Source organism: Ochlerotatus camptorhynchus, unplaced genomic scaffold (assembly GCF_037179485.1).
Source record: "Ochlerotatus camptorhynchus isolate MF236.1 unplaced genomic scaffold, CSIRO-AGI_Acam_v1.1 ptg000304l, whole genome shotgun sequence".
Classification (NCBI taxonomy): Eukaryota; Metazoa; Arthropoda; class Insecta; order Diptera; family Culicidae; genus Ochlerotatus; species Ochlerotatus camptorhynchus.
Window position 1 is genome coordinate 328127 of NW_027040792.1, and position 121896 is coordinate 450022.

Sequence of the window (121896 nt, forward strand, 5' to 3'; positions counted from 1 at the left end):
ATAGTTTTAGCAAGAACGTCCCTAAAGTTCATGGAAAAACTTCACCGATGTTTATTGACGAACTTTACTGAACTCCTGGAAAGACCTTCTTTGGAGCTCTGGGAAAAGCATTTCTGATGTTCTGAGAAAAACTTTTCTGAAGTTCTAGAAAGAACATCCCTATAGGTCTGGATAAAACTTCCCTTAAGCTCTTGGCAGAACTTCTCTAAAGATATGGGAATACTTTTTCTTAACTTCTGGATAAAACTTCCCTAAAGCTTTTTGAAGAACTTTCTTATAGTTTTGGCAAGAACTTCCCGAAAGTTCATGGAAAAACTTCCCCGATATTTATTGACGAACTTTACTGAAGTTCTCTAAAGAACTTCCCTGGAGTTCTGGGAAGAGCATTTTTGAGAAGAAGTTTTTTGAAGTTCTGGGAAAATTCTCTCATGTTCTGGATAGAACTTCCCTCAAGTTTTGGGAGGAACATTTCTGGATAAAACTTCCCTGGAGTTCTGGGAAGAACTTTTCTGTAGTTCTGAGAAGTACTTTTCTGAAGTTTTGGGTAGAACATCCCTAATGTTTTGGGAAGAACTTCTTTGAAGTTATGGGAAGAGCTTTCCTGAGGTTTTGCGAAGAACTTGCTTGATATTCTGGGAAGTACATCCCTAAATTTCTGATAAGAATTTCCTGGAGTTCTGGGAAAACACTTTTCTAAAATTTTGGGAAGAACGCCCCTTCAGTTCTGGGGAAAACTTGCCTGAAGTTGTGGATAGAACTTTTCTAGAGTTCTGGGAAGAATTTTCACGAAGCTTATTTTAGGATATTTTTTCATGTTTTCAGGTTGATTAGGTTTTATTCTGCAGATCTTCAACTGCCCTGGAATTCAAATAGCGTCTCTCAGATATTCACCCATGATACCAGTATGATCAGAAATTATTTCAAAAACCTACAACCTACAAATTTTCTATTTTTTTTTTTTTAACTTTTCAGCAGTTTTTGGAATATTCTTGAAGTTTTCTGAAGCTCGCTGAACTTTCCTGAAGTTTCCCGATTTTTTTTTTCTGAAATTCGTAGAATTTTCCTGAAGTTCACTGATCTTTCATGTAGTTCTCTGATTTTTTCTTAATTTCACAAAATTGGCTTGGCTCAAGAAACATTTCATAAGCGATTTTAATGATAATGGGAGAATTAATTCCTGGGAAAACCCAGAAGAAATTGCTAGAGAACTCTTGGAACAGCTGCGGGAAAGGTCCAGGAAAAAATGTAGAGAAGTTCCGGAGGGGTCCCTAAAGAACTTCGTTTGAAGTTTCAGAAGATATTCCTGAAGAAGTTTAAACAGAATTTCTAGAAAAGTCAACCAGTAGTCCACCAAGAAATATGATAAAAGTGCAGCGTGAATTCCTAGAAAAGTTCCGATGAATTCCAATAGGATTTATGAGCGAAAGAAAATTTAAAAGAAATCCACGAAGACTACACTCAGAGCTTCAAGAGAAATTCTTACAGAAGTTAGTAAGGAAAGCTCAGGATGCATACCTAAAGTGAGGCATTTTCTACACAATCCTAAATAAGTGATTTTCTAAATTAATTACAGGATTAATTCCTGGAAACGTTTAGAAGGAATTGCTCGGGAAAATTTCTGAAAACTTTTTCAGCTCAAAACGGTCCTTCTTTTCGCCGGTTTTAAAATTAGGGGGGTCCTCAAATTATTGTTATAGGAGAACCAACTTTTTTAAAAGTATAATCGCACGTAGGGGAGTCCTGAAAAAGTCAGTTTCTTAGCTCTGGATTATTTTATAAAGCTTGTTGAAATACACGTTTTTGTCGAGTAAATTGATAAATCTTATAATTTACTATCTAACACATGTTTCTTGAAGTACAAGATGGAAATTTTACAAATCAAAAGTCCTAGTGCTTTGGTCTTAAATTTCAGCTGAACTTTTTCAGTTTGTTCAAAAGTTTGTTCTTCTGGCTATTTTTATAATTAGGGTGGTCCTCAAATGGTTGACTTACTTTTTAATTTTTTAAATAAAGGGACATGTTCTTCAGCAAAGTTTTAGCTGAGATGATTTCAAGCAAGTTTGCTAAAGAGAAAAAACTGTCTCTTAAGATCTAGAAGTAATTAATAAAAAAAAGTCATCAATCGGATTCAAAACAAAGTCCAAAAGGAAATGCTAAGAAATCCTCTTAGAACTCCAGGAAGACTTCATGGAGGTGTGTACTAGAGATTACTGAAAGAATTCAAACGGATTTTAAAGAAGTTTACGTGGAATATAGATTGGGCAACATCAGAGGGATTCTTAGGGATTGTCCATAGACTACGTAGACGACCTTAAACTTTCTTCTCCCATAATCAACAGACCGCTTTTCAGAAGTGTTTATGAGGAGTAACTAGGGGACAATTCCTACAAATTAACAGAAGAGATTTCTTCGAAATTGTAGTCCAATAGGATGAATTGGACAAGCTCAGGTGGAATTGCTTGGGAACCATTTGACGAAAGAACAAAGAGAACTAAGCGATAATAGTATATAGGGGAAATGGATGTAATGTCGGCCTAAATGCCCCTAATTTGGGCCCATACATAAATTCAGCAATGGACTAAATTTTCAATAGCGACCAAAAAATCCAGTAGTACCGTCGCATCCATTAGACGCGTTCATCTAAATAAAATTGATAAATAGCAGATCTTTAGCGATGGGCCCAATCTTAGATCCATAGGCCAACATTAGAGCCATTTCCCCTATGTTCCAGAATAAGCCTGAAAATAATTTCTATAAAAGTTCTCGAGGAAATTCTTAAAGAAGTTTTAGAGGAATTCCTTTAAAATGGCAGGAAAAAAATGGGAGCAATTCATTTGGAAATCTTAAAGAAGTCCAGCGTGTATTCCTAGAAAACAAAGCTCAGTGAAATTTAAAACGAGCCTCAACAAAAAGTTCTTTACGAGTCGAAGAGGTTTCCCAGAGAAGTAAAAGAGGGCGAAGGTGATATCTTGTTGAAGATCAGTATTTTTAGAAATTTCAGGAAGAATTCAGAGGATTGAGGATCGAATTAATAAGAGAGATTCAGGAGCTGAATATTAATCAATAATATAGGGTAAATCACAAAGAAGCTCAGGAAGAATTCCTAGACAAGTCCCTAGGAAATTCTTTAACTTCTTTGTGAAGAATTCCAAGATGACTTCAAGAGGAATTCCTCGATTTGTTTATTAAATAAAAAAGATAATTCCTGATGGAGGAAAGACTTTTCTTTCGAGGAAATTCCTTGAAATGAGGAATTCAAAGAGAACTACCGGATGAATGCTTATTGGAATCCGAGAGCAATCAAAACAGGAGGAAAATTTATTCCGGAATTCCTCAAAAATTGCAGACGTAATTTCTAACAAATGTCTGAAAAAAAAATCAAAAGAAAAGGAGAAATTTCTCTGAAGATTTAGGAGCTAAAGAATCCAGAGTAAATCGAAAACGGCACATCAAGAAGACTGGTAACTCTATAAGAATCCAAGGAAAAACACAGCGCTAGAACAGATGTGAAACCACGATTGTTGAATCCGACTCAAATTTGAATTCTTGAGTAAATTTTCCTCGATTTTCCTCGACAATCTGCTCGAAAATGAAGAAAATATATGAAAATTTTAATCAGTTTATGAAAAATTAGGAGTCAGACAAGTTCAAGACCAGTACTTTCAGAAATATCAGGAAGAATTCTGGAGGTAATTTCTATATAACTTGTGGATCAAATTAATAAGAGAGATTTAGAAACTGGATATTAATCGATAATGAAGGTCAGGAAGAATTCCTAGAAAAGTCCCTGGGAAATTCCTTAACTTCTTTGTGAAGAATTCCAAGAAAACTTCAAGAGAAATTCCTATGGGAGTTCGAAAGATTTGTTAATTAAATCAAAAATATAATTCCTCATGGAATTCTTAGATAAGTTCAGGAGGGTTTTCTTTAGAATTCTTAGAATTCTTATTGAAATGCGATAGCAATCAAAACAGGAGGAAAATTTATTAAGAAACTCAGAAGCAATTTCTATAAAATTTCTGGAAAAAAAATCCAAGGAAAAGGAAGGATTTCCTTGGAGATTCGGGAGCTAGAGAATCCAGAGTAAAATCGAAGACGGCACATCAAAAAGACTGGTAACTCTATAAGAATCCAAGAAGAAAATAAGGAAAAACGCAGCGCTAGAACAGATGTGAAACTACGACCGTTTTCAAATTTGAATTCTTGAATAAATTTCCCTCGGTTTTCCTCAACAGCTCGAATATGAAAAAAATCGATGAAAATTTAAACAGTCTATGAAAACCAGGAGTTAGACAAGTTCAAGACCAGAACTTTCAGAAATATCAGGAATAACTTGAGGATCGAATTAATAAGAGAGATTTAGAAACTGAATATTAATCGATAATGCAGGGTAAATCATAAAGAAGGTCAGGAAGAATTCCAACCAAAATCTCTAGTAAACTCCTTAAGTTTTTTGTGAAGAATTCCAAGAAAACTTCAAGAGGAATTCCCATAGGAGTTCGAATGATCTGTTAATTAAATCAGAAAGATAATTCCTCATGGAATTCTTAGATAAGTTCATTAGGTTTTTCTTTAGAGGAAATTCTTGGAATATTAAACGAGGAAATCAAAAAGAACTAGAGGATGCATTCTCATTGGAATCCAAGAGCTATAAAAACTAGAGGAAAATTTATTCAGAAACTCCTGAAAAATTCCAGCAGCAATTTCTTTAAAATTTCTTGACGACATTCAAAGAAAAACGAGGGAATTTCTACATAACTTGAGGATGCAATCAATAATCGATAATGCAGGGTAAACACAAAGAAGTCCATAGGAAAATCCTTATCTTATTTATGAAGAATTCCGAAATAACTTCAAGAGGAATTCCTAGAGGAGTTCTAAAGATTTGTTAATTAAATCAAAAAGATAATTCCTGGTGGAGGAAAGCAGGAATTCCTAGATAAATTAAGGAGACTCTTCTATAGAGAAAGTTCCTGAAAAATTTAACAAGGAATTCAAAGAGCCCATAGTTCTCTTATTTAAGAATTCCTATTGAAATCCAAAAGCAATCAAACAGGAGGAAAATTTATTCAGAGACTCCTGAAAAATTCCAGACGCAATTTCTGTTAAATTTCTGGAGAAAAAAAATTAAAGGAAAAGGAGGAGTTTCTCGGAAGATTCATAGATAATCCAGGGTAAAATCGAAGACGACACATCAAGAAGACTCTATAACTCTATAATAATCCAAGGAGAAAATAAGGAAGAATGCAGTGCTGGAACAGATGTGAAACCACGACCGTTGAATCCGACTAAAATTTGAATTCCTGAGTAAATTGTCATCGATTTTCCTCAAAAATTTGCTCGAATATTAAGAAAATCGATGAAAATTTTATTCAGTCTATGAAAAACAGGAGTCAGACAGGTTCAAGACCAGTACTTTTAGAAATTTCGGGAAGAAGTTCTTTGATTTTTTCCAGGAATGCATTTCTTTACCGATTGGGCTGAAAACTGGGATTACTTCCGCCCTCGCACCACTGTGCACGGTGGGTCCCAACCCACAGATTGAGAAACGCTAATCTAATCTGTTTGAATTCGTGCAATCCGCTTTCTGCAAGCGCTCATCAAGACCATTGTGTTCCGACGATATCGCAACCGAACCGATGCCAAACAGCTGTCCCAGCTGATGCACTTCATCCAGATGTCCCCGTTTTTTTTTGCAACCCAAAATAAATCTATTTTCGGAAGAATACCTAGTTCGGCCCGTGGTCTCCTTGAAAGAGGATCCTCTTCCTAGAATCTTACACGTTTCTTGTTGTGTCGAGTTTACATGTTTACTTGTTCCATTCTTCTTCACACGTGCAACGCCCTTTGTTGTTGGTTGCGTGGTGCATGTGTGAGTGTGAGCGTATACAAAATGCACTCGAACCCTCGAATTGAATCCTCCGAAAAGGGAAAATTTCCATCACCTAATCAGTTTTCTAAACCTCACACAAAATGTCTACTTCGACGTCAGGTGCTGGAAAATTTCCAGCCCGACGTCGACGCGATCGACCCACACAAATTTCACTGCTCCTCACGCTCGTTTTATAATAAATACGACCAATCCAATAACAATAATAATAGCAATCAAACACAATCATCGCGATACCGTACGACAGTCAGTCGCTCGCTCAGAGTGTCAGTCCTAACCAACAGCAGGGTTTTTATTGAGCGACCTGCCTGTGTCTGATCGCAGGCAGGCAGCCGGTCGTCTCGTCTCGTCGACGATAACGAACCAACGAACGAAGCAAGAAGCAAGAAGCATGTGCAGAAGAGAGAGAGAGAACGAAAAGAAGAAAAAAGCGGAATCCGCAGCATTCGTTTATGAATTAGCTTCCCAATAATGATATTTTCCTTTTGTTTGTTGCTTCGTAATCTCGCACACGTTGTACAAGAGCGACGACGGCGATGAGCGATGAGTTACTCGATTTTTCTCTCTCCGGGAGTTTCTCTCTCCTTCTTCCGTGCTGTGCGCAAAGCGCGAGCGAGGGGTGTGAGAGTAGTGTGTGGAATAAATGGGCAGAAAATTTTTGTGCATATTATATCAAAATAAAAAAAAATGTTGTAGGTACTACGTGTTTCTCCTTTCTTTTGTCGGGCTCTAGAGCGTTGTTGTGACTTGGTTGTTGTTGTTGTTGGAAGGCACTCAAATGACAGTCGGTTGTTTTTGTTCCGTTCACTCCTTCGTTCGGTTCGTGTTATGTTGTACGGGATGGTGGGTTTAAGGGTAAACGCAAGTAAGCAAGACAGCTGCCGTTCCGTCGGTTGGTCGGGGTTCACTCACTCCGGCAGCAGAAGAATTAGTTTGGCAAATACGACGACGTCGGCCGTCTCGGTAGTCGGATTGTTGTGTTTTGTCCGTGCGGATCAACAAATTATCGTTGTCGAAAAGGGAAACCAAGGTGTGGGTGACGGAAGATCACCGGAAGGTGTCGGCTACGCAATCTTGCCGAATATAGAGACAATAGAACGGCGATAGAGAGTTCCGGTTCCTGACAAGCGGAGGGCTACGCAGTTCAAGAACCAAATTGAGGAGCGCCGAGTGAGTGAGAAATCTGAGTGAAGTGCATTCGTGTACAAATTAGGTTCGGTTTATTGATTTTCCTACTCCGGATCCGGATAATGTGCGGTGAGGTGCAGCAGCAGCATCGAGAGGGGTGGGAAAAGTGAGAGATATGTACACGAATTAGAGTAGTAGGCGCGCACGTTGCCGAGGCGAAGGAAGAGCAGCAGAGCATAGAGTCCGTGGAGCGGGGCGGCGAGGAATGTGTGTGGGACCCAAGTCCAAGTCTCGTAGCAGCAAAAGCAGAAATCCATCGTCGAGAGAACCGGGGGAAAGTAAGGTTGAATTTTTCAGCTCATTTTAGCTGTACCCGTTAGCGGATCACAACATCTCAGACGACGTCGCCGCCGCGAACCGTGAACTGTGTTGAAGCGAGCCAGCAGCGCGGAGTGAGAACGTTTGAGGGAGAGATAGTTGCAGTAAACGGCGTAAGAAGAATAAGGCTAGAAGTGTAGGAATCAGATGTGACACAATCCGCTTCTCTGCGGTGCAGAAGACAAGTGGCACCAGCCTGCCAAGGCAGTGTTCAACAAAGAAAATTGAATTGTAGCAGCAGTAACTAGCAGGGATACACACCCAAATCGGTGATTGTGTTTGCGAGATGTAACTGAATTCTGGAGATTGATTGGTGGAATGTTTTTTTTTTTCTGAAGTAGATTAAGAATCTACGAAGTGCGTGGAGTTCAGTGCAGAGGTGCAGTCGGAGCAGTGAAGTTTTCTCGTTACATTCCGTGGTGATTGATGGAAGTGAATAGTGACCAAGTGCCGTAGATTGCGCAGCAGCAGCAGTAGTAGTAGTACCAGTATTAGGCAGTGGTGGTGGTGATAGTAGCCGAGCAGTAGTAGAAGCTGTCAAATAGTGGTCGATTTTTTGCAGTGCTCAGTGGTGGAATTGGTGAATGTTTTATATTATACATCAGAAGGAGGTGGAGGAGGAGGAGAAGAGTGCATGTCACGACACCGAGTGTTTGATGTAATTTTCCACTGCCTTGCCGACCGATCGATGGGTCACCACCAACACCGTTGTTGAAACGAGAGGGCGAGTGAAGACGAAGAAGAAGTAGAAGGGGAAGAAGTAAATCAAAGGTGGAAAGGAAAAAGTAGAAGCAGTTAAAAAGCAGAAAAAGGAAAAATATGTGTGAGCACGGAGTTAAGTGCTAGAAGGTATTATATTGGCAACATAGCAGAAATTAATATTGTTTAAGAAGAATAAGTCGACGGGGACGACGACTAGCGGCAGCAGCGGTCGGTAGAATAATACTGCCAAGAGAAGAAGGAGAAGGGGGTAAACAAGTCGTAGAAGAAGAAGAAGAAAAAGAAGTAGTTAGTGTTGAATAAAACGAGAGTGTCGAAACGTGCCCAACGTTGAGGAAAAGAGAGTAATATCAAATGCACATAGTTGTTTTTTTGTTGCCTGTTGTGATTATTATTATTGCTGTTATTCGCATTTATAACAGTTCCCGCAGCACACAGGGGTCTATGCGCGCACCAACACATGCCCAGGGACGTAAACACACTACTCCCAGCGGAGCACGGTGCGGAGTGAGAGTGGAGTGCGCGCAACGTATCGGTAGTGACCGAAAAGTGCAGTTGGAAAGGCAATAGAAATCGGAGACGTAGTCATCGTTGAGTGTCTTCTTTGTTCGGGAAAATTTGCCCCCAAGAAAAATCTCGCAAGTGGTTCATCTCCCGTGTTCCCCCCGTTCATTCGGTGTCATGCATCAGAATCACCTGTCAGGCGGTTGCTCCCTTCCGAAGAACCGCAGCAGGCAGCCGCAGGAGGAATCCCGAGGAAGTCCTCCCCGGCTCCACTACGGTACCCGGAGGTCCGATCAGCAGCGCCTTCAGGAGCACTAGGAACCACGTTCCTCCTCCTTACGCTCGCTCTCGGGTACGCCAGGTGTACCCGGGAACGGAACCGCGGTAGAGATCGCTGAGATCGGGCACCCCCTCGGGGGAAAACGAAAAACACGCGCAGTGGCAAGAAAAACGGCACACTCAATGAAGAATAAGCAGCAACAGCAGGCACCAAAGAAGAAGCAGAAGCAGCAGAAACAACAACAACAACAACAACCGCAACAACAGCAGCAACAGCAACCGCAACAACAGCAGAAGAAAAACTTGGATATCATGTTGAGCTCTTCCTATTACATCTATGTAAGTACATCCAGTTGCCCCCCGTACTCCGCGGCTCCATACGAAACTGGGTAGGCGGCGAAGGGAATCGGAAAGAGCGTGCGAGAGAAAGAGTGAAAACGAGATTAGCTCATCTTCCTTTTTTGCTTCGCGACTCTTCGGGGGCTCTTCGCTCGCACCGCATCGGGTAGTTGCGATTACTTTATGCAAAAATTTCCTGCACTTACCCACCACCATTATCCGCACGCAATTCTTCTGTTCTTTTTTTTCTGTTTCATTGCCGTACGGTTGGTAGTCGTCAGTCTAAATTTGGCGAAAATAGTCGGAACTCACCTGCAGCCAGAGCCGTCGTCGCTGTTATCAGTAGCGAAGCAAGGGGTCCTAATCAAAACATTACCCACAAGAAATGTACACGTACACACACACAGAGAAAAGGGGCAAACCAGATTGTTATTACAAGTGGGTACGTGTGAACGAACATCATGCGGTGGAACAGTTCCTTTTGTTTTATTTTCATTTCGCGGTCGGATTGGTTGCGGTTTTTCAAGTTGGTAGCTCCGTCTTGTACTTCACCCCACACAAGTGCGTTGGTGAAGTGGTACCTACCGACAGCTACAGTACAGTAGTTGTCGATGATCTTCGAAGTGAGAGTGTGAAGCGAGAGCACTATTAAGTGGTCAAAACAATTTAATTTTGGTTTCCGCAGAAGGTCGATGGTTTCGTTTGGTTGGATCAGTTGAGTAATTTCGGTGGATTTTGCGATACGTTTGGTATGGTTTGAGTTGAGTCTGCTGTATTTTTTTTTATTAAATGGATCATCCAAAAATTGGAAAATTACTGCTAATTAAACAAACACATGCAAAATAAACTCCTTTGACCGTTAACGCTCACTGACCTCAACTTACTGGAGTAATGGACTTGCCCGGAGTTTGTACACTTGGGTTGTATAGGAGTATTGAGTTAAATACACATTCGTAATCTGCATTAAAAATGGAACCGCAATCCAAAATTTCATCAATTTTGGAGCACTGTAACTATTTTAAATAACTGCCATTATATTAGCAAACATCACTATCTTAGCGCCCCTTTGAGGGCTAGTCAAGTAGTGAGCCAATTCAAAATCGGTTGCTATAAACGTCCCAAATAAGCAAATTGTCTGCTAAATTTGTTTTTAGAATTCGCTTGGAATATTCCGCGGAAATCGCTTGGTATGTCATTTAAAATTAAGAAATGTATTCTCCTAAAATTTCCTTGGATTTCACCTCTGAATTCTTCGGAAAATCCTTTACGAGGATCACTTGGAATAATCTTGGAATTCTCTTGTAACTCTCCTTAGTACTCCCTTGGAATTACCTTCAGTTTCTCTGAAGTTCTGTAAAGTTCTCTGAACCTTCAATCACCTAAAGGTCTTTGGAATAATTCTTGATCAATTTGCTATCTTGTGAGAATATCTGAAAGCCGTGCCTCAAATTATTGGACAGTACGAGGGATAAATGCATGAGCAACCAGAAGTCTTCAAAGCTATCCAAAGGACTTAATGGAGATCTTTGATTGACTGAAGGCCTTCCAAAGCTCAGGCGGTAAAGGCACAGCTACAAAGCAAGACCATGCTGGAGGTGGCTGGGTTCGATTCCCGGTTCGGTCTAGGAATTTTGTGGGTTGGAAAATTTCTCGACTTCCTTGGGCATAGAGTATGATTGTACTTGCCACACAATTATACTAATGCAAAAATGGTACAGGCGTCGAAAGCTCTCAATTAATAACCGTGGAAGCTCATCTAGAACACTAAGTTGAGAGCACGCAATAAGCTAATATGCGATAAGCAATAAGCTTGAAATGCGAAGAAGAAGAAGAAGAAGAAGAAGAAGAAGAAGTGATTAACTGCAGGTCTTTAGAATAATTTCTGATGAAGCTGATGTCTTGAGAGGATATCCGAGAGACATAATTCAAATTTTTGAACAGTTGGAGATCTTGAAAATAATTCCTGATCACCCTGATATCTTGAGAGAATATTCGGGAGACATGATTTAAATTATTGGACAGTTGGAGATCTTCAACCAATATCTGATCAACCTGAAGTCTTCAAAACGTATCCATGGGATTTTATGAAGACCTTTGATCAACTGAACTTAAAATCTTGAGAGAAAATCCGGGAGACATGATTTGAATTGTTGGACAGCGTGAGATCTTAAGCATAATTCCTGATCAACCTGTAGGTTTAAAACAAATATCCAAAGGACTTCGTGTAGATCTTTGATCAACTGAAGGTCTTTGAAAAAAATTTTGATGAACCAGATAGCACAGTAGCTTTTCCATAAAAGCAATGAATACTGACTGAAAAGTCGTACACCGTAATCAAAACGTACCAAAAGGACTTTATGAACAACTTTGATCAACTGGTTATTGAGAGGTTTGGTTACCCTGCTATCTTGAGAGAATATCTGAGAGACATAAGTTGAATTGTTGGTCGGTTGTCGATCTTCAGAATAATACCTGATGGGTTGAAAAAAGGACAGGAGCTCTTTGGAATAATTTATGATCAACCTGACAATTTGAAAGAATATCTGAGACTAATTTTTTTCCCTTGATTTGTGTTCCGAGCACCAATGCTACCGACGCCAGGGAGGCAGCTCCCACACCTGGACCCTACCTATCGACCCATCAACTCATGAATCGGGGACCAACGGCTTTACTTCCCCTACGAAGGAAGGCGTGATCTGAGATGTTATGTGTCAGAACATCCCGGCGGCGCCGACTGGGATTGAACCCAGGCCTGCTGGGGTGAGAGGTAATCACGCTTACCACTACACCACCGGCGCCGCTATCTGAGAGTCATGATTTGAACTATTGGACAGTCGAAAATCTTCAGATTCAAACCTGACTTCAGGGAAGTTCATGGAACTTCAGGAAATTTCTACAATTCCCAGAACTTCCGACAAGTTCACAGAAGTTCCGTCAAGTATTCAAGGCTTCGACTAGTTCATAGATTTTTCGCCAAGTTTGTAGATCTTCCGACTTGTTCTATAGATCCATATAGGTAACTCTAAGACTAGAAGGTCCCGAAATAACGTGCTCAACTTTTTGGCTCAGCTCTGGTACTCTCTTCGGTCCCAAGCTAATCGATTCACCCCTCGAAACATAGGAAAAACGAATAACCCCTCATTTCATCTGTCAAACTTTCATAGCGAATCAAAACAAACATTGCGTAGTACTAGAATTTCGACTAGAATGGGATACGTTAATCGTTTGCTTGGGACCAATAGGCTAGTCAAGTAGTGAGCCAATTTAAAATCGTTAGTTTCGTATTGATTGTTGATAGATCTTCCGACAAGTTCACAGAACTTTCGCCATGTTTGTTAGAACTTCCAATAAATTCGCTTAACTTCCGATTGAGTTCACAGACCCTGCGTCAGGTTCACTGAACTTCCCACTTCCGACAATTTCCCAGAATATTCGACAGGTTCACTGCATTACCAACTGGTTAATGGAACTTCCGACAGCTTCACAGATTTTCCGACATGTTCATAGAACTTCTGACAAGTGTATAGAACTTCCGACAAGTGCGTAGAACTACCGTCTAGCAATACTTCCGACAAGTTGACAGGTTCACTGAACTTCCGACATGTTCATGCATTTTCGGAGAAGTTCTCAGAACTTCCAACAGGTTCACTAAAATTCCGACAAGTTCACAGATCTTCCGACATGTTCATAGAACTTCCGACAAGTGCATAGAACTTCCGACAAGTGTACAGAACTACCGTCAAGTTCGCAATACTTCCGACAAGTCCCCAGAACTGCCAACAAGTTCACAGATCTTTCGCCAAGTATCCAGCACTTCTGGCAATTACATAGAACCATAGAGGTAAATCTAAGACCAGATGGTCCCGAAGAAATGTGCTCACCTTTTTGGCTCAGCTCTGGTACTCTCTTCGGTCCCAAGCTAATCGATGCACCCCTCGGAACATAAGAAAATCCACGAACCCCTCATTTCATCTGTCAAACTTTCATAGCGAATCAAAACAAACATAGTGTAGTACTAGAATTTCTACTAGAATGGGGTACGTAAATCGATTTGCTTGGGACCAATAGGCTAGTCAAGTAGTGAGCCAATTTAAGATCGTTAGTTTCCACCGGTCCTTCACAGATCTTTCGACAAGTTCTCAGAACTTTTGACAGGTTCACTGAACTTCCGACATGGTCATAGATTTTCGGAGAAGTTCTCAGAAGTTCAAACAGGTTCACTAAAAGGCCGACAAATTCACAGAATGTCCGACAAGTTCACAGATCTTTCGACAAGTTCATAAAACTTACGCTATGATCACTTATCATCCTACAATTTCACTAAACTTCAGACAGTTCTGCAAGTATACAGAACTTCCGACAAGTTCACAGAACTCCAACACTGTTAAGAATCTCTCTTTGAATTTTCCGTTTTCTTTGTATTTGTTTCGTTTCACCAGTTCTAAGAACTTTCATCCAGTTTACAGGACTTTAGAGAAATTCATCGAATTTTCCAGATGTTCATAGAACTCCAGATAAGTTCATAGATCTTCCGGGATGTACATGGAACTTCCGTAATGTTGATAGAACTTCCAAGCACTTCATAGGACTTCCGAGATGTCGATAGAACTTCCAAAATCTCTCATAGAACTTCCGAGATGTTCATGGAGCATCCAAGCAGTTCATATAATTACCGAGAATTTGATAGAACTTCCAAGCAGTTCACAAAGCTTCTGAATAGTATTAAGGACTTCTATGAACTTTCAAAGTGTTTATAGAACTTCAGAGATGTTCATAGAACTTTCATGGAACTTCCGAGATGTTTTAGAATTTCCGAGCAGTTCTTAGAACTCCCGTTATGTTGATATGTCTTTCGAGATGTTCGTAACCCTTCTGAGTAGTTCATAAAACTTCCGAGCAGCTTATAGAACTTCAGAGATGTTGATAGACCTTCCGAGATGTTCATAGAACTATTATTGTCTTAATTGAAAACACATCTCTCATTGAACTTCCGAGCGCTTCATAGAACTTCCGACCACTTCATAGAACTTCCGTGTAGTTGACAGTACTTTCGAGAAATTAATAGAATTTTCGAGATGTTTGTAGAACTCTCGAGATGTTCAAAGTACTTCCGAGCAGTTCACAGAACTTCCGAGATGATCATTGAACTTCCGAGGTGTTCACAGAACTTCCGAGATAATCATAGAATTTCCAAACAGTTTTTAGAACTTCCGAGAAGTTTATTCTATAACTTCAAAACTCTCATAGAACTTCCGACATGTTTATGGAATTTCGAAGATGAGCATGGAACTTCTGAGATGATCATAGAACTTTCGAGCAGTTCATAGAGCTCTGAATAGTTCATTAAACTTTCGAGTTGTTCATTGAACTTCGAAATGTCTTATAGAACTTCCGAGATGTTCATAGAGCTTCCGAGATGTTCATAGAACTTTCGAGATTTTTATGGAACTTCCGAGATGTTTAGAATTTCCGAGCAGTTCATAGAACTTCCGTTATGTTGACGATAGACCTTCCGAGATGGTCGTAGCTAACGCTTCTGAGTAGTTCATAAAACTTCCGAGCAGTTCATATAACTTCCAAGATGTGCATAGACCTTCCGAGATGTTCATAGCACTATTATTGTGTTTATTAAAAATACATCTCTCATTGAACTTCCGAGCGCTTCATAGAACTTCCGAGCAGTTAATAGAACTTTCAAGATGTTCATAAAACTTCCGACCAGTTCATAGAACTTCCGTGCAATTGACAGGACTTTCGAGAAATTAATAGAATTTTCGAGATGTTCGTAGAACTCTCGAGATGTTCACATAAGTTCCGAGCAGTTCACAGAACTTCCGAGATGATCATAGAACTTCCGAGGTGTTCATAGAACTTCCGAGATAATCATATTATTTCCGAGCAGATTTTTGAAAGTTTCAAAACTCTCATGGAACTTCCGACATGTTCATGGAACTTCCAAGATGAGCATGGAACTTTTGAGATAGTTCTGAGCAGTTTATAGAATTTCCCAGCATTTCATAGAACTTCCGAGCAATACATAGAGCTCTGAATTTTTCAAAGAACTTCCGAGTTGTTCATTGAACTTCCGAGGTGTTCATAGAGCTTCCGAGCAGTTCATAGAACTTTCGAGAATTTGATAGAAGTTCCTAGCAGTTCATGAAGTTCCTGGACAGTTTGTAGAACTTCCATGAACTTTCGAGATGTTTATAGAACTTCCGAGATTTTTATGAAACTTCCGAGATATTTTAGAATTTCCCAGCAGTTCATAGAAATTCCTTTATGTTGATAGACCTTCAGAGATGTTCATAGTACTGTTATTGTCTTTATTGAAAACACATCTTTCATTGAACTTCCAAGCGCTTCATAGAACTTCCGACCAGTTCATAGAACTTCTGTGCAGTTGACAGGACTTTCGAGAAATTAATAGAATTTTCGAGATGCTTGTAGAACTCTCGAGATGTTCGAAGAACTTCAGTTCAAAGAACTTCAGTTCACAGAACTTCCGAGATCATCATAGAACTACAAAGATAATCATAGAATTTCCGAGCAGTTTTCAGAACATCCGAGAAGTTTATTCTATAACTTCAAAAACTGTCGTAGAACTTCCGACATGTTCATTGAACTTCCAATATGAGCATGGAACTTCTGAGATGATCATAGAATATCCCAGCATTTCATAGAACTTCCGAGCAGTACATAGAACTCTGAACAGTTCATAGAACTTAACAATAGCTGTCTGTCGTAAAAAGCGTCATGTGTGTTCAGCACTTAAGAACTATCTGAACTTGACCTGTAAAATCCTCTGAATTCAGCCTAAAACTCGATTGAACTTACGTTGAAAGTCAGACACAGAAGACTCCGACTGTACGTCTACTGTCAGCTAAATTCTCCTTTTGGCTGTAAATCAGTTGTGTATAGCCAAATAGTAAAAATAGCGAGATTGTTGGGATTTGGTCGTCAATGTCATTTGAGCTTTGCCCTGGCTTATTGAACTTGTCTTGAGTATCTTTTGACTTTACCTCAAAAATTCTCCAAACTTTCCCTAAAGGTCCACAGGACATGCTTTTACAATCCACCAAATATCGTCTATTTATACGTCCTCTGTACTCGATCTGAATATTCTTTGAACGCTTGGAAAGTTCTCTAAACTAGCCTTAGGAGACCACTGAGTACACCTTGAAACTCCGTTGAACATCATTCACAAATTTTCTGAACGCCCTTCAAAACATTTTTTTTTTAAACCATTGATTTGTCAAGGCTCAATTGCATTAGCCTTGCGGAGCCGTAGTTCAATGTACATTAATACTCCGAACACGATGCCTTCGGTAAAATGTGTAACGGCAAACTTGCAATGTTTGAAAAATCTTAACTTAGTCATTTATTGGCGAATTTCAAATCTACTGGCGCCGTTTGAAATTAAAGACTCTAAAAATGTATTCGGTATGAATAGATTTAAAATCCATCGATAAATTGCTGAGAAATGATTTTTCAAACATTGCCGATTTGCCGTTACACATTTTACCGGAGGCATCGTGTTCGGAGTGTTAAAAAGATTTCTTATGACTAAAGTTAGTAGAACTGGTTAAGAACTACAATGTTTAAACAAGCTGGAAGTGGAATGGGTAAACAGTACGTGGATTGCCCTTCAAACTTGCCGTGGATGATTTACTCTCTAGGAAATCATCTAGCCTAATCTTGAAGGTCCTTTCAGCATCTAAGAGCTTTCTAAGATTGCCCTGGAAATCCATTGGATTTCACCTTGAAGTTTTGTAGACTTACCCAAATGATCACTACCTTAAAAATCCACGGAACATCAGTTCCACTTTCGGACAGGCAACTCCAAGAATATCTTTTGTTTATTAATTTATTTGATAAGGCTCAAACGAATTAACTTTACAGAGCCGAGCATTCTTGTTCATTATACAATACATCTTAAAACTATAGTTCGCTATCTTCTGCTATCCAATAAGCCTCCTCCACCAGAACGGGAGCCGCTTCCAGTGGTTTCATTGTATGGCAGATTCACCAACGGGGGTCAGAGCGCTTCCATTGCAGCAATGGACGCAAAACGTGGTCAGCACTCACACATTCATCACGAAATGGTTGTTTTTCCAAAGTCGACGACGCATCGACTGAAAGAACTGCTGATGAAGAACAATGAGGAGGACCACACAATGGTTGCTGCCGAGTAAACAGATGATCGCGTGACACACATTGAGAGTGGTCTGCTTCTGTCGACAGCCGAGTGAACACTCATCCAAGAATATTGTAATGGTGATTACACTAATTTATTTAAAATTAATTTTATATTCCAGAAATATATAGCGAATTTGTTTATTATCGGGGTTGGAACCAGTTCCAACCCAGTGCGAGACCGAACTTTTTGTCAGTGTGAACGTCAACCTGAGCTAGGTTTTAAAAACAAACGATCAATCTGACGTTTGCAAGAAAACAAGCAGACCCGATCTTGATACCCGATCCAGGTTGGAACTGAATAATAAACAAATTCGCTAATAGTAATACGATGTATCAAAACCATGAGCACATCACTTATCAAAGTGAATCCTGATCATACGAACCTACCCCCTAAGAAAATTTCCCTCCCGTGATCTTTAACGGGATGCAGAGGTATATTTGGTCTCCATTACAGCAAAGATCACGCTCTTTGCTGTATCATCTTCCCTTCCCATTCCCACCTGATTGCAAGGACGTGGCCGTCCTTAATCTTTGGAATCTCTGAAAATTTGTCAGTGAGAATAAATGGCCACTCCCAGTCAGTCATTCAGTTGATTCATTGTGCAATTTCACTGGCTCGGATCAATCACGGAATAGCAATCTTTGTAATTTGTAGTCAGTCTAAGCTAAGCTTAATTAAGGCCTTAATCACAATTTGAGAGGTGTTTGGTGGTTCGAAAACTTTAATCGCGTTTATCTCCTTAATTAAGGTCTAAATTGCGATTTGAGGGTTGTTTGGCGTTTCGAAATCGTTAATCGCGTTTATCTCCTTAATTAATGCCTAAAATCGCGATTTTAGAGTAGTTTGCGGGTTCGAAATCGTTAATCGCGTTTATCTTCTTAATAAAGGCCTAAATCGCGATTTAGCGGTTGTTTGGAGGTTCGAAATTGTTAACCGCGTTTATCTCCTTAATTAAGGCCTAAATCGCGGGGGTTGAAATCTTTATTAAAGATTAAATCACGTTTATCTCCTTAATTAAGGCCAAAATCAAGATTTTAGAGTTGTTTGAGGTTTCGAAATCTTTAATCGCGTTTATCTCCTTAATTAACGCCTTTGAGGGGTGTTCAGGGGTTCGAAGTCTTTAATCGCGTTTATCTCCTTAATTATGGCCTATTTTGTGATTTTAGGAGGTTCGAAAACTTTAATCGCGTTTATCCCCTCAATTAAGGCCTAAATTGCGATTTTAGGGGTGTTTGGGGGTTCGAAATCGGTAATCGCGTTTATCTCTTTAATTAAGGCCTAAATCGCGATTTGAGGGTTGTTTGAAGGTTCGAAATCTTTAATCGCGTTTATCTCCTTAATTAAGGCCTAAATCGCGATTTGGGCGGTATTTTGGGGGTTCAAAATCTTTAATCGCGTTTATCTCCTTAATTGACGCCTTTGAGAGGTATTCAGGGGTTTGAAGTCTTTAATTACGTTTATCTCCTTAATTAAGGCCTTTGAGGGGTGTTCAGGGGTTCGCAGTCTTTAATCGCGTTTATCTTCTTAATTAAGGCCTAAATCTCGATTTAGGAGTTGTTTGGGGGTTCGAAATCGCGTTTATCTCCTTAATTAAGGCCTTAATCGCGATTTGAGGGGTGTTTGGGGGTTCAAAATCGTGAATCGCGTTTCTCTTCTTCATTAAGGCCAAAACCGTGATTTTAGGGGTGTTTGGCGGTTCGAAGTGGCAATCGCAATCAACGGAAGATTGGAACCATATCGCGTTTATCTCTTTAACTAAGGCCTAAATCGCGATTTTAGAGTTGTTTGGGGATTCGAAATCGTTAATCGCGTTTATCTCTTTAATTAAGGCCTAAAGTCGCGATTTGAGAGATGTTTGGAGTTTTGAAATCTTTAATCGTGTTTGTAATCTTAATTAAGGCCTAAATCGCGATTTGAGGGTTGTTTGGAGGTTCGAAATCTTTCATCGCGTTTATCTCCTTAATTAAGGCCTAAATCGCGATTTGAGAGGTGTTTGGAGTTTCGAAATCTTTAATCGTGTTTGTAATCTTAATTAAGGCCTAAATCGCGATTTGAGGGTTGTTTGGAGGTTCGAATTGAGGGTTGTTTGGAGGTTCGAAATCTTTAATCGCGTTTATCTCCTTAAGGGCTAAATCGCGATTATAGAGTTGTTTGGGGGTTGGTAATCTTTAATCGCCCTTCATTAGGGCCTAAATCGCGATTTGAGGGGTGTTTGGTGGTCGGAATATTTAATCGCGTTTATCTCTATAATTAAGGCCGAAATCGCGATTTGAAGGCTGTTCAGAGGTTTGAAGGTTCGAAATCTTTAATCGGGTTCATGGCCTTAATTAGGGGCTAAATAGCGATTTTAGGGGTTCCAAATTTGTAATCGTGTTTATCTCTTAAATTAAGACCTAAATTGCAATTTCAGAGGTGTTTGGGGGGGTTGAAATCTTGAATCGTGTTTATATACCTTAATTAAGGCCTAAATTGTGATTTTTTTTTATAGTGTCGAAAGATTGAAGTTTTTGCGCATTAATTCGAAATCATTTTTCAGTATTTTTTATATAGAAATAAAGACGCGATAAACTTATTTTTCTTTTAAATATATACTCTAAGTTTTTTTTAAGCGGTAAACGCTCTTCCAGATTGATTTTAAGCTTATTAATCATTAGGAGCCCGGCTAAGTACAGATCATCTTTACCAAATAACGTCTTAACAATTAAATTGAGGAGCTCGCCTAGCTTAATGGCTACCAGTTTTGCTTACTGAATAGAAGATCGTCTGTTAAAGACGTGTCGATCGGAAACCCATATCAAATCCTTCTCCAGAGCAGTTGTTTTCTTCGCCGTCGGTGAGGTCGCCGCCGGGACCAAAATCTAGTAACAGCAAGTTGAGCGGGAACTTGATCGTAATTTTTTTTATTACTATAAGGATCTCGGTGGCCTAGTGGCAACCGATTTTGCTTACTTAACAGAAAACCGTGGGTTCAAACCTAAGCTCGTTGAATCGTTAGGACATCAATTCAGCAAATCGTTTACCAAAACGAATCTCAATCCTTTTAGCCAACATCCCAGTGATTTCTCGTGGAAGTGGAGGGGTGTTCTCGGCTTTCATTAAAGAGAGTATTACGTAAACGTATTCCTATCCAGTATTGCCAAGTTCTCTGTGTACTTACAGCTGATCTGGAAATAACGGAATTGCATCCTCGGGCGGTCAATCATGCCCATGCTCATGGAGATTCTGAAAATTGAGACGTTTTCAAGATTCAAAAATAAAATAAAAGTCAATCTTCGAAATGTTTTCAAGATTGCGAACATGAAATGAATTAAATGAATTTTAATTCTGGTACTTAGACTTTTTGAACTTAGACTTGGAATTCGTAACTTTGAATTTATAAGAGTCAGTAAAATTAAATAAATGCTAAACTTCAACTAGTGATTTTGATTGAAATTGATTTATATAAACCTGAGAAATTTTCGTTAAAGCTCTGGAAAACCCTGGGAAACTCAGGGAATTTTATATTGAGCAAAATGAGTAGACACCCTGAAAGTGAATCCAGAGCTAATTTACCCTTCCCACTAACAAAAATGACCTTCCCGTGACAGCTCTAATGACAAGTCTCTAGTTACCAAGGCGTCACAATATCAGCTTCAATCGACAAAATCGATGCGACGAAAAGACTTTCTTTTTCTGTTGAAGGCGAACAGCTTCGCAGCATTCTAGAACCTCAGTCGGTGTCTACAAACAGATTTTCAATCGCTTGTCTCTCTTTCTCCCCTCGCTTCTTCATTGGTATTTCTTTCAAGCTTCGGACTTTGATAGTTTCGTCTTTCATGAAATGAAATTTAAAATCTATATTTAAAGCATTTCTCACATGAAAACACGCGTAATATCTTTAATTTATCTGACATCCACATTTATCTACAAAAAAAAATTACAAAAACGGGACATAACGCATATTTAACCAATTGAAAGAGCGGTGACAGAGTGTCGATGAAAGGGATTGAAAGCCATAATGAAGTTTCGTTTCAACTCGAAAATCGACATTACTTTCGGTGAGCAAAGCAATGACAAGAAAATCCACAGTCAGCCTTTCGTTTCCCGAGCAAGAACCGATAACATATGATAATCTTAATGAGGTGTGATACCTTATTCTGGTATGCTGGCGGTATGAATCCTTGGTTTGATATTATTAAGTTATCGAAATATTTGGATGGGTATTAGAAGACTTTTTAAATATCAAATAATTGTATACTGGCATCAAAAAAAAGCGTCGGTCATCCGTCAGCTATTCTAATAACTAAATTATTTATTAGTTCGTTATTCGTAGAACGTTTTTGAGGTATTCAAGCGTAACTATTCAAATCGACGTATCTGCTTTTATAAACAATCTCTTCAATCGACGATTTGTTTTAACTGCTAACTCACCCACGCAAACAAACATCATTATCAGGTAGGGGAAACTTTCGTCTACCAGCAGCTGTTGTTAATTTCTGTGAGTAAGCAATTGCCACAAATCGTCGTTTGAAGAGATTGTCTATAAAATCAGATACGTCGACTTGAATAGTTATGCTTGTATTATTTTTTGGTATTTTACCTCTTATGTCAGGCTCGTCAATACCATACTTAGGTTGCCAGTTATGCTATTTTCATACCTGGATTTGATATTCATAAGTTATTTTCTCCTGCTCGGGTCTACGGGTGCTTCTTTTTCGTTTTCGTTTCGTGCTGATAGTCTAGCTAGGCGTTATAGAAACGATGCGTTGAACACGTTGTACGAAAGAAACGAGTTCATTTTAGAACTTTGAAAATATAGCTAGTAACAGCGGATGTCGAACTAATAATCCTTCCCCTTCCCGATGTCCTTGAAAGTACTGATTCACCGCAGCTTGCACACTGAAAATGGTTTGCTAATCCCACGTCTCATTCATGTGCTTCTTTGAGCAAATTTCGTTAGATCTGGAGTAGCAACTACGAATTGTATGGTCATCAGACTGCAGTTAACATTTTGGACGTTTGTTACAAGCTTTCGATCACCGGAAAGACGAACCATCCTTCAGGTTTGACACCTTTTTTTTGCGTCACACCGACTCTTAGTAGAGCAGAAAATGTGTCTTTGGAGGCTGTTCCGAACGAAACACTCATCTCAACACAAGCTCAATGACGACGAATCTAGGTAGGTACCTAGCGCGAGACTCTCTTGCAGGAAATTCAAACTCAAAGCAACCTTAGGACTGCTTGCGGAGGAGCAGGCAGGAGGTAGGCAACATCCAACAACGGGCTCATAGAGAGGGAGGTAAAAGATTCAATATAAAAGTGTGTATAATGAAATACATGAGAGTTGTGTGATAGCGGGCGAGTAAACGACGTCGTCGACGACGACGACGACGACCGTCGAAACGCCACCGCCGCCGCGCAGAGCAAGCAGATGTAAGGAACTGGAACACCCTGTTTCGATCGAATCCGAAAGGAGGCCGCGCGGTGGGATGTCGTTGTGGAGGGTGGGGACAGCACGGGGGGGGGGGGGGATGAGATGGATGGGACTAAAGAGGCGAATAAAAGATGGCAGCGTACTAGCCTGCTCATATTGTATATTGTACAGCTCGAGCTCCTCCGACAAACGGCAGATCACGGCAACTAAGCATGGAAAGCGACACAGTCAGCGTCGGTATCAACAACCACACAACAATGAATTCCATCCTGTCCCGCGCCGGGGTGGTGTCAGTGTCATACGAACCAGCGCAGCGCTGCCAACAGCAGCGAAGAGCTTAGATAGCTATTGGAATCTAATGGAGCTCGTATGACTCTTCTGCAGAATGACAGATTTTCTCGCATTTATTCGTCCCATCGAAAAGTGCACTCTCATTGTGATTGCCACCTTTTCTCGGCTACATGGGGATGATTATCCAACCTTCCGAATCCGACCGAACAAACGGGTATATTGCGCTCATTTTTACAGTTATTGGCCAGCAGCCGCTTCACATTCGCATTTCGTTGCTCTAGCCTCGTCGTAGAGCTCTGATAGTTTAGAGCTGCAGCGCAGCAGCGGGCCAGCTACATATAGAAAGCTATTATAGAGATGGGAAGCGCGAGTGAGTGTGAATCGAGGAAGAAAATACAGCCGCAGCGCACACCCCACCACGGAAACTAAAAATAATTCGAAGGTTATTCGCCTTTTGTCTTTTGGGCCTCTCTTCCCACATTAGTGCTACCATCGTCATCCGCGATCGACCCTCAGAGGCGCTATACCACTATAGCGTGTGGGAACACTGCTGGAACCCCCCGATCCGAAGTCATCAAACATCGACACCGATTTCCAAATTTGACCGCCCTACTATACCGATTCTGTTTGACCATCGCTTGGTTTTGACACGTCCAGCCAGCTCTCTGTCGTAATTCGTATGTAAAAGGAAACATCGCGGCGGTTGGTGACTCAGTACTTCTTCTCAGCAGTACCTACAAAGTGAGTGGCAAAAAGCAGAATCGCATTCGGCTACTCACATTTGAATTCAACGACCAGGGGTCGACCGATTGCAAAGGGTTCCGAACATCCGAACATCCGTCGCTGGCTTACGTATATGCATTTTTCATTTTAATTTTTAATTATCTCGCTGTTTTCTTTGCTCATCTTTATTGGTGAACCAATATATGCCCTCTGCCACTCACAGTCTGACTTTAGGGCGGCGGTGGTCGATCTTCTGAAGGCAATTTGTCCGGTCGCCATTTTTCTTTTTCTCCATAAGATCTGGCACGACTTGTTAAATACTTGTTTTGCTTTCGACACATGTGGATGGATGGTGGAGATGCTTCCTCAATCGGTACTGTGCGGTTTGTTGAAATGTTGTAATGCTTTTGTTTTGAACGGCGGCTTGTGGGATTGAAGATGGAAGGAAGTGGGAAACTTTCCTTTACACCCTGCACTGGAAAGGCACGTTAGGGGGATTGATCGTGATTGTTCGTGTTAGTTCAGACGGCTATCAAATTTCGTCCACAAAGTTGGAGTTCACTGAACTGTCCTGCAAGTGGCGTTCTTTGCAGTGCAAGATTTATCCACTGGGTGGAGCTTGTAAGCATATTGTAAAGTGACCAAAGACTCAAATAGCCTTGTCGATCAAGGCATGGTATTGCCAAGATGGATTTTGACGTAGGATTACGTCTTTCGGCAACATATTAGTGATGCAATTTAAAAAAAAAACCCAAATCGACCGCGTTACGAAAAGTTGTTAGGTTTTACCCAATCATAACTCTGTCAATAGCGGTTGGATTTTAATTCTAAACCAGCCAATCGATTGGAAATTCCTCTACGAATCTGCTTAAATGAATGCTTCATCAATGTTCAATAGGTTACTATTGAAAATTACACAAATCCAACTGTTGCAATGGTGATCAAAATCATCACCAATTGCCTGCAAAAAGCACTTTCCCTAACATAGATTAGAATTCCATCCGTTCTTGCTTAACTTAATCTTGTTTTTAGAAAACGAGGCGTTTCCGTGATGGGAAAAAGTGGTTTCCCTAACACAGTCACCGAATATTGATACCAAGTACGTAATCCTACGTCAAATCAACGGTCGTGTTCTGGATACAACCTCTTACTTTTTTCGTCTTTCCTGGGCCGAGAGCACGCCATTTACAAGAAAGCTCAATACACCAATTTACAGGCCTTGAAGACAACAAAACCGTTATTAAATCCTTAAAATAGCCATTTGAACGTCAAAAGCCTCAAAACACAAACGTCAAACTAGTCTTTAAAACGCCAAAAAGCCATTTGGACGACAAACAACCCTAAAACACAAGCACGAAAAGAAGCCTACTCAAAACGCCAAAACAGTCATTTAGACACCAAGGGTTTAATACGTGAGTCAAGTCTGTAAAACAAAGGGTTTTTTAAACGCCAAAATCTCTATTTTCACGCCAAAAATGTTAAAGAGTGCTAAATTGATTTATGAGCGTTTTAGTAGAATAATTGTATACCTTATTACCCAAGTAACAATTTTGGTTCTATGAGGGTTCTGTTGACCATGATTTAGACTTGTAGAATGCTATAAAACCGCTATAAAACCGCTATAAAACCTGCTATGTTACTTGGGTAAGTTTTGTTTTTCCTTTCAATTCTACTACTATTGTATCACTTTAACTTTCATTGATTCACTATTCACTTATACTATTAACTTTCACTATCACTTAAAAAAAACGATAGCAGATACGTACATAGCTAGTCTTGAAATGACTACAGTGCTTTCCCGATTTTGTCTGCCTGAAGATTTTGCAGAACTTTTTGGTTTTTAAGCATGAATGTTCAAGCATTTCGCCCCAAATGACACTTAATTGTTGTTAATAGAGGTAACTCAAATAAACCTCAATTATTTTTATACTGCAGAGCTGTATCGAGTCGCTTCCGATAAAGGTAACTAGGTGGCGGATAGAGCTGGGATGGCTGCAATACAAGTTATGGGCAGATACCCCATTCAAGAAGAAGGTTTCGTGATCGCTGACCGCACGAGACGCTGGTTGGACTTACCGAAGAGCTGATCGGACGAAGACCGGTAGTCATCGGAGGAGACTTCAATGCTTAGGCAGTGGAGTGGGGAAACAGATGTACCAACGCACAACGCCAGAGGGCACATTCTGCTGGAAGCTCTGGCGATGCTGGAAATTAGGCTGTTCAATAAAGGCACCACCATCGCTTTTCACAGGGATGGCCGGGTATCCAATATCGACGTCACTTTATGCGGACTGCAGTCCGTCGCTGGTGGAAAACATGAATTGGAGAGTGTGTGAAGGATATACCCATAGTGACCATCAGGAAATCCGATATGGCATCGGCCAACGGAATCCTGTGGCAGTGGAGAGGACGAGAACTTGCGACCTGAAGTGGAAGACGAGTTGACAGAATCGTTAGGAAGAGTTTGTGACCCTGCCGATGAAACTGGAGCTAAATAACAGGCGGCCTCCAGCTTACTGCTGCAACGAGGCAACTAGCACGCTCCATGCTAGTTGTCTCAGAGCCAGAAGACGTGTTCGGAGAGCAAGAACAGAAGCAGAGGAATGTTCCGAGCACATAAACGAGAGATAAAGCAGATCAAGTCAAACTGTCAAGACGCCAACGACTTGCCAACGACGTACACCGTGTCGTGATGACGAAAATCAGATGTCGCTGAAATGTGCTTAGAGAACCTGAAAGTCATCGTGGAAGGACTTTTCCGAAGCACGATCCAACGGCCGGCCACCTTCATCGTATGGAGACGGAGAGGGAGATAACGACGAAGTCACCAATGAGCAACTCGTAGCAGTGCCTAAGCAGTTCAGTTGTCGAGAGAGCCGAGAAGGCGTCGAAACAGAAGTGGAGAGGAGATCGATATTATGCCGACATCTACGAGCCAAATCTGGGATAGAGATCGATTAGGATCACGCTGGGAATTCCACAATCCTTGGTCCAACGCTCTGGAACGTGATTTAAAACGGCGGTCTAACGCTGAAGCTATTCAAACGAGTTGAGATCGCTGGCTTTGCAGACGACGTCGTCTTACGGTATCAGGCAAGACGCTGAAATAGAAAATGTTGGCGACCGAGGCGGTTGACATGATTGGAAACCTAATGCATGGAGCTACGCTGCAGATAGCCCACAACAAAAGCGAGGTAGTATTGATCAGTAACTTCAAAGCGCTGCAGCGGTCAGAAATTACCGTTGGGGAGCACGTAATAAACTAGAAGTGCGTGTTGAAATCCCTGGGAGTGATGGTCGACGACCGTTTGGCTTCAATAGCCACGTAGAGTACGCCTACGAGAAGGCGTCGAAGGCCATCAACGCGGTAGCCAGAATCATACCGAACATCTCGGGACCAAGCAGTAGCAAGAGACGGCTCCTGGCTAGTGTATTTACGTTGATACTGAGGTATGAAGGTTCAGCCTTGGTTGCATGAAAACCAAGCGGAATTTAAGGAAACCGAACAGTACGTACCGGCTCAACAAACCGTACGAAAACTTTTCGAGACGTTTGGTATACCCTTTGTTGTAAGAATAATAAACATTTATCAGTAATTCCGTTAACAGTGGATAAATAATGGTTAAACTTGATTTCAAAATCATTTTGAAGGTTAAAATATTGAAGAAGAAAATTTCCCGATTTTGTCAGCTTTCCGTTTTTGTCAGTCTATAATTTCAGATGGGACTGACAAAATCGGGAATGTACTGTATCTGTTATAGTTTGTTTAAAGTGATATTGAAAGTAAATTGGTGAAAGTAAATAATGAATTACTGACAGTAGAAGAATTAAAAGCAAAAACAAAACGTAACAAGGTAAAACAGTTGTAACAACAAACAAGCCTTAAGAATACCGGAACAACTGTCAGAACGCTAAAAACAGCTAACTTACAAGCCAAAACTCAAAAACTTAAACGCCAAAAAGCTTTCAAAACGCCAAGATAGCAACTTTAAACAGAGTGTCAACCACTGGAAAAATCCTCAAAAATCAGAGAATTTTATTTTGGAACTGGAAATACAAGAACCTTTTCAATTAATATTGAGTCAAAGGTTATCAAGCAAGCAATACACTATGGACAAAAATGGGTCAAAAATCACCCAAAATTCAACATCTCCAACAGCGCACGCTGAATTCCGGCCATGAAACATGACTTTTCCGAAGGGAAATCGTCTGGGGAATCGATTGCACGTGGTCCCATATACACCGCAGAGCCTTGTAGGTATGCAGGGTGGCCAGCTAACCGGGAAACCGGGAATACCGGGAAATATCCGGAAATTCGAAAAGTAACCGGGAAACCGAAAAAAAACCCGGGAAATCAACGAGAGAACCGGGAAAAATAAAGTAACTATACCATAGGAACAAAGTCGTACACTTGAATTTCAGAATAAACCAGTAAAACCGAGTGATCCTTTACCAAATGAATGTCTTGCTCTATTTGGTGTATAATTTTCTTCAGTTTGCCTTCTTATAGTTTATAGAATTTACTCACTCAGCTATATTGCAAATTATTTTTTGTCGTTTCAATTTCAGATGTAAAGTGCATGGTCCTTAAAAATATACATTGAACATGCTGGACTTTGGAAACAAATATTTGTAAAAACCGAAACTGAATTATTCTTTGCCGGGGTTTTAATTTTTCGTTGTTCAAAATTCTCATGATTTGAGTTCCAGAATTTACTTGGAATTACGCTCTGAATTATCATGGAATTCTTCTGAAATTAACCAGAAAACACTTCGCGTAATAATTACCGTTGAATTCATTTTGGAATTTCCTTGAAACCCCTTCTAAGAATTTAATTGGAATCCTTCTTAGAATTTCCTTGAACCTATTCGGAGACTTTAATTCATTTGAAAATCTTTTCAAACATTTCTTTCAACTGTATTCAAAACAGCATAAATCTTTCGAAATTTTATTTAGAAACCCCTTGGAGTATTTTAAAGAATTTCTTTCTAATTATCAGCAAATTTTTTGCCATCAATTTTATTGGAGTTCTGCGATGAATCTTTCGCACTAGTGTTGAAATTATTTCCAGAACACTCAGAACTCTGCTTCTTATTGAATTAACACAAACACAAATCTCCTCAAAATAACGTTAGATGTTTCGTTAAAGTTTTGTTTTTCACAACTCCTTTTAAAATCCTCTAAAACTACCTAAGAATTTTATTTAGAACTTGCATTCTTCTCCACAGAAATCCCTCCAAATTCATCTAACAATTTCTAAGGACTTCATATCAGAATTATTATGGAATTCTGCTCAGAACTTCTCCTTCGAAAACTGTGTGGGAATCCTTCTCAATATTTGTTTGAAATCAACACTTTGAATTCTTCTTTAATTTTACTGAAAATTCCAGGGTTCGTCCGCTAGATTCTATAGATTGTTCTGTAATTTGTTATAACCCTTAAAATGTTTTCAAGTCTCAGAGCGTGACAATTATGACTCCACGACTCATAAGAATGATTTTTTTTTTCGAATATGTGATCTTGAAAATTTTTCAAAATCTCCTCCTTTTTTCCAAATCTTGCATCACGAAGATTGTTATTCATCGCAAATTTTGAAGAAAAGTTCTAGTTTCAGATTCTACACAAATTTCAAAGTCCCAGAATCTTGGGAACCTTCTTAAATCACATTTTTTATCCTTTCAGTAAATTCCTTTCAGCACGTTTTTTTTTTAAATGGGTTCGATTTCGTTTTTTTTTTTAGAATATTAACAACCCGGAAATTTGTAAGATTTGAACCGGGAAAACGCGGGAAAAAACTGGAAATTTCAAAATGAAAAATTCACTAGCTACCCTAACATTGGTTTCTGACCTCTAGACGCTACTGGGATTTCGAAAATACCCACATTGATGGGTATTTGATAGTATTTCACACTTTTTCTGTAACCAGATGTCGCCATTTTGGATATCAAGATAACGTCTGACAACGATTTTCAGCATCTACGTTCCATCCCCGTTCTGAAAATACCCATATTTTAGGGTATTTGACACGTTTCCTCAAATCGGAGGCCGCCGTCTTGGATTTCCAAATGGTGTCGGACTCTTTACTACACCTCGATTCAAAAACTACCCATATTGATGAGTATTTGACAATATTCCGCACTTTTTCTTGAATTGTAAGCCGTCATCTTGGATTTCAAAATGGCGTCGGATATCGATTTCTGGTCTCAAGACGTCATCCCGATTCCAAAACTACCAATATTGATGGGTATTTGACAGTATTTTCCAGTTTCTCTGAAATCTGAAGCCGCCATCTTGGATTTCAAAATGGTGTCGGATGGCGATTTTCATTCTCTAGTCATCATTCCGATTCCAAAGATACCTATATTGATGGGTATTTGACAGTATTTCCCACTTTTTCTTAAACTAGAAGCCGCCATCTTGGATTTCAAAATGTCGTCGGATATCGATTTTCATTCTCGAAACATCATCCCGATTCCAAAAATTCCTATATTGATGGGTATTTGACAGTATTTCCCACCTTTTCTGAAATCTGAAGCTGCCATCTTGGATTTCAAAATGGCGTGGGATGTCGATTTTCATCCTCGAAACATCATCCTGATTCCAAAAATACCTTTATTAATGGGCATTTGACAGTATTTCCCACTTTTTCTTAAACTAGAAGCCGCCATCTTGGATTTCAAAATGTCGTCGGATATCGATTTTCATTCTCGAAACATCATCCCGATTCCAAAAATTCCTATATTGATGGGTATTTGACAGTATTTCCCACTTTTTCTTAACCTGGAAGCCGCCATAATGAATTTCAAAATGGCATCCAGATTAAAAGATACTCATATTGATGGGTATTTTATAGTATTTTCCACTTTTCTTGCATTTAAAAATGGACTCTGTTATCGATTTTCGGCCTCTAGACGTCATCCCGATTCCAAAAATACCAATATTGTGGGTATTTGACAGTATTTCCCACCTTTTCTGAAATCTGAAGCCGCCATCTTGCATTTATAAATGGCGTCGGATGTCGATTTTAATTCTCGAGACGTCATCCCGATTCCAAAAATATCTATATTGATGGGTATTTGACAGTATTTCCCACCTTTTCTGAAATCGGAAGCCGCCATCTTGGATTTCAAAATGGCGTCGAATGTCGATTTTCATTCTCTAGACATCATCCTGATTTCAAAAATACCTATATTGATGGGTATTTGACAGTATTTCCCACCTTTTCTGAAATCGGAAGCCGCCATCTTGGATGTCAAAATTGAGTCGGATGTCGATTTTCGTTCTCGAAACATCATCCCGATTCTAAAAATACCTATATTGATGGGTATAGTATTTCCCACCTTTTCTGAAATCTGAAGCCACCAGCTTGTATTTCAAAATGTCGTCCGATGACGATTTCCGTTCTCTAGACATCATCCAGATTAAAAAATACTCATATTGATAGGTATTTTACAGTATTTACTACTTTTTTTTCTGAAATCGGAAACCGCCATCTTGCATTTAAAAATGGACTCGGTTACCGATTTTAGGCCTCTAGACGTCATCCCGATTCCGAAAATACCTATATTGATGGGTATTTGACAGTATTTCCCACCTTTTCTGAAATCTGAAGCTGCCATCTTGGATTTCAAAATGGCGTCGGATGTCGATTTTCATTCTCGAAACATCATCCCGATTCCAAAAATTCCTATATTGATGGGTATTTGACAGTATTTCCCACCTATTCTGAAATCTGAAGCCGCCATAATGGATTTCAAAATAATGTCGTCGGATGTCGATTTCCGGTCTCTAGACGTCATCCCGATTAAAAAAATACTCAAATTGATGGGTATTTTACAGCATTTTGCACTTGTTTCTGAAATCGGAAACCGCCATTTTGCATTTAAAAATGGACTCGGTAATCGATTTTCGGCCTCTAGACGTCATCCCGATTCCAAAAATACCAATATTGATGTGTATTTGACAGTATTTCCCACTTTATCTGAAATCTGAAGCCGCCATCTTGGATTTCAAAATGGAGTCGGATGTCGATTTTCATTCTCTAGACATCATCTAGATTCCAAAAATACCTATATTGATGGATATTTGACAGTATTTCCCACTTTTTCTTAACCTGGAAGCCGCCATTGGATTTCAAAATGGCGACGCATATAGATTTTCGATCTTTAGACGTCACCCCGATACCAAAAATACTCATATTGATGGGTCGGCGTCAGTATTTCCTACTTTTTCTGAAATCGGATGCCGCCATATTGGATTTCAAAATGGCGACGCATATAGATTTTCGATCTTTAGACGTCACCCCGATACCAAAAATACCCATATTGATGGGTCGGCGTGCAGGAAGGCAGCTTCCACACACCTGCGTAGGATATCGCACCCATTCAACACACATGGGCCGGGACCAACGGCTTTACTTCCCTTCCGAAGGAAGACGTGGCCAGAGATTTTTATGCCTCAGAAAAATCCCACCGACCTCGGCTGGGATTGAACCCAGACCCATTGGGGTTGGAGGCCATATTGGGAGTTCATGGTCCATCCCGGACATGTTCCAGTACTGAAACTTTATGAATGTTCAAAACAAAGTAGCCATACTGAAAGTTCATGGGCATTTAGGCTATCGCAGGCATACTTCGATGTTCCCGGGAAGTTGTATGTCAAACTTGATTTTTCAGTACTAGACCAGTGGAGGTCATATTGAGAGTCCACGGTCACAATGGCAATTCTGGACATGCTCCAGTGATCTCGGGAAAGTGACCGATTCTCGATGGTCCGACGACGATTGTATTGAATGTAGTCCAACTCCTAGAATATGGGAAGGCCCACTAAATTTATTAATTTAGTGGACCTCTCAAGTGGATGCGAAAAACCGCAGTACACCTCTGATTAACTCTGACTCAAACGTTACAAATTGATTTGCAACTTCACCGTAATGAAGCTTCACACACCTAAGTAAAATTCATCCGAAATTCTCTGGAAATTTGAGTTTTACATAGACTATCATCAGCTGAACTGTCACCGGATACGTAAATCACACTAAACTGCATAAATCGATAACAAACATATTCTCACTAGTATCGAGAGACGACGACGACGCCGACGACGGTCGACGACAACCTGAAGTGTGATGGTGATGAGGGGGGTGGTGGGCAAAGCTAGCTAGAAAAACCAGAAGGGATGAACACATTGGATTCCCGGGGGCCCACCGGAGGAACACAAAGAGAAAACACTAGTTCCCAGCGCAGTGTGTGCCGAAATTTAGGTCATCCCCGTTCCCCTCTCTCTCTCGCTCCCACTCGCTGCGCTCCCATCCTGATGAGGAAAGAACACACTGCTGCTGCTGGCTTCTAGAAATCCTTCTCCCCGGGGTTGGCGGTTGATACTGAGACTGAGCTGTTGTAAGCCCAAAGAAAGTGCTGTTGGATAACCATCTCCTACGCGCTCGTCCGTGATAACAAATGTATTGCGACCTGTGACGTAGGTTTTCCATCCATTCCAAAAAACAAAGAAGCTGTGGCTGCCTCCGGTGGGATTTGAACCCGCGCCCGTCTGCATCCCCTTGCCAGCCATATGCACCAATCGTGCAATCGATCGATTCTAGCTGGTGTGTTCCGAGAACAGTAGGCATTGTGGTTTGTTCTCTGCCCAATAAATGGCGGAATGGAAAATTCCATCAAATTAGATAATTTCTTCGAACCTTCACTCTTCTCACACCAGTCGGTTCCATCGATCGCCGCGAACCGTCCGACTGAGCGCTGATGATGTGTGTAGAAAGCGAGCTGTTTAGCAGTCAGCAGCAGCAGCGGCGGTGGCGGCAGTTGATGGAAAAATGCATAAAGAACTGCGCTGCTGCTGCTCGAGCTCGAGCTGCTAAAAGTGTACATAAGTTTTGCTTTGGCTGGATATGATATCTGTATCTTTTTAGAGAGCTGCCAGTTTGCTTATTTTTTCGTGTTTATATACATCAGGCCAGAAAAAGCCACCACCAGGGCAGGCAGGGCGAGCAGTGTATTCGATACATAATGGGCGAGCAGCAGCAAGGCACACCGTACCGTCGTCGTCGTCGTTGTCGTTGGGTGATGTGTGTAGCTGTAGAGTGAGCAAAAAGGCAAAATATGTGCACGCATGGTGTGCTGAAAGGGGGGAGGGAGGGGGTGGAGGGGTTTTAACAAGGGGTTGATGACGAACCAGGCCGTAATAGCAGTAGCTCGCTGCTTCAGCTTCGTCGCCGACCGACAGTAGAATGTGAACTGAAAAGTCGAATACAAAAGTTCGAAGAGCAACCAGCAGCAAGTTTGTGAACCCCCCCCCCCCCCTTGATGCTCCTCAACTGTACAACTAACTGAACTGCGGCGGCGGCTATTCGATTCCGTTCTCGACTTTGACTCCCAATCCCAAATCGTTGGACGTTTTCGAGACTCTCGAAGCTGTATGGGTGACCGTGTTTGTGAATGTATTGGTGGCAGAAGTTCTCCTGTTCTCAGGGTTGTTTGCTTATTGTGTTTTCATTATTTAATGCGAACGAAGCATCTCTTGGCAAAGTGAATTTAGTGATTACACTTGATAATTTCTGGTGAACAACATTGACAAAGGAGATAACGAATTGAAACTATTGCTCTCTGAATTGTTCTAAGGGTAAGTCTAGTGGTAAGACTTGAGGAAATGTTCGAAGATCGTCGATGGAAATTTCATAACAATTTTAAGACGTCTATGAGGTCGTTTGAATTAAGGCTAGAATTTATTTTGCAAAGTCAAAATAATTGCTTTTAAGGTCTTCTAGACTAGCGGTTCTCAAACCTCCGATGATGGTTTGATTTGTTGATATTTTCCCAACACTGGTTACACACATGATCAGTACAAACCAAATAATCTCAACGGAAAAAGATCTTACAAGAGAAATCGGCTGTTTCTGAGGACTTTCTAACAAATTCCAAACATCTCCAGATACTTCAAATCAAAGAATAATCTAGGAGATACTCTGAAAACGAACAGAACTTCCAGAACAGATTATGATAAATTAAGAAGACTACCAGGTCATGTTGTAATCTAATCTAATCTAATATAACACCAACACAGCCAGTTAATGAAAGCATCCTGGAAAATTATAGATATATCTATTTGGTTTGGAAAACGGCCAGGCCTACTGTGCAGCATTTAAGGGGCAAGATGATGCAGAAACATCGGCCTTGTTTAAATGTTTGCTTCAGAATCAAATAAATGGATGTAACGCCTTCCATAACACATTCTGACGACTTTAACCACAAACTCTGACGATTTCAAGTACGAATTCTGGGGTCTTTGAACACAAATTCAGTAAACCTTCAGCCCGAATTTGGATAACTCCCGCTAGAACCGCAGTGGACTTGGAGATCCAAGAGATTTCCAAGTGAAAACTATAGGACTGCCAATAGAAGTCCACAGATCTTCCAAGGAAAGCCTAGAAGACGTCCACCGGACTTTGAGAAGACATTTAGAGGACTTCCAATCGAGTCCAGTGCAGATTTAGGACTTTCAAGACATAGGTGGTAGTCTATAATTCAAGACATACTCTCATAGAACTTTAGGTTTTTTTTCGAAGACTTTCGCAACAACAATAAATCAAGGATCTGCAGAAAATGTTTTCAGGACATCCAGATCCTAAGACCTGGGGCTTTCGAAGAAATAATCGTGGAACATTCTGAGGAATTTCAGAACAAATTCTGATCACTTTTAGGACATATGCCGAGCTATTAAAGAACGAAACATTATGGAGACTTTCAGGAAAGGTTTTGAAAACAATTTCTGAGAACTTTTCAGACTACGTAAGAAGCCTTGTAGCACATATAATAAGTATCTTATGGATAAATTCCGTGGGGTCCCAATTCCCCTTCTCAGATTTATTAGAATATCTAAGGAATCTCTGAACTCATTTTAAAAAATTACGGACAATATTTCTAAGGTCTTTCGGAACAAATTTTGAAGACTTTCAAGGCAAGCTCTTAGCAATTTCGGGACAAATTCTAAGGTACCATAAGGATCAATTCTTAGGACATTCAGGACACGTTCTGATTTCCAAGGACAAGTGATAAACGAACGAAAACTTTTAGGATTAATGGACTCTGAGAAAATTTAAGATAAGATTCAAGGTATTCAAGGTAATACAGGGAAAATTCGTGGGACGGTTGGGATTGCCACTAAGGACCTCTGGACAAATTTCAGGTGAAGTCTAGATAACTTCCGAAAAAGTCTCGGTGAATATGAGCTTTAAATTGTGAATATTTGAACGACAAATTTTAAGGAATTTCAGAACGAATTCTGAAGATGTTTGGAACAAGTTCCAAGGGCTTTTATAAGTTCACCACATTTGTCTAGGAAGACCACCGTATTTGTTCTGGAAGTCCTCCAGAATTGCTCTGGAAATCCATCAGACTTCTTCTAGAAGTGCAACGGACTTGTTTTGCAAGTCCACGTCCTTAGGAATCACTCAACCCTTCAAACTTTTCTGGAAGTCATCCGCAAATGTTCTGGAAGTTCCCCAGACGTTTAAGAAGTCCTCCCACTGGAATCTATGATAAAAGGTCCAATGGACAAAAGGTCAAATGGACAAAAAGTCGAAGGGACAAAAGGTCGGATGGGCAAAAGGTCAAATGGACAAAAGGAATGAATCTTTAAAAAAATAAATGATGTTTGTCCGTTCGACCTTTTGTCTATTTGACCATTTATCATCCTAGCTTTCATTCGCTCATTTGTTCATTTCCACAATACGACCTTACGTTCTTAGACTTGATTTTCTTCGACCTTTAGTCCTACAACGCATTTATTACGTTGAGAAGGTCTTCAGGACGTACATTGACGGCTTTCAGGTCAAATTCTGGATATATTCGAGTTTTTTTTTAGTTATTTGAGGACGAATTTTTAGCAAAATCAGGATCAATTCAGGTTTAACTGAGATGACTTTTAGGGCGAAAACATTCCCAAAATAACATTCAAAGTCTTAGTATTCTAGATTGCCATGATTACTGATGCGGATTTCCACGAAAATTTTTGAGCACTTTTAAAGATTTCTAGAAATTAAAGGGATAAAAACTCGCTGAACATCCTCGACAAATTGTGAGAACATCAACACGGAAAATTTTGAGGATTTTCAGGACTGATTCTCAATGAACTTTCAGACAATATTCAGGGTAAGTTCGTGGAACTTCCAGGAATAGTTCTTACGGCTGCCAGAAGCAATGTTTTGGAACTTTCAGGACAAATTCTGATGACCAGCGCTGAGGAGTATAACTTTCAGGACACCCAATAAGTAAATCAAAGTCTAAGTGATAGGGTTAACTCAGAGGACATTTAGGACAAAATTTAAGGACTTCATAAATACATTTTGAGGAATGTCAAGGCAGATTCTTAGGAATCTCAAGAATTCTTGGCACAATCGAAGTTAATTTCTAGGGACTTGTAGTACAAATTGTAAGTTTTTCCAACACCAATTTTGGTGGCTTCAAGAACGCGAACTTCGGGGCACTTGCAGGCCTTACAGGTCTTGAAACATTCAGGATTACCGCTGAAGAGTTTCACAAAATATTTCAATCCGTCCAGGACAAGTTATGATGTCATTTCTGGCCAAAGTTTAAGGAGCACATTGTGGACCTTAAGGAGAAACGCTGAGGCTTTCCAGGATAACCTCCGTAGCATTTTAGCACATTATTTGAGGAATTAATTGACGTGGGAATCTCTGGAAGAATTCTCAGAACGATCACCACCAATGCTGAGGACATTCAGAACAAGTTTGGAGGATTGTCTAATTGACAAAAATCAAATTTTAAGAACTTCCGGAGAAATTCCGATGACTCCTCTCAGGACCAATTTTCAGGAAATTCAGAACAAATTCTTAGGACTTTTGGAACTACAGTAAAGAGTTTTTCAGGACAAAGAGTAAAGTATTTTAACGACTAAAATTCGAGAAGCAGGACTTCCAGGATGCGCATTGGGCACCTTCAGGAGAAATTCTGAGGTTTTTCAGGATTAACTCTGAAGACTTTCCGGTCAAGACCTGTGGACACAATTTGACGACTTTAAAAGCAGGGTCGTCGGCATCTATGGAAGAACTTTGGATTTTCTAGACAAATTCTAGTGACTTCAATAACGAGAACTTCGGGGTAAAACTTATAGGCCTTACAGGTCAAATTTCAAGCACTGTCGAAGAACTGTTGAGGACTCTTAGGACACTTGCAGGACGATGTCCTGAAACATTCAGGATTACCCCTGAAGAGTTTCTCAAAATATTTCAATCCTTCCAGGACAAGTTCTGATGTCATTTCGGGCCAAAGTTTAAGGAGCACATTGTGGACTTTCAGGAGAAACGCTGAGGCTTTCCAGGATAACCTCCGTAGAATTTTAGCACATTATTTGACGACTTAAATTGACATGGTAACCTGGAAGAATTCTTAGAACGATCACCTCCAATGCTGGGGACATTTAGAACAAATTTGGAGGATTGTCTAATTGACAAAAATCAACTTTTAAGAACTTTCGGAGAAATTCTGAGGACTACTCTCAGAACCAATTTTCAGGAAATTCAGAACAATTTTTTAGGACTTTTGGAACTACAGTAAAGAGTTTTTCTGGACAAAGAGTTCATTATTTTAACGACCAAAATTTGAAGAGCAGGACTTCCAGGATGCGCATTGGGCACCTTCAGGAGAAACTCTAATGTTTTTCAGGATTAACTCTGAAGACTTTCCGGTTAAGACCTGTGGACACAATTTGACGACTTTCAAGGCAGGGTCGTCAAAAATCTCTGGAAGGACTTTGTATTTTCAAGACTAATTCTGGTGACTTCAATAACGCGAACTTCCGGGCAAAACTTAAAGGCCTTACCGGTCAAATTTCAAGCACTGTCGAAGAAATTTTGAGGACTCTCAGGACACTTGCAGGACGATGTCCTGAAACATTCAGGATTACCACTGAAGAGTGTCACAAAATATTTCAATCCTTCCAGGACAAGTTCTGATGTCATTTCTGGGCAAAAAGTTTGAGGCGCAGCACTTTCAGGATGCACATTGTGGATCTTCAGTAGAAACTCTGAGGCCTTCCAGAACAACCTCCGCAGAATTTCAGGACAACATTTGTCAATTATGTGGACAAACTTCATGCAAATCTTGAAGACCTTCCAGCACACATTTTTAGAACTTCCAAAGTAATGGTAAGAACTTCTCTCCGGACCAATTTTCAGGCAATTTACGGCAAAATCTTCTGACTTTCGGGACTACCAATTGGACAACAAATTTGTGGACTTAAGGGACAAATAATTGTAAGTATTTTTACGACAAAAATTCGAGGAGAAGGACTTCCTGCATTGTGATTTTTCAGGAGAAATTCTGAGGTTTTTCAGGATTAACTCTGAAGACTTTCCGGTCAAGACCTGTGGACGCAATTTGACGACTTTCAAGGCAGGGTCGTTGGAATCTCTGGAAGAACTTTGGATTTTCAAGACAAATTCTGGTGACTTCAATAACGAGAACTTCCGGGCTAATTTTAAAGGCCTTATATATCAAATTTCAAGCACTGTCGAAGAAATGTTGAGGACTCTCAGGACACTTTCTGGACGATGTCCTGAAACATTCAGGATTGCCACTGAGTTTCAGAAAATATTTCAATCCTTCCAGGACAAGTTCTGACGTCATTTCGGGCCAAAGTTTGAGGAGCAGCACTTCCAGGATGCACATTGTGGATCTTCAATAGAAACTCTGAGGCCTTCCAGAATAACCAGAATAACGCAGAATTTTAGGACAAAATTTGAGGACTTAAAATGTCTGGAAGAATTCTTGGAACGATCACCATCAATTCTGAGGACATGCTGGACAAATTTGGTAGATTGTCTGATTCTGGTGACTTCTAGGACAAACAACTTCATCCAAAACTTGAAGGTCTTCCAACATACATTTTAAGAACTTCCGAAGAAATGTGCAGGACTTCTCTCCGGACCCATTTTCAAGAAATTCATGGAAAATTTCTAGGACCTTCGGGACAACCAATGAAGAGATTGACATCAAATTGTGTGCAGTTTCAGGACACATAATTTTAAGTATTTTTACGACCAAAATTTGAGGATTAACATTGTGCACCTTCAGGAGGTTTTTCAGAATTGTCTCTGAAGACTTGCCGGACTAGATCTGAGGACACAATTTGAGTACTTTTCAGACACAGTCTTCGGATTCCCGAGAAGAAATCTTGGCACAAACAAAGTTCCTGGGGTGTTCAGCACAAGTTTTGAGGATTTTCCGGACAAAGTTTGATGTCATACAGGCGCAAAATCTTAGGATTTTCAGGATCGCCAATCAAAAGTTTGACATCAATTTTAGTGGGTTTTCTGGACAAATAATTGTAATTATTTTAACGACCAAAATTTGAGAACCAGGACTTCCAGGATGAGCATTGTGCATATTCAGAAGAAACTTTGAGATTTTTCAGGATTAATTCTGAAGACTTTCCGGACACTTTTTGAGGACTTCTAAGGCGAGCTCGTAGGAATCTGTGAAAGAACTTCGGCACAATCGAGATTAATTTCTAGGCCCATTCAGGACAAAGGATTTTCAAGACTATTTCTGGTGACTTGTAGAACGAGCACTTCAGGCACAACTTGCAGACCATTCAGCAGAAATTTAAAGAATTTTCTAAGGACTCTCAGAACACCTACAAGTCGACGTGTAGAAGCGTTTAGGACAAGTTTTGAGGATTTTCAGAACCAAGTTTGATGCCAAAATCTTGAGATTTTCACGATTGTCAATGAAAAGTTTGACAGCAAATTTTGTGGATTTTCAGGAATAATAATTCTGAGCACATTTACGACCAAAATGTGAGAAACGGAACTTCCGGGATGATCATTTAGGACCTTCAGGAAAAACTCTGAAGCCTTCCAGGGTAAATTCTGAAGACTTTCAGGTCAAAATCTGAGGGCTTCATAGATACAATCAAGACTTGCAAGGAAGGTTTTTTAGGAATTTCTAGACAACAGTTCCTCAACACAATCAGTTTCAATTTTGAAGACATTCAGGACAAATATTTAGGACTTTTAAGAAAAATTCTAGTAAATTTTAGGAATCCGAAGCTTTTCTACAATCACGGCAAACTGTAAGGATCTTCAGAATAAATTTTAAGAATAAGTTGTAATAGGCCTCAACATTTGTGAATTTATAGGACCTTCAGTTTGAGTACATTCATGACAAATTTCAAAAATGCCCAGAAAATATTTTCAGGCCATTCTGGGAAATTTCTAATGAACACACTAATCCAGGCCTCCGCGGGTAGAAAAATAGTGAAAAATTCAAAAATTATAAAATTTATTCCGAGTTTGTACAGACTGTGTTCAGTTAACTCCATTTAACGATAAAAATAAAATTAGTCGATTTTATTGATTTCGCTCATGTAACGGTAATTTGAAATGTTTCAGCTGTTCAAAAACCCGGTAAATGTTTTAAGGTATTTCAGACCTTCTGGGCAAATTTTGAAGACCTCCTGGACTAGTTTTCAGGATTTTCAGAATTTATTATGGCAACTTTCAGTCGTTCCAGGAAAAAACTCTGTGAACTTACAAAATGAATTACGAGGACTTCAACATTCAAGTTCACCGATCTTGTTCTGGAAATCCTTCAGACCTTTCTGGAAGTCATTCGATCTTTTTTTCTAGAAGCCGACCGGAGTTCTTCTGAAAGTTGACCTGACTTGCCACAAGACTTGTTCCGGATGTCCACCGGACTAGCTCTGAAAGTTAACCGGACTTTTTCTGGTTTACCCTGGAAGGCCATCAAACTTGTTTTGGAAGTTCACCAGATTTCTTCAGGTAATCCTCCAGAATTGTTCTGGATATCCACCGGACTTGTTTTGAGTCAATTGGATTTTGGTCTGACAGTCCTTCGGAATTACTCTGAAAGTCTTTCGGAATTGCTCTGGAAGTCCACCTGACTTAATATGTAAGTTCACCGGAATCGTTCTGGAAGTCCATCGAAATTGTTCTGAAAGTTCATCGGACTTATTCTGGAAGTCATCTGGAAATACTCTGGAAGTTTGCTGAACTTATTCTAGAAGTTCACTAGGCTGGATAGCAACTAGATAGTAGTCTGAAAGTCCTTCGCATTTGCTCAGGAAGTCTACCGGAATTGCTCTGGAAGTACACCTGACATAATATGGAAGTTCACCGGAATCGTTCTTACTTAATATGGAAGTTCACCGGAACTGTTCTGGAAGTCCATCGGACTTATTCTGGAAGACATCTGGAAATGCTCTGGAAGTTCGCTGAACTTATTCTAAGAGTTCACTAGGCTGAATCACAACTGAAAGTCCTTCGCAATTGCTCTGGATGTCTTCCGCAATTGCTCTGGAAGTTCACCTGACTTAATATGGAAGTTCACCGGAATCGTTCTGGAAGTTCATCGGACTTATTCTGGAAGTCATCTGGAAATGCTCTGGAAGCTTTCTGGACCTATTCTAGAAGTTCACTAGGATGGATAACACCTGGATTATAGTCTGAAATTCCATCGCAATTGCTCTGGAAGTCTTCCGGAATTGCTCTGGAAGTCCACCTGACTTAATATGGAAGTTCACCTGAACTGTTCTGAAAGTCCATCGAACTTGTTCTGAAAGTTCGGTGGACTTATTCTGGATGTTCACTAGACTTGTTAGGTTATGGAATTTCATTTCCGGAAATCCACCGGATTTGTGCTAGATATCCTATGACATTGAAAGTTCATCATACTGGTTTAGGAAATCCATCGCACCATTATTATTCTGGGAGCTCTATCAGACTTTTTCTACAAGTTCATCGGACTTGTTTCGAAACTCGAATGAACTTCTTCTAAAAGTTCACCACACCGGACTAGTTCTGAAAGTCAACCGGACTTCGTTGAGATTGCTCAGAAAGACCATTAAACTTATTCTGAAAGTTCACTAGATTTCTTCTCACCTCTGGAAATCCACCGGCCTTGTTCTAGACGTTCTTTGGAATAGTACTGAAAGTCTCCCGCACTTCTTCTGAAGTTTCACCATGTTTGTTTAGGAAGTTCACCGGACTTGTTCTGGAAGTACTCTAGAATTGCTCTGGAAATCCATCAAACTTCTTCTAAAAGTCTTCTGTCTTGTGTTGGACTTGTTTTGAAAGTCAACTGGAGTTGTTCTGGATGTCCTTCGGAAACACTCAACATGTCAAACTTATTTTGAAAGTCCATCAGACTTTTCTGGAAGTAATTCGGAAATGTTCTGGAAGTTCACCAGAATTGGTTAGGAGGTCAACGGGACTTTTTTTTCTGGAAGTCCACCAACCGGTCTTTTTCAAAAAAAAATCGACCGTACTTGTTCTGAATTGATCTGAAAGTTCACCAAACTTGTTCTGGATGGTGACTAGACTTGTTAGGTTATGGAAGTTCACTTCCGGAAATCCACCGGACTTATGGTAGATGTTGTGAAATTGTTCTTGAAGCCTCCCGCACTTATTTTAAAAGTTCGTCATACTTGTTTCGGAAGTCCACTGCACTTGACCTGGAAGTCGTTCAGAATTGTTCTGGTAGTTCCATCAGACTTCTTCTAGAAGTCCACTGGACTTGTTTCAAAAGTCGACCGAACTTATTGCTCTGAAAGTTCACCAAACATGTTCTGAACGTTGACCAGATTTCTCCTAAAAGTTCACCTTTGGAAATCCACCGACCATGTTCTAGAAGTCCTTTGGAATTGTACTGAAAGTCTCCCGCACTTCTTCTGGAAGCTCACCATGTCGGAAGTCCACCGGACTTGTTCTGGAAGTCCTCCAGAATTGCTCTCTAAAGGCATCAGATTTCTTCTAGAAGTCCAACGGACTTGTATTGGAAGTCACTCACAGTGAATCACTCAACCCATTAAACTTATTCTGAAAGTCCATCAGACTTTTTTGTAAGTCATCCGGAAATGTTCTTGAATCTTACCAGATTTGTTCTGAAGGCCGCGGGACTCTTTCTGGAAGTCCATTGTTATTTTTTCTGGAAGTCCACCAACCGGACTTCTTAAAAAAACCACCGGATTTGTTCAAAAAGTCCACCGCACTTTTTCTGGATTGATGTGAAAGATCACCAAACTTTTTAGGTTATGAAAGTTCACTTCCGGAAATCTATATGTCCTTGAAGCCTCACGCACTTATTTTGAAAGTTCATCATACTTGTTTCGGAAGTCCACTGCACTTGTCCTGGAAGTCGTCCAGAATTGTTCTGGGAGCTCCATCAGACTTCTTTTAGAAGTCCCCGGACTTGTTTCGAAAATTGACTGAACTTCTTCTGAAAGTTCACCACACCGGACTAGTTCTGAAAGTCAACCGGACTTCGTTTGGAAAAAGACCACCAAATTTGTTTTGAAGGTTCACTAGATTTCTTCTCACCTCTGTAAATCCACCGGCCTTGTTTTGAAAGTCCATTGCAATTATTATGTACGTCCTTCGGAATCCCTAAACCCGTCAAACTTTTTCTGAAAGTTCTTCAGACTTTTCTGGAAGTCGCCCGGAAATGATCTGGCAATCTTGGGTAAGGCTTGCTCTTGAAGTCCACTGTTCTTTTTTCTGGAAGTCCACCAACCGGACTTCTTCGAAAAGTCGACAGGGTTTGTTCTAAAAGTCCACCGCACTTGTTCTGGATTTCTCTGAAAGTCGACCAAACTTGTTCTAGAACTTCACTCGACCTAACAATTATGGAAGTTTATTTCCAGAAATCCACCGGAGGCGTGCTAGATGTCCTTTGAAATTGTCCTTGAAGTCTCCCGCACTTATTTTGAAAGTTCATGATACTTGTTTCGGAAGTCCACTGCATTTGTCCTGAAAGTCGTCCAGAATTGTTCTGGTAGCTCCATCAGACTTCTTCTAGAAGTCCACCGGACTTGTTTCGAAAGTCGACTGAACTTCTTCTGAAAGTTCACTACACCGGACTAGTTCTGAAAGTCAACCGGACTTCGTTTCGAAAAAGACCATCAAATTTGTTCTGATAGTTCACCAGATTTTTTCTCACCTCTGGAAATCCACCGGCCTTGTTATAGAAGTCCTTTGGAATAGTACTGAAAGTCTCCTCCACTTATTCTGAAGGTTCGCCATGTTTGTTTAGGAAGTTCATCGAACTTGTTCTGGAAGTCCTCCAGAATTGCTCTGGAAACCCATCAGACAGCTTCTAGAAGTCCACCGGAATTGTTTTGAAAGTCCATTGGAATTATTATGTATGTCCTTCGGAATCCCTCAACCCGTCAAACTTATTCTGAAAGTTCATCAGACTTTTCTGGAAGTCATCCGGAAGTGATCTGGAAGTTCGCAAACTTGGTTAAGGCTTGCTCTGGAAGTTCACTGTTCTTTTTTCTGGAAGTCCACCAACCGGACTTCTTCGAAAAGTCGACAGGGTTTGTTCTAAATGTCCACCAAACTTGTTCTAGAACTTCACTAGACTATTTCCGGAAATCCACCGCTAGATGTCCTTTGAAATTGTCCTTGAAATCTCCCGCACTTATTTTAAAAGTTCATCATACTTGTTTCGGAAGTCCACTGCACTTGTTCTGGAAGTCCTCTTCTTCTACAAGTCAACCGGACTAGTTTTGAAAATCGATTGAACTTCTTCTGAAAGTTCATCACGCTTTGTTCTGGATGTACACCGGACTAGTTCTGAAAGTTCACCAAACTTGTTCTGGAGGTTCACCAGATTTCTTCTAAAAGTTCACCTCTGGAAATCCACAGAAGTCCTTTGGAATTGTTCTGGATGTATCCTACACTTCTTCTGAAACTTTACCATGTTCGTTTAGGAAGTCCACCGGAATTGCTCTGGAGGGCTTCTAGAAGTCCAACGGACTTGTTTTGAAAGTCCACGTCCTTCGAAATCACTCAACCCATGAAACTTATTCTGAAAGTGCATCAAACTTTTCTCGAGGTAACCTACAAATGTTTTGGAAGGTTCCCAGACTTGTTTAGGAAGTCCACGGGACTTGTTCTGGATGTTCACTGGTCTTTTTTTTCTGGAAGTCCGACCACTGGAATCTCTGGCAAAAGGTCGAATTGAACTAAGAGGGAGAAAATAACGAAATGAACTTACAGGGACAAAAGGAATTTAACATAAAGGGACAAAAGGTCGAAATGGACATAAAGTCGAAGTGGACATAAGCTCAAAAAACCAACATCAAAATTGTTCAGAAAAGTTTCGCTCAGTGTCATCCTCGGGATAGTGGTTTGGAAAAATTCTGAAGCCCTGAGGTCCAGCGGAAACTTATCGTTTTCCTGTCATTGATTCATCGAACCATTTGCATTTCCATCTCAGCTTTCCGCCGTAGAGTCACCCGCGCTACCTCAATTCAACAACGACAACCACGACACGATGTTCTGAAAGTTCACCATGCTTGTTTAGGAAGTCCACCAGACTTGTTCTGGATGTCAATCGGATTTTCAAGTGCACTAGAGTTTCAAGGTTTATTAGTCTATCTTGGTGTTGTTCTGAAAGTTCACCATGCTTGTTTAGGAAGTCCACCGGACTTGTTCTGGATGTCAATCGGATTTTCAAGTGCACTAGAGTTTCAAGGTTTATTAGTCTATCTTGGTGTTTGCGGAATTCTTTAACGATCAATTAATTAAAATGTTGCGGCCCGCCTAATTAATTATACTAATTTTGTTCCTCTTCTTTTCTCGTTTCAGGTATGTATTGATCCCTCTGTTCAGTGAACACGGTCTGCGTGAACGTAGATTTGGTTCATAATAGGATAAGGTACAGGATTAAACATTGCGTCATTTATCGTTTTTATCGTTTTCAAACTTATCTCGATTCGATATATACAGGATTGAATTCTAGATGGTTGCATAAAACAACATTCTGCTTTAAGAATGATAACACAATCATGAGCTAGACGAATTTCTTGCCAAAACTAAAATATCGTTTTTATCGATTATACTTCCAAAAGCTTTTGCTGTTATTGTCGCAAATAGTCTGGACAATTTTAATCACACCCACAGAAGGGTCAAACAAAATCTCCTCGGGATAGTGGTTTGGAAAAATTCTGAAGCCCTGAGGTCCAGCGGAAACTTATCGTTTTCCTGTCATTGATTCATCGAACCATTTGCATTTCCATCTCAGCTTTCCGCCGTAGAGTCACCCGCGCTACCTCAATTCAACAACGACAACCACGACAACAACGTCAACGATCTTTTTTTTTATTTATAATTCAAAAAATGTTTAAATACACGCCACTCTAGGTACATAGAGCACAGTGAAAGAGAAACAGTGAGAGCACAGTAGCAAATAGGCGAAATGTGTGTATTTTTTTTTCTTCTTTCAGTACCTTACGTGTGGTTTCCGTTCCGCCCGAAGACCCCCCCCCCCTCCCATCCCATCCTACACCCCCTAGCCTGCCTTCTTATGGCAACGTGGCGGTGCGGTCGATTCTCCTCGCCTAACCAGAGCTCTAAGCTGGACGAAAAATTTTCCATTCAAGTGCAGAGACGTACGGTTTCGAGGCAATTGCTTGCCAGAGCTGCCATATTGAAATTTGAAATGAATACGACTGCGAGAGTGGAGTGTTGCACCCTGTTTCGATGTCACCCTCTGAGCACTCGCTGCTGGCTGGCGCTGTCTTTGAATCGATCGAAAAGCATACGTCGTCTCCTCGATAATTACGACACTTTTAGATACACACACTCTCTTTGTCGTAATAAAAAAAACGGTGGAAAAGGGTGGTGGACGAGGGGGGAAACAGTAGGATGACTCAATTATATTCGGGGTCGTAATAAAATGCAGCGTTTCTAACGTGCTTCAACTCTTCGTTATCAGTGCCACTGACACTGTCGGACTATATTATATGCACAGAGTGTTTCAAGAGCTCAAACTGATAAGCAACAATGCTCCGATGTTTGCTTTGTTTGTTTAGCCATATTTGTTTATCGTGGAAAAAGGTCGAAATGAAAGGTTTTTCCCTTTCTTAGCCAACTATTTCAATCTTATCGTTTTCCTGTCTATCTAAACACTCAATCTCAGTCAAATATATTCCAGAACTGCTAAGCTGTTTGAATCTTGGCAAAAAAAATTTAGTGTGTACACGTCAATTGGAAGTCATTTGAATTCAGCCCATTCCGAGTAAAATCGGACCTTGAGAGGGCCATCTTTGTTGTTTTATATAACTACCGACCCGTCCCAACTGCCGTCATTTGTCGAAACGAATGTGAGGAGACGATTATTGTGTTTGCATTTGCGTGCCATGTCCGAGACTTTGTGTACAAATGTGTACATTTTCTCGCACCGAATCATCCAATTCGCCTCCACCACCAGGCACCGAACTGACACTGGCAAGTGGCAGCAGCCACAGCAGCAGATCATTTTGCTTATTGCCACTTGCTTTTTGACGTCACAACTCGCATCACCATCGATCGACATGAACAACAACAAAAAAACAAAAGGAAGCCTAATTGAAGCGCCCCTCGTCGCAGAGAAGACACCGAGTCAAATGAATTGTAAAAGATGGTCAATGTGGTTTGTCGTGGTCTCGTTGGCCGCCATATTGCGCTCGATTGATTATGGAGAAATGATGGGAAGGCAATGAGACAAGAAAACTGAATCCTAATTAATTCTCTTTCATCGTCGTCGTCGTTGCCGCCGTGTCGTAAACCGCTCGTAAGTCACCGATGACAGTTTTAACGTTCTGGATGGGCAGGTTTTCGGCGGCGCGTTGATCATAGCGGCGAACGTGCGCAACCATAGCAACGGGCCACTATTTAGTGATCGTTTAGTTGTCAAATCACATTCAAAGCTGATTGTTGACAGATAAACGATAACTGCTGTTAATTTTACGCTTGCCATCAGATTAAGGCGGCTAAAAAGCGATCCGGTAGCCCCTTGGATTGTACCTTCCTTTTAGTTGTTTTTCTTTTTTTTCTTATCCGCGCCTATTTATCGGAACATATTCCATTACACATGATTAAAAATGTGCGAAGAATGATGATGAAAGAAGGCAAATAAAAATGCTCGCTCACACCGGTCCGGTCGCTCTGAATCCGAATCCGAACTGTGGCAGAGACTGTTGTCCGAGGGGCGGCAGGAATGAAACCGGTTTTTTCGATGCTTTTGCCCTCTCGCGCGCAGCTACCCAGTAAGTGACCTGCCTGGCCAACCACGATGACGATGTCGACGGCCAGGGAAAATAGAGTTTTATGATCTGTTCGGTCGGTGTGTAACGTTTCAACTTTGTGGGGACACCTGAATTGAAGTTTGCTGCACCGTTGGCTTTACTCAACTTCAACTCGACTAATGTTGGATGCGATGGTTTGATCTGACAGTGGATTTTTATTTATATATTTATCAACTTGAGTGCAATTTGTGTGATGAAAGCAAACAGCATCGACAAACCCCTCGCAACTAGCATTCTCACTGTCACAGCTGCCTGTGGAACACTGGCTATCAAAACGATAATTAATATGGCAACTAGCTAATCCGATATGATCTTTTGAATGCGCCATTATTTACGCTCCATTTGCAAATAAATGACATTGATGTTGTTATTCCTTGCACTGCCGCTTTAACGAGAGTGCACTGTCATAGAAAATTATCAGCGTACTCATACAATTTTCCAGTTTCATGAAAATTAGACATATCCAGGCAAAATTCAGACATTGTAGAGGATTTTCTTAGGAAGTCCACTGGACTTCTTTTGGAAGTCCACCGGACTTCTTTTGGAAGTCCACCGGACTTCTTTTGGAAGTCCACCGGACTTCTTCTGGAAGTCCACCGGACTACTTCAGGAAACCCACCGAACTTCTTCTGGAAGTCCACCAGACTTCTTCTGGAAGTCCACCGGACTTCTTCTGGAACTCCACCGGACTTCTTCTGGAAGTCCACCGGACTTCTTCTGGAAGTCCACCGGACTTCTTCTGGAAGTCCACCGGACTTCTTCTGGAAGTCCACCGGACTTCTTCTGGAAGTCCACCGGACTTCTTCTGGAAGTCCACCGGACTTCTTCTGGAAGTCCACCGGACTTCTTCTGGAAGTCCACCGGACTTCTTCTGGAAGTCCACCGGACTTCTTCTGGAAGTCCACCGGACTTCTTCTGGAAGTCCACCGGACTTCTTGTGGAAGTCCACCGGACTTCTTCTGGAAGTCCACCGGACTTCTTCTGGAAGTCCACCGGACTTCTTCTGGAAGTCCACCGGACTTCTTCTGGAAGTCCACCGGACTTCTTCTGGAAGTCCACCGGACTTCTTCTGGAAGTCCACCGGACTTCTTCTGGAAGTCCACCGGACTTCTTCTGGAAGTCCACCGGACTTCTTCTGGAAGTCCACCGGACTTCTTCTGGAAGTCCACCGGACTTCTTCTGGAAGTCCACCGGACTTCTTCTGGAAGTCCACCGGACTTCTTCTGGAAGTCCACCGGACTTCTTCTGGAAGTCCACCGGACTTCTTCTGGAAGTCCACCGGACTTCTTCTGGAAGTCCACCGGACTTCTTCTGGAAGTCCACCGGACTTCTTCTGGAAGTCCACCGGACTTCTTCTGGAAGTCCACCGGACTTCTTCTGGAAGTCCACCGGACTTCTTCTGGAAGTCCACCGGACTTCTTCTGGAAGTCCACCGGACTTCTTCTGGAAGTCCACCGGACTTCTTCTGGAAGTCCACCGGACTTCTTCTGGAAGTCCACCGGACTTCTTCTGGAAGTCCACCGGACTTCTTCTGGAAGTCCACCGGACTTCTTCTGGAAGTCCACCGGACTTCTTCTGGAAGTCCACCGGACTTCTTCTGGAAGTCCACCGGACTTCTTCTGGAAGTCCACCGGACTTCTTCTGGAAGTCCACCGGACTTCTTCTGGAAGTCCACCGGACTTCTTCTGGAAGTCCACCGGACTTCTTCTGGAAGTCCACCGGACTTCTTCTGGAAGTCCACCGGACTTCTTCTGGAAGTCCACCGGACTTCTTCTGGAAGTCCACCGGACTTCTTCTGGAAGTCCACCGGACTTCTTCTGGAAGTCCACCGGACTTCTTCTGGAAGTCCACCGGACTTCTTCTGGAAGTCCACCGGACTTCTTCTGGAAGTCCACCGGACTTCTTCTGGAAGTCCACCGGACTTCTTCTGGAAGTCCACCGGACTTCTTCTGGAAGTCCACCGGACTTCTTCTGGAAGTCCACCGGACTTCTTCTGGAAGTCCACCGGACTTCTTCTGGAAGTCCACCGGACTTCTTCTGGAAGTCCACCGGACTTCTTCTGGAAGTCCACCGGACTTCTTCTGGAAGTCCACCGGACTTCTTCTGGAAGTCCACCGGACTTCTTCTGGAAGTCCACCGGACTTCTTCTGGAAGTCCACCGGACTTCTTCTGGAAGTCCACCGGACTTCTTCTGGAAGTCCACCGGACTTCTTCTGGAAGTCCACCGGACTTCTTCTGGAAGTCCACCGGACTTCTTCTGGAAGTCCACCGGACTTCTTCTGGAAGTCCACCGGACTTCTTCTGGAAGTCCACCGGACTTCTTCTGGAAGTCCACCGGACTTCTTGTGGAAGTCCACCGGACTTCTTGTGGAAGTCCACCGGACTTCTTCTGGAAGTCCACCGGACTTCTTCTGGAAGTCCACCGGACTTCTTCTGGAAGTCCACCGGACTTCTTCTGGAAGTCCACCGGACTTCTTCTGGAAGTCCACCGGACTTCTTCTGGAAGTCCACCGGACTTCTTCTGGAAGTCCACCGGACTTCTTCTGGAAGTCCACCGGACTTCTTCTGGAAGTCCACCGGACTTCTTCTGGAAGTCCACCGGACTTCTTCTGGAAGTCCACCGGACTTCTTCTGGAAGTCCACCGGACTTCTTCTGGAAGTCCACCGGACTTCTTCTGGAAGTCCACCGGACTTCTTCTGGAAGTCCACCGGACTTCTTCTGGAAGTCCACCGGACTTCTTCTGGAAGTCCACCGGACTTCTTCTGGAAGTCCACCGGACTTCTTCTGGAAGTCCACCGGACTTCTTCTGGAAGTCCACCGGACTTCTTCTGGAAGTCCACCGGACTTCTTCTGGAAGTCCACCGGACTTCTTCTGGAAGTCCACCGGACTTCTTCTGGAAGTCCACCGGACTTCTTCTGGAAGTCCACCGGACTTCTTCTGGAAGTCCACCGGACTTCTTCTGGAAGTCCACCGGACTTCTTCTGGAAGTCCACCGGACTTCTTCTGGAAGTCCACCGGACTTCTTCTGGAAGTCCACCGGACTTCTTCTGGAAGTCCACCGGACTTCTTCTGGAAGTCCACCGGACTTCTTCTGGAAGTCCACCGGACTTCTTCTGGAAGTCCACCGGACTTCTTCTGGAAGTCCACCGGACTTCTTCTGGAAGTCCACCGGACTTCTTCTGGAAGTCCACCGGACTTCTTCTGGAAGTCCACCGGACTTCTTCTGGAAGTCCACCGGACTTCTTCTGGAAGTCCACCGGACTTCTTCTGGAAGTCCACCGGACTTCTTCTGGAAGTCCACCGGACTTCTTCTGGAAGTCCACCGGACTTCTTCTGGAAGTCCACCGGACTTCTTCTGGAAGTCCACCGGACTTCTTCTGGAAGTCCACCGGACTTCTTCTGGAAGTCCACCGGACTTCTTCTGGAAGTCCACCGGACTTCTTCTGGAAGTCCACCGGACTTCTTCTGGAAGTCCACCGAACTTCTTCTGGAAGTCCACTGGACTTCTTCTGAAAGTCCACCGGACTTCTTCTGGAAGTCCACTGGACTTCTTCTGGAAGTCCACCGGACTTCTTCTGGAAGTCCACCGGACTTCTTCTGGAAGTCCACCGGACTTCTCCTGGAAGTCCGCAGGTTTACAGAATTGAGATTGCTCAGAATATCCTCCTAAAATGCTTTAAGTTAGCACTGGGAGTCCCTAAAATTTTCCCGACAGAGTTCGTCCTTCAAGTTATCTGCATTTGTTCGAAGCCATCAAAATTGTCCAGAAAATTGTATTACTTTGTCCTGGATGTTCTCAAATTGTGTCCTGGCAGTTCTAAACACTGCTCAAAATTGTGTCATAATCGTTCTGAGGCAATGTCGTGGATATCCTCGGAATTCGCCCTGAAAGTCTTTAAAAAAAAATCTAAAAAGTTCGAATTGAATTTAGAGGTATTTTTCCTGAAAGACTTCAGAATTTTTCATCAAGAATTTTGTCTCCAAACTCAGTTCTAAAAGTTCTCAATATTTATCCTGAAAGTACTAATTTACAATTAATGCTTGAAGTGCAAAAATGTGTTCGTCAGAATTTGTCCTGAAAGTCTTCAAATTTTTCTGAAATTCCTCGGAATTTGTTCACGAAGTGAACTTCTATGACAAGTTCTACTGTACTCCACAGGACTGCTCTATAGGCTGAAGGTCTACGGCAGAGGTTTATTGGGTCTACTTTGCTGGACATGCTGATCTACTTCAGTGTAGTTACAAATCTTGTACTCGAAAGGAATTGTAGGTATTTTCAATGTGACATGTAGTTGTACTCCTCAGGTCATTTGAGACTGCTCCACTTGCAAGTCTACTCCTCAAAACTACTTATCACGTCTTGCAAGTCTAGACAACATGTGTTGCAAAACTACTCTACAAATTGTAGATCTTCTTTGCATGATTTTGCACGGTCTACTCGACAGGTCTATAGGCTGATATTCTACGCCATAGCACTCTCTAAACTACTTTGAGGTCTATTTCATTGAACTGGCAGGCCCACTTCACAAAATCTTCAAATCTGTCCTATAAATTGTAGGTCTTCTCCACATGAATTCCAAATCTACTCTATAGAACTTACATAATTACTTTATTGAACTTGCAACTTTTTGGCTTACCTTGCACCTTAAAGGTCTATTTCATAAGAGATTCCACTAAACAGGACTTGCAGATCTGCTCCACAGGACATGTAAGTTTGTTTTACTCCATAGGGCTCTGCAGGCCTTGTCAATATGACATGTAAGTCCACCCCACAGGACGTGCAAGGTTGCTCCATAGCTAACCTACAAAGCGTAGTTCTACTCCGCAGGACTTGCAAGTCGTACCTATAGAATCTGCAGGTCTGCTCTACAGCACTTGCTGGTCTACTTCCCAAAACTTACAGGACCGTTCCATTGGCTGCAGGTCTACTCCGTAAGACTTTTAGGTCTACTGCAAGGGACCATGTGAGGCTATCTACTCCAATAGACTTTCGATCATTCAACTAATCAATCAAACGTTTAAAAACTCTTGCCCAAGGGACATCCAGAGCAAGTTCGGATCCGAGAGTGAGTTAATGGTACTCAAAGAGCGGTGAGTGAGTTAATGGTACTCAAAGAGCGATAACAAGAAACTTCCCAGAGGTTGAGGATGGATTCGGATGAACTTTCTACTGCCCTTCGGGGTTCAGAGCCAATACATTTGGAGAACGGAAGAGCATAGAACTTCGTGCAAGGCGAACTAGTGTGCTTCCAGAACTGATCTCTGTAGCACAGATCTAAGGTAATTCAGAGCCCAACCTTTCTAATTTTGCTTTTTTAAATGGATGTTCGATGAACATGTTTCAAGCTGCATTTTGTCTATTTCTCATTCATTCTGGGCTAAAACTCATAGTAATGAACAAAATTGGACTAGAGTTACATCATTGCTGAGATCCAGAGACCACGCCCGGCACGTTGGGCAGCGCCTGGTCTAGAGGATCAAGTTGGTTGAACTTGTTCAGCTGTGAGTGAGATTCGTGTAACTCAAAAGGAAGTTTCAGGAAGTTCAGAACGAAGCTCAGATGTGTTCAGTGGAGTTCAGAGTACTTCTCTGAAGTTCAAATAAATATGAACGAAAATAAGTGATCTTAAAATAAAGTTCAAAGAACTCAGCACGGAGTTTAAGGAATTCAGAACAAAGTTCAGACTTATCAGAGCTACGGAAAAAAATTCGGATAGGTGAGAATTAAATTGAGAGAACTCAGAAATTTTTTTAGGTAATTCAGAGTTCGAAACAAAGTTCATAAATAGAACTCAGAACGAAGTTTAAAGAAGTTTAGAACAAAGACAGCTCAAAAAATTGTTCCGTGAATTCAGAACAAATTTTCAGATAGTTCAGGATGAAGTTTCGAGAACTCAGAACGAAGTTCGAAGATCTCAGAACGAAGTTCGAAGATCTCAGAACGAAGTTCGAAGATCTCAGAACGAAGTTCGAAGATCTCAGAACGAAGTTCGAAGATCTCAGAACGAAGTTCGAAGATCCCAGAACGAAGTTCGAAGATCTCAGAATGAAATTCATACAGCTCAGAATCAGAACATAGTTCAGTTAACTCAGAAAAAAAGATATAATTCAGACCTAAGTTCAGCTCCGAGCTTTAAAATGTTCATAGAACTCAGAATGAACATCAGATATATCAGAGCAAAGCACAACATAATTCAGTTTGAAGTTCAAAGAATTGAGTTTAATGAGTTCACAACGAAGTTTGTTGAGTGCTCCACGGTATTTACATAACTCGGAAGTTCTTAGAACTCAGAACGAAGTTTAGAGAACTCGGAACGAAGTTCAGAGAACTCAGAACGAAGTTCAGAGAACTCAGAACGAAGTTCAGAGAACTCAGAACGAAGTTCAAAGAACTCATAACGAAGTTCAGAGAACTCAGAACGAAGTTCAGAGAAGTCAGAACGATGTTCAGAGAACTCAGAATGAAGTTCAGTGAACTCAGAACGAAGTTTAGAGAACTCGAAACGAAGTTTAGAGAACTCGGAACGAAGTTTAGAGAACTCGGAACGAAGTTCAACATAATTCAGACTGAAGTTCAGAGAAGTCCCAGTAATTCAGAGTTAAGTTTGGATCAGGGTTGCTTCCACTCACTTGCTATAAAAAATGTTTTCCGGAATTATAAAATCAAGAGAGGTTATTATGATATGTTGCATTTGTAAATTAAAAGAAGAGGTTGTAAAGTATGTGTTTGACACATGAAACCTGTCAATTTCGCTTTCATAGTGTCACAATTAGCGATTTTATGATTTGTGAGCGTTGACTCAGAGTGAGCGCTTGCGAGTCATAAAATCGCTGATTGTGACTATCTGAAAGCGAATTTGACAGGTTTTATGTGTCAAACACTTGCCTTTCAAACTTTTCTTGTATCGAACAAGTACAAAATATCATTATAACAACTAATGATTCCAAAATTCCGAAAATCATTTTTTTATAGCAAGTGAGTGGAAGCAAGCCTGGTTTGGATTACTCTAAACAATGTTCAAAGAACTCAGAACGAAGTTCAGAGAACTCAGAACGAAGTTCAGAGAACTCAGAACGAAGTTCAGAGAACTCAGAACGAAGTTCAGAGAACTCAGAACGAAGTTCAGAGAACTCAGAACGAAGTTCAGAGAACTCAGAACGAAGTTCAGAGAACTCAGAACGAAGTTCAGAGAACTCAGAACGAAGTTCAGAGAACTCAGAACGAAGTTCAGAGAACTCAGAACGAAGTTCAGAGAACTCAGAACGAAGTTCATAGAACTCAGAACGAAGTTCGGAGAACTCAGAACGAAGTTCAGAGAACTCAGAACGAAGTTCAGAGAACTCAGAACGAAGTTCAGAGAACTCAGAACGAAGTTCAGAGAACTCAGAACGAAGTTCAGAGAACTCAGAACGAAGTTCAGAGAACTCAGAACGAAGTTCAGAGAACTCAGAACGAAGTTCAGAGAACTCAGAACGAAGTTCAGAGAACTCAGAACGAAGTTCAGAGAACTCAGAACGAAGTTCAGAGAACTCAGAACGAAGTTCAGAGAACTCAGAACGAAGTTTCAGAAAAGTCTGAAAGTAGTACAAAGAGTTCATAGCGAAGTTCATGGAAATCAGAACGAAGTCTCAGGGACCTCAAACCGAAGTTGAGAGTTGTGATGTTTGGGAAACTTAACCAAAGTGCAGAAAACGTCAGTGAAGTTTTGAAAATATCGTCGATGTTCAGAGAAGTTTAAAAAGTAAAGTGCATCTGAGAAATGAACGAAGTATCGGGACTTCAAAATGAAGGCGAGAAATCATAGCAATGTTAAAAAAATCCACTGAAGTTCGTGGAACTCAGAACCTTGCTTAGATAATTCAGAACGAATAAGTTCAGATAGCTTAAACGTACCTTTTACTTAACGAAGTTGAGGGATCTTCAGGGAACTTCAAATAAATTTTGCAAAAATATGAATTTTTGACTTGATCTTCTTCGATTTGCATAAAACTATGCATAATTGTTTGTTATGGGCAATCATTCACATTAGTGCTAAAATTTGGCCATTTTGGATCTTGCAAATCGATTCGTCAATGACGGCTCTTGGCTCAAATTGCCTTTTGCGGTCTGAAATAAGATTTTAATAAGAGAATCGCTTCATCAAATCTAAAATCATAATTTGATTGAGTTGGTTCGATTATGCCATTCGTAGAATTTCGGAAGAAATTTTGCTGTCAGAAGTCAAATGGTGATTGGTCAACATTGTGAAATTCGATCACCAACCGATTCTCGCTTCATCTACCGAAAATCGTCCGAACGGCGCTCGAATCGACTAGCTAAGCACTACTTAAGTGATTGCATACGGTTCGCCGTGCTTCGAACCCGATTTGAACACCGTGGAAACTGGCATATAATGTAGATTTTCCTTGATTTAACGGCATTTTCCATTTGGTCCACTGCACTCGATGGCCAAACGCATACGCTTCCAAAGCAAGCATCGAACGATGAGTCAGCTTTCTCCGATATATGGCTGCCTGCCTACGGTACCTTCTTCTTTCTCCCTTTCGTTCGTTCGGCTATTGGAACACATTTTTGCATTCGATTTCGTAACAGGGCAGATTTCCTGCTTCTATTGAATTGAACTATGGGACCGGCGGCGTGAGAGAGCGGTGGCGGCGAGACTATTTGGAGTTTTGACTTTCCAATTTTCGCACACACAGTCCACAGTCCTGGTGTTTGGTTTGGTGCTGCTGCTGCTGCGGTGCTGATGATCGCCATCTTGGGAGAAGCAGAAACACGACAACGTCGTCGTACTTGTCGACGATGATGATGTTGAAGATGATGATGATGAGCTGGCTGGCGGTAGATGGCGCTCTAAATTGTGTGGTGCAACGCTAGTAGCTTTTCGCCTTTTTCGATATGATAAAGTGGAAGATGGTTGGGCCCGGATCCAGGCTCTTGGAGCAACACCGGGTATGGATGATGTTGGAAGTGGGAAATACCGTGGGAGAGCGGCGCAGAAAGAACCGATGGCAGGCGGAAGTGAAGCGATGGCATGGCAAAGTAGTACCCCTCGGTCGGGTGGAAGGCGGGCGGGAGCGGGGGGTACAAAACGAGAGCTATATTTGTGTACATATATAAAAAGGCAAAGAGGAAGGCAGATTGCGGCTCTATATCTTTCTGCTGGGTACACCTCCACCTCCAACTCCTCATCGTTGGTTGTTGTTGCTGCTGTTGGTATCATCACGTTTCATACGCTGATGATGGCCGAGTCGAAGCAAAAGCTATGTATTTTAGCAGCAGTCAGTGTTTGTTACACTTTAATACCCCTCGGTGTACAACACAGAGTGTGCACAAACAGTACACAAAACGTCAGCCCGAAGAGCAGCCGGCCCTGTCTCTGCTCTCTCTCTCTCTCTCTGTGTGTGTCTCGCCTTCGCCCTGCACCTCTCGAATGGGTATATTTATTTTTATATAGCCATGAATAAGTGGCACAAAAAGGCAAAAAAAAAAGAAATTCAGACAATTAATTTTCAAACTCGAACCAAACTCGCCTTCCATAAGTACCTACAGAACAGTGCGTAATACACACGGGACGGGGTTCTGTTGTCTGTTTCGGAAAATCCGAGCATGTATGGGTAAGTCGTTCACCGGTAAGGGTTCCACGACCACGTCTCGAGCGCTAATCATTCTAGAACACAAAGCATATCTATAATTGAATCGACCGAGCAGCAATGGCCGGTGGAAGGCCAAGAGCGGCTGCTTTACCTACCTACATATCGAACGAACGAACGAACGAACGAATTATAAATGGTGAAACGATACGAAAACACGTTCGCCTCGCAAATATAACGTTTCCATGTTGAGCCGGCGCCATCTTTGTTTGGGCCGTTATCAGTCACTCTCTCTCTCTCTCTCTATCTGCCTCCTACCTAAAGTTATAATATTGTAGGCACTGAAACTCTCGACTCCCCGAGGTGAATGATGGAAGTCGTCGACAGTGACGTCATTTGCACTACAAATCAAAGAAGTTTGTTGAGGCTGCTAGGAGGATAGTTAGAGTGCTGTGAACTGGATCAAAAAGTTCATTGGGTTTCTAATTGAGAATTACTTGAAATTAGGAAGCCTGAGCTCCCGTCGTGGTGCCTTAGGTAGATTCCTCAAGCTATTTCTAGAAGTATTCAGAGCTTCCCACTGAGCAAAAATGCTCCCTGACGTATCTGAACAACTTGACCCAACCGTCTGGTAGATCTAATTCCATGGTATTGAAATCGGGTTCGAAGCATGGCGAACCATATGCAATCACTTAAGTAGTGCTTAGCTAGTTGATTTAGGCGCCTTTCGGACGGTTTTCGGTAGATCGAATTTCACAATGTTGAACAGTCACCATGTGACTTCTGACAGCAAAATTTCTACCGAAACGCTACAAATGGCATAATCGACCCAACTGAATCATTATGATTATAGATTTGATGGAGCGAAAAACTCATCCCAAGCAACATTGCAAGTTTTATCGAGGTTTCAAAGAATACTACAAGCCTAAATCATGGTCTACAGAACCCCAATGAAACCAGAAATGTTGCTTGGGATTGCAGCAGATCAGAATGATAAGTTCTGGTGTCGTATGAGGCAATTCCAGAGGATTCATTTGCTCACATTATGTAAATATTAAAAAAAAATAAAAGATGATTAAAAATGCTGGGGTTTGGGTGGGACCATCAGGGAATCCGATCGAAGCGATGTGGATGGGAAGAGTAGGAATGCCAACTACCTGTTGTTGGATTTTCGTGGATAAAAGGCGGGCTCTTCTCTCCGCTCATTTGGGGATTCCTTATAATCTCGTGGATGCGTGTAAGTGATTTTGCCTATCAATCCTCCCAATCCACCCAATCCGTTTTTGACCCTTAATACAGCGATATATTGAGCTTGATCAAGTCGAACACTATGGAGAGCCCACTGCTGTCGGACTTAGTTTCCGCACTACAATGGGTGGTAGACCGCTATCATACACCATAATATCATCGTCATACGAGAATTCAATGGACTTCTTCGGAGGACCCCGAGATAATGCCCCGGTCAGTGTTGACGGTCCATTTCAAATTAAAGGACAAACATGGAAAATCCAGAGATCCTACGGTCCTGAAACCATCAATACCATCTTCTTCTTCTGCTTCGCATTTCAAGCTTATTGCTAATCGCATACTAGCTTATTGCGTGCTCTCAACTTAGTGTTCTAGATGCACTTCCACAGTTATTAATTGAGAGATTTCGATGCCTGTTCCATTTTTGCATTAGTATAATTGTGGCAAGGAAGTCGAAAAGTTTTCCAACACCTCCAGCATGGCCTTGCTTTGCAGCTGCGCCTTTATCGACTGAGCTAAGGGAGGCCCCTAGCCATCAATACCAACTGTACTGGATTCTGAATTACGAAAGATGATGCCATGAGCAAGCTCAAATGACCCTGTGGCTCATCCAGTGGTCCTTGGTGTCAACTCAATTGGAAGTCCAAAAGCATTCACAGGGCACGTCCAGAGAGCATCGCAGCAAACTTCGAAAGCAAGTTCAGTAGACTTGACATAGCCAAAGGTCTCGATAGGAAAGCCTAGCGCAAGCAACAGTGCAAGTTTTAAACTATTCTACAATCCAAACAATTCTAAATCATGGTATGTAGAACCCTAATAAAACCAGAATTGTTACTTGGGTGGAGATCTCCAATAAATTAGCAAGATTCCTGACTTCCCCGGAAAATTAAAGACATTCATTGGACGATTCCTGACTTCTTCAGACGATTGTTGAGCACCCCCGGACGATTGTTGAGCATCCCTGGACGATTCCAGACTTACTCCGGAAATTCCTGACTTCCACCGGAAAATGTTTGACTTTCCCCGGAGATTTTTTCGTACTTCTTCCGGAAGGTTCACTGACTTCTCCTCGAATTTTATTCCGACTTCCGACATCCCCCAGAAGTTTCTTCCGACAACCCCCGGCACGTGTCTCTTCCAACTTCCTCGGTCGTTTTTCTTTTCGACTTTGGCCGGACATTTCCTCCGACGCTCCTCCCAAGATTGTTACAATTTCTGCTGGAAGTTTGTTTCGAAATCTCCCTTAAGTTTCTGTCAGCTTCCTCTGAATGTTGCTTCGGAAGTTCGTCGTAAGTTTCTTCCTAATTTCCTCGCAGTTTCCATATGACTCCTCTTGGAAGTTGTTTCAACTTTTTGCCAAAGCTTTTCATGACTTCCTCCCGGAAAACTATTCAGTATGCCGCTTCATAATTCTCCAAGAAATTTCTTCCAATTTTCTCCAACAGTTTCTCCAAATTTTTTCCGACTTCCTCTGGAAGTTTCTCCTGACTTTTCATCAAACTTATTCAAGAAGTATCTTCCACCTTTTCCACAAAGATTTTTCCGACTTCTTCCGGATGTTTGCGTCAACATCCCCCACAAATTTATGGCAGCTTCCTCTGAAAGTTCGTCGCAAGTTTCTTCCTAATTTCCTCGCAGCTTCCTTCTGACTTCTCCTGGAAGTTGTTTCAACTTTCTCCCGAAGCTTTTCATGACTTCCTCCCGGAAATTTATTCAGGAAATTTCATCCGAAATCCTCCGGAAGTTTATTCAGGTTTCCCCTGGAAGTGCTTCCAGCTTCATATTTCCCAAGGAAATTTTTTCCAATTTTCTCCAACAGTTTCTCCAAAAATTGTGCTGGAAATTTCTCCTGACTTCCTTTGGACGTTTCACCTGACTTCCCCCGGAAGTTTCTTCCAACTTCTTCAGGAAGCTTCTTCCACCTTTTTTCCACAAAGTTCCGTCCGACTTCTTCCGGATTTTTCTTCCAAATTCTTCCAACTTCCTCTAAACGTCTGGTTTCCCCTGGAAATGTTTTCCAACTTCAATGGAAGATGTTTTCGGGCTTCCCCCTAGAAGCTTCTTCTAACTTTCCTCGCAAGTTTCGTTCGGACTTCATCCTGAAGTTTCTCCTGACATTCTCCGGAAGATTCTACCAGATTCTCCAGGAAAGTTTATCCGATTTTCTATGGCAGTTTCTTCCAACTTCTCCAAAAGTATTTCTGCCTTCCCTGGAAGTGTCTTCCAATTTCCTCTGAAGTGTTCTCAGATTTCACCAAAAAAAATTTCCAGACTTCCCCAGAATTTTCTTTCAACTTTTGCTGGAATTTTAATTATCGCGGAAGCAGCTTCGTTCCTGAACCATCTCCTAAATAACATTCCCCGAAAATGAAAATGATTTGTAATGGAAGTTTCTTCCAACAACCCTAAAAAGTCTTTCGGGCTTCCCTTGAAGTGTCTTCTAATTTCCTTTGGAGTTTTCTCCGAATTCCCCAGACATGTTTTCTGACTTCTCCGGAATTAATGTCAGACTCTTCAGAAGTCTCTTTCAACTTTCACCGGAAGTTTCTTCCATATTGCCTCGCAAATTTCTTGTACCTCAATCCCAGCTGACTCAGTGCGTTACACTAGGCCTTTGAGCTTACTAATTTCCTATCGTCTCCAAATGATTATGATTAAAAACAATGATGATGTTTTGGAACTACCACTCATTATACCAAGCCACCTTTCAGTAACTGTGGGCAGTCCTCACCATTCTTTGAACTTGTGTGAAGCTCTCTGAACTTGTGTGAAGTTCTCTGAACTTGTGTGAAGTTCTCTGAACTTGTGTGAAGTTCTCTGAACTTGTGTGAAGTTCTCTGAACTTGTGTGAAGTTCTCTGAACTTGTGTGAAGTTCTCTGAACTTGTATGAAGTTCTCTGAACTTGTGTGAAGTTCTCTGAACTTGTGTGAAGTTCGCTGAACTGGTGTGAAGTTCGCTGAACTGGTGTGAAGTTCTCTGAACTTGTGTGAAGTTCTCTGAGCTTGTGTAAAGTTCTCTGAACTTGTGTGAAGTTCTCTGAACTTGTGTGAAGTTCTCTGAACTTGTGTGAAGTTCTCTGAACTTGTGTGAAGTTCTGTGAACATGAATAAAGTTCACTGAGTTTGTGTGAAGTTCTCTGAACTTGTGTTAAGTTCTCTGAACTTGTGTGAAGTTCTCTGAACTTGTGTGAAGTTCTCTGAACTTGTGTGAAGTTCTCTGAACTTGTGTGAAGTTCTCTGAACTTGTGTGAAGTTCTCTGAACTTGTGTGAAGTTCTCTGAACTTGTGTGAAGTTCTCTGAACTTGTGTGAAGTTCTCTGAACTTGTGTGAAGTTTTCTGAACTTGTGTGAAGTTCTCTGAACTTGTGTGAAGTTCTCTGAACTTGTGTGAAGTTCTCTGAACTTGTGTGAAGTTCTCTGAACTTGTGTAAAGTTCTCTGAACTTGTGTGAAGTTCTCTGAACTTGTGTGAAGTTCTCTGAACTTGTGCGAAGTTCTTTGAACTTGTGTGAAGTTCGCTGAACTTGTGTGAAGTTCTCTGAACATGTGTGAAGTTCTCTGAACTTGTGTGAAGTTCTCTGAACTTGTGTGAAGCTCTCTGAACTTGTGTGAAGTTCTCTGAACTTGTGTGAAGTTCTCTGAACTTGTGTGAAGTTCTCTGAACTTGTGTGAAGTTCTCTGAACTTGTGTGAAGTTCTCTGAACTTGTGTGAAGTTCTCTGAACTTGTGTGAAGTTCTCTGAACTTGTGTGAAGTTCTCTGAACTTGTGTGAAGTTCTCTGAACTTGTGTGAAGTTCTCTGAACTTGTGTGAAGTTCTCTGAACTTGTGTGAAGTTCTCTGAACTTGTGTGAAGTTCTCTGAACTTGTGTGAAGTTCTCTGAACTTGTGTGAAGTTCTCTGAACTTGTGTGAAGTTTTCTGAACTTGTGTGAAGTTCTCTGAACTTGTGTGAAGTTCTCTGAACTTGTGTGAAGTTCTTTGAACTTGTGTGAAGTTCTCTGAACTTGTGTGAAGTTCTCTGAACTTGTGTGAAGTTCTCTGAACTTGTGTGAAGTTCTCTGAACTTGTGTGAAGTTCTCTGAACTTGTGTGAAGTTCTCTGAACTTGTGTGAAGTTCTCTGAACTTGTGTGAAGTTCTCTGAACTTGTGTGAAGTTCTCTGAACTTGTGTGAAGTTCTCTGAACTTGTGTGAAGTTCTCTGAACTTGTGTGAAGTTCTCTGAACTTGTGTGAAGTTCTCGGAACTTGTGTGAAGTTCTCGGAACTTGTGTGAAGTTCTCGGAACTTGTGTGAAGTTCTCTGAACTTGTGTGAAGTTCTCTGAACTTGTGTCAAGTTCTCTGAACTTGTGTCAAGTTCTCTGAACTTGTGTCAAGTTCTCTGAACTTGTGTCAAGTTCTCTGAACTTGTGTCAAGTTCTCTGAACTTGTGTCAAGTTCTCTGAACTTGTGTCAAGTTCTCTGAACTTGTGTCAAGTTCTCTGAACTTGTGTCAAGTTCTCTGAACTTGTGTCAAGTTCTCTGAACTTGTGTCAAGTTCTCTGAACTTGTGTCAAGTTCTCTGAACTTGTGTCAAGTTCTCTGAACTTGTGTCAAGTTCTCTGAACTTGTGTCAAGTTCTCTGAACTTGTGTCAAGTTCTCTGAACTTGTGTCAAGTTCTCTGAACTTGTGTCAAGTTCTCTGAACTTGTGTCAAGTTCTCTGAACTTGTGTCAAGTTCTCTGAACTTGTGTCAAGTTCTCTGAACTTGTGTCAAGTTCTCTGAACTTGTGTCAAGTTCTCTGAACTTGTGTCAAGTTCTCTGAACTTGTGTCAAGTTCTCTGAACTTGTGTCAAGTTCTCTGAACTTGTGTCAAGTTCTCTGAACTTGTGTCAAGTTCTCTGAACTTGTGTCAAGTTCTCTGAACTTGTGTCAAGTTCTCTGAACTTGTGTCAAGTTCTCTGAACTTGTGTCAAGTTCTCTGAACTTGTGTCAAGTTCTCTGAACTTGTGTCAAGTTCTCTGAACTTGTGTCAAGTTCTCTGAACTTGTGTCAAGTTCTCTGAACTTGTGTCAAGTTCTCTGAACTTGTGTGAAGTTCTCTGAACTTGAATAAAGTTCACTGAATTTTTGTGAAGTTCTCTGAACTTGTGCGATTTTTTTTCTGATTTTATTTAAAGAGTCCTGAACTTGTACGAAATTCCTTAATCTCGTGCAATGTTCACTAAGCTTCTGAAAATTTTCAAGAACTAAGCTTCAAGAAGATTTTCAAGAGTTGAAATTACTTCAACTTCGGGTCAACTTCAGAGGATTTCAACGACAAATTCAGTGAACTTCCCAGTGAATCTAGGGCGTGAGTTCAGCATACGACTCGAGGGATAACTGCAGAGGAGTCCGAGACCGATGCAAGTCACATACAAAGGCCTCGATAGGAAAGTCGAGAGAGATGCTTTAGTTTCTTGGAAGTGCCCCGTAAATTCGTTGAACTTGCTCCAGAAAATTATCTATCTCGCTACTTAAGATCATCGGTTTCAAGAAACATCCAGGGTACGTTGAAAGAACCTTTGCGACGGGTTTATCTAAAAATTGCTACCAAATTTCCCCCGGCAAATTCCGGATTAGAAGAAACTTCCATAATTAACCGGTAGACATTTCCGGGAGATGCTAGAAGCTGCTTCCGGGGTCATTTGAATTACGAGTTCCTAAAGTTCTTTTGGCTTCCCATGGAAATGTCTTCCAATTTCCTCTGAAGTTTTTTTCAGACCACACCGGATATGTTTTCTGACTTCTCCGGATAATTTTCCAGACTTCCCTAAAAGTTTCTTTCAACTTTCATCGGAAGTTTCTTCCGTCTTTCCCCGCAAGTTTCTAGTAACTTCGTTCAAAAGTTTCTCCTTACTAGGGACGTCTGGAATCTTCCGCGGAAGTTAGTAATCATCCGGGGAAGTCAGGAATCATCTGGAGGATGTCAGAAAACGTCCGGGGAAGTCAGAAATTGTCCGGAGAAGTCAGGAATCTTTCGTGGCAGTCATGAATTTTCCGGAGGAAGTCTGGAATTGTCCGGTAGAAGTCAGAAACCGTCCGAGGAAGTCTGGAATCGTGCAGAGGAAGTCTGGAATCTTCCGGAGAAGTCAGATATCATCCGGAGGAGTCATAAATCTGCCGGAGGAAGTCATAAATCGTCCGGAGGAAGTCAGGAAACGTCCGGGGAAGTCAGAAATTGTCCGTGGAAGGCAAGAATATTTCGTGGAAGCAAGGAATGATCCGGAGGAAGTCTAGAATTGTTCGACGGAAGTCAGGAATCATCCGAGGGTTGTCAAGAATCAACCGGAAAATCTTAAATCATCCGGAGAAAGTCAAGAATCGTCCGGGGGAAGTCTGAAATATTCATAAGGAAGTCTGGAATTTTCCGGAGAAGTCAGGAATCATCCTGGGAAGTCAGGAATCTTCAGGGAAAGCCAGGAATCGTTCGGAGGAAGTCAGGAAACGTTCGGAGGAAGTCAGGAAACGGCTGGGGAAGTCATAAATTGTCCGTGGAAACCAGGAATCTTTCGTGGAAGTCAGAAATGATCCTGAGGAAGTCTGGAATTGCCCGGTAGAAGTCAGGAATCATCCGAGAGTGGTCAAGAATTATCCGGGAAATCATAAATCATCCGGAGAATGTCAGGAATCTTCCAGGGGAAGTCTGGAATCTTCTGGGGAAAAGGAATCATCCAGGGAAGTCAGGAATCATCCGGAGGAAATCACAAATTTTCCGGGGGTAGTCAGGAATTGTCCGGGAAAGTAAGGAAACGTCCAGGGAAGTCGAGAATGGCCAGAAGAAAGACAGAAATCTTCCGGGATATCAGGAATCTGCCGTAGGAAGTCATGAATCGTCCGGAGGAAGTTAGGAAACGGCCGGAGAAGTCAGAAATTGTCCGTGGAAGCCAAGAATCTTTCGCGGAAGTCAGGAATGATCCGGAGGAAGTCTGGTATTGCCCGGTGGAAGTCAGGAATCATACGAGGGTGGTCAAGAATTATCCGGGAAATCATATATCATTCGGAGAAATTCAGGAATCTTCCGGGGCAAGTCTGGAATCTTTTTGAGAAGAGGAATCATCCAGGGATGACAGGAATCGTCCGGAGAAAATCAGAAATCTTTCGGGAGTAGTCAAGAATTTTACGGGGAAGTAACGAAACTGCCAGGGAAGTCAAGAATGGTCCGGAGGAAGGTAGGAATCTTCCGGGATGTCAGGTAACCATCTTATTTTACCATTTCTCGAGTAGCCAAAAATGATCAGGAAATGGAAACCTGAACCGCACTGAAATCCCTTGAAATCCTGGAAATCCATACTGGCAAATTAAACCCGTCCAAACCTACCCTGTATACCTTGCTCACTCAGTTCAGTCCCGGACAAAAGAAAACTAGAAGGACTTGTGGATGGTTAAAGTTTAAAGACCTCCTGAGTATTTTGGAGGATTCGGGGACTTCCGATAAGCTCAGCGAACTTTCAAGCGAAGCGAGGGAACCTGCCCTCCTTGAGAACCTTGAATGAACCTGTGCAAGCAGAGGAATTGCTTCTCAGCAGGAGTTTGAGGATAAGTTCAAACGATTAATGTGCGAAGTTTGAAGATCTCTTAGGCCGTTGGCAGAGTGAAAGCTGATGACCAAGCGTACACATAGTTTAATTAATAATTGTTATTCCTTTTGCTTCAGTCTGCCTGGGGCCATAGAATAGCGTTTTCTATGAAATATACAGACCTTGGAAGCTCTAACAACTTCAGCTTCTGGCTCAATCAGTGCAGACACTACAGAGCCATGCACAGCAAACGCCTTACGGCATCGAAAATCCATTCTCCCCACAACCGGAACTTCCCGGCATCGCCCCGACACGCGAACATGTTGCGAACCGTAACCTAATAATCCGCGCACCCCCATCACAGCGCGACCATCGGGGACATCAAGGTCGCACCCGTGCCAGCGTCATTAATCTTTGCCTCGTTTTTTTCCCGTGGTGGTTGCTTCACTGCTGTAAGCACTCTGACAGACGTCGGCGGCTGCGGCGAGAGCTCACGGTTCCAACCAAGACGTTTGCTCTGTGCCAAGTTGCATTCCATCCCATCCTATCCACACTTGTTTGCTGCTCCCCCATCCTGCTCTTTCTCACTCGCTTGCTCCCTCTCTCGTTCGCACACTCTTCTCTCGTGTGATTTAATTCTAAAATGTTTTCATTACAAGCGCGGCAGTCTATTTATAACCGCACTGTGTTACGAGCGCAGCAGGCGGTGAGCGCTGGCCGCCTCCGTCGCGCGCACCAAGTCTGGCACTTCCAATCCGTGAGCGACCTCAACGGAGACGGAGAGAGAGAAATAGAGAGGAACCAAAAAACCTTAAACTTTTTTCTTCCTTTCCGTAAAATAACCATATTATCATCATCAGCCGTCGTCGCTTCCTGTGCCTGTCCCCATCCGTTCCCGCGGCAGTCAGTCAGCGGTACCACCGCTGACAGCGCACGCCGTGGGGAGAGAGTGTAAACAAACGCTCGGCATTGATAAAAGCGGAGGCATAACACACACACACCAATGCAGCGATCATATGGTCGGTGGAACTCGCGTGCTGCGCACCGATCCGATCCGGTTCCTCCAAGAGTGACGACGACGGTGACGACATCGCCGAAGCACGACATAATGAAGCCATGAAGTGGCGTGGATGATGATGATATGCGGAGGCATGCGAGCAAACGAGTGCACGAAGGGTCGCACAAAGAGGAATGGATGAAAAGAGCGGGTGCTCTCTGAGTGAGTGCATGACTGATAACAGACAGTCCGCGACGGAATGTAAATTTGATTTGCCATTTTTTTTTGGGTTGTTGCTGGTGTCGCTTCTTCTTCGTGTTCGTTTTCTCTTCTCGTGTGAAACCGGTTCCGCCGAGTTGAGAGTTGTTGTGTTCTTCTGATTTACGGTGCGAGAGCGCAATTCAGTTTAGCTCTCACTCAGCACTCGTACTCTCTTCACTTGAGTGCAAACAAAGTGTCGTCGTTCTCTTTGATTTCTGTTCTTTCAATTCGGTGGTGCTCGCGTTTTTAATGTTTCTGTATGCCTCTTAATTCTTTCTTGGCATTTTTTTTTTGGTATGGTGTTTCTCACTTCGTTCATGCGTTGTTTTTCCCGTCGTTCACACGGCCTGATGTTGGGGGCTCTCGTGTGCGGATGCGCTCACTCACCCATATAGTCGTCGGTGAGCGCTTATTCTCGTCGGGTGTCCGAGTGCTTTACAGCACAATCGAGCGAGAGGGAGAGAGAGAGAGCGAGTGTTTGTATATTCTTGAATATAACCATACATATCCCTTCGTGTAGTCGTTTGTCGCGCGCGTCTGACTGTGTATAGTTTTTTCCTTCTCTTCACTTTTATTATTTCACTCTTGTGTTTCATCCTCTTATACATTTTCGCCCGTGGTGTTCCGTCGTGTACTACTTGTGTGTTGTGTGTTGTATTTTGTACAATTCATTATATTGGCCTCTGGTTGGTGGTGTGTCGCCATATTGGAATTTGTGATTTAGTGAGAAATGGGAAGAATTTCCACCGAGGGCTGGAAAATTTCGACCTGACGGAAAGCGATTAATTCTGGCCAACGCGGAATTTCGTGAAAAGTGACAAAATTTTCGATTTATCGTGAAATATAGGTGCTGTGCGGCCACAGTTTCACAGTGTTGCGGTTTTCCTCGTATGGTGGTGTGTGCGACTTGACGGAAAATATTAAATTACTGTGAAAATATATCGGCTGCTCCGAGGTCCCCATGTGAACGATGATTTGTGATGGTGTTGGTAATTATATATTTTTACACAGCTATTTACGTAAAAAAGTGCTCCGAGAAACGTCAAATTTCATGGCACTTTGGGTAATAAATGTTTGAAAAAAAAAATTCGACTGATCGAAATCATCGCCAGTCGCGCTCGCCTTTAAGAAAATCAACGTCGGCCATATTTGGATTTTCATGAAGCAGCGGCAACGGCAGCAGCAGCAGCAGCAGAAGCGGAAAAAAGGCAGGCAAAGAGTCTCTCCGTTCGCTGAATACGTATGAATATAAAATATATGTATATAAATTGTATATTTGTTTCTTGGTAATCAAAGTCGAGCGGTTGTGCGGCGGGAGGGTGGCAGGTCTGAGAATCACACAAAACAGCAGAAGCAGGGCCCGAAAAACGAGAGCGCACGCGGCGATTGATACGGTCGTCGTCGTCGTCGTGACAGTCTACGACGACGTAATCGGGAGAGCGAGAGAGAACGAAACTCCCGAGAATGAACGAACGAACAACAAACGTGGTGGTAGAACTCGTCCTCCGTTCGCCGCCGAAGAGGAGGGGGAGGGTGAGAATTTGTCGAGAATATCAGCAGAATCAGACATTATTGAAAAGACCCAGAGCAGATCAGAAACGGAACGGAACGACACGGCGAAAACGAACGGGACATTGTTGGATTGGATTGGAAGAAGGTTCTTTTTTTTTGTTTGGTGTGTTGTGTACAGTCGCGCTGGTTGAAAAAGGAATTAAAGCGGACCTTCCTTCACTGATAGCGCTGTAAGTGGTCGAAGGCGTGCCAAGGGATGGTTCGCAAGGGGTCCGTAGCCTTTGTGTTACTCAATTAGCGGTGTTGCAGAATTGCGTAACAAAGAGATGCATGAGAGCTACTAGGGGGAAGACAGCTCCTAATATTGACGCAAATCGGTATTGTAGTACCAGTCATATCAATACCGTGGACGCCGTCAGACCGTTTTTAATCTGAACACTCTTTTAGTTTGAGCCCCGCTAATCTGCACGCCGTGCAAATTAAAAATTGCTCAAACGTCATTTGGCAGATGGAATGGAGAAAAGCGAAATGGAACGATGCGAAACTGAACGCAGAATCAAAACAAAACAGCAAATAGGGAATATCGTGGAACAACTCATAAACATCTTATCACAATGAATTCGGAGTTGTGACCAGAAAATTTACGCTGGGGACCACAGGATGGTACTCCGGAACATCCGTAAAAGTGATAAATTCATGAAACTGATCCTAGAGCTCCGCAGTTTTTTTTAAACGATTCATAGACGTCTTATCGGCATGAATTAGGAGTTGTGACCGGAATATGGACTCTGGAGGAATACATGATGGCCCGCCGGAAGATCCAGAACATCCGTAAAAGTGATTGATTAATGAAACTGATCCTAGAGCTCCGTGTTTTTTCGAAATCACTCATGGACATCTTATCACAATGAATTCAGAGCTGTGACCAGAAAATTGACGCTGGGGACCACCGGATGTTCCATCGAACGAGCCGGAACATCCATAAAAGTGATAAATTAATGAAACTGATCATAGAAGTTCATGATTTTTTCGAAACCACTCATAGACGACTTATCAGAATGAATTCTAAGTTGTGATTGGAATATGAACGCACGGGACAACATGATGGTACTCCGACAGATCCGGAACATCCGTAAAAGTGGTCAATTCATGAAACTGATTCTAGAACTCCGGGATTTTAACGAAACCACTCATAGCCGTCTTATCAGAATGAATTTTGAGTTGTGACCGGAATATGGACGCTGGGGAATACGATATGGTCCACCGGAACATCCGTAAAAGTGGCCAATTCATGAAACATCCTAGAACTCCGTGATTTTCTCGAATCTTTCGTAGACGTCATACTAGAATGAATTCGGAGTTGTGACCAGAATATGGACGCTGAGGTCCAGGTAATGGTCCACTGAAAGATCTGGAACATCCGTAAAGGTAGTAAATTGAAGAAACTATGCCTAGAACTCCGTGGTTTTTACGAAACCACTCATAGATGTCTTATCGTAATGAATTTGGAGTTGTGACACGAACATGGATTCTGAGGAATACAGGACGGTCCGGAAGATCTGTTACATCGGTAAAAGAGGTCAATTCATGAAACTGATCCTAGAACTCTGCGGTTTTTCCGAAACCACTCATAGACGTCTAATCAGAATTATTTCGGAGTTGTGACCTGAATAAGGATCCTGGGGATCACGGGATGGTCCACCTGAAGATCCGGAATAGCCGTAAAAGTGGTCAATTCATGAAACTAATTCTAGAACTTCGGAATTTTTACGAAACCACTCATAGACGTCTTATCAGAATGAATTTGGAGTTGTGATTGGAATATGAACGCACGGGACACCATGATGGTACTCCGAAAGATCCGGAACATCCATAAAAGTAGTCAATTCATGAAACTAATTCTAGAACTTCGGAATTTTTACGAAACCACTCATAGACGTCTTATCAGAATAAATTTATGAGTTGTAACCGGAATATGGACTCTGGGGAATACTATATGGTCCACCGGAAGATCCGGAACATCCGTTAAAGTGATCAATTCATGAAACTAATCTTAGAACTCCGTGGTTTTCTCGAACGTTTCGTAGACGTCATATTAGAATGAATTCGGAGTTGTGACCGGAATATGGACGCTGAGGTTCACGTAATGGTCCATTGAAAGATCTGGAACATCCGTAAAAGTAGTAAATTGAACTAACTGTACCTAGAACTCCGTGGTTTTTACGAAACCACTCATAGACTAGGAGTAGTGACATGAATATGAATACTGAGGAATACGGGATGGTCCGGAAGATCTGTTACATCGGTAAGAGTGGTCAATTCATAAAACTGATCCTAGAACTCTGCGGTATTTTCGAAACCACTCATAGACGTCTAATCAGAATTATTTCAGAGTTGTGTCCGGAATATGGATCCTGGGGATCACGGGATGGTCCACCTGAAGATCCGGAATATCCGTAAAAGTGGTCAATTTATGAAACTGATCCTAGAACTCATTTACTATGATTTTGGATGCTTCAGAAAAAAAAATGCATAGTTCGATTTTTTCAGAGGACGATCACAAGGCCGATTGAGGTCCAGATATGGGTCACTTCTTCACTTTCCGGAATCTTTCTCGAATCAGGAGCCTTAAAGGACATGGCCAATGGCCACTTTGTCGGTTGTCTCTGGTCTTTCAGAGGATCATCCCGTGACTATTTAAGTTTCAGATGTATGTAAATCACACTTGGACAAACGATTTTTAATTAAGATTCTGAAGGTTTTGGGAATCATCCGCTGCTTATGGGATGATTTTGATTAAATATCCACTTTTCCGGTTGTCTTAGGTCATCCGAGATCCACCTAATGATCATTCGAGGTCCAAATATAGGTCTCATTTCTGTATAGTGTTTCCATTTCCCGGCCATTTCTGGCTATTCGGGAATCGGAAAACAACTGATGGTTCTCTCCGGTAATTACGACATCTCCTGGAAGTTTCTTCAATCTTCCCCTTGAAGATTTGGATCGAATTCTTCGGAAGGATTCTTATGATTTCTCTCCGAAGTTTCGTCCGACTTTGCACGGAAGTTTCTTCGAACATTTCCCGGAATTTTTTTCCAACTTGCCTTGGACGAATCTTCCATCTTTCCCCAATGTATCTTCTATCTTTCTCCAGAAAGTTCTTCCATCATTCAACGGAAGTTTCTTCTGACTTCCCCAGAAGTCCCTGTGATTGCTTTTGCTTGCGACTTCTGACTAAAACGCTCCTAGCTTGCTCCGGAAGTGTCTACCGGTTTTGCTTGGAAGTTTATTCGCCCGAAAGCATTTCCAACTTCGCTCTAAAGATTCTTGCAACTGTCATTGGAAGATTCTCCTAAAATTTCCAGAAATTTTTTCCATCTGTGTATTTCCAGATCTCCGGATTTTTTCTGTTTACTTATTGTCCTAGGAAGTTTCCCCTGACTTCCACCGGAAGACTCTTCTGACTTCACCTAGAAGCTTCATCCTACTTCCTCGAAAGTCCAGCTGAATTCCCCTGGAAGTGTGCAGAGCTCCCCGAAAAATAGCTTTCAACTTTTCCCGGCACATCCTCCAACGTCTTCCGGAAGTTTCTGCCAGCTTGCTCCGTAAGTGTCTACTGGCTCCTCCGGATTTGTTCTTCCAATTTTCCTAAGTAAATCAATTAGGTAAGTTTCCCGGGTTGTGTGGCTATTTTTAGATTTCTGTATATAGCTTTTCCCCGGAAAGTTAAATGAGTTTCCCGGGAATTGGAAAATGTGAATTTTGGTAAATTTTCCGAGAATTGTAGAACATACTGTTCTGTATAAGTTTGATTCTCAAAAAATATTTCAGCGTTCTTGGACGACTTTGATAAAATGGCCGGTTTCCGTTTTTTTTTCGTATGTTCCGGAACATCAATAAAATTAATTTGCTCTTGATCTGGAAAACTATCGTACTGACACTGGAAGACTTCCAGACATGAATTGGAAGTTTTCCAAACCCCAAAAGTACTCTGACGATGCCGTGAATATCCTCTGGAAATGCACCGATAGTATTCTAAGGTTTCCCTTCAAGTTCTTCAGGATTGGCTCTTAAAGAACTCTGGACTTGCCGTGGATATGTCTAGAAAGTATATTGGACATGTCTCGAAAACCTTGGGATTGTGTCCAGAAAGTCTTCTAAATATACCCATTGTTCAGAAAGTGATTTAACCTTGTCTTGCTAGATCTCAAGGACATCTTCTACACATATCCAGGAAGCGCTTAAAACTTCAATTTGAAAACCCCTGATCATGCCCTTGAAGTCCTTTGAACTTGATAATCTACACACACCCTCAAAAGTGTTCTAAACATTCCCTTGAAACCGTTTGAACATCTTCATAAAGTTCTCGTTATTTGTCCTAGAAGCCTTCTGGATATTCTTTCAAAATACTTAGGTAATTATCTGGAAAAACCAGTTGACCGACCCAGAAGCACTGGATGATTTCTAAACGTGCTTCGAAAGTCTTTATCCAGAATCTTGAACACCCCCAAGAGTACTCTGACGGTTGCTTTGAGCCCTTTTTAGACATGCACCGATAGGCTTCTGAATGTTTCCTTTTAATTGCTCTCACACATCTCTAGGCTGGCTTTGGATATGCACTGAAAATGATTTGGTCATGCCTTGAAAATCTGCAGAATTTGTCCTGCGAGTCCTCTAGACTTGTGCAAAGAGCTCTCTAAGCCTAACCCGGAAGGCCTCTTGACATGCCTTGAAAGGCCTCTGACGTGTCCATGTTAGCCCTGGATGCCTTCTAGACATCTGCAGAAAGCGCTGCGAAGTTCCACTAGAAGATTTCTAAACATGCTTTTGTATAGTGTTTCCTACCCGGGAAATCATTCCTGGGAAATTTACACCAAATCACGTTTCCCGATTCCGTTCCAATTCCCCGGGGAGAAAAGGATTATATGATGAAAGTGACAAGAAATTTCCCATAGAAGTCATCAGAAACTTCTAAGGTCAAAGTTTTATGAAACTTCCAGAGGAATCTGAAAAAAAAAATTAAGGGAAATCAGAAGAATTTGTCCAGAAAAACAGAATTTTTTTCAGATGGATGCCAGAAGATATTTCCCGGGAGGCCAGAAACAAAATTCTGGATAATCAGAAGACATTTCTATGCGAAGCCAACAAGACTGATCAAGGATTTCTTGGACCGAACCGGGAATCGAACTCGCTGCCTCTGGCTTGGTAATACCGTACCTTTAATTAATAGGCCTTCTTAGGCCCCCAACTTCCGCACAAAAACCTCCAGGGAAGTCGAAAAAACCTCTGGAGAAGTTGAATGAAAGCTTAGAGCAACTTGCTGAAGAAGTTGGATGAACCTTTCAACGGATATTAAAAGAATCTATCGTGGAAGTCAGAAGGAATTCCGGAAGAAGCTTCCGATTAAATTAGATGATTATTTCTAAGGAAAGTTGAAAGAAACTGCTGAGAGAACTCGCAAATATTATCTGCATCAAAAGACACTCTCAAGAGTAGTCGTAAATAAAAGTCCGGAAAATTTCGGAAGGAAATTCGGCGGTAGCTCGGAGTTTGTTTTTCCAATGGAAGCAACTTAATAGTTTTCTGGTCTCTGAACTAAAATATTCCTAAGCTGTTTTTCGTTTCCTGAGAAGCCTACATTGGCTGGGAAATGGAAACGTTACCCGAGTAGCACATTTCCGTCACAATAAGTTGCAGCAACTTGTTTATGACTGATATTAGTTGTGTAGAAGTTGCCACAACCGGTTTGTGACAAGCGTGCTACTAGGGTACTCTTGAAGTACTTTGAACTTTGAGATCTACACATGCCCTGAATTATCTTGAACATCTTCAGAAAACTCGTTAAATTTGCCCTAAAAGCCGTCAGGCAAGTCCTTCTGGATGTTATCCAGAATCTTTCCTTGAAAATCCTCTGGATATGCACCGGTAGGTTTCTGAACTTTTCCTTCAAGTCGTCTGAACATGGCCTTAAAAATCTTCATCGAAGCCTTGGGAATGTTTCCTAAGAGTTCCTTGAGCTTTCCCGAAAGTACCCTAGACATGCCTTGATGGAGCTCTGATCTCTCTTATGTTAGCTTCCAGAATAAATCCTGGATGCCTTCTAGATATATCCAGGAAGTGCTTTGGACTTCCATAAGGGAGCATCAATTTGACAGGTCATGCGAACTTCTGGAAAAATATAACTCGGCCTTCTCCTTTTCGTCACGTTTTTCCTATACTGTATATATTGTTTGTCACGGATTTCTTAACCCCCCACCCCCCCCCCCACCTTAGAGCGTAACGTACTTAATGGACCTCCTGTTAGAGGATCCCTGAAATTTCAGAAAGCGCTCTTGGTTGGAATACTGGACAGTTCCTGGAAGACTTTGGACATGAAATGGGCGTCTCCAAAAACCATTTCGTGAATAGAGGGTGGGCTCTTCTCCCCACTCATTGGGGCATCCAATGGCTTTTTGGATGGCCTTTCTTTTTACTGGTTGTATGATCCCGTTGTTGGAAGGAGATTCTCATTTATACCGTTATCGCACGTGGGCAATGTTGCCCACGCATTCACCCAAGTCGTTGTTGGTCCTACATACAATGGAAAGTTGAATACACTTAGAGGTTTTATTAAACTTGATCAAGTCGAACAGCGAGAATAGTCCAACTAAAAAAACCGAACTTCTGCCAATGAAAATGGGTTCACTGTGTTCCGTCCGGTAGGCAAGTAGAATGCAATGAAAACATTTTTATGAAAGTAATTTTGATTTTGAATGAAAAAACTGATTTCCAATTTTTTGAAATTAATGACGTTCCCTTTCACCTTAAAAAACGCTTCCAGAAGTTGAAATGCTATTGGTTTGACAATTTTTAGGTGAACAGTTATTACAGTATTGCATGAAAAAAAAATTCCAGTGCCTCAAAAATTAGTTAAATTCAAGTACTGCAATCATCGGACCATTCTCAAGCAACATGTGAAACGGGCCTACGTGCCAAATGTAAAAGCACGAACCACAGAACGCCCACGCCATCTAACTTCACCATCTGATAAAGCAATGCTGCTGTTGGTTTGCCTGAGTAAGTCTCAGACCGCGAGAAATCGGCGTTTATATCGATTGTTTACATTTGTCACATAGGTCCTGTTTGCATGTTGCTCTAGCATTTAGAAAACTGATAGTGCAAATTTTAATCCAACGCCAAAATTATAGTTATCTAAAATTAAATATGGAATGTGGTTGTCTAGACCCTTTCCTGCGTACATCACCGCTAATCACAAGCCCATATAACCACAACCTGCGATAAGTAGTGGAAAAGTAGTAGATTCATGCAGTGATTGGACAGTGATTTAATGTCACACATCTTCTAATTCAAAATGTTCCTAAATCGAAAATTTTCGCCTCCCGCAACAAAAGAAAAGAAAACCTGAACCAGTCTATTTTTAGTTTGTGCAACGTCACTTCACACCCGATTATCTAAATATGGCCGCAATCGGAAGTTATCAAGTAGCGCTGTAGCAAAACTGGTTCAAACATTATTCAGCTGTCTGTCAAAGAGAAGCAGAAGAAGGGAAAAAAAGGTTCTCGCCCGCTGAGCTCTCTTCTTCGTCTCCGTTCTCTCTGCCATTCGCCAGCACGGTGGTATGGGTGTAATCTTGAAAAATTCAGCCAGCGGCTGACGGCGGCGACGACGACGACCGCCAGTGTTGGTATTTATCATCAATGAGTTTTAGATCGCTCCACTCTTGCTCTCTCTGAGATACCCCGTCGTCGCAGTGTGCCAATTCTCTCGGGAACGAACTGCATGCACTCTGTGCCAAAATGCACCGCACTCATTTTCTCTCTCTCTGACACACACACACACACACACACATACTGCCCCTGCAATTGGTGTGGTGAGTTACTCCACGAGAGCTACAATAACCTCACCACCACATTCAGGAAGCGATTTTTATGAATTAAAGGTCTCGGTATCGGCATTCCGCCGTCTGGTCCGGTTCGGTCTGGTCGTCTACTCTGTTTACTCCGGCGGCCAGCCGCCAGCCAGCCAGCCAGCCAGCCAGCCGGTAACAACAACAACAGCACATTTACACTGTGCGCGCTGTCATTGGGGCGCTATGTGTGCCTCCACCTCTGCTGTGCACCTCCCTCGGTGCCCATTCCACCGCCGCAGTGCTTCGGAGGTATTTTCCCGTTTTTCTTTTGTGCCCCCGTTCCTCTTTGCACTTGGATTCGCTTCGCACGCGCTCCTCGCGCGTCGCTCCACTTCTGCTCTCGCTCTCGCTCTGTGCGCTTTTGTTTTGATTGAATACCCCTCGGCTCTCGGGCGCGGTGCAGCGCGCACGTCGTCGGTCAAACAAATTAGCGAATTTCAAGATAGCGATCTGCTGCTGCTGGGCGCGGATTGACGGCTTACGGCTCTGTTACCTGTTTCGTTTTGCTTTCGGTGGGTTTTAATCGATCCTGAACCCAACCCTGCGTGTTTCTTTTTTAGGTGTTCATCTTTTGCTCGCACTGTTGCCGCCGCCACTAGTCGGAAACGGAGAGATGCGCGATTGGCGATGAGGTGGAATTTGTTGCGAACCCCCTTCCGTCCCTTTTACCAACCCTGCCATGTTCTTTTTTTTCCCTCGCATCGAAGACGATGAGCAGTTCGCAGCATACCTTCCTACCCATTTTGGATTGACATTAGGTCTTGCTGCTTCTGCTCGCTCTCGCTGTGCGATCTGAGTCAAGGAAGGTGATGTAGGTAAGGCAAAATCGAAATTACACGCAGAGTACACCATGGTAATGATGATGATGATGATGATGGTGGTGGAAGACGTTTGCCTATTTTTAGCTGTCGGTTGACGACGTTGTCGAACGCAAATATGGCTGCCACGCTGCACCAGCCTGATGCGTATTAATGTAGTTAAAACTTGGATGTTGATTGAACTCTCGAAGCTAGAGTAGTTTCGAGTTCGTTTATGTGCTCGATTCGGTTCGATCGTATTTGAGAGCCCCACCACTGCTCTTAGTGGTGCTGTTTAGGCCTTTAAATAGCCGTTGTTCGTTGATCGCTTTTGGGCGATGGAGAAACTTGCCGACGAGGACGGAGTTAGGAGGTGGCTCAAGTGATTTGATTGCTTTTTTTTTTAATTTGAATAATTTATATTTGTAAGATGTAAGACTTTTCGTTGTCTAAGCCAACGTTTTGGCCACAAGTAATTTTCTATAATAGTTTTGAAATTCCCCTTCACAGCGCTATTGTGCTCTTTATCACGAAGAACCCGGTTTGTGAAGAACAACGTCCTCGTAAAAGACAAGTTTTTTGAAAAACTTGGCATTCCTCTTAGCTGAAGAAAATGTAAAGACCAGACTAAGCAAGGCAAATGCTGGAGGAATTCAGCTGCAAATAAAGATTGATATGGTGGCCTTTCTTGAAGAAGTACAAAAAGTAAGAGGTCAATCCTATTCTTAGCTACGATGCGAAAAATGTGCAATCCATGTTTTGCCCTAAGCACATTACTTCACCTAAAGTCCGCATCTGCGTACATCTCTAGTGCCGCAGCCTTTTATCCTAGAAACAATTTATGGTCGCAAGTGGATCTCAAATACCTTAAGACTCTCTTGGCCTCTTTCCCGTCCAGCTGCGTCGGGCAACTCGATTTCCGAGCCAGGATGGATACGCTTACTGCTACGTCAGGCCGGGTTTTGAACTGCAACGTACAGCAGACCGACGATGAGACTCAGTAACCGTACCTCCTCCTCCTTCTGCTGCAGGTATGCAGGATCTAACGTTATTTTCGACGGCTTGGTGTTCTCCAGACCGAATCGTTCCGCGAGCTTCAGGATGTATTGTTTCTGGTTAAGCTTGAAACCGTTGCTATCCCTCTCGATTTTGATTCCTAGGAAATGCTTTGCGTCGCCAAGTGCTGTCATATTGAAGGATTGGTGCAGTGAATTGTAGCAAACTCCCCCTTCAGTCTGACAGACGATTAGTATGTCATCGACATATATGAATACAGACATGAATCCGCTATCGAAGGCTTGAATCCCATCTTCCGGAACACTGCGTCGATGCTTTGGTTCCAGACACAATCCGCCTTCAGCGCATACAAACTTCTCTTGAGCAAGCAGAATGTGTTGGGGCCTCCCATGGTGTATCCCTTTGCCAGCTTCCCATAAAGATACGCGGTCTTCACATCCATGTGCTTCACCAACATGTCATTACGGCTTGCGATTGTGAGAAGTGTCCGAAGAGTGACTTCCCAAGTAACATTGTAAGTTTTATCGAGGATTTAAAGCATTCTACAAGTCTGAATCATGGTCTACAGAACCTTCATAAAACCAAAATTGTTACTTGGGTTGCTTAGCGACGGGAGCAAACACCTCATCGAAATCCACTCCAAACTTCTGCGTGAATCCTTGAGCCACCAGTCGAGGTTTGTGTCGTATGATGTTTCCCTTCTCGTCCTGCTTCGTTTTGAACAGCCAATTGCAGCCTATGGCCAACCAAGTCCCACGTACCATTCTCAATGAGAGACAGATACTCGTCGTCCATAGCATCCTTCCAGAGTTTCGCTCTTGGTCCTCACAAGGCTTAGGATGCGTTACGTGGGTCAATTTCGAATGAGGTCAAAACAATGTTCAGCTTCATTGCTTGATTTATCTTTTTCCATAGATTCATCATCTTCTATGTCGCTGCTCTTGCTTCGGGAACCTCCTGGAACGACAACGGAGCACCCAGATCTAGACCAACAATCTTTGGATCGGGTGCTGTTGACTGTGATTTGTAGGAGGACGATGGTTGCTCTCCTCCTTCGCTGATGAACGTAACATCTCGACTTTTCACAATTTTCTTGACTTTCGGATCTCACGAGCGGTATGTCAAATCTCGTCAAATCCAGTGAGAATGCATTCGATTGGCAACCCGTGTCCTTTAGTTGGAGACCGATTCATCAGGTAAACCACCGTTGCTGTTGCTTCCGCCCAGATCCACTTCAAACAGCCGAGCGCACGGACGCTCGACGATGGTTCGGTTCACTCGCTCAGTCAGGCCATTTTGTTCCGGTGTGTAGTCCGTCATTGTTTCGTGACGGATTTCCAAGCGCTTCAAATGGTCCTCCAGCTTCCGATTCGTAAATTCCTTCCCTTTGTCTGTTCGTAGTGTCATCATCTTCTTCCCTGTTTGTCGTCGAAAGCTGCTATTTCTCTTCCACGAAATACACGAAGATCCGACGAGACTTGTCATCCGTAATCGTCAGTTAATATCGACTGCCACCCAACGAATCTGCTTCCATTGGGCCGCAAATATCCGAGGGGATGACCTCTAGCAGATCCGACGCTCGTGATCCGGTCTTGCTAAAAGGAAAACGTGTCTGCTTACCCCCATAGCACAAATCTTGCATTTGTCGCTCCTCCTTCATTCTTTCTAGGCTGTGATCCAGCCTCTTATGCCACAAGTCCGCCCAGTGCTTCTGATGACCGCAGCATATCCAGCTTGAATAGGTCACGCTTTCGACGTCCAGTAGCGATTACTTCACCATCCGGGTTGACGACTTTGATTCCTTCCTTACTGAACGTAACAGTGTGTCCTCGTTGAATTATTTGAGAGGACCGAAGAACAAACTAATCCAGCTGGCAGTTGGAACTATATCAGCCTACTATGATTATTTTGTTGTATAACACCGACAGATTTGCCACATTTAAAAATGTTCAGGATCTTCCGGAGGATGGTTCGATGGCCATCCAGGTCCATGTTTCGTTACGATCTCAAATTTTTTCTTATGACAGTTCCAAGTATTTAAAAACAAAAACCGCGAAACTCTAGGATCAGTTTCATGGATTGACCATTTTACGGATGTTCCGGATCTTCCGGACGACGGTCCTGTGGCCATCCGGATCCATGTTTACGTCACGACCTCAAATTCTTTCTTATATCACAGTTCCACGTGTTTTAGAAAAAAAAAACCGCGGAGCTCTAGAATCAGTTGCATGGATTGACCACTTTTACGGATGTTCCGAATCTTCCGGAGGACGGTGGCATGGATCCATCACAGACAAACAGACATAACACTCGCAAGTTGTTCATCGAATAAGCATTTAACGGTCAATTTAAAAGTATCGTAGTTGGTAGTATCGCCACCTGTGGCGCGCATAGTCAATTCCCTTGCGTTTGACGTTTACACTCTACCGCCAACTATTACGCCGTACTGCCCACGACAGTGTGCTCAACAGATGGCGGTAATGTTTTAGCGACGATGTTTTACAGTGAGAAATATTCAATGTGTTATGTCTGTTTGTCTGTGGATCCATGTTTATGTCACGATCTCAAATTCTTTCCTATATCACAGTTCCAAGTGTTTTCGAAAAAAAACATGGAGCTCTAGGATCAGTTTCGTGAATTTGCCACTTTTACGGATGTTCCGGATCTTCCGGACGACGGTCCTGTGGCCATCCGGATTCATGTTTACGTCACGACCTCAAATTCTTTCTTATATCACAGTTCCACGTGTTTTAGAAAAAAAAAACCGTGGAGCTCTAGAATCAGTTGCATGGATTGACCACTTTTACGGATGTTCCGAATCTTCCGGAGGACGGTGGCATGGATCCATGTTTATGTCACGATCTCAAATTCTTTCTTATATCACAGTTCCAAGTGTTTTTGGAAAAAAAACATGGAGCTCTAGGATCAGTTTCGTGGATTTGCCTCTTTAACGGATGTTCAGGGTCTTCTGGAGGACGATTCCATTGGTCCATGTTTACGTCACGACCTCAAATTCTTTCTTATATCACAGTTCCACGTGTTTTCGAAAAAAACCGCGGAGCACTAGAATCAGTTTCATGGATTGACCACTTTTACAGATGTTGAGGATCTTCAGGAGGACGGTCCTATGGCCATTCGGATCCATGTTTATGTCACGACCCCAAATTCTTTCTTATATCATAGTTCCACGTGTTTTCGAAAACAAAGGGGAACATTAGCATTAGTTTCATGGATTGACCACTTTTACGGATGTTCCGGATCTTCCGGAGGACGGTCCGATGGCCATTCGGGTCCATGTTTACGACACGACCCAACATTATTTCTTATATCATAGTTCCAAGTATTTAAAAAAATGGAAACCGTGAAACTCTAGGATCAGTTTCATGGATTGACCACTTTTACGGATGTTGCGGATCTTCCGGAGGACGGTTCCATGGGTTCATGTTCACGTCACAACCTCAAATTCTTTCTTTTATCACAGTTCCACGTGTTTTCGAAAAAACCGCGGAGCTCTAGAATCAGTTTCATGGATTGACCACTTTTACGGATGTTCCGAATCTTCCGGAGGACAGTGTTCTGGCCATCCGGGTTCATGTTTATCTCACGACCCTAAATTATTTCTTATATCACAGTTCCACGTGTTTTCTAAAAAAAAAACCGTGGAGCTCTAGAATCAGTTGCATGGATTGACCACTTTTACGGATGTTCCGGATCTTCCGGAGGGTGGTTCCATAGTCATCCGGGTTCATGTTTATCTCACAATCCTAAATTCTTTATTATATAACAGTTCCAAGTGTTTTCCAAAAAACCATGGAGCTCTAGGATCAGTTTCATGAATTTACTGCTTTTACGGATGTTCCGGATCTTCCGGAGGACGGTCCTATGGCCATCCGGATCCATGTTTATGTTACGACCCCAAATTCTTTCGTAATGTTTTCAAAAAAAAAATCGCGGAGCTCTAGGATCAGTTTTGTGGATTGATCACTTTTACGGACGTTCTGGATCTTCCGGAGGACCGTTCCGTTCGCCTGCTCGGCAATTTGTTTTCCGAGACTTGCACAGCCGAGTGCTCGGCAATACATGATGTTACTGAGCTCTCAGCAAACATGGCATTGCTGATATTCAGTCAAACATATTCCGAGACTCAGCAAAACAAACGTCACTTTTGCTGAGATGTCAGCGAAATATGTTTGCCGAGAGCTCGGCTGTTCAAATCTCCACAAAAATAGCCTCGGCAAACATGTGTACATACCCTTTTTGATTCGGTTAAATGTATGCATCGAATGACACGGATCGATCTGAGACATCTCGCGAACAATTTCAAAACATTTCACTGATAAGCTTGCGCAAAACCAACCTTCAACATTACAGAAGAAGATTGGGACTGGGCCACCCATCCAGATTAGACCTCCTAACTACGCCCCTGACAGACACAACAACTGTCCACATGGGTTGATGTGAGTTCAAGGCTGACTGCAGTTCGTATTGATAACTTGAACGTGGTAACAGTGCCCACTAAAAAAAGAAACTGTTAACACTCTTTATTGATTGGACAACAACGATGGACACGGAACGTCACGAAAGTCGCAACTAGACGTCCGGAATTTGATAAGTCATGACAAGCGTAGCGTGACGCCATTTCTTATCTACTGGAAACTGGGTAGAGTTTTTTCAACTCTTACCGAATTTGATTGCTAGAAATTAGCTTGGTTAAACCCCATATCAAATCAAATCGCAAAATCTATAGCGAAATACGAAATTATCAATCAGGTGGTGGGACCTGACATCTACCTGGAAAACGGCAAACTGCCGTCAAAGCAACCGGTTCCTACCCGTTCGAACTTCCGAGTTTCAGCCTGCATTATGAACCTCATCTCAATTTCCCATTCCCAAACCTCGCCACATCCCACATGGTCGATAATCAAACGGCAACGAAACGTCGTCATTTGCAGCTCAAATTGACAAATTACTGTTGTTGTTGTTGCTACGGCAAAACGCCCATCGTGATTAGGAACGGCACAACACATATTATACCAGCAAAAATCGACACCGACAACGACGACGACGTGTGGTGTTACATTTTACATTTATTTGCTTTGCCCATCACCAAACAAAACAGACCTTGATAAACAGCCCCTTAATAAGCAGAACGATTTAATTACGCCGTAGCTTATTGTTCTGTTCTGTATCTACCCGACCGACAGCGACGGTGACACGAGCCCCAGCCCAGAAGTTAAATTGACTGCTTCTAAATTTGTTCGCTGGTAATCAATAATTGTCACGCGACCGCAAAACGAGCATCGCACCTAACTAAAATAATGATTATTTCAGTTGCGACTCTCGTTTTGCGGTCGCGTGACAAAAAGCGTTGCACCCGGCCCGTGTACTACAAGATCGTAAACGGACAGCAATATATCGCCCGTTTGCTTTGGGCGGCTGATGGAATCAAGTTTTTGTGTGTAGCAATATTGTTGTGAATGAACGGGCGCGCACGGTGGTGGACAGTGGTGTCAATTTGATTTCTGATGTACAAATTGATCTGCTGTTGGGTAGTTGGAAACACTGCCGCACTCATACGCTCTCTCGCAGCTTGCTCGCTCACCAGTCAGTGGAAGGGTTCACACACATGTTGTGTTTAGTAGTTGTATATCGGACGAGCGAGAGTGAGACACTAATACACACTCAGACGGCTGGCTGTCGCACATTCTCAAAGCATGTGATTCGTCGGTGGTGACCAGCTCAGCTGCTGCACTTGTGATAACATTTTTTTGTTATGCGACAGTCCGCGATCAATCAATGAATCTTGTAGCGGATGCGTGTACGGTTGTGTCATGTCATGTCGTGCCAGTAATGTAGCGTGGCAATTATGCAGATGATTGTCGCTGCGACAGTGGATGAGTGGTGCATGGTACTTGAAATTTAAAAAATAAGTGCCGTAAATTTAGTCTATCGCTTTCGTTTATCGTATGTTGGGGGGGTTGTTATCCGAGTCGAGTGACAGTTAGGTGATGTTAATCAATCCGAATAACCTCTATTATAATAGCAGCGCATGCCGATTCATACAAAATTGACAACTTTGACGTGTTGTAACTTTGTTCTCTTAAGATCTATTGAGTTGAAACGTTCACTACAGCACTACACATATGTTTAATTTTACAATTACAAGATACCAAATGTTTGCAAGCACCTTCCGAAAAGTGAGATACTAGGGGAAATGGCTCTAATGTTGGCCTATGGATCTAAGATTGGGCCCATCGCAAAAAATCTGCTATTTATCAATTTTATCTAGATGAACGCGTCATTGGGACGGTACTAATTGATATTTTTGGTCGCTATTGAAATTTTTGTCGACTGCTGATTTTATGTATGGGCCCAAATTAGAGACATTTAGGCCGGCATTACATCCATTTCCGCTAGGTAAAATTGTTCGCAGTTTCAATAATTTGCATTTCAGCTCCGTTTTGAGATTTTAAATTTCTCAAAATTCAAACAATCCCCACCCAAGTAACAAATGTACGTAATAGTGAAAAATACTGTTGTTGCAAGTTGTTCCATGAGTGAAGTTGCTGGAGCTTGTGCAAATTTCCCAAAACTTGTGCAAAATTTCGAAACATTGCGCCAAGTCCCCTAGCGTTTGTAAAGTTCCTTGAACGGCTGAAACCTTCTTTGAACTTGTGTAAAGTTCTCTGAATTTGTAAAAAGTTCCGCGAACTTGTGCAAAGTTGTTGAAGCTTGTGCGAAACTGTCTGGTTTTATGTGAAGCTCCCTGAACTTGTACAACATTCCTTGAACTCTTAAAATATTTCCAAAGCTTCTGAAAAGTTTCTATAACAGTTACTCATGCGATGTTTCCTGAACCTGTGTGAACTTCTCTGAGTTCGTGCGAAGTTTCCCTGAATTTTAGTTAAGTGACCGGAACTTGCTTGATGGTGCTTGAACTTTTGCAAAGTTTTCTGATCTGTTTGAAGATTCCTGAAGATTATGTGAGCAGCTCTCTAAAATTCCTGAGGTTTCCTGGATTTGTGTGAAGTTTCCTGAAATTGTGAACTGTTCCCTGAACTTGTACGGCGTTCCCTGAATTTTTGTGAAGCTCCCTGAATTTATATGAAACTAGCTGAGTATGCTCGGCCTTGCTTGAGTTTATGCGCCGATTAAAAAAAGCATGCTATATTGTACGTAGCCCCCTCCGTCTTATCTAAGGGGCTACCCCCTTATACCTCCACATGCCAAATTTGGTTCCATTTGCTTGATTAGTTCTAGAGTTATGCGGAAATTTCTATTTCATTTAAATGGGAGCCCCCCATGTATGGGAGAGGGAAGGGGTCTCGAAGCATCATAAGAACCTTTCCCTGCCCCAAAAACCGCTGCATACAAATTTTAACGCCGATCGGTTCAGTAGTTTCCGAGTCTATAAGGGTCAGACAGACAGACAGAAATTTATTTTTATATAGAGGAAATGGATGTAATGTCGGCCTAAATGGGCCCATATTTAAATTCAGCAATCGACTAAATTTTCAATAGTGACCAATAATATCCATTAGTACCTTCCCATGACGCGTTCATCTAGATCAAATTGATAAAAAGGAGATTAGGCCTTTAAAACCATAAGTCAACATTAGAGCCATTTACCCTATATAGATTGCCGAAACTTGTACAAATTTTCTTAAACTTGAGTAAAATTCAGTGAACATACTCAAAGCTCCCTGAACTTGTACAAAGTTCCTTAAACTCCTCTACAAAGTTTCCTGACCTTGTGTGAAAAGTCCTGAACATGTGGAAAGTTCCCAGAGCTCATTCTTCAAACTTGTACGAAGTTCCTCGAACTATTGGAAAGTGCCTCGAACTTGTGCAAAGTTTCCTAAACTTGTGCCAAGTTTCTGAGCGTTAGAAAAGTTTCCTGAACATCTGAAACAATCCTAGACCGAAGTTTCCTGAACTTGTCTGAAGTTCCCTGAAGTTTCCTAAATTTATGTGATGTTTCTAGAATTTGTATGAAGTTCTCTAAAATTGGGGAAACTTTCTTGAATTTTGTGCTGCGCAGCCAGAACTGGTTCGAAGTTTCCAAAACTTGGGCAACGTTTCGTAAAATTGTGCAAAGCCCCTAAGCGTTTGTGAAGTTTCCTGAACTTATGTGAAGCTTTCTGATCGCGTATGCCAAGTGTAAACCATGGGATCAACTTCAGAGGATTTCAACGACGACAAATTCAGTAAACTTCCCAGTGAATCTACGGTTCGAATTCAGCATACGACTCGAGAGATAAATCCAGAGTAGTCGGAGACAGATTAAAGTCACATCCAAAAGCCTCGATAGGACAGTCGCGAGAGGTGCTTCAGGTCCTTGGAAGTGCTCCGGAAAAGAAGATTATCAAACTCTCCATTAAAGATCATCGGTTTTAGTTAAATTCCGGAATACGTTGGAAGAACCTTTGCGAATGGCTTCTCTAGAAATTGCCTCCAAATTTCGTTCGGAAATTTCTAGATTATAAATGAATGTCTTACAACTACCTCGGAAGTTGTTTCAAATTACCCCGGAAGCAGCTTCGGGCCCTCCCTTAGCTCAGTCGGTAAAGGCGCAGCTACAAAGCAATACCATGCTGGAGGTGGCTGGGTTAAATTCCCGGTCCGGTGTAAAAATGATACAGGCATCGAAAGGTCTCAATTAATAACTGTGGAAGTGCATCTAGAACACTAAGTTGAGAGCACTCAATAAGCTAAAATGCGATATGCAATAAGCTTGAAATGCGAAGAAGTAGAAGAAGCTTCTGGAAAACAGTCCCAGCGAAAGCCTGACAGACGTCTAGAATAATTTGGAAGAATTCAGACGAAATTATTCCGGAAGAAGCCGGAAAGAGCTTTGTGGAGAAATGGGATGAATTTTCCGGTGGAATTGGAAAGAATTTGCCGGGTAAATTCGAAGAATCTTGCAAGGAAATTTTGAATCTGATAAAACTTCAGAGGATATTAGAAGTGGAAGTGTCTTCCACTCTTTCAGATGGAAGTGGGAAGCCAGAAGGACTTTTGGGGGAAGTTGGAAGAAACTTCCATTAAACATGATATGAAATTTTCATTAGAATCTGTTAGAGCCTTCTGGGAAATGTCAGGAGCAACTTCAGGATAAAGTCCGAACGAAACTTACCAAGAATCACATCGACTGATACTGAGTGGTTGCGGTACAAGCACATATCGTCGATAATAGACGATTGTTGTGTATCAGAGAACGCTTGCGCAAAAAGACTAGAGTGGGAAACGGATTCGCAACTCAAATGTCATTAGCCAAATACATCTGTAGACCTGGTCCACCGTTGTATAATTGGTAATGCACCTGTGTATTGAATGGGAATTGTGGGTTCGAATCCCACCGGTGCCCTTAGATTTTTTCGCAAATTTTCTCACACACACGTCTTTTACCGATGATATGTGCTTACCTCTCAGTATGTTCAAACTTTCTTACCAAGAAAGTTAGAAGAAACTTCCGGAGGTAAGCCTGAAAACAACTTTATTTTTAGCTGGAAAACATTTCCAGTGGATACCAGACATACGTCTAGAGGAAGTTGGGAGAATTAGGAAGAAACTTCCTAGAGAAGATTATATCTGAAGCCCTATTATCCTTTCCGGAGTACACAGATTCTCTCTGAATTACTTCTAAGATCTTCTATGTGCACACAGCTAGAAATTATTACCGACTTCGGTAATGTTTACCGAACTTTCCACAGCTGGACTGTTCGGTAAAAATCATGCATATGTTCAATCATTCATTAGATTTAAAGCTTCAAAACAGGGAAAACTTCACTGCAATGGCAAGACTAGATTATTCAAACAAGGCTGACAGTGTTTTGAAATTAAAATTTCTGTGAAAACGCTTTTGAAATCAGGGTCAAAGTTGAAGTCGGTAATAATGTCTAAGAGTGCACTGAAACTTCGTCAAACCTCCAAGAAGTTCTTCAAGTGCCACAGCTTCTTCTGTTCTGCTCCGTCTTCTTCTTCGAGTCAAGCTGGCTTTGCTGTCTGTCTTGATTTCCTCCGTCTGTAGCATGAACGAAAGCCTTCATCCGTCAAACTGTGCTTTTTCGAAGGTCGTTTGCAGTGCCTTTTCCACCAGACTCTCCATGACACCACCAAACGTCTCTGAATCAACCGTTCTAGCGCGACGTTTGTAGTCCACCCACTTCATAGCATAATACGATGACAGTTTTTGGACTAAACTCTCTGCATTAGAATTGGGTTCTTCAGGTGGTCACCTTGAGATGCTGGGTGAATTCTTCAACCGCACTTCCGAATTCGATCAACGACTCCAAGCTCTCCGAGTTGGGTCCCTCTAGTTGTTGAACTTTTTTTTGCTAACCTGGTTGACAGAACTTCCGGGTTCCCGAATCTCTTCCGCAGCTTCTCAATGATAAGCGTCACGCTTTCTGGCAGCAGCAATCGGTTCCGAACCGTTTCCAACGCGTCTTGTAACTTGTAACCGAACCCGAATCTCGGCGTTGGTGAATCCACACGACAAGTCTGCCTGCTCGTAGGCGCTGATGAATATCGGCCACTCTTCGGCTGCTCCGTATGACTTGGGTAGACACCGTGGAAACACCTGTCGGGACGCTATTTGAAGCAGTGTTGGTCCTTCCACAATGACTTCACCATCGAAGTTCCCGCCACGGATTCGATGCACACTTGGAACTCTTCTTCGTGGGCAGCTTTAGTGCTGACTTTGGAGGCTTTCTCTCTTCCAGAAGTTTCTTAAAGTGATCATATCTAGATAGAGCTGAAATTAGGGCCTAACAGCTTTTGTAAACAATGCCTTCTCTTGATGATTTCTAGAAATTCAAGGCTCGGTCACGCAAAACAAAATACTCATCGGGTAGGGGTAGACTTCCCCTATCCGATGGTTAGGTTGGTCTGCGTGGACGTGCCTTGAATTCCTAGAAATCATCGATAGAAGTCATTGTTTACAAAAGCTGTTACTTCCTAATTCCAGCTCTATCTAGATATAGGTCCTGAGTATCGTCTTCGGCGGACCATTTTTCGTCCACTTCTTCGGCCACCGAATCCGATTCGTCTTCGGCATCCTCGTTGATGATCATCCTTAATGCCATCCTCCGTGCGGGTGCTTCCTTCCGTCTGGTAATGCGCTTCCCTTGAAGCTCCAGGATTTTCAATTGTTTAGATGGTCAAGTTTTGTATACACCACAGCATGCTTTGGTTCGTCCAACTTGTTTCTCTCCTCCAGCTCACAAAGTTCCTTCAACGTACGAGAACATTTTCCGGAGTCCACTTTTACCGCTACCACTCGATTTGCTCGACTCCGGTTGACTATGACGACGATTCAACAATTTCAAAAGTTCACTCAAGAACTTTGTGTGGTCTTCTACTTTTTCATTTGCCACGTCTTGATATCATCATCTTGTGCTTGGTCCCTACTTATGCGACGTTTAGTCGATGTTGCTACCTTGCCGGCCACTTTACCGTTGGTGCTGCCTTCAGCGTTGACAGGTGGATGCCTCCTTCGAAAATGTTTAGAAAACTGTTTTGAAAACCTTTAATAAGATCTGAGAATATTGCAGGAAATTTAAAGGAACTTCACTACTTTAAATATGTCCAGAATCATATCAAAAACTACAAGGGACAGCCCTAAGGGGTTGTACGCAATGGTGACGTAGGACTACGTGGCCTTATATAATAAATCTTATTTGTTAGCTGCAGTAGAAGCTTGTGTTTTGTGTAGGAATAGGAATTTGAGCGGGGTTCTATCTGTTTATACTCTTAAGTATGACGTGCTTGACATAGATGGCCCACAGCGACTCACGAAGAGCTACTGATTCCGATCAATAGCGGTGCACCTTCTTCCTCCTTTTATGGATGCTCATGTGGGCTGCAGCTCGCTGCTTGCGGGGAGCCTTTCGTTGTGTACTAGAGAACACCACCACTCATCACGCGGTGATTGAATAAACAAAACTTGGTGAGACCGGATGCAATTCAACTTTGAAATCTGTTTAGGGAAAGCGCGTTTCGCAGACAATCGGTGATAATTTTAATTATCATAGCAATAGCTGTACATTCGTGAAATTTTCAATAGTGATATTTTGAAAAATGAACTCCGTAGAAATGATGCGTAGAAATCTTTCTGATCGATTGGTGATAAAATTATTGAAATTGGTCCAGCGACAGCTGAGTTATTAACGTTACAAATCTTTCATAATTTTGTTACATGTTCCATTTTTGGTTTTCACAAAGTGTACTCCCGTATAGAAATCACAGACGTATTCCTACGTCAAAATGCTTTTAAATCAAAGAAGAAGTTCAGGAAACAGTTCAAATTGAAACGTTGCCGAAGAAAAAGAGGCTGCCGACCATAGTCACTCACCGGAGAAGTTTGGAGCGTTGTAAAAATGAATTCAACTCGTTTAGGAAAATTTTGGATAGAGAAGCAAGCAGCAGATCAATGTAAACAAACAATCACGTCATATATGTGCGTGACGCTGAAAAAATGCTAATAGAAGCGTGGAAGCTGCTTGGATTGACGAGAATACGTTAATTCCCCTATCTCTAAAACATGGCATAGTCTAAGATCTAGTCTAGTGACTCATTTCTAGATAGAGCTGCAATTTTTTTTTATATCTTTATTAAGGAGACTTTCAGCCCTGGGCGAGCTGCAATTAGGGTGTAGCAGCCTTTGTAAACAATGACTTCTCTCGATGATTTCTAGGAACTCAAGGCACGCCTACATAAAGCAACATATCAATCGAGTAGGGGAAGTCTTCCCCTACTCAATGGTGATGTCGATTTGCCAGGAAGAGCCATGGCTTTCGAGAAATTATCGAGAGAAGTCATTGCTCACAAAATCTGTTTCGCCCTAATTCCAGCTCTATCTAGATTTACTTGTTGTATCCTTTATCGGAGCCAACATATCAAGAAGACTGGTTCCCGCTCAAAAGGGTAAATTCTACGGACGAAATTGATACCGTAGAATTCAACCTTAGAAGAGGGGTTTGCGTATTTGCTTCGAAATTTTTCGGGAATTCTAAAATGCGAAAAATCACTGGCCTCCCTGAATATGGTCTTCGGCTGATTTCATTTTAATTAGAAACCCGCTAATCTGCACGCCATGTCGTGCAGACTACTAAAGATGGCTCAAACGTCTTTCAGTGTATGGAATAGAGTAAAACGAAATGGAACATTGCGAAACGGAACGCAGAATCAAAGCAAAACAGCAAATAAAAATTTCTAACTAGGAACAAAATTAAAACAAATAAATTAAAAACTGAACCCCGTTAATATTCACGAAATATCGTTCAGAAAGCGGGGTGTAAATCGGTGCTCCTTTAATAAACCTGTGAAAAATGCTCAATTAGCACTGCCGTGAAGCACCGTTAATCTGAATGACTCTTTGTGTTTTAATATTAACATTTGGTAACCCTATGATCATCAGAAAAGTGACTTTCTGGAAGCCTTATTTGCTGTTTTGATTTGATTCTGCGTTCCATTTCGCATGGTTCCAATTTTGCTTTAATCCATTCCAAGTGCTTCGAGCAATTTTAGTTTGTAGGGCGTGTAGATAAGCGGGATTCAAGATTAAAAACAATCAGTCCATGGTATTTAGATTTATCACGTCACGTCTATCCTATATACACCACTGAAAGGGTAAACATCCATCTGCTCGAAAGGCTTAGGAAGCCTTTCCACAAAACGGTACATTTACCGTGATTGCCATTCAATTGTCAATCAAGTTTTTTTCAGTCAAACATTTTGATAGTTTGAATTTTCAAGCATACCACACTCACAATCCACCAACCCCTCGCAAGTCGCTAATTAACAAGGTAAACGCGTGACATTGCATCCCGGAATGTCGTAATCGGCTGAGTGCAACAAAACAACACCTCTACACGTCAATCAGCTTCGAATGTGTGAGTTTGTGTTGTTTACTCCCAATCTCAACTGATGTCGCGCGACATTTTTCCATTTTCCGATAGTGTATTGTGTACGCGCCAGACGGTGTCACGCACACTTTCATGCACATAATAAACATGTATCGCGCATGATTTTAATTCACGATGATGGTGCTACCTGCACACGTACACCACTTGAGCTTGTTTTCCGATCGTCATCAATCTCCTCATCTACTGCAAACCAAAAAAAAAAAAGTTAGTGGCTGCTGTTTGAGTCAGTCTGCTGCGGTGGTGTTCGTAATGTTGCCGGATTACTACACATTAAATTTGAGCGTGTGTGTTTTGTGTTGTGTTCTACAAACTGCACAATGAAGTGGTAAATGTTTTCTCCCGTGCGTGTGTAGTCGGCTATTTGGCTTTGAACGTGGTGAATCGTGAAAAAAAAGTAACATAATATAATTTCAGAACCTCCTGTATATTTCATTCGCCATTTTGTTAAATACAATTCCCGTACGGAAATCGGAAATAGGACCTGCGGCGGTGTGTAGTGTGCGCCTTTCATGGCCTACTGCTGCTGTGGTGTGGTGTGGTGCGCGTGTACCTGTGCGACGGACGATGATGACGTGCGGTGCCGCAAGTAGGGAGGAAAGAAAAGTTTTCTGCTCGAATTTTTTTTTCGCCTAGTGGACACACCACCACGACGGTACGTCCTAAAGCATCCGTCGAGTTGAAAGTGGAAAAGTTGCCGTGCCGGAAGTTCGCGTTTCGGGTGCAGTGGAAAAGTTTTTCTTCGTAAGTTTTTTTTTTTTTTTCGTTGAGTTCAGTGAAAAAGGATAATGTTCGAAACCACCCTGCAGAGGGCAGCAGCAGCAGCAGCAGCACACCGATGGTAGTAGGCCATGTACATGGGACGAAGGAGTCAATGCTGCGAGCATACACACACAGATCGCCCGTTTCCCCAATATACTCGCAGAGCTACAACTGTCGTCGGTTTGCGTTCGTGAGGAAAATACTAAACAAAAAAGTGACAGAAGAAGACAATAGTGTCGTGTTTTGCGGAGAGAAACGTCAAAAATAGCTGTGGAACAAGTGCGAAAAAGTAAAATTTTAATCCTAAAAAAAATTCAATTTTGTCATGTGAAAATCGGGATTTGGTGCTTTGGAAAAATGTGTGCCTGTCAGCCATATTGATTTTGTATGTGTGGTGCTTCGTCGGTGTCTCCGGGTCGGCCAAGGTATAGTGTCGAGGAACGGCGACGGGCGGCGATGATACATGGTGGTGGAACAGCACGAGAGAGTCATCGGAGAGAAAGGAGTTTTATCTGATTAGCAACACGAGACACACCGTGTGGTCGCCGTCGTCGTCGTCGTCATCGTCATCGTTCAAGTGTACATATACAACACAGAACAGAACACAAAACAGAGACCCGTTTTTTCCCGGCTCTGTTGTGTGTACCAACAACAACAGTAAAACAGCAGTGGCAAGTGCGGAGCCCCACCGCGGAGCGCCTATTTATTTGGCAACAACAATCCGATAGTCATACACACGGGAACGCAGCGAATAATTATTTCGGGATTTGCTCCCTGGCGGTCGCTCTGCCGGCGGATTCGGCCTACCACCGGTGGAGGATGGATTTGATAAGTAATTGAAATTGTGCTCAGTGTGTAGTTTGTGGGTGGGAGCGAAAACGAGAGAACTACCGACGAATTACTGGGACTTTTCCGTTAGGATGGAGTACCCTAAAGTCTGATCAGATCGGCAAGGATGTTCGGATTGTTATTGAACTTCGTTGAGGTGAAAGGGTCGAACGACATCAAATTAACGAAAATACCTCTAGCAGGGTTTTTGAATTGTTGATCAAGGACTCCAACCAAGTGGAAAGGATTTTGAATGCCGGAAAATGGCATCTACTACAAACGAGGTGGACACAAGCATGTTCATGCAATGCAATGAGAGATACTGGCTACGGAAATGCTGACGACTGGACGCTGCACTGTGCGACATATTTTGTGATATCGCATTGAAAATGCTACACATCATCAAACAAAAAATGGATGCACAACCGGATATCGTAACTGTTCGGAAAACAAGCTCATCATTGGAAAAGTTTGATTTACTACTTTGATTTTGGTTCAAGAGCAGTTTGCTTTCATGACCGATAGAGAATATCAAACACAGGACTTTTGGTACGTCAACTACTGACTACATCGCGAAATGTTGGTGGTTATTGGGCCTTATTACGAGTGTCACTTCACGGTGAAAACGAATTGAAGTGACCAGTTGTCACTCACGGTGAAGTGATAAGTGTCATCGGTAATAAGGGCCATTATTTTTTAACGTAGGACTACGTCTTTGTTGAAAGTATAGGGTACCATTTCATCGTTGCAAGACGTGACAAAATCATGGAAGATTTGTATCGCTTATAACGTGACCATTTACTTGTTTGACTTATATTGTTTTTTGAGTCAGATTTGAGGGAGTCAGAAGGAAAGGAGTGCAAGAGTGACGAACAGACATAGGGTAGGATGGTGCAAAACGCACCCTTTAAGCAAAATCGTCAATGGCTGGCGAATGGAAGCTAAAATCAAGAAGAAAGTAATGGCGTTTGGTTCATTACCATGTTTTCTACAAAGATCGAGTGATTTAGAACTACAAAAGGATGATTTTCCATGACTTTCAAGGTATTTTCTAAATTGCTTCCAAAATGATAGCGGAGCAAAACGCCTGATTCATGATGCAATATGCACCACAACATTGGGACAAGACGCACGACAACAATGGCCAAAACGCACCACAACATTGGGGTAAAATGCACCCCATGGTAAACAAACCATAACCCCTGCAAGTAGATAATGCAAAGGGATGCGGTAATTCAAATGATTATTTCTTTATGTTACATCAGAAATAAGGTCTCAAAATCTCAATAGAATGTTAAACTGTGATTCATCAAGTAAAATATCTAAAAAATATACGAAACGTAAATTTGTTATTTTTTTTTGTGATATATGATGTTAAAAGCTTAATTTACAGTCGATGATTTTAACAACTGTGTCCTGTTTTGCACAAAATGTAATTTTTTTAAGGAATCAGCAGGTCAATATATGATTTTATGATCAAGAATTATTTGTGAAACCTCCAGTTGAAAACAATCACAAACCGTTACCCGGAAAATGCATCTGAGGAAAAGTTATCGCTGTTTTTCTAAAAGTGGGCATTTTACCCCAGGGGTGCATTATGGGCTGTTCTCCCTTACCGACATCGTCACTATTATAAGATAATACGAGTCGTACTCACCTACCAACCCTTGAAGGATATACGAAATTTATGGACAGCCCCTTAAATGGCAAGATTTGCTTGGTATTAAAGTCACAATGGATCAATGAAGATGGTGAGGTTTTGACAGAACAGTCTACAGTATAGCACAGTATGTTACATAAGATCATCCGTATGCAGTAGCGCCAAAAGTGAGCTGTGGTAGGTTCAACACCGGATATCTAAAATGATCAATTGTTTGTCTGTATATATGTTTGTTTGTATTAAAAATTTATCAAACTTGCCTTGATTATCGAGTGCACACTGGGGCGAGGGTGGACACAATTGAAAAACCAAAAATAAAGTGGTGGGATCTTTTGATATTCGAAATCTGCATGTCAAAATGTCATCAAATTTGGAACATTGAAACTATTTTAAATAAGTGTGATTACATTGGCAAAACATCACCATCTTAGCACCCCTCGGTGGTACTTTATATGGGTTAATTTGTTAGTTTTATGACATACAATGAAATGGTTATTTGGCTTTAAATCTTGATTTAGAAATCAAGATGGAAGTACCAATATATGTTTCCAAATTAAAGCACCCAATTTAGTACAAAAATGCTAGCCAAATTACATTTTCCATAGACGTGTTTTACTTCCCGTTTAAAAATGTAGTTATAGCTTTTAGTTGTATTTTCAGTGTACAAGCCTATGAACAATCAAGCTATTTGACACAACTATTTTCTACATTGTAGGCAAAAGTGTTATCGAAAACGATTCATGGAATTGTGTGGAACAAGTTTGGATTGCCATTAAGCTCGCTGACCGCATTTTGTGTTTGTGTGTAGTTCACTTTCCTCCGGATCGAACTCGCGATTCGACGCTAATTACATCCCACAGTCAGTCTATTCGAGCTATAATGGAGATCGCTACAGCTGCTGACGAGATGATAATCATTGGCGACTTCAATCTACCGGCAATTTCTTGACGATCATCTTACGGTGGATTCCTGTATCCGGACCAAGACCGTTCTACATTTCACTCTGGAGCTGTCAGCCTTTTGGATCAGTATCGCCACTCTGAAGCAAATCAACCACGTGGTTAATGAGAACAATCGTAGCTTAGACCTTTGCTTCGTCACCGCTCAGGATACTGCTCCGCATAAAGACTGTACCACACCATCCTCCTTTAGTTGTTGCACTTGAAGGCAACCAAATTCCTAGAGGTCTCCTACGATTTCCGAAATGCTGACCACAACAGTATCGGGGAACTTCTTTCGAATTTGGACTGGCACAGGATACTCGTCCCTGCCGATGTCAATGCAACTGACCGAACGCTCTCGCATATTTTGGCTTACTTCATTGAGCGACACGTTCCGAAAAAAAGTTCCTAAACAAGGTAATCATCATCCATGGCAAACAAGTGAACTCCGTATGTTAGTCTTCCAAAAGATCTTCCAAACACCAAGTACAACTCAAGGACCATTATGCGAGGATCAATCATGCGTATCAACGAACCAGTCGACGAGATGTTCAACGGAAGTTTCGATCTCACCCGAAAACTTTTTTGGAATTATGTGAATGAGCAACGAAAGGAGTCTGGCCTTCCATCGACTATGGTACCGAAGGACGAAGAAGCTTCATCCCCGCAGAACATTTGCCGTCTGTTCTCAACCAAGTTTGCGAGTGTATTCTCGGATGAGAACCTACCTGACGAGCACGTTTCTCTAGCAGCCAGTAATGTTCCAATGTCTGGTCAATTTTTTGGCAGCTATCAACATCGACCTCGCTCGCTATGATAACTAGGGCGGCTTCGCAACTGAAGTCTTCATTTAAGCCTGGACCTGACGGAGTTCCTTCCGTTTTTCTCAAGCAACACATCGATAGCCTGGTGGCTCCCCTCTGCCTTCTGTTGAAAATGGGGTTCTCCAGTGGGGTGTTTCCTTCTTGCTCTCTTCAAGCAGCACTTGAGCGAAGACCAGCATGGTTTCATGGCAGGGCGGCGGTCGACTACTTTCAACCTCCTGTGTCTCACCTCGCACTTTGCGGAGAGTATGACAGACCATATGCAAACAGATGTCATCTACACTGACCGTATCAGCCGCCTTCGACAAGTTAAACCATCCTATAGCGATCGCCAACCTGGATAGGAACGGCAGTCTCCTACGATGGTTCGCATCCTATCTATTTGATCGTCAGTTGGAAGTTGCAATCCTTCGTTCCCTGCCACTTCGGGCATTCCACAAGGTAGCCCGTTGATATTTCTTGTGTATTTCCACGACGGTCCACGACTGTCATTCGCAGTTGACATGAAAATCTATCTCCGAATCCGAGCCATCGCTGACTGCCACCTTCTCCAAAATCCAACTCAACGCTTTTGCTAATTGGTGCCAACTGAACCGCATGGTTGTAAATCCAACAAAATGTTCAGTAATCACGTTCTCACGGAAGAAATATCCAATTACATTCAGTACATATCACGTACGTGATCGGACAAGGCATCCAGAACGCTCGGCTTCATTTTCAGGATAGCTAAAAGTTTTTCGGACATCTACGGTTTGAAGTCGCTTTACTGCGCCCTCGTCCGGTCGGTGTTAGAATACTGCTGCCCTGTATGGAATCCCAATTACCAAAACAGTGTACAAAGAGCAGAGTCTATTCAACGACGATTCATCTGGTTTGCCTTGGAGGGATCCTCATCGCCTTCCAAGCTACGAAAGTCGGTGCCAGTTAATTCACCTGAATCCTTTGTGAAGTCGAAGGGATACGACAAGGGCCCAGTTTGTGGCAGACATTCTACAGGGCAGAATCGATTATCCTTCTATTCTACAACAAATCGACGTTAACATTCAACCACGAGCACTCCGTAACAACGCAATGCTGAGGATACCTTTTCGTCGTACAAACTTATTAGTTCGTATGGTGCTTTTCACTTGGCACGCGAGACGCTGCGTCAGAGATTCCGTGATATATTTTTAAGAATTAGGAATTAAGTTGGACTTCACGGCCTTTGCAGCTGGTTACTATTTCCTAGTATTGCTTAATCCATCATTAGGACTAAACCCAGTCTGTTGATGTAGAACCAAATAAACAATTACATTTACTGATGTTCTGACCTCCGAAGTATACAGACCTAGTTAACCAGTCTTTTATTGGAGTCTACATCTGGCGACGAGGATGGGATAGTGATACTACTTCCTGATGATCAACGCGTTTTCAAAATGGACAGAAATCTTCCGCACACGAACTACTACTACCACATCGGCGACATTGGAGATGCTGCAAGGAAACCTTTGGCTAGGTTTGATAATCCCAAAACCCTCGTGTCGGACAATGGAACGCAATTTGTTAGCACTCGTTTCAAGCAATTTTGTGATGAAAATGGAATCACGCTCCATACCATCCTCAGTCCAATTGGGCAGGTTGAGCGTTTTGTAGACACACTGTCTTTCTCAAGCCTTGTGAATCAACGACACCAGTTGTAAACAGCAAGCAGAACAAATACAACCGACGCCATGGCACCGTCAAGAGAGAATTTTCCGCTGATGATTTGCTGTATGCAGAGATTCATCATCATAACGAATCATCCTGACATACTGGAAAGGTGATCGAGAGAATAGGTTCCGTCAATTACACTGTCCTTCTGGAGAACGGTCGTCTTATCCGCTCTCACACTAACCAACTAAGGCAACGTTATCTGGAAGACGCTAACGAAGCTACTGCGCCAAGTGATCATCTACCATGGACCGTGCTGCTTGAAGAGTTCAACATGCAACCTGATGATATTACCGACCCTGGAGAAGTGCAACAACTGGATGAAGTTCTGGCTCGCGACGAACCGTTTACTTAAGACGAGGTGGTCCCACCTGCAGACGTCGCCAGTACCTGCCTACCGATCATCCCATTCGGAACCGAATGCTTCCATCATGGCTATCACCTTACGACCTTTTCTGACGGGGAGATGTTCCATAGTAACTTCATAAAACGAACATCTTATAAACCTATGAATAATCAATTGCATCATTCTTGATAGAGCTGGAATTAGGGCGAAACAGCTTTTGTAAACAATGACCTCTTTCGATGATTTCTCGAAACTCAAGGCTCGGCCACGCCAACCAACATAACCAACGGGAAGGGGAAGTCTTCCCCTACCCGATGGTGACGTTGATTTGAGTGAGCGAGCCTTGGCTTTCTAGAAATCATTGTTTACAAAAGTCATTGTTTACAAAAGCTGCTACGCCCTAACTCCAGCTCTATCTAGAATTGAGGGTTCTCTTTATAAACACAGATATTTAATTTAGTTTTTTAGCTAGCTGAAAGTCTTCAAACTTCGAGAAGTTTCAGTTAAGGCTCAATTTACTTTGATGCATTTTCAAAAAAGCAGTTGCGTTAAATTGCGTCTTGAGAAGTTTTTCCTGAAACAGAAAATTCAACTCACTCAAGAGTAAATTCGCTTTTCACGGGCATGTGTCGGATTCACACACCAGGCGGTGCTAGCAACCGGTGAAAACTAACGATTTTAAATTGGCTCACTACTTGACTAGCCTATTGGTCCCAAGCAAATCTTTTAACGTAGTCCATTATTGTCAGAATTCTAGTACTACACTATGTTTGTTTTGATTCGCTATGAAAGTTTGACAGATAAAATGAGGGGTACGTGGATTTTCCTATTTTTCGGGGAGTGCATCGATTAGCTTGGGATCGAATAGAGTACCAGAGCTGAGCCAAAAAGTTGAGCACGTTTCTAGTGTGCCATTTGACTTCGAAGTAGTGGCTTAGTTAAACTTCACTGCTCGAATAGGTCGTAGAATCTAACTCAAATTTGAGTTCCGCTCGCTCACTTTCGCTAAACATGCGGTTACTCATAGACTGAAAAGAAATCTACTCGAATTTTAATAACTGTTTCTCATTCGAACTAAATTTTGGGCGTGAGTGACATTTACTCAATTTCCAGCATATTTTAACGCAGTCTGTGAGCATCCGTGGTTTTAAGCGAAAGTGAGGTAATGGAAACCGAATTTGTGTCAGAGTCTACGGCAGTGTAAACAGGACCGGTTGAAGGATTTCTTGATTTCTTACTGCATTATTTATTGCGACAGCTCGTCCAGAAAGAAGGTTGCTGTCTTTGGCAAAGTTCTTCAGGTGGACAAGAGCTATTGGATAGTGATCAGTGTAGTTTTGAATTCTATCACCATGAGGCGTTTGACTTGCTACACGGCTGTTGAGTCTGACTCATATTTGAGTTCCGTTTACTCAAATTCGCAAACAATGTAGGTCACTCATAGACTGATTAAAATTTCACTCTATTATGAGTGACCTACGTTTTTGCGAATTTCAGTAACCAGCACTCAAACAGTCATCATTGGAAAACGCCAAAATGACCGTACAGAAAAGTAAACCGGCCTTGAAAGTGACAAAACAGCTTTAGAAACATCTTTTTTAATTTTCTGCCCCATAATCTTGAACAGTTTTCTAAGACCAGGCTCTTCAAATTTGTTCACAATCGAAGTCTTAGAGTTAGAATCTTGAGATTTTTTTATCAATCCAGGATCTTTAATTACTGTGTACGGAATCATGACTTTTTTTTTTCAATGGTTGAATTCATTACATTATTTCTTTGGAATTTATCTCAGGATATCTTTGCAAATTTCTTTAGGTTTTCCTTAGAATTTTTTAAAAATGTCTTTAGAATTACCACCCCCCCCCCTCTATATCTCAGCTGCTAGTTGATATGATGGCGAAAAATTGCTGGCATACGTTGCACTTTAAACGTACTATGGGCATGGAGGCAAACATCTGTTTAATGAAAGTCATATGACATTTATAAAATTGGAAAACCATGCAAGAAAAGTTATTTCATGAAACCGCTGATATCTCTGAAGACACAAGCAAAATTAACGATGATTGATGCAAGTTTTTCGGTTCATCCTTCATCTTTCGGCTCGATAGCTCAACTCGTATGATTATTAGAAAAAATAGTGAGTATTTTCTAAGTAGCCATAATGCGCCCCGCAAATTGTAGTGTGGAAAGCATAACCATCGGGCGTGAACCATTAAAATCCAATAGAGGAAGAACATTGATAAAGCCTAAATCGAGAACAACATGTGAAAAGGGCATACAAGCTTTTTGTAAACAAACATTCTTATGCCTTTTTCCCGCCACCCATATAACACCAACGCAAACCATCAACATCGCCGGATAGGGGAAGGTTTCCCCTTCCCGATGATGTTGTTAGTTTGCGTGGGCAACCCTCGGTTGGCGAGAAGAGGGCCTACAAAGGTTTGTTTACAAAAAGCTTGTATGCCCTTTTCACATGTGGCTCTTGAAATGTATGCTTCCTTGGTATGAAATCAGGATGCGCATTTCGCCCTGCAGTATTTCACTTTGTGGATTCAAATGTTAGTAAAGACATTTTACCTACATCTGCCCTATACATTTATCTTCGTATTTGCTTTAATTTTTGTCCTTAATTTTCTTCACAATTCGCTTGGAATATTCGTCGGAAATCTTTTGGTACGTCAGTTAGAGTTTAGAAAAGTATTCTCCCATTTTTTTTTTTTGATATCATCTCAAAATTGTATGAGAATTTTCCTTGAAATTCTTCTCAAAATGCCCTTGAGAGGATCTGAGCATCTTTCTTGCACCTCTCCTTAGAATCCCAAATTACCTGACATTTCAAGACCAATAATTGAAAAGGCATCAACTCCATTTTGCAAGCAAACCTTTTGATATGAATTTTAGTTGGGACTTGTCCAGAAATTTAACTCTTTTGGAAAATCTTGGAGGCCCTGAAAAGGGCCAATGGTAGTACTGGCTTAAAGCCTTTGCAAGATGATGATGACGTGTACGCAGCTGGATCAGCAAATCGGACCGGACAAACCCATATTCTTCGGTCCAATGGTTGGGCACTCGCAAGAGTCTTGGCCCGTCTGCTGGTTGACAGGGGTTGAACTGGTGTTTGCGACAGGTTGGAAAGCCGTAGCGAAGGAAATCGATGAATGGGCACTCGGAAGAGTCTCGGCGCGGCTGCTGGACATGGGTTAAACCGGTGGTTGGAAAGGCGCAGCGAAGGATACCTCAATTTCGCTACGAGAAATGGGCACTCAGAAGAGTCTGGGCCCGGTTGCTTCAGGATTACAAGCTTGGTTGCTACCGTTTTGCTTATTTCTTCTGTTGGGGAAGCAGCATTTGCATATACGTAATTGGTGGATTTGTTAGTTATTTCGACGCTTGACATTTACCAGTTTTTCAATAGTTTCTTGTTGAAAATCAACCATCAATCGATGCATAGAAATATTTCTGATCGGTTGGTGATAAAATTATTGAAATTGGTCTAGGGGCAGCTGAGTTATTAACGTTCAAAATCTTTCATAATTTCGTTACATGTTCCATTATCGGTTTTCACAAAATGTACCCCAATATAGAAATCACAGACGTAGTCCTATGTCAAAAATTTTTGTCTGAGAATTCAAATTTTATTCCGTAGATCTGATTATTTCTTAATAGGGGGGGTGTGGGGAGGGGGTGTGTGGGGGGTAGTTTGGAAGAACTCTCAGAGAGTTGTAACCAGAACGCCAAATCAGATGATTTGAGTATATTTTTTAAGTGACCGTTGTAAAGAGGATTACAGGTTTATTTCTAATGAATATTCTTAATATGTTCTGAAAAGAGTTTTAAGAGAGTTCTTATGAGAACTCCATAGACATTCCGAAGGTACGGAATTCTGAGGAAACGAGAAAGATAAGCGCTCTGATGGTCCCATCCCTACCCAATGAATTTATATGTTTCAACAGTGAGCATGCAAAAGGGCGTATGCGCGATGATCGATTCTCTTCATCGGTTTTCTCTTTGCATTGCTACAGCTAAGCGAAACAATTTTCTAGAATTTGTTCAATGCAGTGCTGTAACAGGTTGTATTGGCTTTCAAAGGCACCAGCAAGCGCACCGAGAAACGTCAATCCAAGCGAATTATTAACAAAAGAGAAAATCGACGAAGAGAATCGATCATCGCGTTTACGCCCTTATGCATGCTCACGGTCGGTTTATATAAAAACATAATACAATTGCTGTCAACGGCGACTACCATGACGAAAACAGCGAACTTGGAACTTACAACTCGCAATGAGCGGTCCGTACGGATTAGTATGAGATGGTGTTGATATTTGAAACCTCATAAACCCTGGAATCTCTCAAACTGCTCAGAATTTCCTCAGGACATTTTCTGAATTATCTTTTGGATCCCGATCAGAGGTCATCTACATTACAATTATTCATGTTGTCGGACATTGGGAACAGAAATGTACTAGCTAAATCTTATCTAAAAATTAGTCGGGAATTTTTAAAGGTTCGAAATCAAAATTATCATGAAATGCTTTTGAGTTCTCCCTTGGTATTAATCCCAGAACTACCTTGGATTGGATTGCTGCTCAGAACTATCATGCAATTTTTCTTAACGTTACCAGAAAACTCACCTTGGAAATCTCTGTTGAATTCCCTTGAAAGTCTCCTCATCATATTCTTGGAATCTTTTTGTAGAAGCCTTTGATGCTATTCAGAGAACTCGATTAATTTTGAAATATTTTCTTTGAACTCTTAGTCAAATATATCATCAGAGTTAGTTCTGAATTCTCTTCAGAAATCCTTTGGAATTTTCGTCATAAATCGTTGGAATTCTCTTCTTTCTTGAAACAATCGTTACAATTTGAGTTAACCTCAGAATACAAATTCCTTTGGTATTTTTCTCGAAATTCATTTGAAGTTCTTTTATGAATCATCTTCAATATTCGGTTTGTAATTATCTTTGAATTCTCAGTATAACTCTCGGAATGTTCATTTAAATTTACCTGCTATTCTCCTCACGATCCCCATACAATGCTTCTCATAATCAGCTAGCAATTCTCCTTGAAGTTCCTCTCACAACTCTCTTGGAATTGTTCTAACAATAACCTAGGAATTCTGTTGAGAACTTTTTCTCTTCTCCCCAGAAATCCATTGGAATTTATGCAAGAATTCCCTAGGACTATCTCGGAATTATCTTGGAATTCTGGTCAATCTAAACTTTCGAATCCTCCTTGACACCAGGGGCGTCGCCCTAACCTCAATCTACCTGTGCACCAACTCTCAAAACGTTACACAATCTCAAAATATTGCTTGATATGGATAGATAGACAGTCAAACTAGATGATTCTGTGTATTTTGCTATCGTGTTGAGCATAAATATGGCTATATATTAGGATTTCAAAGTTGGTGTACTGGTAAAAAGTGAGATCACGCGGCGCCACTGCTTAACACTTTATTTCTGTTTGAACCGTCCTCAAAATTCCATAGGTATTTTAGACAGAATTATATGGAAAATTATTTGAATTGTTCGAACCTTCAAAATTTTCTAGGAACTGTAATTTGGGAACGGTGCCAATTCAGGAAAATGCAACGAAAATTGGTCAGACTTTTAATGCTAATAACTTGGCCAATATTCAATGGATTTTGATGATTTGTGTGTCGATCGAATCACCAGTGTTACAGTGTTCGTTCACACATAATAATTGTTAAATATTTAAATAGTTATCAATGAAGAAATATGGAAATATTCAAATTTCCCATACATTTTCTTCGACCGCAAGGTGCTAACGACACAAGCCGAAGTCGCTATCAGTTGCTGCCAAATAGTCGAGCTGGTCGGAGGGAAAGGAAGAGCAGCGGAAAGGGATGTTGTTTCCAAAAACCTTCTGTCAAATCGCATCCATCGCTACCATCAGTCCCAGCCCGACAGTGGAGTGATGTATTTGGATCTCAATTTCATCTATAAATCACAAAGTTATAAGCGTTCAAAACCTAACACCTTTTCGTGGCGGTTGCAATTTTAGATGTTCGATTACTCTCTGTACTTTCCCATAAGACGTAGTCTCCGTTAAAAATTCATGTCAACACCATTTCTTCGATCTCATTTGGAAATGGTTTACAGCACTATTAGATTGCATAGAAGCAAAGCGGAATAAGTCGAGCAGTTCCGAACAATTATACCAGGAGCAGAGGCGTAAAATGGAATGCTCGCCAATCGGGATAAAATCATCAGTACGACCCTGGACTGACTGAAAGCCCTTCAAATTCTTCGTCGAAGTTCCTTGGTCATCACTTGGCTTAGGTACGCATACGCTTTCCAGAATCGTTTTTATGATGCCAAAAACGGAACCAGTACTATATCTGAAGTAACAAGAAGGAAGAACATTGTCAGCCAAAATGCACGAGGCAAGAGCCAAACGGAAAATCAATCCTCGAGGGGGTGAATTTCGGTGACGAAGGTCCATGAGTAACCTCGTAAGGACGACAGAACACTTCCCCTAAGAAACATCGAGTCAGCCGGCATGTTTTATCGTAATCTACGCAATATACTACTGTTCAAAGCTCATTCACGACGAACACAACCTCCGTGTTCAACATGTGCGTTTTCCCATTGTCTTTAAGTTTAACTTATCAAACGAAGCCAGAGTGTTTCCAAACTGAACTCAAATTGATCGCAGCTGGCGACTAATTCCAGTTTCCATGTCCATTCAGCTTGATTTACTGTATATACTCCATGCTTTTGTTTCAACACAGGAACATAGTGGTGTTCGTCGTGAACGAAATACACACGTTTTCGTTGATAATCGTTTTCGTATTATACTAAGCTAAGAACACTTCCACGTTCCTTTCCAACAACTAACCATTTCCCATTTTTTCATTTCCTTCCAGATGTCTGCCGGTACTCAATTGCAGATGGCACCACAGACAACCATAGTACAACAAGTCGGCCAAAATCATCTCCATTCGCATCATCTACAGCACCAGCAGCAGCAGCAGCAACAACCGCCACATCCGGTGCAGCAACCCCAGCACTACAGCAATCATCAGCAGCAGCCGCCGCCGCCGCAAGCAACGTTAGTGGGTGGATTGGTCGCACCGCAACAGCTCGGTACGCTCACTAGCTTGCAGCAGCAGCAGCAGCAGCAGCAACAACAACAGTCACACTACACCAACAACAACAAAGATCAGGACTCAAATATGAGCACCGGGTCGTCGCATAGTGATAAGGAACTAGAGACTATAATCAATACCCCGACGCCGGAGAAGATTCCCCGGACGCCGTCGGATCGGAAACGGAAACGGAAAGCACCGGACGATAACGGTGGCCCCGGTGGAGGAGGAGGAGGAGTAGGAGTAGTAGTAGGAGGAGGTTTAGTCGGTGGGCATGGTCGTGATAGAGATAGTGTTAAGGGTCCGCGTTTGTCGATACCACCATTAGGCGATAGTAAGAAAATTAATGACTACTTTTCCAAGCATCCGGTCAACTGTCAGCACCGGTCACATCCGGCCGGTACCGGAGCCGGTGGTCCCCTAGGAGCAATAAGTAATGCTGGCCCGCAGGCACAGCCCGGTCTGCCTGGCAGTGGCGGTGGTGTCGGCGTGAGTCAAGGGCAAAGCCCGCAGATTTCCGCCAAAAGTCCCAGTCCCCAGCAGCTTGGTCAGTATCCAATGTATCCACCTAGTCCTCAGCCACAGCTCGGTTCTGTGGTAACCTCCAGTGGTAATCTTACCAGCGCGGCCGCGGCGCAGGATATCTACGTGCGTTCCCAGCGCGGTGCTGCCGTATCTTCCACACTAGTTCCTCCATCGTCAGTATCCGCCACGTCGTTACTAAACTCATCCTCATCTGTCGTTTCCGCTGGTGGTGTAGTCGTTCCAAACGTCCAACAACAGCAGCAGCAATCGCATCGAGATCGAGATTCTCAGCCACCTCCACCTCCCCTGCCTCCTTCGGCCGTTGTTGTGTCGCAGCAACAGCAACAACAACAACAACAACAACAACAGCAACAGTCAACACAGCAGCCAGCGCAATCGCAAGCGATCGCACAATCGCAAGCTGCCCTGGTGGCCCAAAACTCTTCACTAGCCATCAATAGTCTAGCGTCGTTAAATCATGCCAACAATGGTACCAACACTAGCAGTAGTAGTCACAGTCTACAGAATGCCCAATCGTTAGCTCAATCAACCCCCCTGATACAGTCGCAACCGCCGACGCCGCCGGCTCCGCTGATGGTCTCCGCCCAGACCCAGACGGACCTCACCCTGGCGGACATTGTCGAGCGGGACACTGATTTCGAAACCTCCCGGACACGGGTCGACGAACTGTCGCGGTTATCGGACGAGCAGAAATGCCAAATCACCGCTCACCAGAAGGTGATCGAGCAGCACAAGAGCCACATCAACAAGTGCATCGACGTGGTCAAGAAGCTGCTCAAGCAGAAGAGCAACATTGAGAAGAAGGAAGCGCGGCAAAGGTGCATGCAGAATCGGCTACGGCTCGGGCAGTTTGTCACCCAACGGGTCGGGGCCACCTTCCAGGAAAATTGGACCGATGGCTACGCATTTCAGGAGCTGGCAAAGTAAGTACAATACCGTATACCGCTGTTCGGTAAGAATTCTAAACAACACACTCTTATTATTCTTGTTCCTCTCAATTCAGGCGCCAGGAGGAGATCACTGCCGAGCGGGAGGAGATCGATCGCCAGAAGAAATTGCTCATGAAGAAGAGGCCGACGAACAGCGAGAGCAGTCGGAAGCGGAACAACTCCAGCACGTCGTCGGCGGTGGCAGCCAGTTCGGGTGTTGCCAGCGGTTCGGCCGCTACCCAGCTGGCCTCGTCGCTGCACAATGGCAACGATAATACGTTCCTAAAGCCGGACCCGGTGGTGAGCAGCAATACCACCTTCACCATCCAGGAGTACTACGAGTGCGACGAGATACTGAAACTCCGGCAGAATGCCCTCAAGAAGGAGGACGCCGACCTGCAGCTGGAGATGGAGAAGCTCGAACGGGAACGGAATCTACACATCCGGGAGCTGAAGCGGATACACAACGAGGATCAGGTGCGTTCGTCACAATTTTCCCTTCAATAGACAGTGTTCTAATCGTCATTCATTCTTACAGTCACGCTTCAACAATCACCCCGTGCTGAACGATCGGTATCTGCTGCTGATGCTCCTGGGCAAGGGTGGCTTCTCCGAGGTGCACAAGGCGTTCGACCTGAAGGAGCAACGGTACGTGGCTTGCAAGGTGCATCAACTGAACAAAGACTGGAAGGAAGATAAGAAAGCTAACTATATTAAGTGAGTCATTACGGGAGTCAACTTTGTCTGGGGATCGATGCTTAATCTACTACTACTTCGTGTTTTCCAGGCATGCGCTGCGGGAATACAACATCCACAAGGCGCTGGACCACCCCCGGGTGGTCAAACTGTACGATGTGTTTGAGATCGATGCCAACTCATTCTGCACCGTGCTGGAATACTGTGATGGGCATGATTTGGATTTCTATCTGAAGCAGCACAAGACGATACCGGAGAAGGAGGCTCGATCGATCATCATGCAGGTAATGGTGACCCTTACTCTCATTCCCGGAATCAGTTATTCATTCGGATTTCCTTTTCCTTAGGTGGTATCGGCGCTCAAATACCTAAACGAAATCAAACCCCCGATCATCCACTACGACCTGAAGCCGGGCAACATCCTGCTGACGGAGGGCAACGTGTGCGGTGAGATCAAAATTACCGACTTCGGTCTGTCCAAGGTAATGGACGAAGAGAACTACAATCCGGACCACGGTATGGATCTAACGTCACAAGGTGCTGGAACTTATTGGTGAGCAACCCGGAATAGAAAATGAAGATTTTCTTTCCAACCTCGTCCGTCCGGCTGGTGGCGGCGCCATGACTGTATGGAGCGCCCGAAAACGCCGGCACGGGACGAGTTTCCCACACCACAGCAGCGCTTGAAGCTGTGTGCCTGTCCGGCAATCGACCTATACTGATGCGCTACGTTTTCTGTTTTTTGTTTTGTTTTTCTTCGCCCGTCTAGGTATTTACCGCCGGAGTGCTTCGTCGTCGGCAAGAATCCGCCGAAGATTTCCTCCAAGGTGGACGTGTGGAGCGTCGGGGTGATATTCTACCAGTGTCTCTACGGGAAGAAGCCCTTCGGGCACAACCAGTCGCAAGCAACGATCCTGGAGGAGAACACCATCCTGAAGGCGACCGAGGTGCAGTTCGCCAACAAACCGACCGTCTCGAATGAAGCCAAGGTGAGTGTGAAGGACAGTAGTTCGTAGTAGATACGCGGGTTCACAGCGTTAGCAAGGTTAGCGGCACAAGTGGGTTGTCGTTGGCTCAATGTAGCTGTTGGGCGAGAACGGGAATGCAGCGAGATTCAGGGGAACTTCCAGAAGAAGATTTATGAACGAGTTCCTAGGGTAAATTCTAGAGAACTTCAGGAAGAATTCGCAGACATTTTTTTAGGGAAATTACTAGCAGGACTGCCCAATCTTGTTAACTTGATTTTCTAAATGGTTGCATGATCGATGAACATGTTTTACCTAAGCTGCATTTGGTTTATTTGCTAATCATTGTGGCCTAAAATTCATTGCTGAAGAAAATTGGGTTAGTATGGTTTCATTGTAGAGAAGAACGCTTTCCAAGACGACGAATTGGATTACTTCGTAAGTTGACCAGTATCCGTCTAGACGACTACTCCACCGTGGAAGCGTACGTAAATGAGATGATGAGTACAAGTCTAGGTAGAGCTGGAGTTAGGGCCTAACAGTTTTTGTAAACAATGACTTCTTTCGATGATTTATAGAAATTCAAGGTGCGCTCAAAATCCCAGTGGAACCGGAAGTCCCTGCAGCGGATTTAAAAATCTGGATCAAAACGATCATCGCTTCGGCATGGGACAAGGAATGGGCTAATACCCGAGACCCTTTCTTACGCAAAATAAAAGGAGATACGAAATGCTGGTCCGACACCAAAGACTGGAAGGACCAGAGAGTACTGTCCAGATTACGCTGCGGCTACACCAGATTCTCACACGATCTCGGATCCCGTGATGGATTCCACAAACAATGTATGGGGTGCTCAACCAAAATGTCAGTTGAGTATCTCATAATAAATTGCACATCAAAACCTCCGAGACCAATACGGTATCGGTCTCAGCATCAGAGACGCATTATCCAATGACCCAGACAGGGAAAGATCACTTCTCGACTTCCTTAAAGACACAGGCTATTATCAATATACGTAGAACCCCGCAACAAACAATGACACGACAACGGACGAACGACGGCACTTGGACAATACCAACTCTCTAAATGACATGTCAAACGGAAGAACAACGATAACAACCCCGCAGGCTACGGACATTGACTCTCTCTCTCTCGGAAATTAACCACAACTTCGTTCACCTTCCTTACTGTTAAAACAATCGACACAGAACTCTGAGATATTTAAACTCTGTAATTTATTTATTTTCTCTCCGGGACCCCTCAGGAGCCCCAATCCATCAAAGAGACGAACCAACTAAAGGCTAACAGTCTCTATAATAAAGCAACAAAAAAAAGGTGCGGCCACGCAAACCAACATGACCATCGGGTAGGGAAATACTTCCCCTATCTGATGGTGCTATTGATTTGCTTGGGCGAGCCTTGAGTTTCTAGAAATCATCGAGAGAGAAGTCATTGTTTACAGAAGCTGTTACGCCCTAATTCCAGCTCTATCTAGAAGTCATAAGTTGACCGATGCAGAATTCAAGGTTGATGACGAGTGCCAGTCTGCTGCTGATGGGACTCGAACCGATGGTAATGGGCCTCGAGGCGTCTGGAAGGAAGATCACGGCGGATGCGATAAAGGCCAAGATTCTACAAGTTGTCAAGGTTTCCAACAATTCAAGCTTAAGCGGACATGATGGTGCGTTCTATTCCCAGCAGCAGAAAGGGTCGAAATCATTCAACAAGGTTGGCGTAAATGCTACAAGTGCAAGCGTTTGGGGCACTATTCTGCGGAGTGTCCAATGAAGGATGAGAAGCAGAAGAAGGCCAAATCGAACAAGCCCGGTACGAGGTGGGTTGGATATTCAATTCAGGTGCCGCTTCGCACATGTGTCACAGCGGCATTACACTGGAAGATGCGAAGGTGGATCAGCAGTGAACCTGAGTGGCAAACAATGCTGTGTCGACGGTACACACCGTTGGCAGCGTGAAGATCGAAGCAGATGTCGGCGATGTTGCAATGTTGATTTGTCCAACGTGCTGTGCATTCCCGATCTGGCGATCAACTTGATATCCGTGAGTACGATAACGTTCTCGAAAGATGCATGCGAGATGCGATCGGCTTCCAACGAGGTGGTGGTCATTGCCATGCCATCGAGCTTCAAGATGCTCAGGTTCATAGCAACAGGGATCGATTTCGTTGATGCAGAGATCCAGGCTTGTATTGTGTGCTTGAAGGGAAAACATTTCCGTCATCCTTTCAAGAAGAGCGGAGCTCTTGCAGGAGCAGTGCTTGAGCTGATCCATAGCGATTTATGTGGCCCGATGGAGAATGTGTCCATCGGTGGTAGTCGATATTTCCTAACATTCATTGACGGACGACAACAGCCGCAAGATGTTTGTGTATTTTCTGAAGTCGAAACAGCAAGTTCTGCAGTGTTTTCAAGATTGCAAGTCGATGGTGGAAAACCAGTCCGGCAAACGGTTCAAGCGCATACGGTCCGATAATTACACAGAATAAGTAAACTGTGAGTTTGAAAAATTTCTTCGCAGAACCGGGATGCACCACGAGGTTACGGTGCCGTACAATCCGGAGTCGAACGGTCTAGCTGAGAGAGCGAATCGAACGATCGTTGAACGAGCGCGATGCCTTCTGTTTGATGCGAATCTGTAGAAGCGATTTTGCGCGGAGGCTGTTTCAACTGTTGTATTCCTGATCAACCGATCACCGACGAAAGGTTTACAAGTGACCCCGGAAGAACGGTTCACTGGTGTGCGGCCAGACCTGGCTAAACTACGTGATGAAATTTGCCCAAGGTAAAGCGATCAAAGTAGGACCCGAAACGTCTTCTTCTTCTTTTTCGCATTTCAAGCTTATTGCATATCGCATATTAGCTTATTGCGTGCTCTCAACTTAGTGTTCTAGATGCACTTCCACAGTTATTAATTGAGAGCTTTCGATGCCTGTACCATTTTTGCATTGGTATAATTGTAAGGCAAGTCCAATCATACTCTATTATGCCCCGGGAAGTCGAGAAATTTTCCAACCCGAAAAATTCCTAGACCGAACCGGGAATTGAACCCAGCCACCTCCAGACCCCGAAATGTGAACCTGGCGTTTTCGTTGGATATTCCCATCTTCACTCCGAGAAGTGGCAAAGTCTTTGTGTCATGTGATGTCGTCTTTCTGACCGAAGGGTAGCGGAAATACTGAACAGAGGTCGGAAGTTGAACCTGTGAATGAAATGATGATGGAGTTGTTGAATGATGAAATCGTAGAGGGTAGTGAAGCTACCGGATCACCAGCAGTTTTTGCCGAACTCAATGGAAGAGCACCAGGAAGCCTTTTGGAAGAGGACGATTCTGAAGACGAAATGGATTACGACAGTGCAAACGGCACCATTGAGACGATTCTGGTAACCTCGTCTGCGCTCCTCTCGCAACAAGGAGAGCAGCAAAATGTTGTCAGACGCAGCGAGCGGGATCGCCGAACTCCAGGCAACTATCAACATTTTGATATGAACCACCGTGTACGTCCTGAAACGTTTGTTGAACCCCAGGGAACAGACGAGCATGAGAGAATAATCGAGCCGCAGTCAGTCGGTGAGGCTATGGAAGCTACGATGCATTCGTTGACCATCAACAAGACATGGAATGGAAGCTATTCGAGCTACCGGTAGGCGGGAAGCCTTTGAAGTCTGAATGGATCTTCAAGGGGAAGTTGAATCCGGACGGATCCGTGGAAAGCTACAAGGCAAGACTTTGTTATTAAAAGATTCTCGCAGATCAAGGGAGTTAATTTCAAAGAGATCTACGATTTAAGAGAGGATGATTTTGAAGACGAAACGGATTACGACAGATGAGACGATTCTGGTAACCTCGACTGCGCTCCCCTCGCAACAAGAAGAGCAGCAAAATGTTGTCATTTGATATGACATACAGTGTACGTCCTGAAACGTTCGTTGAACCCCAGGTAACCGACTAGTATGAAAGGATATCGAGCCGTAGTCAGTCGGTGAGGCAATGGAGGCTGACAATCGTGAGCAGTGGCGTGAGGCTATGGAAGCTAAGATGCGTTCGTTGATCATCAACAATACTTGGAAGCTAATCGAGCTACCGGTAGGCGGGAAGCCTTTGAAGTCTGAATGGATCTTCAAGCGGAAGTTGAATCCGGACGGATCCGGATCCGTGGAAAGCTACAAGGCAAGACTTTGTTATCAAAGGATTCTCGCAGATCAAAGAGACCTACTCTTGGTGGTGCAGCAAGGATTGCATATACACCAAATGGATGCGGTAACGGCGTTTCTTCGGGGATAGATCTCCGGTGAAGAAATATGCATGAAGCAACCGGAAGGATTCGTCGACAAGAAAGTTTGTCGTTTGGTAAAGGGGCTGTATGGATTGAAGCAAGCAAGCCGAGTCTGGAATTCGCAGTTGGACGCGGAGCTGAAACGCATGGGTTTGAAGCGATCTAGGTACGATCGGTGCGTGTATTTCAAAACAGAAGGCAACCCAATACTTGTAATCGCCGTCTAGGTGGATGACTTCTTGCTGTTTTCGACGGATCAAACTTTAATCGATACCGTGAAGAAGCAGTTAATGGCGAAGTTTCATATGAAAAACCTGTGAGAGTTATGCTGGATCAAGAAAGGTATCTAGATGAACTACTGGAGCTGTTCAACATGATCAACTGCAATACAGTATCGACGCCCATGGACCCACATCGGCGTTTGACGAAGATGGAATCAACCGAGCAACAGAAGCAACCAATGGAAAGGATTCCGTTTCGCGAATTGGTAGGAGGATTGTAGCTTCTAGCGCACTGCACATGGCCGGATGTGGCTTATGCCGTAAACGTGGTGAGCAGTTTCAGCGTAACCCCAGCGACCAAAAGGATTCTTCGATACCCTAAGGGCACAAAATCGAAGAAGCCTATTTTCCGGAAGCAATCGGAACCATTGTTCGAAGCAATCAGTGACGCAGATTGGGGCAACGACCTTGAAAGCCGTCGTTCTGTCACAGGGTACACGTTTCAGTACTGTGGCGGATCAGTGGCATGGAGTTGTAGGCGACAACCAACTGTGACATTGTCGACTACTGAAGCGGAATATATGGCTCTGTCAGGTGCGACACAGGAAGCTGTTTGGTGGCGCGGATTTCTTTGGCCAGCTGTTACAGTCCCAATCTGATGTGACAACCAAAGTGCGATATGTTTGGCGGAGAAGGAGATCGGCTATTCGCCACGACCTGAGGCACCACTTCGTACGAGAGGCGATCTCGCTACATCACGTCAAATCCGAGCTTCAGAAGACGGACGTTCTCACCAAGCCCATTCCGCGGGTAACCGTTTTGAAGGAGAAAGCTGAAGCAACTCGACTGAAGGGTCCAATCACAGCAGATAATAATTTGATTTCAATAAACTCCGTTTGCATTAGTCACTCGACAAGTACAGTGTTGTCTTTCTTTTTCTCTGAGTTTTTCGAGCGGCTGACGGTTGCGGGCCAGGAATGGAACCAGAGTCTGCAGGTGGCCATGATACTCCGTAGCTTACTGGAATCGTTCAATACTTTAACTACGGCGCTGGAGAGCAGAGCAGACGACGAGCTCACTCTGGAATTGATTAAATCCACGTCAAAAGCCTGGCCATAAGCAAAAGGATTGTCGGCGCAATGATGAAACAAGAAGGAAGCCAGAGCAAGTCTCGTGGTCAGAAATCCGGAGCGAAGCGAAGCCGGAATACTCGTTTGCGGCAAGAAGCAACATGAACCTGGTAAATGCGTGGGTGAACGACTCAGGATTTGGATTCGTTTGAGGATTTGGGTGGAAGCGTGCAGCAGGAAGTCATTTTGGCGGACGGCAAGAAAGCGTCTGCAAAGGGAATCGGACACTCCAAAGTAGCCCTCACAGATGATATTGTACGTGCTGGATTTTGAGTCGAACCTCATCTCCGTGAAGAAGCTTACCGTGAAAGGTGCTACTATGGTCTTCGATGCCAATGGGTGCCGTATTTTGAAAGGTGAGAAGCTTGTCGGTGGTGCTACATCTACTGGTGGATTGTACTATTTGACTATTGCTCACGAATCATTAGCGTCAAGAGAGAGCAAGCACACATCAAGTTGTCAACACACGTGGCATCGCATCTTAGGACACCGTGATCCATGATGCCGTTCGAGAGCTCGAGACCAAGGAATTGGCGACCGGAATCAATGTTCAAGACTGTGGCTGCCGTGCAGTGTGCGAATGTTGTCTGGAAGGAAAGCTGACGCGTCTTCCGTTCCCGAAAAAGACAAAACGCAAATCAAACCTGGATCTTATTCATTCGGACGTATGCGGTCCTATGCGAACAACAACGCCTGGGGGATGTCGATATTTCCTAACTCTGATCGACGATTTCACCCGCTATTGTGGCGTGTATTTCCTGAAAACAAATCAGAGGTGAGAGGTTCAGATCAAGGTGGTGAGTTCCAAAACGACGCGTTGGATGGATTCTGCAAAGAAGAAGGGAATCAAGCAGCAGTTTACCGTTGCAGAACGGTGTATTGGAGCGAAAGAATCGTTCACTGGTGAAGATGGCGCGTTGCATGCTCATCGATTCACGTTTGCCGTTGAAGTACTGGGCAGAGGCTGTCAACACGGCCAATTATTTGCAGAACCGTTTGCCAACCAAACCTTTGCAGAAGACTCCGATCGAAATGTGGAGTGGATCGAAGCCGGATCTAAGTCATTTGAAGATTTTTGGATCACCAGCGTACGTGTGGATTGCCCAACAGAAGAGATCCAAGCTAGAGGCGAAATCAAGAAAACTGGTGTTCATTGGATATTCTCTGCAGCACAAGGCGTATCGCTTCATGGATCCTGAGTACGACAAGCTAACTGTGAGCCGTGATGTACTATTCCTAACGCCGGAGGAGGTTCACGACGAAGACGGTGATTCCAGCGATGAGGATTTCTACGGCTACGAGTCAACTTATGATGATTTTCAAAATCATACGACCGACGATGAAGACCAAACTTTGGAGGAGAGTGGATCAACCGATGGACAGGAGGAGAATGGTGTTGACACTCCACGGCGGTCCGACCGTGCAAATAAAGGTGTACCGCCGAGTCGTTATCCAGATGTAGTCACGTTGGTAACGGAACATCGACATGAGCCAAATTGATATCAGGAAGCCATGGATTGCCCCGAAAGCGAGCAGTGCCACTTGGGAAGTAGTCAGACTCCCCGCTGACAGGAAGGCCATCGGAAGCAAGTGGATTTTTAAGCAGAAGTTCGATGATAACGGTATCATAATACGCTACAAAGCTCGTCTAGTTGCCCAAGGATACAACCAGAAGTACGGAACGGACTATGACGAAATATTTGCACCGGTTGCGAAGCAAACGACTCTTCGTACACTCCTGAGTATCGCTGCACGTCGGAACCTCATAGTGCAGCACGTTGATGTCAAAACGGCATACCTTTATGGTGAATTATCCGAGACGATCTTTATGAAGCAGCCTGCTGGATTTGCGTCTGGTGCCAAGAATGATGTCTGCCGTTTGCGAAAGAGCCTGTATAGTTTGAAACAGGCGGGAAAGAGTGTGCAATGGAAAAAAATCAGCGAGGTGTTACAGGAGCTCGGATACGTACCGTACGTGAGAACATGCCACGGAAGGAAGTCTTTCGTCTTGCTCTATGTAGACGATATGCACATTGTAACGCAAAACGAAGAAGAATACGGAAGGGTTTGTAAATTTCTGCAGCGATATTTTAAAATCACATGTCTTGGAGCTGTTTCGGTATCCAGATTCAGAGAACGCAAAGTGGCCAGTTCCTGTTGAATCAGCGCGCTTACATCCTGAGGGGGTAGCGGCTAAGTTTGGACAAGACAAAGCGAAGCCGTCTCACATTCCAATGGACCTCGGATATCCGAATCTACAACAAATGGAGGAGGATCCGATGCCGCGGAACGAGGAGTTCCAAAGCTTAGTGAGTGCTTTGCTATATATTGCGGAGAATACGAGAACCTGACATTGCCATTAGCGCATCCATTCTTGAGATTGAAGCTAGGAGATGCAGGACCACTAGAAGCATGCGTATACGCTGACTGGGCTGGTGATCGTGCGGACCGGAAAAGCAACACTGCATTCGTTTTTCGACATGGCGGATTAATTTGCTGGACGGCTAGGAAGCAGCAGTGCGTCACACTTTCTTCAACCGAAGCGGAATATGTCGCCTTATCAGAAGCTAGTCGTGAGTTACTCTGGCTTCTTAAGCTGATGAAGGACGTAGGAGAGATCGTTGCCAAACCCATCACGGTACAGGAGGACAATCAAAGCTGTATTGCGATGCTGCGGTCTGACACATTGACACAAGGTACAATTTCGTCAAGGAGTTGGTATGAACGTTTATTGCCCTACGGAGCTGATGGTTGCTGACGTACTCACGAAGAGCCGTTAGCAAGAGTCACACTAGAGCAGTTGTTGCGGAAGAAGATTGACCTTCAGTGCGTCGAGCTTGAGGAGGAGTGAAGGCGAAAGCTGAAGCAACTCGACTGAAGGGTCCAATACCCTCCAAGACGTTTCAGTGAAGCTGTTAAGGATTTAGGAATAAATCAAATTCACGGTTAAGGAAGGGATCTTGTAGTAAGCGTTGAATGTGATATTGAATAAAATGTCTGTAGTACTAGTCATTACCAGTCGTGTTTCCATGACGGTCTAGAAACCTTTAAATTCCAATAGGATTTCTGAGCGAATTTAAAGGATTCTTTATGAAATCTATGCAGACTGCAATGAGAGCTTCAAGAGAAATTCGTACAGAAGAAAGGGAAGCTCAGGAAGTATACAGAAGATAACAAGGAATCCGCAGTAGAGTCCAAAAGAAATTTCAAGGAAGACTTTGCAAATAGGCCTAGGGGGAATTTGTAGCCAGGTCTTGGAGGAATTTCCTGAGTTATTTCGAAGAAAGTCATAGAACTCTGGGTAACATGTAAAAAGTAGTTCGGAAATAATTATTTGAGTATCATGTTCGAGAGCTTACATGACAGTCCAGCTAGACAGTTATTTTGGAAGACGACCAAAAATAGTTTCTAGATAAGCTCAGGATAGATCCATAGTCAAGATTGTACTTAAAGCCGAGGTGGAATTCATAAATCGAGAACTGCAGTCCTGGAGAAATTCACACAGAATTCAGAAGTACTTTCTAGAGATGTCTAGGAACCAACCCTGTCCGGCTTGGTAATAGATCAGTCCACGAATGTTTTCTGCTCCCTATCCGTAAATTTTGACAGCTCTGGGTGGTTTGTATTGGCTCCCATTCGTTGATAGGGAGCAAAACGTGCATGAACTGACTTAGCTATATGAGCCCCCAACTGCAAGGCTGTACCTTGCAACATGTAGGAATTTCCGGAAAGGATATGAAGAAAGCTTCACGCGAAGTGTTGCCATACTGTTGGGGTTACATTTCCCGACGAAATGTCAGATCAATTTAGAGTCGCCAAACCCACCATCTAACAACCCCCATTCTCCGTCTCCCTTCTTTCCACAGAGTTTCATCCGAGGCTGCTTGGCCTACCGCAAGGAGGACCGCATGGACGTGTTCGCGCTGGCCAAGCACGAATACCTGCAGCCGCCGGTTTCCAAGCATAACCGATCGGCGGCGGCTGCCTCCAGCAATCAGCACGGCAGCGGCAACAGCGGTGTCAGCGGTCAGGCCGGAGCCGGCAGCGGGGCCGGCGGCGGCGGTGGTGGCTCCGGTGGGTCGGCCGGCGGCGGTGGCAATCAAGCCGGACAACAGACGTCCTTCTCCACGGGGATGTTTGGCAACATGAACCAGTCCAGTTCGTCTTAGCTGTTTTTCAACAGCAGTTTGTTGAAAAGCGCTGCTGGGCCTAACAATAACCACATAAACATCAACAACATCAACCACAACAACAGCATCGTCACCAATGTTGGCAGCACTGTCCTTGCCGTTGCTGCCAACCTTGCGACGGTGACGGCAACAACTCCGATGATGATGGCGACGACGACGAATGCGATCAACATCGCAGCGATTACTGCTACCTGTGGTAATCTGACCAATAGTAACAATAATCATAGAATCAACAACAACAACAACAACGTTTCGCCGCCCACGTCATCCAAATCGTCCAAGTAGACGGCGTCGATAGCGACGGCGGTGGCGGCGGCAGCGTCGGCGGCATTTGCCGAGGTCAATCCGAGAGATGTTCGTACTGTGTAAGTAAAACCAAAAACCAAACAAAACAAATACAAGCAAATGTGATGTGCTTAGCAAAACCCTTGACAAAAAACATAGAACACAATAGATGGTAACCACATCCCCGCGTTCCCAACCAATACAAACAAACAAAAAAACAGTTCACGCACACATCAAAACAAACGAAATCCTAAAGCGGAGGAGCGAAGGAGACATGCACGGAACCATCATCCTTCATCCTAACCCTAGAAGAATTTAAAAGTAAAAAAAAAAAACAATGCAAAAAAATCAATGTTTGCTGTGAAAAAAAAAACCAAGCTCGTTCATGAATGATGTTCCAAACAAACAAACAAAAAACAATAGCAGAAAAATAGCAGAGCAGGCGAATCAAGATAATAGTTATTTAGCAGAAAATCGAACAAAACAATCCTAACGGGAGAAACAAAAAGAGCAAGCTATTAACCGTTTGTTTCCGGTTTTTGCTACGGTTGTCGGTTGTGTAAATAGGACTTATTACGAAGAAAAGAACATCAGCTCGCTGAGGCAGAGTGACCTAAACAAAAAGAAGAAAGTTTTTGGACGGCGCGCGGCAGCAGATCAGCATGGTATGGACATATTTTTTTTTTATTTACCCGATTA

At 42.6% G+C, this 121896-nt stretch overlaps 1 protein-coding gene across 1 annotated transcript; it reads left to right on the forward strand.

The window, feature by feature from the left end:
• The first annotated feature begins 6793 nt into the window (after nucleotides 1-6793).
• Tlk (Tousled-like kinase) lies at nucleotides 6794-121545 on the forward strand. Its single transcript, XM_065228881.1, has 8 exons — nucleotides 6794-9238; nucleotides 107723-109413; nucleotides 109494-109896; nucleotides 109958-110136; nucleotides 110207-110399; nucleotides 110463-110668; nucleotides 110885-111104; nucleotides 120589-121545. The coding sequence occupies exons 1-8, from the start codon at nucleotides 9083-9085 to the stop codon at nucleotides 120889-120891; spliced, it is 3351 nt and encodes a 1116-aa protein (XP_065084953.1). The 5' UTR covers nucleotides 6794-9082; the 3' UTR covers nucleotides 120892-121545.
• The last annotated feature ends 351 nt before the right edge of the window (nucleotides 121546-121896 follow it).

What these genes read in the sequence shown, in the direction of transcription:
- Tlk (XM_065228881.1), top strand. Translation starts at nt 9,083, where the DNA reads ATGAAGAATAAGCAGCAACAGCAGGCACCAAAGAAGAAGCAGAAGCAG. An exon ending in GGATACACAACGAGGATCAG is followed by an intron (nt 109,897 to 109,957) that starts GTGCGTTCGTCA and finishes TCATTCTTACAG; the next exon opens with TCACGCTTCAACAATCACCC. An exon ending in CAAGGTGCTGGAACTTATTG is followed by an intron (nt 110,669 to 110,884) that starts GTGAGCAACCCG and finishes TCGCCCGTCTAG; the next exon opens with GTATTTACCGCCGGAGTGCT.